General features: G+C 33.9%; 7 protein-coding genes, 1 long non-coding RNA gene and 1 pseudogene across 9 annotated transcripts; 3 read left to right on the plus strand and 6 right to left on the minus strand.

Moving 5' to 3' along the window:
- Positions 1-1,117: 1,117 nt before the first annotated feature.
- LOC147405544 (protein SIEVE ELEMENT OCCLUSION B-like) lies at positions 1,118-4,603 on the minus strand. The gene is made up of 7 exons (XM_086433973.1): positions 4,049-4,603; positions 3,839-3,946; positions 3,211-3,659; positions 3,015-3,124; positions 2,731-2,870; positions 1,984-2,475; positions 1,118-1,810 (listed from the first exon to the last, which is right to left on the minus strand). Exons 1-7 carry the CDS (start codon positions 4,601-4,603, stop codon positions 1,193-1,195), a joined length of 2,472 nt encoding a protein of 823 aa, XP_086290099.1. The 3' UTR covers positions 1,118-1,192.
- A 23,983-nt stretch (positions 4,604-28,586) lies between these two features.
- On the minus strand, positions 28,587-32,516 carry LOC147405545 (protein SIEVE ELEMENT OCCLUSION B-like). Its single transcript, XM_086433983.1, has 7 exons — positions 31,962-32,516; positions 31,742-31,858; positions 31,102-31,550; positions 30,906-31,015; positions 30,626-30,765; positions 29,879-30,370; positions 28,587-29,699 (listed from the first exon to the last, which is right to left on the minus strand). Exons 1-7 carry the CDS (start codon positions 32,514-32,516, stop codon positions 29,082-29,084), a joined length of 2,481 nt encoding a protein of 826 aa, XP_086290109.1. The 3' UTR covers positions 28,587-29,081.
- A 10,066-nt stretch (positions 32,517-42,582) lies between these two features.
- Positions 42,583-46,759, minus strand: LOC147405546 (protein SIEVE ELEMENT OCCLUSION B-like). Its single transcript, XM_086433315.1, has 7 exons — positions 46,123-46,759; positions 45,930-46,037; positions 45,000-45,448; positions 44,804-44,913; positions 44,559-44,698; positions 43,841-44,332; positions 42,583-43,479 (listed from the first exon to the last, which is right to left on the minus strand). The coding sequence occupies exons 1-7, from the start codon at positions 46,669-46,671 to the stop codon at positions 42,862-42,864; spliced, it is 2,466 nt and encodes an 821-aa protein (XP_086289441.1). The 5' UTR covers positions 46,672-46,759; the 3' UTR covers positions 42,583-42,861.
- An 8,174-nt stretch (positions 46,760-54,933) lies between these two features.
- LOC147405547 (protein-L-isoaspartate O-methyltransferase-like) lies at positions 54,934-61,154 on the plus strand. 2 transcript variants are annotated; one of them, XM_086433317.1, is made up of 4 exons: positions 54,934-55,194; positions 58,293-58,563; positions 59,906-60,064; positions 60,496-61,154. In XM_086433317.1, exons 1-4 carry the CDS (start codon positions 54,964-54,966, stop codon positions 60,744-60,746), a joined length of 912 nt encoding a protein of 303 aa, XP_086289443.1. In that variant the 5' UTR covers positions 54,934-54,963; the 3' UTR covers positions 60,747-61,154. The 2 variants fall into 2 exon arrangements, with proteins under 2 accessions (XP_086289443.1, XP_086289442.1); XM_086433316.1 differs by having other exon boundaries at positions 54,937-55,194; positions 59,900-60,064.
- Positions 61,155-61,625: 471 nt separating this feature from the next.
- Positions 61,626-71,807, minus strand: CP31B (chloroplast RNA-binding protein 31B). The gene is made up of 4 exons (XM_086433318.1): positions 70,943-71,807; positions 64,530-64,631; positions 62,782-63,063; positions 61,626-61,961 (listed from the first exon to the last, which is right to left on the minus strand). Exons 1-4 carry the CDS (start codon positions 71,372-71,374, stop codon positions 61,896-61,898), a joined length of 882 nt encoding a protein of 293 aa, XP_086289444.1. The 5' UTR covers positions 71,375-71,807; the 3' UTR covers positions 61,626-61,895.
- LOC147405549 (uncharacterized) lies at positions 64,643-69,981 on the minus strand (annotated as a pseudogene).
- Positions 71,808-71,962: 155 nt separating the features above from the next.
- On the minus strand, positions 71,963-75,294 carry LOC147405550 (S-adenosyl-L-methionine-dependent methyltransferases superfamily protein). The gene is made up of 2 exons (XM_086433319.1): positions 74,698-75,294; positions 71,963-74,270 (listed from the first exon to the last, which is right to left on the minus strand). The coding sequence occupies exons 1-2, from the start codon at positions 75,196-75,198 to the stop codon at positions 73,950-73,952; spliced, it is 822 nt and encodes a 273-aa protein (XP_086289445.1). The 5' UTR covers positions 75,199-75,294; the 3' UTR covers positions 71,963-73,949.
- A 14,082-nt stretch (positions 75,295-89,376) lies between these two features.
- Positions 89,377-94,932, plus strand: LOC147405551 (cytochrome P450 724B1-like). The gene is made up of 9 exons (XM_086432716.1): positions 89,377-89,708; positions 89,797-90,121; positions 90,230-90,382; positions 91,416-91,655; positions 91,779-91,862; positions 91,985-92,063; positions 92,510-92,616; positions 94,501-94,619; positions 94,718-94,932. The coding sequence occupies exons 1-9, from the start codon at positions 89,506-89,508 to the stop codon at positions 94,842-94,844; spliced, it is 1,437 nt and encodes a 478-aa protein (XP_086288842.1). The 5' UTR covers positions 89,377-89,505; the 3' UTR covers positions 94,845-94,932.
- A 2,161-nt stretch (positions 94,933-97,093) lies between these two features.
- On the plus strand, positions 97,094-120,384 carry LOC147405552 (uncharacterized). Its single transcript, XR_015175988.1, has 4 exons — positions 97,094-101,527; positions 117,947-118,035; positions 118,121-119,183; positions 119,215-120,384. It is a non-coding gene; the product is annotated as an uncharacterized LOC147405552 (long non-coding RNA).
- Positions 120,385-124,458: the final 4,074 nt, after the last annotated feature.

The following is a 124,458-nucleotide window of genomic DNA, read 5'->3' on the forward strand; positions in this document are numbered from 1 at the left end:
CTCTTTATCAGACCTACCACCTATAGCAAAACAAGTTTATATGGGGGTTAGGTTGATGCTTCCTCACATTCGCATTGTAAAAAAGTTTTCATCCTTTATTACAAATTTCATTTAGCAAAAAAAAAAAATAGATCGAGCTGATTAACCATGACCCAAGTAAAATGCTCAAATCCAACATTTAGAAATCAACAACGAAACTATTTTCAGTCTTACACGTTCTGCTGTAATTCCTAATTTAATTTTTTTGTATTTTGACTCATAGTTTATTAGGTGTTTCTTTTTTTGTGAAACGTGAAGTTAAAAGAATTCTTTCAATTATTGTGTTTGTAGAAAAAGCAAAAGAATCCTTTTGCTTTTCTTTCCCTTGAGAGTTGTATTGATAGCCCTCTAAGTCTTTAGTCCAACATCAAACAAAGATGAAAGTTGTGTATTCAACTTATAAAGGCATCCACTATCCCTCTTGTTTAGATGTGAGTAAGAAATAAAGTGGGCCTTTCATGCGCATGGGGCCCAAGGAAAGTTGGGACTGAAGCTCATTGAGATTCGGTGCAACCCGCTAGAAAATCTTAAGGCGTTCATGTCACGTACGCAATAACAAATGCACGCATCAGGTCGAGCTTGGGCTTGGGTTTAAATCTTATTTCAGGTTTTGTGTTTATTAAGTAGTGGATCCTTGGCCCTAGGAAAAAGAACTGCTACTTCTAAGGGCACGGTCAGCAATGTAATGACTGGAATTTTCAAAGCAACTGCTTGAGACCTTCTGCAATGTAATTACTATCGAAAAAGGGCACAAATTTAGTTTTGAAGGATAATGGCTTCTCTATGCCCTAGTCACAAACCGACAAATTCTCCCAAATTTCTATTTATTCAAATCTATTACCATTTAGTATTTATTTGTCTCAAGATCTCATATTATCCAACAATCATAAAATGAAATAGTTTTTTATTTTATTTTACATCATGAAACATGGACTTTAAACTTGAACATGCAAAGTAAACCTACTGAAACCTGAACCCTTTATCGAAGGTGGAGCAAGAAAATTCTTTCTCCCTTAAGGACCTAAATGTTATTTTTGTTCACAGGGTGAACCCATAACAGTACTAGAAACCATCAAACATACAGTCCAAGTAATTATCTTACGTATGGTCCCACCCAACAAAAGAGGGGCCTACTATACGGGTCACCATTATCTTAGTCAGTACAACACCTATACATGAGAAGCTTCTCCATAGGGCGGCCGCACTCAGCACAAACTATCAACTCTTGGATTCTCCCGACATTCCCTGGGAGTACGAGGCGATTGCAATGGTGTGGGGTGTGAAGATGTTGGAGGTGATCTTTGAGGGCCGGTATGAACCCTTTAGGTTCCACGAACGCTTTCCACAAATCAAACTGTATGAAGGTTGTCAACATTGTATCTCCTTTACCTTTGGCCATCTCAGTCGATCCTCTACTGATCACTGCCCATCCTTGATCGCTTCCATCAAAGGTAAGCATTGTCATGATCTCTTGCATTATTGGATCATTTTCGACGCTCCTGCCTAGTTGCATTTTGGAGTAGTACATGCTCTCCAACCGAACCCAGAAGAACCATAGGGACGTGGGGTCTTGCAAACAATGACCAAGATGCTCCACAGTAATGCTGGCAACATTCCTCCTTACTCGCTCCTTGGGATTTCTCTTCCCTACGTACACCATCTCTAATGGAATTCGAGCTGCCGCTGCGACAGCTTGTGTCGTAGCTATAAATTTCCTTATCCACTCAATATCTTCTCCTCCATACAAACAAATGTATTTGTCTGCAGTTATCTATATGGAAAAGCAATTCAACATCATATCAATATGTTTGTCTAACACACTAATTTTCCAAATTTAATTATTCTGTCCATTATATTATATTTGTATATGTTATTATGTACGTCTGTATTTATATATTGTTCTTTGCAAGTATTAAGTATTAAAAGTTGCATAGATGTACGTACCCAATTTAGTATTTCTTGATCAATTCCATCGACAAGTAATTCGAGCCTCCAAGATTCATTGTTCCACAGGGCTTCCTCCCTTGAGCTAGTGAAAGGAAAGGCTAGACTTCCCCATATCCACATCATGTGGAGTGCATTCAGGCACACAACCCTTCCTTGTTGGTCCAACACCACTAGGAGAGGCTTCTTTGTGAAGTGCCAAACTTCCTTGATGTACTTGATAACTGCTGGATCAATCAATGTAGGCTGATGCACTATCAACCACGGCATCTGCATTTGCATAGCCTCAAATTGTTTTTGCTTTTCTTCAGTCCATGGGGTCAATTTGTCCACGACTACGAGCCACACGACCTCGTACTGACTCTCTAACCTATTTGGGTGTTCTCGGGACTCCCTGTACATTTGTTCGAGGATCAAAAGCTCATCGTTGGATATGTCAAGGTCTGATATGAGCACTAACACATTCTTCCTCCTCAGTATCTCAAGGCTAACCTATTGCAATCACACAATACAATAAGAACATGTTATTTAGCATTTATATGTGGAGACAAGTAACCTTACTAGGGTGAAATTGTTTGCACTAATGGCTCACATGTAATTAGTAAAACTTACCATTTAATGTGTCACACATGGGACATTTATTACTAAGGTCTATATGTGTAATGATTTAAATGGTGGGTTTAGATTGATCTTAACTAAAATGAAGACTTAATATTAGTCAAAAGGAATTAGGATTCAGAGTTAGACCTTTCTTTTGTTCGAACCATCAAAGAGTGGCAGATCGTCTTTAGTGTAAAACAATGCCCTTAGAATCTTCATATTGTCAATGTGGATTGTGTCGAAGAGGCGCACCAGTGTCTGATAAGCTTCGAGGTGTCTCTTGTCATCTACATCACATTGTTAACTCTTGTCAGTCTCTAAAGTTTTCCCATTCTATCATGTGTGTATATATGTGTGTGTGTGTGGTGTGTGTGTGTGTGTGTGGTGTGTGTGTGTGTGTGTACTCATAAAGATGAATTGGCTGTACTTACTTATGTATTGATAACAAAGAGCTAGTTGCTTTTTAAGATGGTCATGTATGCTTCTGAGCTTGTAAGCCAAGCCTGAAAGCTCCCAAACCTCAGTTGTCGCTGTTATGTACCTGAAATACAATAGAAATGTGACCTTCAATTAGACTAGTAAAAACACATTTTAAGTGTCAAGCATGGCATGAAATGGACAACATACTCATGCCCCAAGCCTATAAGAGCAATGATCTGGGATGCACAAGCCACAACACTTCTGATGGTCCAATAGGAAGCAGTAGGGACATGGGCCGTGGCCATGATCATGATAGATGATTCAGGCGTAATGTATTGTCTAGGAAGCTCCTTCAACTCAACAATGCACTTGGTTACATCCACCATGGCATTTATAAGGTTGTTTAGTGCTTCGAACCGAGGCCTCAATGAGGCATTGTGCTCCATGATATCTGGTAGTTGCTTAAGGACTGCGATTGACTTGGCCAAGTGGTTTGTGGGATATATCTGTGCCAGGAGCCAGAACTCGCCATAGTTCACAGCAAAGGCAGCTAATGCCAGGACCATCTTCGCATCCCATGAATAGCCCGATAACATGTTAAATAGTGACAAAGTTGTCACATGCATATCTCCACCGCCCAAACACTTGCTAGATATCTGTCAACATATATATTCATTTTTAAGCCTATAAAGTAATTGTAAAGATCTTACATGGAATTGTACATAAATTTTTATTTTTGTATAGAAAGAGGCTTTTAGATTGTATGATCGACATGACATGTACCCCATATGATACAATTGTCACATGGATCATACAATCACCCTTTTATAGTTACCTCACAGGAAATCTTATGTATCGTATATGCTAATGCTTCGAGCATGCCAATGAAGCTCTCTTGCTGAGTCTTGTCGTCCAATGCATCCATATGTGCTTGTGTGGTGGTCTACATAAAACAAGTCGATCAACCATGGATTAGTAATAGTGATGATGATGACTAAATGTAAAATATTGCGAAAAAAATGCATAAATAAGTTGACAAATATACTTGTACGCCGAGGGTGCTTGGGGTGGCACGCAGAAGGATGTTTTCGACAATATGCAAAAGAGGTTTGACATCAACTTCTCGACCATCTGGTGCATGGGTGCCCTGGATTTGCCTCATCATCACATTGTCGTCAGATGACGTGAAGAGATGACGTTCGCTCCTCATCATTTGCTGTGCAGGCTCCACTTTCTGTACTGACATCAGTGGTGAGTGCTCATTCCTCATTAGTTGTGTCCCATGCTCCTCTTTCTGCATAGGCACCATTGGCACCAGTGGTGTGTGTGGGTGCTCACTCCTCATCATTTGTTGCGGCACAGGTTCCACTTTCTGCATTGGTACTAGTGGTGCAAGCTCATTGCTCATCACTTGCTGTGTTGAAGGCTCCATTTTCTGCAATGGCATTAGTGCTTGGCGATCGCGATCGGTCCTCAACGGTGCCTGTGCAGGATCAACTTTCTGCAATGACATTAGTGCCGGGAAATCACGATCGGTCCTCTGCACTGGCTGTGCAGACTCCACCTTCTGCGTTGGGGCCGCAGTTGTTTTTGCATCCATTTCTTCTTACACAAAAGAGAGACAAAAGAACTTGTATGGGAGAGTATTTCGGGGAGAAGAGAATGTATGGCTGGTGTGGTGTCTAGGATTGTTTCCAACCAAGCTTATATAACCTCATAAGGCAAAATTGAATCCACTTCTTTGCTTCCAATCAGGTCTAAAGAATTGCAAGATTGCTCTGTTGTGGGCCCACCCGACATATCTCTTTATAGGTGTCCTAAGCTTTTCAAATTACATCTACAATGTCATACCAAAAAAAGAGAGCAGCAATCGACAACCCAATTTTACTTATTATACCCGAAATAGAAACAAAGAAAATAAGTGAACAGTTGAGAATAAGTAAAAGTTGGGTTGCCAGTTGAAGCTCTTTTGTTTTTACCCACACTTTTTGCTTGATTTCATTTATTTGGGTTTAATATTTTATACGAGCCTAATCAAATAGTAACAACTGCTAAAATTGTTTGAACAAGTGTTATAACGTTGAGATTGCAATTTGGGCTAAACTTTTATAATGTTTGAAGTTTGTGTTTTAATCTCTAATTGGGGAGTGATAAATAATAAAAGAAATTGGGCGTGTAATGAGAAAAAGTTAGTGTGCCAGTAGAAGCTCTAAAAGATAATGCAAACTCCAAAACTGTGTAGTGTGTACGGAAGCAATCTTTCGAGTCCTGATAACCTAACTCGTAAAAAGATACTCAAAATTCACTCAACTGATGTGACATGTACGGAGCCATAGATTTTTTCCTCAAGATGTAGGAAATTATTTGTGGTTTTGTGCAGTGGAGTGGTTTTAGAGTGACATTTCCGAGTCCGTTTCTCCTGATTCCTTTCAGAATCATTGTTTTCTATCAATTCTTTATCAAATGTTGTGGGCTGCTTTACTTGATACCATAGTTTTACGTTCTTATCATTCATATATAAAGTTGGGGATTTGAAATGTATACTTTTATAATTAAGTTTTAATTCTTGTTCTATTTTCTTTTTTTTATATATATAATATTATATTTCTAAAGGTGGTCATAATAGAGTAGTTCAGAATTTAGAATTTGCTTTAGGACGGCCAAAATTATCAAATAGTTCTTAATTTTGCAAATAAGAATATTTTAATCCTCTTAAGAAAATCCAATCATTGAATACTATTTCTTGCGAATGATAATCCATGGCCTCTTTTGGTCAAATCTTTATTAATTTTCCTTGAAATAAATTTGAACTCAAAATCATCTACCCGACCAATCATAATTAATTAATTCGGTCGAATCCTAATACAAGTTTAGTGAAAGCAAATGCTTCAGGTATTGTTTTAGCTAGTAGGATTTGAGTCGGATTCGGATTAGGATCTAGATTCAGATTGAGATAAAAAGTTCGGATTAGATACGGATATACTCATATATACCGTCCCTAAACTTTCGTACACAAAACAACGCTTCTCTAATGAGAATTTAGTCAAAAATGTTTCTTAATTTCTATTTTTAGTGTTTCGCACTCTTAGATATCTAATCGCAGAAGTTGATGGTATATATTATCAAATAACCAATTCTCTTCTTCTCGTCAATACGAGCATTCTATCTACTTCAACCTTTAAACCTCTGGTATAAGATAGGATTTTTTTTTTTTTTTTGGGTAGTAGAATATGATAGATTTTTGATAGAAAAATCAAAAGGTTTTCTACAAAGAGGTTGAGAATGAATTATATGTTTAGGGGCGGAACCAATATTTTTTCTACATGGGGGCAAATTAAAGTCCTTACAAATTTTAAAAAATTCTTCTAGGATTCTTAATGAAAATTTTTTTTACCTCTTAAAAGATTCTCTTCGAACATTAGAAAGGTTTGATTCAAAATATAATCTTAACATTACAAAATATTATAGCACTCTATTAAAAAAAATTAGTAGGTGTTTACTATTATTATTATGCTCATATAAAATCCTAAACCGAAAAAATAGAAATCCATAAAAAAAAAAAAAAAAAAAAAAAGAACTTCTATTTGCACCCCAACTTTTACTTATTATCTACCATTTATTTATTTTCTTTATATTTAATTTTTGTGTAAAAAGTAAATGTTGGGGTGCCAATAACTGCTCTCCTTTCTAACAAGAGATTGAATCTGAGGGCATTTAAGTTATTTTCTTTCAAACTTTCAAAGTAGACTGTGGTCAATTGATATGTCATCAGTTTGAAAACAAAGGGTACCTGAAATATTCACCAGAACTTGGATGGGTATTTCTAAATTACTATTATTAAAAAAAAAAATGCATAAACGATATTGGGAGTAGGACCCATTAATTTAAGGCTTTTAGCCTTTTAGGGGCCAATTAAACTGTATCGAATGTTGGAGCATCATCTTTATGACACAGTTTTGCATCTTAGCTTTACTATAAAGAAGAAAAAGATATGAAGTGGACCCTTCTCTACAATTTCTACATTTGGAAATTCTATTAAATGCAAATCTTTGAAGGACCATGAGAACCTGCCTAAGAATCCGAAGAAAGGCTAAAGTACCTAAAACCTTACCCAGTTTCCCCTGCCGTGTTCACATGTGTCTAGCCAAAAATATTCTCTAATTTTTCCATGGAAAATGGTTTCCTCAGTTAGGGCTGCCAATGGATTGGTTGGACCGGGATTGGTATGGGTGTGAGCCAATAATTGGATCAAATCCCTCTTGAACTGAAGCTCCTATCGGATCTCAAAGCCATATCGAAAACCAAATTCTCTATCAAGATCCAAAGTTATTAGATCGAAAGGGATTTGATCTGATCCATTGACAATCCAATCATAGGCTAAAGAAATATAGTGTGGGGGGTGTAGTTCATTAAATAGGACATGTCATAATAACTATAGAGGTAAAATCTTGTTGATTCCTCAAGATTTGCCTCCCTAACACTACGTGAAAACTGGAAAATTTGACATAAAAATTTGATAGGCGAAGGCTCACGAATTTTAGAAACTGAATTTTGACGGTCTAAGACCGTCAAAATTCTTGATGTTCTCAGATTTGACGGTTCAGAGCTGTTGAATTTCTCTCAACCTTCATTAATTTGACAGTTTCGGTCCATCGAAAAAGAAAATTGATAATGAAAAATTCGACACCAATTTGACCTCTTGGTCTGTCGAATTTTATGAAATTTGACATCCCAAGGCCGTCAAATTTGGGCTTTTTCACATTGTTTAAACCAATATTTTTTTTATCTCGATTCATACATGTGATCGAAATCAAACATAAAATTCACAAAGAAAAAGAATAGAAAGTATATAATACACAAGTTTTGTTCACGGGGTTCGCCACAAATCCGGACTATGTTCCCGATGATTTACAAAAAATGAATGGTCCACAATTCTTCAACTCATAAGTATGAGGTTAAAAGTTTTAGAATTAGCTGATTTTTGGTGAGGATGATCTCTATGACCTCCTTGTCATAGAGATCATCCTCACCAAAAATCAGTTAGCCCACATTGGACAAAACACGTTGTAGATATATGTGTACACGGATCTTAACCATATATATATATATTATATATATATATATATATATATATATATATATATATATATATATATATGGGGACGGTTCGACGGACGTCTTAGAAACCGAATGAGAAACCCATGTTTCTCGTTCGTTGGATTTATAGAAAGCAACGGCTGAAAACGTGTAAGACGTCAATCCAAATTAAATACCAAGTTTTATAAGTTTTTATAAAAACTCCTTCGTTTTTTGCTTTTTTTTAAATTAAACCCAATAACTCTCTGTTTCTATTAAGCTTCTTTCTCGACAGAAAATCCAACGAACTTCTCTCTCGATTGACTGATCTTAAATCCAAAACAAGAAGTCAGGCGACGAATCCCCCACCATTTCAAAGTGGAGATGACCACAAAGAAGAAGGAAGAGTTTTTACACGATATTTGATCTCATTGGTCAACTTTAACTACCAATCACAACAACATCATACACATGCCAAACCAAGATAATTTATATAACACAAGGGTAATAACACATCCCCTTAATATGGAATCTCAAGTGCAATTTTGAGTGCTCTGAGACTGCCCAAAAAAAAAAAGAAAAAAAAAAAAAGAATATCAAGCACACTCTTCTACAAAGGTTTCTCTTTTTTTCTTTTTACATTTGTAGAGTAGTTAAAAAAAAACTGTGGCCACTACTGAGACCAACCATGAAGTTAGAGAGAGGGGAGTATTCTCCAGCAACAATTACAGTAGCAAAGGTAGAGTCCTTACCCCACTCAACAGACTCGTTATCAGAGACAAAGAAGAAAAGCAAGAACAAAAGGAGGTTCAGTGATGAACATGTCGAGATGAATGGGTTGGGTTTTCTGTCGAGTCAAGAGAGAGACAGAGAGAGAGTGAGAGAGAGAGAGAGAGGGAGTTTAGTCAAGGTTTTTAATGGAGACGAAGACGAATGGGGGTTTGGTTTTCTGTCGGGACGAATGGGGGTTTGGTTTTCTGTGGAGACTCGATCGAGAGAGAGAGAGAGAGAGTGGCTAATGTTCAGCCGAGGTATTTCGATGGAGACGAAAACAGAATTGCAGTCTCTCAGTCGTTTTGTCGAGACGAAAAGAGAGAAAGAGGGTTAGTTTAAAAAGTTATAAAAATCGAGGGAGTTACTTGAAATTTTCAGAAATTCCATTTTTAACAATTGAACTGACGTTCAAACGAATCTGCGCCGTTGATATCCGTCCATCCAACGTCCAAGAAACATCAGTTTCTTATCTGGTTTTGGAGACGTCCGTCGAACCTCCCCCTATATATATATATATATATATTTGTTGTGAGATGTCTAGTATTCTTATTGCGCTTGGACTTCAAGAGGCAAGGCAGTATTAAAAGGGACTTTTCCCTATGTGTAGTGGGCTCTGTTAGGATTCGAGTAGGGTTTCTTATATGTTTTTGCTCTATGACGTTCCTTGCGAACGTGGACAGAGGGTCTGTAATCTTTATTGTTGATAATGGATTTTTCTCCTTCTCCTTCGTGGATGTAGGTAATTTATTGAACCACATAAATCTTGTGTGTGCGTTTTGTTATTTTCTTTAATCTTGCTACCCTTCAACACACACACGCACGCACACACACACACACACACAACACACATATATATATAATATATATATATATATATATATAGGGTCATGTTCAAGGGACATATGAGAAAACATATGTAAAAACAATGTAACATTTATAAATTTTCAAAATATGGGTTAGAAATTTTGGATTGAGCTGATTTTTTGTGAGGATGATCTCTATGATGGGAAGATCATCCAAAAAAAAAATCAGTCAAATCTGAAACTTCTAACCCCATTAAAAGTGATTTAGAATGTGGACCGTCGATGTTTTGTCAATTTTTGTCAATGATTTATAAATCACTTTTGATGGATTTAGAAGTTTCTGATTGAGCTGATTTTTTGTGAGGATGATCTTCTCATCATAGTGACCATCCTCGCAAAAAATCAGCTCAATCCAAAACCTCTAACCCATATTTTGAAAAACCATTGTTTTTACATATGTCCCTTGAACCGCCTCCTATATATATGGGGTGGTTCAAGGGATATATGTAAAAACAATATATATATAGGGGGCGGTTCAAGGGACATATGTAAAAACAATGGTTTTTCAAAATATAGGTTAGAGGTTTTGGATTAAGCTGATTTTTGCGAGGATGGTCACTATGATGAGAAGATCATCCTCACAAAAAATCAGCTCAATCAGAAACTTCTAAATCCATCAAAAGTGATTTACAAATTATTGACAAAAATTAGTAAAAAATCGATGGTCCACATTCTAAATCACTTTTAATGGGGTTAGAAGTTTCAGATTTGACTGATTTTTTTTTTCAGATGATCTTCCCATCATAGAGATCATCCTCACAAAAAATCAGCTCAATCCAAAATTTCTAACCCATATTTTGAAAATTTATAAATGTTACATTGTTTTTACATATGTTTTCTCTTATGTCCCTTGAACCTGACCCTATATATATATATATAGGGGGCGGTTCAAGGGCCATATGAAAAAACATATGTAAAAACAATGATTTTTCAAAATATGAGTTAGAGGTTTTGGATTGAGCTGATTTTTTGTGAGGTTGGTCACTATGATGAGAAGATCATCCTCATAAAAAATCAGCTCAATCTGAAAATTTCAAATCCATCAAAAGTGATTTACAAATTATTGAAAAAAATTGTCAAAAAATCGACGGTCCACATTCTAAATCACTTTTAATGGGGTTAGAAGTTTTAGATTGGACTGATTTTTTTTTTTCCAGATGATCTTCCCATCATAGAGATCATCCTCACAAAAAATCAGCTCAATCCGAAACTTCTAACCTATATTTTAAAAATTTATTAATGGTACATTGTTTTTACATATGTTTTTTCACACGTCCCTTGATCTTGACCTATATATATATATATATATAATGATGCGTTCGTGGCAGCTTAGTTGAGTCCTAACCAAAACTTAACGATCCAATTGCAACCTAGATCCCCATTGGGCATGAATTGGCCAAGTCCTAGCTCAGCTAAAATGGGATTGGATGGAGCTTAGGTTTGAACAAATCGATTAATTTATATAATATTGATAGAGTATGTGGATGTATTTAAGCCATCCTTTAAACTACATTAAAGGAAGACAAATATACAACATAAAATTACATAGCACTCCAACAGTAGTGAGGTGAAAAATTCTTACTCTGCCATGTCGAACTCCTACCCTTCCCTTGATTTGAAATGAATTATATACTTTAATACAAACTATACTTAATTCTGTTGTGAGCTGGACTTGAACTTACTATTTATATCAAGGATCTGACCATTACATTCCTGGTCGGGCAAAACTGATTTAACAGGTCAGTTGGCCAGATTTCCATATTTTACAACAACTTGACATATTCACCTCATACGCCAAATGAAGCCGATAAATATTTGAACACCTCTTGAAAACAGTTAGATTTGTGATTTTCAATGGAGTGAGCAATTGTCGTATCAAGTAATGTTAGTTATTGAATCACCAATCAATTAGATTGATGATTTTAGGTTAATCAACCACTACCATACAAATTAAACTTCGATATTTGGGACAATATTCGAATAATTTTTTATGTAATAATTGAATGAGTAGGACTAGCTTTCATGTTAGTCCTACTCATTCAATTTCAGCACAGTTTGTTTTCCAGTATAGTGTCTAGTTCCAGCACTTTATTTTCCCAATAGCTTTTGCTACGAAAATAAGGATTCATTTCAGGGCAATATGTTTTCCAACAATTTATTTTTCCTAAAAGCATTTAAGTTATTTAATAAAAATAAGGGAATACCACCCATTTAGATTTAGTAAAAATTTTAAAAAAATAAAAGCTCGAAGAATCAAAATATAATTTCTGGTTTCAAGAACAAAACACAAAATTATGCATTTTTGCAGAATTTTCGACCCAAACTTTGTTATCTTCTCTTGAAAATCAAGTTTTAAACTTTGAATGATGTCAATGCTTTTACTTAGGACTTCCATTTTCAAAAATACATTTTCTGTGTTGGAGAACTTTGAAAAATGACCTTTTTGGGACTTGGCAAATTTTCACAGCTTTCTACAATTTTAATATTTATTTTTTTAACGTGTTTTTTGAGATTTTCTACTCAATCAAGACCATCATATGAAATTATAGTTGAGAACTTGAGATCACTATTATTTTCTAGAAAGACATACATTGATAGATATCTAGTGTGATAGATGACTGATAGATGGATAAAGAAAACTTATGTTCTCAACTGACTGATGAGACAATGACTTTAGCCTTATGCAATGGCTGCGACACGTTAGACTTGATAGATAGATGGAAATGACGTAACTCTCAATTAGAGAGCACTACCGTATCTTTATTGTATTTTCGATAGAAAGAAATTATATATATGGGGTTGAGTTCCATAGACAATGTGTCAGGTCTTATATGGGCAAAAAGTTTCAGAATGGGCTAATATTTTGTGAGGATGATCTCTATGGTTAGGGGATCATTCATGCAAAAAATCAGCCCATTATAAAATTGCTAGCCCCAATTTATAAGTTGAAGAATCGTGGACCGTTCATTTTAACCGTTAGTTTGTAACCACTTTTCATAGGGTTAGAAGTTTTAGAATCGACTAGTTTTTAATGAGGATGATCTCCTCACCATAGAGATCATCCTCACAAAAAATCATCCCATTCTGAAAAAAAAAATTCCATATAAGATAAAACGTTGTTTAGAATATTGTCTACAGAACTTTGTCCATATATATGTACGTGGTTGTGTGTGTGAGGGAGAGAGCAAAATAAAACTATTTTTGTTTAACAGAAAAAAGTCATAATAAACTTAGAAAAAGTGATTCGTTTTTATATTTTATAAAATGACAAATCAATCTAGGATAAAATTTGATATTCCATTCTCTTTAATAATTTGAGATACCTTAGAAAGTAGTACAATTCATGAGATTTGTAAATTTCCCCTCTTAGGGACATTTGTGTGTGTAAACGTGGTCTTTGTTTAGTATAGAAATAGTAAATGTTCGCATTGCATTGTTTGATAAGCTTAAATGTGAGGAGTTTTTCTTGGGCTCGTTAGTGTTCATTAAGAGTCTGTAGTTGTCTAGAGAATGACCGACATAATTAGTTCAAGTGTTTGAACCTTGGTCAATAGTTGTTCTGAGATGAATAAGTAATCACTCATTGTGATAGCAGTGACCAACCACAAAATCAGATAAAAATGGTGGAATTCCTCACTAGAGGTTAAGTAATGGAATATCGATTCATCATAATCGAAACGGTTATATCGGCATGTTCCTCAACATTCTTATCAATTACACCGTTATATATTTGTAATATGTATTTTTTCTTATTGTGTGATGACTAATAGATATATTTAGTTTGAAAGTATGATAGAACTTGTAACTTTTTTTTTTTACATAATATAATTGATAGACTAATGCTTATTGTAACTACTACTTTATTATTATTATTTAGTCATCATTTGAACACTACCTTATAACAAAACTTGCATGATTCAATTCCAGTATAATTATACATTGCATGTGTGACTAGATGTTAGAATGGTAGATTTTCTATAGAGTAACCCCCGTTACTCATTCTACCATTCACCATTTTAGATTATTTGACTATTTAGAAGCCAATGTACCAAGAGGTGCCTGAGGTTGAGTATGTCGATGAGTTGTTGCCTCCCTTTTCTTGATGAGTGGTTAGAGTTTAGGATTTTATATTTCAAATTTTTAGAAGAGTTATGTCATGGCACTTTGTGCCATTCTATTTACTATTACTTATTTAATTAGGTCCTTTAATTTAGTTTTGAGAAACTTATTTTTATGAGATTCGAGGATTATGGATCATGGTTATTTTTTATATTAATAATAGTTTTATTTTCCATTGCAATATAACTATTGAGAATTGAAATGTTGTCTTAGTATTATATGTAAAATGGGTTGGGTAGGATATCATGTCTTGAGATCTAGTAGAGAAATCCCTGGGATTTGTGTTAGATCAAGGGGGCATGACAATTTGGATTCCTGGTGACACTCCATTTAAATAGAGAAAGTGGGAACTTATTAGTTGCGTAGCTATTCTTACCGCATCAACAAGATTTGGTGTATTTCTATACACCTTAATACAATGCAAATAACTATTCTAGAGTCGATATAATCAGACCCGCACTTCTAGAGTCTTATGAGATGTATATCAAACAAATTAAAATAAAAGTTTATAACACAACGAGAACACTAACTATGTTTTATGAAGTTGAATATTGGACAATTAAGGAGTATCATATTAATAGATTGAACGTAGCAAAAATGAGGATGTTGTGATAGGTGAGTGGATAAACTAAAAAACTCGGATAATTTTTTTTTTTAATTTAGTAAAAAAAATGTAGGTAGCTCCAATAGACAATACTAAGAGAAATGTGACTGAAGTGATTTATGCACAGTTAACAAAGATTGATTTACAGCCCTAATTAGAAATATTATGCAAGTTGAAAGTCCTAAATGTCACACCCTCAATTTAGGATCTAGATTTTTCAAAATCTTGAGGGTAGAGGGAAAAATAAAAAAATGTAAAACCCCAAGTTTTCAATTTGTATCTCGAGGAAAAATAAATAATGGAATTTTGAGAAAATCTTGAAAGTAGGACTTAGGGGTAAAATTTTAGGAGGTTTCTGATCATTTTTAAGGAAATCTGACCTCACCATTGAATTTAAAATGATCAAAAAACATATTTTAGCCTGTAAACACGCTCAAATATGAGTCCAAACATAAAAGTTACAAAATCTTCGATTACCGAGTCGAACCAGGCTAAAATAGTGACTTTTTGGTAGAGCAAGAATTATTAAGATTTGATTACACCATTAGCTCATAACGAAAGATTATTGAACATTGACTATTTATTTTTTATTTTTGGATCACAGAAAGTCGAATTATCGTTAAAAACGAAAATTACATTAATTTTGAGGGGTTACCTCAAGCTAAAAATGTAAATTTTGTTACAGACAGAATCTGTAGAAATTGACCACACCATTAGATCTAGAATGCAAAATTAGACGACATAGAGTATTCATTCGTCACTTTTGGAGTTCGGATGGTCAAGTTATCGTTGATCAAAACAATAAGCAAAATATTGATTTCGTCCCAAAATTTATATGAATAAATTTTTTAATTTTTTTTAATCATCTTCTTCCCCAACCTGTCCAAAACAACCAATGGTTTCTATAAAAAAATATCCATTTTTCTTCGATTTTCTACCCTAGATCCGTCGCAAACGGCTCACCGTCGACTTCCAACGTAGAAGGGAGAAATGTCTATAGTCTCATTTTCTATAAAATCCACCCAACATCTTTTCGTTTCACTTTCCTTTTCACCCCGTATCGTCAAAAATCAGTCGTATTTATATACGGATTTCGAAACTTCGACTTCGGATTTCATCCGTTTCGTGATCAAACCGTCCTCCATCGCAAAAGGAGAAAGGACGACGACGTCGAGATCTTCGAAATCATCGGGTTAGATTCGAAAATCAGTCATCTCAAAATTCAAATCGCCTCAATTTTTGTGTCGATTGTCTCGATTTTCGTGTACGTACTTCGATCCTTTCGCACAGAGATTGTAAAGAACTTTCAATTCTATTAGTAATCGCAAATTGTGAAAATTGCATTTAGGATTTTATTAAAAATTTGTGGTGTGTTTCCAAAAATATAGAATTTTTTTTGTTATTTCAAATTCACGCAAGAACTTGCATGTTTGATATGTTTAACTGTATTTTATAATAAAATATACGTGGGTAGGATATCTCACTGGATTATTTCAATGTTATTAAAATAAATAAATTTCATCGTTGAAAAAAATGATTTAATAATCAGTGAACTCATATTGAGTTGATAAATATCAGAAAGTGGATACTTTGTTTGAAAAATTGAAAATTGTAAAAATCGAAAAAAGGGAAAAAGTGTATGAAACAGTAAAATGTTAGAGTCATACTCGAGGGGTGATGTCTGCATTTTACATTGTTGTATTGTGTGTAGGTTGTTGAACGGATATCAAGGGATAATGTTACTGGTTACATGTTTATTTATTTTTTGTTAGCGCGAGGCGCTGTTTACTTTTTCGTTCTGTTATTTATTTTAGGCCGGGTGGCCACAATTGCATGGTAGGAAACTGGATATCTATTATCATCCTTGTATTGTTAATTTCTCTTTTATTTTCAAATGAAAATAATATATATGTAACTATTTCGTAAGCTGTTAAAGAGTCTGTGAATGCTTGAAGGGATGGTGCACCATATCATCCGGAGTGGTGTACTACCATGGGATGTACGGTAAGGACCACCAAGCTTATACGTGATATGGAACCCATATGAGAGTGGAGTCAACTAAAATCCGGGTTATTCATTTCTATCTTTATCAATGAACTTGTAATGTAAATGAGGTTGTATACGAATGGTTTGTATATTTGGGAAGCACATGCACGCCTAATAGGCATAGACGAAGATAATTAGTTAGTAATCACTAACAATCTATAGTAGTCGAATGTTCTGACACATCGAAAAGAGACCCATTACTTACGGTCACGTCAAACGGCCAGCCTGAGCTGGATAAATGATCCCGCAAGTGTGGTAAACAGCGACCAACCACAAAATCAGGAACTAATACTTTATTATGAAACACCATGTCCCAATTGGGAATGATCCAGTCGTGAATCCCAACTCTCTAATTCCACTACTTCACCTTATGTACTATGTATCTATTGCCTTATTTTGATATATAAAATGAAATGCATGTTTAATATTTCCACTTGATCAATTAGTCTTGTATAAAAAGAAAATTTTATAATGAGTATTGCTGATCGATGTAATGTGAGTTTTAAAACATTTAGTTGCTCATCCCTGGCTATATGTACCAATTAATCGTAATTTCTTATGTAAAACTTTACTTATTTTAAAATGATTCAGTACGTTTATTCGTTCATGTTATGAGAGGTTATTGGCAGAAATTGTTTTCTTCATTACTGGGTAACTATTGTTACATACCATTTCCTTCTCTATTTTTAATTTCAGATCCGAAACTTGGTGAGACAAGTGTAGAAAACAAGTGAGAATCATCTGGTGGGTCAGATAGACAGTCAAAGTCCGTCATTTGGTGAGTATTGGGACTATACCCCTAATGGTGTCAAATTTGTTTAGGAGTATTATGGGTTTTTTTTATTGAGCGTTAAGACTTTTATTAGAAAGAGGAAATAGTTGTATAATTATGTAGTTTGTTATCTTTTCACACTCTGATCTATCATACCTTATTAGATGTATCTAGATTTTCGCTATTGTGATATTTGTATGTATATATGCAGGATTGTATATCGTTTATCAGTTGCAGGTTGAACACCTTGAAATGCTAACATAAACAGAAGAGACCATGTCGAAATTTCGAGGTGCCACCTAGTGCCTCGAGATTTGACATGGGACTTTGTGTTAGCGTTTGGCGGGGTGTCACAAAAAAAAATCAAAATCAAAATCTTTAAAGCTTAAATACAATATCGATTTCTTTCAAATAATTTCGACATAATTTTTCCTAAAAATTTGACTTACGAAAATTTTTTACTTGTATAATCAAAATAGATATATCCACTATATTCCAACCACTATATCATAACGAATAAACATCACTTTAAGAAAAAAAAATATTACTATAATTACAACTCAAAAATATACATAGATTAACTACACATCTCATATCGATCAATGGTTGTCCAAGTCATTAACATTTACTCTCACTCTCTCAACATATACATACAAACAAACACAATACACATGATTTTAATATATACAAGAAATCTAAAACTACACAAAAGAGTTTCACTAAACTCCAATCTCAGTTCACATATAACAGAAATAGTGTTAATCATCTTGATCTTACAATCCTTCTATATAATGTTCTCCATCAAGAATAAATATCTCGATAGCTATGACAACTATAATATTTTGTTGGTAGGGTGTGTAACAGGGAAGTTACTTAACATTAAATTCACATTTCAAATTAATAGTCTTAATATTAATGGATAAATAAATTTATCTATTATAAATAATACAAGTTTTTAAATAAATAAATAAAATGAATAACAGTCGAAATATGTTAATCTTTAATAAAACAATAACGAAATAGCTCCATCTCATAATAAAATAAACGAAACATAAACATGTCATAAGAATATTAATCTTAATGATGTATTTGATAAGAATGATGAGGTACATGACCGATACAAAAGTATCGATCTGTATATCGATGGTCCAGTACTTAACTAGCGTAAAACTCACTATTAGTTCTTTATAGTCGATTTCACAATTTACCATTTGACAAGTCAACTTTAACTTACCTCTGTGGTATTCATATGTTCTCAATTAATCTAGTCGTCTACAAACTATCTTTACAGTATAATTTATTATTTTTCAATAAAGATAATATAATAATTTTCTGAATAGTAGGTATAATGATATTCTCAAATGGTATCCCATACTATTGAAGAGAATATTAAACTCCTATTATTCTAAATTAATTAGTTAGTTCTACAATGAGTTATCGATTAATCTTATAGGTATTCATTATCCCTTTAATGGATAACAAAAATAATAATTATATTTTTTAAAATTCATTTGAAATAAATTAAAACAAATTTACAAATGTGATGACATTTTCAAATATTCTAAAATTATAAAATGCACCAGTTATTGAAAGTAGTAAATTATAAAGTAGTAAACATATATGTACACTGTCTCACAATTACCATTCTAATTGCATCCCATATTTAATTACACAGTGCTCAAAAGTACTCTAAACATGTACAACGCAAGCACATACAGCCAAAAATCTCATTCTCAATTTTAAATTTAAATTTAAATATTTTAATAGATTATCAACTAATGAAAATTCATTTTCAAAACAAAGCATCTTAACAATTTTTAAAATTAATACTTTACGAAAATTACTATGAAAATCAATTTGTTTAACAAATTGATTTTCTAGTTACACTCACCCAAATTCATTTATTTTTATTACACAATACTAAAATATTAGAGAAAATATATAAAATAAATTATTTTATAATTCGATGCATGAATTTTGAATTTAAACCATAATAAATTTGAAATTAACTATCAAAATTGAAATAAAATAGTTTTCATTTAAAACTATACTATGAATTTGAAATTATAAGTTTCTTACCTTCACAGCTAGGTTTTACACATCCTTATAACATTAAAATAATTATTTTATCTAATTCTCTCAGCGATTCAACAAAATAATTAAATGACTAAGTAGATCTCGATGTCATGGATATTTTGTTCTATAGTGTCGGATTTTAATTGACATCCGAAACACATTTAATTCTCAATCAAAGGTAATGTATACAAACATATTATCAAAATCCACTCGTCTCTATTTATGTTTCTCTTTCCCAGTTTAAATGAACATGAACTTATATTATAATATATAAAAGGAATACAACTAGGTATCTAATATCTAATTTGTTAACACATTTATAACTTATAATATATTATAATATTATATTATATAAAATAATATTAAATACTATATAGTATTATATCATAATATTTTTATTTATATTAATTACACTTCACCACTTTAACATTTCAATAATTTTAAATCAACCCCTCTTATATAAATAATTACATTTAATCCGATTTTATAAAATAATAATATTTTTTTCATATATCTTTATTTTTTCCATTATGTTCGTTACATTAGACCAATTTGAATTGTGTGTCCCAAATTTTTTAAGTTCTTCACCGATTTTTTCTATTAATCAAAATACCCCTTATGTCATAAATTTTCTTAATAAAATTAATATTTTCATAACTTGTCATATTAAACCCGGATTTAAGCATACTGACAATCTAAACTATGTTTTTCGATGCCTTTGAACTTAATAATAATGAGCATTTGACAAAAAGAACTTCATATAAAATTTAAAGTTTTATCTACTTCGACTAAATGTTCTAATTATTCTATCATAATTATGGTAAAGTCCTCTGAATTATATATTTCATTTAACAAATTCTCCTTCTAAAAATCATTATTTTAGATTAATAATATCACAATTTATTTTTAATAATTTATTTTTAAAAAAATTAATAGGAATATAGGTCAAAATAATTGACTTAATTTCTTGATATTCGTAATAAATTTCATAGCATTACACTAAAACTGTGAGAAAAGAAAAACATGGATTGAGATAGTGCAAGCAAAGAAGAACATATATACTTTCAACAACATTATATGTGGCTTTGGACATAATTGAATGAAGGAACAAGAGCCATTTAACCGATCTCAAATTAGCAATCTCTCTTATAAATAATTTAAGGTTGGTATATTACTACTCCAATATTCTATAGCTATTACCAATTTAAAAAAGCTCTTCAAATTTTTTTTTGAAGTTGTTTAGGTGGAGAAAAATAATAAAAAATGACTACTATAGCAAGGAGCGTATAGAACCATAACATTAAAAGGATAACTTTGAAATACTTTCTCCTATTTTGATAATACAACCTTAAAAATTACTTTTTTCCATTTATTTTAAAATTCTAGATTCGCATCTCACTTCAATAATTCTTTCCTTGTGTATGTGTGTTTGTTTGGTTTTTTTTTTTCCACAAATCTCAGAGAACAAAAACTATGAAGATTTATTTTCTAAAGAATAAAAATTGCAACCAAATAATGAAAAATTAGTGATTGGCTAGCATAATCAATTTGCTATTATTATATGTAATGATTCTCTAACACCCTGGCCATTGACACGCTCCCACTACACCCCATTACATAACCGTGGATTATTTGCATCAGGATACGCATAATCATAAATGTTTTTCCTTGTATATCCTGAGGCAAATGATCTATTATTCTATAATGGGGGCGTAGGGGGGCATCATATCATCATGACTCTATTATTATCTATGCAATTTGAACATTTTGTGACGATTATTCATCCATGATAATGTGACGACCAATAAAAGTTGGAGAATAATTAGAAAGAGAACCATATTATGGTTACATTTAACCTCACTACCGTTAAGCTCATTTTCATTAAAAGGAATAGAATTCCAATCCCATGACCTCTTATGAGGCTATAGTCACATTAGTCATTAGTTTTCTAAAATTACAAAAAAATATTCTTTTTATTATTTTATCTGAAAAATCACCTTAGTTAATATTTAAAATTACAAAAATAAAATACTTATTATATATTTATATTAAATGATAAAAATGTGATGTAAAATTAAATTATTGATTTCAACATAATATTTATATAATAAAAAAATCATGTACATTTTCCTAACTAACTTTGTAAAGATTTGAGCCTTACTAAGGGTCGTTTTGCTCAAATGGATTACCATCTCAACAATCCAACTCCATGGCCCAATAAGTCGTTTCGAGAAACATTTTTATTTTAACTTGAACCTAGGTTTTGAAAATTTTTGGCTATCGAACTTCCATATAACTCTCAAACTTGAAATTGAAATTTAACGGTGAAAAATATTTTTTTTTTCAGGGGGGGATTTTTTTTTTCAAAGTTCATAGATTAATTTTATCCTCTACGATCCTGAAGCATTGGATCATATTTTTGGATGCCACAAGTTGAGCCCAAGGACCCTTAGAGGGTGAAATCCTTACTAATTTAGTAAGGTTAGTCAAACTCTTTTAATAATACACTTGTTCGTTTGCACATGCCACCTAAGACTGCATCTTGAGTGGGCCAAAACCAAAACCCGTTGGGTTGAACCCGACCTTGGGTTAAGTCTTGTCACGCCCCGAAATCCCAACACGGATCCCGATGACTCCTCAGTCAGAATCTCGAGGTGTGAGATAAGCAAACGCACAACCTGATAAAACAACCACAAGCAATAATACTTATGGAAAAGGAAAAAAACACGCAATAGAACAAAAATTGGCTAACATTTATATAAGATTCTAGAGTAAACAGAAGCAATCGCCAAACACTGATATGTGTCAAAATTCTCAATCTCATAATACATTAGAGTATAAAAATTCCTAAACTAACATATTTCTTATTTGTAAGTAAAAATCGCTGGGATCCTCTACTAATTCTCAAAAAGACGGCGGTGGCAATACATCAACCTGATCCTCTTTAAAGGCCTCCTCAAAAGATTCCTCAAAGAACGGCTTCTCAGAAGTTGAAAAATCTATAAGAGGAAGGATAGGGTGAGTAATAAAGGAATGTTATTCAGTAAGATGAATATCGTTCTAACAGCGAGTCATACATATACGAGTAATCATCTGAACAATTAAATATTGCAAGTTTTTCATAATGTAACATACGATAAATGTCTAAGCATACTCAATAAACAGTTATAGTAATTTCAATCTATCATTTCTATCATTTAAAGTAACCTATAAATCTTTCAAATAAAAATATCTATCAAACATTATAAAATAAGGAAAAGATACATAATAAGAACAAGAACACGGTGGTATAATCGATAAGAGAGCAGAGGAACACACCTATATAACCGCCTCTGCTCTCTTATCGATTACACCGCCTTGGCTAAGGCAATTCATTATTCCAGACTTCTAATCCGACGTGAAATCTCATCATTATAATCTGATTTTATAACCAGTCTAGCATATCATAGTTGGATGACCATTTATCTAACTTAGACTAACCACTGACCAAGTACCTAATACCGAGTTCAACTAACGGTGAGGTCGACCGTTTAATGACTACAGACTAACAGTGATTACTAACTAGCCTATGAGACCCCTCGCGTCGAAGCCTATCAAGAAGTAATACATGTGAACCCCGCTTACCTCTATACTATACAGAGACCGCCTTTATATAATTTTCCAAGAAATAAGTAGGAGAAATCTTCAAATTTCATAAGCTATAATATGTTATAAGGTATCTTACACTATCGAAGAGCATATGACATCTAGTGCTATCCTAGATTGACTCGTTGCTTCCTGATACACAACAACACATCACTCTTTATAGATTTTCTACAAATATTTTCTAGTAAACAAAATAGTTTATTTTGTATATAGTATATTATTTCTTTTAATCGAAAATACAAATAAGATCTGATAGTGCCCTTCAATGACAATCATCTGTCATTTCCATCCATCAATCATCCCATCTCTCTATCTATCAATCACGTTTTACATGGCATGGCCACTACATAGAACTGGAAGCATTGTCCCATCAATCAGTTGAGAACATACGTTCTCTTTATCCATCCATCAATCAAATCGATCAATCTATCATCTAATTTCTTATATATCTATCAAAGTAATTTGAAACTCATAAGGCATCAACCAATTCCATCTGATAATTTTGATTGAGTTGAAAAATTCAAAAAATACGATAAAATCATAAGACATAAAAGTTGAAAATCTGTGAAAATTTGGCTAAGTGTTGAAAAAAATGATTTTTTCAAAGTTATCGAAATTGGAAATAGATTTTTATACAAAAAAGCCTTCGGCAACATGAGAAATACTATATAATTTAATTACTTAATTCAAAAAATGTTTAAGATATCGTATTTTGAAAATCGGGCGAAAACGTCGAATTTTACATTTTATTCTTGAAACCAAAAATCACATTTTGATACAATGAGATTTTGATCTTAAAATCATTCCCAACATTTCGAAATAGGGGGTAAAATCTTAATTTCATTAAAAACTTAAAGTAATTGAAAAATTACTTAAATGTTTTTAATGAAATAAAGGTAAGAAACGTGTATACATACTATATGGAAGCAACAAAAAAAAAATTGGAACTAAACTTAACATTTGAATTTATTTATTTATTTTTCGAATTGTTGATTTTTCATCGAAACTTGACCAAAATCGATCCAAACCTTATACTATTCATAAAATGTATAAAATACATCAAATGCAAAAAAAAAAAAAAATAACCATGCAAACATGATCTAATAAGTTCAAATATGTATAAATCTAATGAAACAATCGATCTATCAAAGATCGCATGAATTTTCTATGAAATTATTACATGACTAGAAGGTAGAAGGGAAGACAACCTACATTGGGTTATTCTCTATGGTTCAACAGAGTCTAAAGATCACCTCCGACTGATCTCAAAGATTTTTTTCTGACGAAAATCGACGTTTCTAAAGTTCACGCGTAACTCTCGACGAGAGAAACAACTTTCCTTCTTATGAAAAAGTTCGGATCATTCTTGTTTGGCGTATATCTGAGTTGTAAATCTCATATAAAAATGATTTAATTTTATTTGGAGAGGAGAATAAGAAAATTTAGATTTTTCTAATTAAGGACTGATATTTATAACTTAAGTTGGGACGTACGCCTCATTTCGAGAATTATTTTTTTTGAATGCCGATTTGAACTTTCTTATATTCTATTTCAAGTGATTTTTTTACACAAATCTAATGATATGATCGGCTTCCTCAAATTATATCTCTAAAGTGGCGTTTACCAATTTGATAATTACTTGATGTGAAACTCGAGGATTTAGTAACTTTTTCGATCGACTTCTGATTAAGTCATGCTTACAAGCTAAAGTTTGTTTCTCGACCCTTTTAAATCTACTGGTGAAATTAATTTTCATAAAATATTAGAAATTAAGGATCCATACTTTTGAATCAATGTAAAACTTAAAATTCTTTCCTCGAGATATATATTAAGATTTTCAGGTCATTACAAGTTTGGGCATAGTTAACTTCAGTTTGACCTTGGATTCGGGCATAAAAAAACATCCCGACTCAAATTGGGTTGGGTTCAAACATAGGTATCGACCAACCTGATTTGCCCCCGAACTTAATGTGATTATAATTTAAATGTATTTCAAAATGCATGTTTTTTTTTAAATTTATATATAAAAAATAATGTGTGATTATTTTCATTAAATAAATAATCACTTTTTTATATATAAAAAATAATGTTACTTCATTAAATAAATAATTTACATGTATTTCAAAATGCATACTTTATTTTTTTTTTTTATGATATGTACACTAAAAGATTCTTCCTCCTCAATATCTCAAGGCTACTATTGCAGTCACACAATGCAACAAGAAAATGTTATTTAGCATTTATATGTTTAGACAAGTAACTTGCTTGGGTGAAATTGTTTGCGCAAACAATTTAATGTATCTCTCATGGGACATGTCTTACTAAGGTCTATATGTGGAATAATTTAAATGATGGGTTTAGATTAACTAAAGTAAAGAGTTAATGCGAGTCAAAGGAATTAGGGTTCAGAGTTAGACCCTTCTTTTGTTTGAACCATCAAAGAGTGGCAGATCGTCTTTAGTGTAAAACAATGCCCTTAGAATTTTCATATTGTCAATGTGGATTGTGTCGAAGAGGCACACAAGTGTCTTACAGGCTTCGAGGTGTCTCTTGTCATCTGCATCAAGTATCTTACAGTAGGAGCATCATCTTTAGGAACATGTTTGCTTGATCATCGACATAGTCTGCTGAATTTCTCCTTACAAACTGACCATGGCTGGAGACTTTGTAATGCGATTCATAAAATGGAATCCTTTTTTCCGGAAACAGATTCATGCGGTCGAAGTAGAATATGGGGAAGATTAGATCGCGATCTATTTTCTCCTTCTTGGATATCAAGGCAATGTCCAAATCTTTGTGGGCTCTAAAAGGTTTTCTGATGGAGTATGGAAATGCTTCAGGTCAACGAGTTAATCTTGAGAAAAGCACATTTTTCATCTCAATCCTTCTTGAATTTCCTCAATTGTAGAGACTATGGGTTTTAAAAAGGGGTGCTTACCAGCAAACTACTTGGGAGTTCCGCTTATCACAGGGCGAGTAACGAGGGAGATGTGTAGCAGTTTATTGAATGAAATTACCCAAAAACTTGAGGGTTGGAAAGGAAAGTTTTTACATTGCTTAACCATGTTCTTTCTTCCATCCTAGTTGCTTCACGTTGTATTCTCTGTAAGCATTCCGAGGAAACAGTCCGGCACCTGTTCTTTGAGTGTCATTTTTCTCATTCCTTATGGAATTACTTTGCTCAAAATTTTCTTGGTGTTGCTCTTCATCATGTAAACTTCCAGAAGTCCCAACTGGGTTTCTTGGCTGAAATAACTCCTTGGATAATTCTATGGACAATATGGATTATTTGCAACAAAGCCTAGGTCATAATTAGGTCACGACAACAGTACCTTTGATTTCAATTTCCATGTGGCTTATGGAGTTGAATCAAGAGGCAGTAATAATAAGGCTTCCTTAACTCAGGTCGACTTGCAGCAATTATCAGAAATGGGATTCCCATTAAAATCTTGTAAACCGCAAAGAGTCCTAACAATTTCTTGGATGCATGGACCCTCCTTCAGGATGGTGGAAACTAAATGTGGATCGGGCAACCAAGAGTAACCCCGGTGGAGGTTTCGTTCCTAGAAATGATGCTGGAGCATTGATCCGAGTAAGTTGCCACCATCTAGGAAATTGTACAAATAACTTAGCGGAAATGACAACATTGTTGCAAGTCCTCCATGCTCTAAAAATTGGACATGAATCTGTGATCGTTGAGCTGGATTCTTTTAATTGTAGTCAATGGCTTGAAGGGAGAAGCCAACCCATGGCAATCAAGTCATGTGTTGTTTGGCATCAAGGAAGCTCTTTCAAGAATCAGGTGGAAAGTTTAGCATGTATGGAGAGAATTTAATGGTGCTGCTGACGCTCTAGCAAACCATGGAATTCATTGTAATAGCTCTCTTGTTTTTTCCTCTTTATCAGACCTACCACCTTTAGCAAAACAAGCTTATATGGGGGATAGGTTGATGCTTCCTCACAATCGCATTGTAAACTAGTTTTGATCCTTTAAGACAAATTTCATTTAGCACCAAAAACAAAAACAAAAAAACAAAAAAAAAAATTGGATCAAGCTGATTAACAATGACCCAAGTAAAATGCTCAACTCCAACATTTAGAAATCAACAACCAAACTATTTTCAGTCTTATAGGTTCTGCTGTAATTCCTTTTTTATTTTTTTGTATTTTGATTCATAGTTTTGTAGGTGTTTCGTTTTTTGTGAAACATGAAGTTAAAAGACTTCTTTCCATTATTATGTGTGTCGTAAAAGCAAATCAATCCTTTTACTTTTCTTTCTCTTGAGAGTTGTAGATAGGGGCTGTCAACGGATGCTTACCGGTTCAGATACAGTAATATCCAAATCTAAATCCAAAATTTTTATCTGATATCCGAATCCGATGGATGTTTTAAAACTCTATCCGAATTCGAATCCAATTAGCCTATCAGATATCGTATATTATCCAATTAGAATTCGAATAATTTGTATATTAAAAAAAAAAACAATTTTCCTTATCCAATTGATTTTTCATTATTAAAAAAAAAAAAAACTATTATATATTATACTATGTATATAATAAATAAATCAAGTAAAGTAATATATCTTACATTATTTATATAAAAAATAAATCAAATAAAATAATATACATTATATAATATTTCGAATCAGATTCGATATGTTAATATCTGAGTTCGTATCCGATAAGGATTCGAATATATAAAATTATCCAAATTCAAATTCAATATCCAAAATTTTTGGATAATATCCGATTTTTCAAATTTGAATTTGAATCGGATTCGAATTTTCGACTATCCATTGACACCCCTAATTGTAGAGATAGCCTTCTAAGTCTTTAGTCCAACATCGAATAAAGATGAAAGTTGCGTATTCAACTTATGAAGGCATCTACTCTCCCTCTTGTTTAGATGTGAGTGAGAAATACAGTGGACTTCGTGTGCACATGGGGACCCAAGGAACATTGGGACTGCAGCTCATTGAGTTCCGGTGCAACCTGATAGAAAATCTTCAGGTGTTCACCTCACGAACGCAACAACACATGCACACATCGGATCGAGCTTGGGCTTGGGTTTCAATCTTATTTAAGGTTTTGAGTTTATTAAGTAGTGGATCGTTGACCCTAGGGCTAAGAAAGAACAAAAACACAAAATACATATCATAGTTTTAGTTAGAAAGAACCCTCCAATCCGAAATATAAATCAACACGAACACAAATAATCTCACAAAACACAAGATATACGTGGTTCAGTCAAAGCATCGACCTATGTCTACGAGCGATAACAATGATTTCACTATGATAACCAAAGAAGAACAGGGTTACAATTTCCCTGCCTTTCATATATCTCTCTAACTCCCTTAGAGTTTCATCTCTTACCTTTTATATACTAAAGGTTACAAAGAGGATAAACGGGTCGGATCCAAATCCAAACCAAATGGACCCAATAACAGGAGCACCCCACACATTACCAATAAAATGGGTCATAATGGTCGTTAAGAGGTCATCAAAAGATCCGGGCTGAATCCACAACAATTCTCCATATACAATAACAGAAGACATAACCCAACAGTTTTCTTAACCTTCTCTTCTCTACAAAAAAGAACTGCTACTTCTGAGGGCACAATTAGCAGTGTAATAACTGGAATTTTCAAAGCAATTGCTTGAGACCTTCTGCATTGTAATTACCATCGAAAAACGGGTATAAATTTGGTTTTAAGGATAATGGCTTCTCTATGCCCTAGTCACAAATTGAAAAATTCTTCCAAATTTCTGTTTATTCCAATCTATTACCATTTAGGATTTATTTGTTCCAAGATCACATATTATCCAACAATCGTAAAACGAAATAGTTTTTTTTATTTTACATGTTGAAACATGGACTTTAAACTTGAACATGTGAAACCAAACCTACTGAGCCCTTTAATGGGAAATTTTATCGAAGGAGTAGCCAGAAGATTCTTTCTCCCTTAAAGCCCTCAATGTTATTTTTGTTCACAGGGTGAACCCATAGCAATACTAGAAACCATCACACATACAGTCCAAGCAATTATCTTATGTATGCCCCCACCTAACAAAAGAGGGGCCTACTATACGGGTCACCAATATCTTAGTCGGTGCAGCACCTATACATGAGAAGCTTCTCCATAGGGCGGCCGCACTCAGCACAGACTATCAACTCTGGGATTCTCCCGACATTCCCTGGGAGTATGAGGCGATTGCAGTGGTGTGGGGTGTGAAGGTGTTGGAGGTGATCTTTGAGGGCCGGTATGAACCCTTTAGGTTCCACATACCCTTTCCACAAATCAAACTGTGTGAAGGTTGTCAACATTGTATCTCCTTTACCTTTGGCCATCTCAGTCGATCCTCTACTGATCACTGCCCATCCTTGATCACTTCCATCAAAGGTAAGCATTGTCATGATCTCTTGCATTATTGAATCATTTTCGACGCTCCTGCCTAGTTGCATTTTAGAGTGGCACATGCTCTCCAACCGAACCCAGAAGAACCATATAGACGTGAGGTCTTGCAAACAATGACTAAGATGCTCCACAGTAATGCTGGCAACATTCCTCCTAACTCGCTCCTTGGGATTGCTCTTCCCTACATACACCATCTCTAATGGAATTCGAGTTGCTGCTGCAACAGCTTGTACCGTGGCTGTAAATTTCCTTATCCACTCCATATCTTCTCCTCCATACAAACAAATGTATTTGTCCGCGGTAATCTGTATGGAAAAGCAATTCAACACAATATCAATATGTGAATCTAACACACACCTAATTTTCCAAATTTAATAATTCCATCATCCATTATATTATATTTGAACATGTTATTATGTATGTCTCTCTTTATATGTCATACTTTGTGAGTATTAAGTATTAAAAGTTGCATAGATGTACGTACCCAATTCAGTATTTCTTGATCAATTCCATCAACAAGTAATTCGAGCCTCCAAGATTCATTGTTCCACAGGGCTTCCTCCCTTGAGCTAGTGAAAGGAAAGGCTAGACTTCCCCATATCCACATCATGTGGAGTGCATTCAGGCACACAACCCTTCCTTGTGGGTCCAAAACCACCAGGAGAGGCTTTTTTGTGAAGTGCCAAACTTCCTTGATGTACTTGATAACTACTGGATCAATCAATGTAGGCTGATGCACTATCAACCACGGCATCTGCATCTGCATAGCCTCAAATTGCTTTTGCTTTTCTTCAGTCCATGGGGTCAATTTGTCCACGACTGCGAGCCACACGACCTCGTACTGACTCTCTAACCGATTTGGGTGTTCTCGGGACTCCCTGTACATTTGTTCGAGGATCAAAAGCTCATCGTTGGATATGTCAAGGTCTGATATGAGCACTAACACATTCTTCCTCCTCAGTATCTCAAGGCTAACCTATTGCAGTCACACAATGCAACAAGAACATGTTATTTAGCATTTATATGTTGAGACAAGTAACCTTGCTTGGGTGAGATTGTTTACACTAATGGCTTATATGTAATTAGTAAAACTTATCTTTTAATGTGTCTCACATAGGACGTTTCTAACAAAGGTTTATATGTGGAATGATTTAAATGGTGGGCTTAGATTGCTCTTAACTAAAATGAAGACTTAATATGAGTCAAAAGGAATTAGGGTTCAAAGTTAGACCTTTCTTTTGTTTGAACCATCAAAGAGTGGCAGATCGTCTTTAGTGTAAAACAATGCCCTTAGAATCTTCATATTGTCAATGTGGATTGTGTCGAAGAGGCGCACAAGTGTTTGATAAGCTTCGAGGTGTCTCTTGTCATCTACATCACATTGTTATCCCTTGTCAATCTCCAATGTTTTCCCATTCTATCATGTATACATATGTGTGTGTGTGTGTGTGTGTGTGTGTGTGTGTGTGTGTGTGTGTGTGTAATCATATAGATGAATTGGCTGTACTCACCTATGTATTGATAGCAAAGAGCTAGTTGCTTTTTTAGATGGTCATGTATGCTTCTGATTTTGTAAGCCAACCCTGAAAGCTCCCAAACCTCAGTTGTCGCTGTTATGTACCTGAAACACAATAGAAATATAACCTTCAATTACATGGGTAAAAGCACATTTTAAGTGTGAAGCATGGCATGAAATGGAAAACATACTCAGGCCCCAAGCCTATAAGATCGATGATCTGGGATGCACAAGCCACGACACTTCTGATGGTCCAATAGGAAGCAGTAGGGACATGGGCCGTGGCCATGGCCATGATTGATGATTCAGGCGTAATGTATTGTCTAGGAAGTTCCTTCAACTCAACAATGCTTTTGGTTACATCCAACATGGCATTTATAAGGTTGTTTAGTGCTTCGAACCGAGGCCTCAACAAGGCACTGTGCTCGATGATATCTGGTAGTTGCTTAAGGACTGCGATTGATTTGGCCAAATGGTTTGTGGGATAAATCTGTGCCAGGAGCCAGAACTCGCCATAGTTCACAGAAAGGGCTGCTAAGGCCAGGACCATCTTCGCATCCCATGAATAGCCCGATAGCATGTTAAACAGTGACAAAGTTGTCGCGTGCATATCTCCACCACCCAAACGCTTGCTAGATATCTGTCAACATATATATTCATTTTTAAGCCAATAAAGTAATTGTAAAGATCTTACATGGAATTGTACATAAAAAATAAAAAAATTTGGTTTAGAAAGTGGCTTTTAGATTGTATGATCGACATGACATGTACCCCATATGATACAATTAATTGTCGCATGGATCATACAATCACCCTTTTATAGTTAATTACCTCACAGGAAATCTTATGTATCGTATATGCTAATGCTTCGAGCATGCCAATGAAGCTCTCTTGCTGAGTCTTGTCGTCCAATGCATCCATATGTGCTTGTGTGGTGGGTGTGGTGGTCTACATAAAACAAGTCAATCGACCATGGATTAGTAATAGTGATGATGATGATGAAATGTAGAATATTTAAAAAAAAAATGCATAAATAAGTTGACGACTATACTTGTACACCGAGGGTGGTTGGGGTGGCACGCAGAAAGATGTTTTCGACGATATGCAAAAGAGGTTTGACGTCAACTTCACGACCATCTGGTGCGTGGGTGCCCTGGATTTGCGTCATCATCACATTGTCGTCAGATGATGTGAAGAGATGACGTTCGCTCCTCATCATTTGCTGTGCAGGCTCCACTTTCTGTACTGACATCAGTGGCGAGTGCCCATTCCTCATTAGTTGTGTCCCATGCTCCACTTTCTGCATAGGCACCATTGGTACCAGTGGTGTGTGTGGGTGCTCACTCATCATCAGTTGCTGCGGCATAGGTTCCACTTTCTGTGTCGGTACTAGTGGTGCAAGCTCATTGCTCATCACTTGCTGTGTTGAAGGCTCCATTTTCTGCAATGGCATTAGTGCTTGGCGATCGCGATCGGTCCTCAACGGTGGCTGTGCAGGATCCACCTTCTGCAATGACATTAGTGCCGGCCGATCACGATCAGTCCTCCGTATTGGCTGTGCAGGATCCACCTTCTGCATTGGGGCTCCAGTTGTTTTTGCTTCCATTTCTTCTTACACAAAAGAGAGACACAAGAACTTGTATGGGAGAGTATTTCGGAGAGAAGAGAATGTATGGCTGGTGTGGTGTCTAGGATTGTTTCCAACCAAGCTTATATAACCTCATAAAGCAAAATTGAATCCACTTCTTTGCTTCAAATCAGGTCTAAAGAATTGCAAGATTGCTCTATTGTGGGCCCACCACACATATCTCTTTATAAGTGTCCTAAGCTTTTCAAATTACATCTACAATGTCATACCAAAAAAAGAGAGCTGCAATCGATAACCCAATTTTACTTATTACACCCCAATCAAAAATAAAGAAAATAAGTGAACAGTTGAAAATAAGTAAAAGTTGGGGTGCCAATAGAAGCTCTTTTGTTTTTACCCCCACTTTTTTTTTTTTTTTTCATTTATTTGGGTTTAATATTTTATACCAGCCTAAGTCAAATAGTAACAACTACTAAAGTATTTTGAACATGTGTTATGATGTTGAGATTGCAATTTGAGCTAAACCTTGGTAATGTTTGAAGTGTGTATTCTAATCTCTACTTGGGGAGTGATAACTAATATAAAAAATTAGGGGGTGTAATGAGGAAAATTTGGTGTGCCAGTAGAAGCTCTAAAAAATTCTACAAGCTCCTAAACCGTGCTGGGTGTCCGTAAGAAATCTTTTGAGTTGTGATACCTGACTCGAAAAAAGGATACTCAAAAATCACTCAACTGACGTGGCATGTACGGAGCCATAGATTGTTTCCTTGGGATATAGGAAATTATCTATGATTTTGTGCAGTTGAGTGATTTTCTTGTGACTTTTTCGAGGTTATCATGATTCCTTTCATAATCATTGTTCTTTATCAATTGTTGATAGGTACTTTAATAATGTTGTGGGCTGCTTTACTTGATACCATAGTTTTATGTTCTAATCATTCGTATATAAAGTTGGGGATTACAAATATATCCTTTTATAATTAAGTTTTAATTCTTATTCTATTTTCTTATTTTTATATAATATTAATTTTTAATATTATATTATTGATGAAGATCATAATAGAGTAGTTCAGAATTTAGTATTTGCATTAGGACGACCAAAACGATCTAATAGTGCTTAATTTTGCAAATAAGAATATTTTAATCACTTTAAGAAAATCCATCCATTGAATATTATTTCTACTGAATGATAATCCCAACTTCTTAAGGCTTAAAATGGGTTGAATTTTATTCAAAATTTTAGTGATTTGAATCTAAATTTAACGGGTTGGATTCCTTCAAGTATATCCGAATTAAAAAAATGGGTTAGAAATGGGTTGACATTCGTTGACCTGAGTTTGATTCGGATCGGATATGAATCCATCTATATATCCGCCTAAATCTGAATGATATAGTACATTATATTTTTTAAAGTTTTTATCTTCAACCAACAAGTGTTGGGCACAATTGCCAAGGTCTCTTTTGGCTAAATCTTTAACAATTTTCCTTGAAATGAACTTAAACAGTTCAAAATTATCTACCCAACCGATTTTAATTAATTAATTCAGTCGAATCCAGATACAGGTTTTGTGACAGCAAAATGGTTCAGCTCTAATTTTAACTAGTTGGATTTGGAATTTGATCTAGATTCGAATCTAGTTAAAAAGTTCGAATTAGATATGGATCTACTCATATCCGTCGCAAACTTGATCTGTTTAAACCCTACAACTTCCTTACACAAAACAACACTGTTCTAATGAGAATTTAGTCAAACATGTTTCTCAATTTCTATTTTTAGTGTTTCTCATTCTTAGATTCCTAATCGTAGAAGTTGATGGTATATATTATCAAATAGCCCATTCTTTTCTTCTCGTTAGTATGAACATTCTACCTACTTCAACCTTCAAACCTCTTGAATGAGATATGATTTAGTTTTTAGGGAAGTAGAATATGATAGATTTTTGGTAGGAAAATCAAAGGGTTTTCTTCAAATTAAGAGCTTGAGAACGAGTTATATGTTCAGGTTGGGAGCAAATTAAGGTCCTTACAAATTTTAAAAAATTCTTCTGAGCACGATTATTGAATTTTCTTTTTTCTGCCTCTTAAAAGATACTCTTCAAACATTACGAAGGTTTGATTCAAAGTATAATCTTAACATTACAAAACATTATAGGACTATTAAAAGAAAATTAGTAGTTGTTTACTATTATTATTATTATGCTCATATAAAATCCTAAACCCAAAAAATAGAAATCCATCAAAAAAAAAAAAATAAGAGAGCTTCTATTGGCAACCCAACTTTTACTTATTTTCTTTATTTTTAATTTAGGTGTAATAAGTAAAAGTTGGGGTGCTAATAACCTCTCTCCTTTTTAACAAGAGATTGAAGATGAAGTCATTTTCTTTCAAACTTCCAAAGTAGACTGTGGTCAATTAATGTGTCATCAGTTTAAAGACAAAGGGTACATGAAATATTCACCTGAGCTTGGAGGGGTATTTTTAAATTACTATTATTAAAAAAAATGTATAAATGATATTGGGAATGGGACCAATTAAACTGTATCGAATGTAGGAGCATCATCTTTATGACACTGTTTTGCATCTTAGCTTTACTATAAAGAAGAAAAAGATATGAAGGAAGTGGACCCTTCTCTACAATTTCTACATTCGGAAATTCTATTAAATGCAAATCTTTGAAGGACCATGAGAACCTGCCTAAGAATCCGAAAGAAGCAAATCCAAAGAAAGGCTAAAGTACCTAAAACCTTACCCAATTTCCCCTGTCGTGGTTCACATGTTGTTCCTTAGTTGTCTAGCCAAAAATATTCTCTAATTTTTCCATGGAAAATGGTTTCCTCAGTTAGGGCTGCCAATGGATTGGGTTGGACCGGGGTTGATATGGGTGTCAGCCATAACTGCTCTCATAATAATTGGATCAAATCCTTCTTGGACTGAAGCTCCTATCGAATCACAAAGCCATATTGGAAACCAAATTCTCTATTTAGATCCAAAGTTATTAGATTGGAATGGATTTGATCCAATCCATTGACAATCCAATTGTAGGCTAAATAAATATAGTGTGGGGATATAGTTCATTAAATAGGCCATGTAATAATAACTGTAGAGGTAAAATCTCATCGATTCCTCGAGATTTATCCCCTAAACCAATATGTTTTTATCTTGATTCATACAAGCGATCAAAATCAAACATAAAACTCACAAAGAAAAAGAATAGAGAGAAATAATAAACAAGATTTGTTCATAGGAGTCGCCACAAATTTGAACTACATCCCCGAGGGTTTTGAAGAGTCATTCTTGTGATGCCCAAAAGCTTGGTCCATGACCTAACCAATAACCCATGAGTCAAGACATAGATCCAAATACTGAGGGTCAGAAAATTATAAATCATGTGAAGTATGACATACACACACACACACACACACACACACATGTATATATATACACACACACACAGGCTAAAAGTTTTGTCCTATGTAGGCTAAAAGTTTCAGATTGAGCTGATTTTTGGTGAGTATAATTCTAAGATGAGGAGATATTCCTCACCAAAAATCAGCTCAATCTGAAACTTTTAACCTCGTCAAAAGTGGTTTACAAAAAATGGACGGTCCACAATTCTTCAACTCATAAATATGAGGTTAAAAGTTTTAAAATTAGTTGATTTTTTGTGAGGATGATGTCATCGTCTTAGAGATCATCCTCACCAAAAATCAGTTCAATCCGAAACTTTTAGCCCATATAGGACAAAACACGTTGTAGATATATGTGTACACGAATCCTAACCCTATATATATATATTGTTGTGTGATGTCTACTATTCTTATTGCGTTTGGACTTCAATGGGCAAGGCAGTATCAAAAGGGATCTTTCCCGATATGTAGTGGGCTCTGTGAGGATTCGAGTAAGGTTTCTTATGTGTTTTTGCTTTTTAAGGCTTCTTGTGGCTTTGGACAAAGAGTCTGTAATCTTTATTGTTGATAATGAATTTTTCTCCCTCTCCTCCGTGGACGTAGTTAATTTGCTGGACCACATAAATCTTGTGTGTGTGTTTTGTTATTTTCTTTAATCTTGTTACCCTTCAGCATTACATACAAACATATATATATATATATATATGGGAGCGGTTCGACAGCCCTAAAGTTTGCCAAGTTTTGTGCCAAACATTTTTTGTAAATCACTTTTGATGAGGTTAGAAGTTTTGGAATAGGCTGAGTTTTTGTGAGGATGATCTCTACGGTGAAGAGATCATCCTCACAAAAAATCAGCTCATTTTGAAACTTCTAAGCCTAGTTTACAAGTTGAAGAATCGTGGACCGTCCAATTTTTGTAAATCACTTTTGATGGGGTTAGAAGTTTTGGAATAGGCTGATTTTTGGTGAGGGTGATCTCCTCATCATAGAGATCATCCTCACAAAAAATCAACTCATTCCAAAGCTTCTAACCCATATTTTGAAAATTGTTTTATATATATATATATATATGGGGACAGTTCAGCAACCCTAAAGTTTGCCAAGTTTGGTGTCAAACATTTTTCAAAATATGGGTTAGAAGCTTTGGAATGAGCTGCTTTTTTGTGAGGATGATCTCTATGATGAGGAGATCATCCTCACCAAAAATCAGCCTATTCCAGAACTTATAACCCCATTAAAAGTGATTTACAAAAATTTGACGGTCCACGATTCTTCAATTTGTAAACTAGGGTTAGAAGTTTCAAAATGAGCTGATTTTTGGTGAGGATGATCTCTTCAAAATGAGCTGATTTTTGGTGAGGATGATCTCTTCACTGTAGAGATCATCCTCACAAAAAATCAGCCTATTTCAAAACTTCTAACCCCATCAAAAGTGATTTACAAAAAATGTTTGGCAAAAACTTGGCAAACTTTAGGGCTGCCGAACCGCTCCCTATATATATAGGGAAATGTTCACCACCCTAAGTTTTACCACACACTTTAACAAACGTTTTTTGTCCTACATGGGTTAGAAGTTTTGGAATGAGCTGATTTTTGGTGAGGATGATCTCTATGATTAGAAGATCATCCTCCCCAAAAATCAGCCCATTCCGAAATGTTTAGCCCCATGTTTACACGTTGAAAAATCGTGGACCGTCCATTTTTTGTAAATCAATTTTGATGGGGTTAGAAGTTTTGGAATGAGCTGATTTTTGGTGAGGATGATCTCCTCACCATAGAGATCATCCTCACCAAAAATCAGCTCATTCCGAAACTTCTAACCCATACAAGACAAAACGCGTTTGTTAAAGTGTGTGGTAAAACTAAGGGTGCCGAACGGGACCCATATATATATATATATGGGAAATGTTCAGCACCCAACCATTACCCAACAATTTGCCCAACATGTTTTGTCCTACATGGGTTAGAAGTTTTGGAATAGGCTGATTTTTGTGAGAATGATCTCTAACCATAGAGATCATCCTCACCAAAAATAAGCCTATTCCAAAACATGTTGGGCAAATTGTTGGGTAAATGGTTGGGTGCTAAACGGGACTCTATATATATATATATATATATATATATATATATATATATATATATATATATATATATATATATATGTATGTATGTATAGATATATATATGTATGTATGTATGTAGTGTATATCGACAGTCTAAAATGTTTGATTTTATTAGATTTTCGAGACACTTTAAAATGATATGTGCCCCACTCCATTAGATTTGGAACTCAATGTAGAAAAAAGTTGGTTGATGTGTACTATCCCACTGTGAGCAGAACAAACATGTTTTGTAGAGATAAAAACCGTGGATTGCACACTCAATATTTTTACAAACGGTCAATGGGATTGAGAACCTAATTGAAAAATCTAAAAATTTTGTATTTTGACTGTTTCAAAAGAAGACCTTGTCTTAGAGAAAAATAGGTCGAAACAGAACCCATTCACAAGGATTGCAGAAATTTAAATTCATATAGTTTATTTCAAAAGAACATATAAAATTTAATGCTCGCCTTTTTTCAATGATTTTTCCCATTTTAGAAATGTATTTTTGTCTTTTATCTAACAACTATGATAAAATAATCTAAAATAATAATTTATTAGGTGATAATACAAATAAGAATAGATCTATCATATGCTTGGATCTAAACAATTACATTAAACATAATTTTAATCTATTATTTGATGAATTTAATACAATCACTTTAACATTCCTCTTGAATAATCCATCACATAGATTTCAAAATAATAAATAAATAAACCAGCACATTATTTATTAAAATTCCTATGATTTATTTCGACATAAATTCACCACTAAAATAAGATAAAAAATATATATTTTTATAATCCAACTAAGGCACCTCCTCAAGATGAGCATCTGAAGAAGAAAAATATTAGTACAAAATATAAGATAATCTCACTGGATACTACCATGCTTTACTCATGATTTAACCGATATAATAATCATATCGAGTAAAAGAAGAATATTGTAAATCTTCTATTGAGTAATCAATAATAATATGCAATATAATGATAATGTATGCAAAAGTCTCACTCATATAACATGGGGTTTGCATGTATTAGGTCATACACACACATAATAAGAGATTTTCCACGAGGCTTTGGGCCTTTCACCTTAGGGTTTTCTGACTCCTTACTCAATCAGTAATTTTACCAATCCGTTATGATAATGAAATAATATCATTTTTCAAACATAATTATCATGATCCATTCATCAATAACAGTTTCTTCTCCCATTAATTATATATAAAAAAAATACATAATTTTTCTTACATCAAAAAAAGACGTACAAGAAACTTAAAAAATAAGATACCATTATTATAATGAAAAAAAATCAAAAGAAAGAATTGATATACATCTACCAAATATTTGGACTGAAAATGATGTTATAGATCTTGATTAGAAGAACTCTCATATTTCACCCAAGAGCAAATTGTGTGGGCATGGATGTACGTGTAAATAATTATAGAAATATAAGGGAGCATTTGGCTGATGATCTTAGGATGACACATTGGGGCTGTCAAAATTTGTTCTATATGGTTTAAAAATTTCGGATTGGGAGTATTTTTTGTGAGGGTGATCTCTACGGTAAGAAGATCATCCTCACCAAAAATAAGCCGAATCTTAAACTACCAGTCCATCAAAAGTGATTTACAAATTTTGGGTAAAAATTCAACGATTCACAATTTTAAAATAATTTTGATGGGGTTAGAAGTTTAATATTGAGCTGATTTATGACGAGGATGATCTTCTCATCATAGTGATCATCCTCACAAAAAATTAGCTTAATCCAAAATTTCTAACCCGACATAGGACAAACGTTTTGGCTCCTTTCTGTCATCCTAAGATTGTCAGTCAATCGCTCCCCAAAAATATATATGTAAGTAATTATAGGAATATATAAAAGTAGTAATTTTAAAAAATTTGTGTGGGCCATGAATCTACATATAGCTATAACCGTATATAGAAATACTTCAAAATATTATATTTCAAAATTTGTGTGGGCCCCCTAGTCCCCATGTAGTTCCGCCCCTAATAATTGTTATTATTAGGCAGAAGTAGCCCCCAAACTCAAGGTAACAATGAGAGAGAGAACTTTTTCATCGTTTTCATCATTTCCTACGAACGACGCCAATTTATAGAAATAAAATCTTGGATGTTGTCGATTCCCTAAAATTTATCCTCCAAAACCAATCTTTGTTTATCTCGATTCATACATATGATCGAAATTAAACATAAAACTCACAAAGAAAAAGAAGAAAGAGAGAGAAAATCAGGGGCGGATCCAAGGATGGACCAGTAGGGGCTATAGCCCACATTGAACTTTATGAATTTTTATTATTATTCAGTCCCGCTACATTTTGGACAATATTAAAGATATCCATATCTCTATGAAATTGATGACTTGTATCCCCAATTAAGTTTTCATTTTGTTTTTTTTTTCTTTAAAGAGATTTACAGAGCACTCGCTACATTTTGATTGATATTAGAGTTACCCCATGTGATTTTTAAACAGACGACATTTAGGTCCGATGAAGTTTTTAAAAAGAGACATATACTGTATAGACTTATCTATTGCAATTTTATTTTAAAAACTCCCTTACCTTTCTCAAGTTTGTTTTCGATAAAACCTTACTTTATGAATCAAGCTACCAAGACTAACTTGGTAAAATTTCAAATCTTATTAAAGGTCTTTGGGTCCACATGGATTATCAATTGGCAACCCAACACTACACCCTTTTCTATTTCATGGAAAAACTCATATTCAAAAGAGAAAAAAAATAAAAAAATTATTTTTTGAACTTAATCTAAGGTATTGAAATTGATGGCTATTGAACTCCCAACTTTAAAATTAAAATTCATTGGTGAAAATTAACTTTAAAAAAAAAAAAAAAAAAAAAACTTATTTCAAAGTAAATAGAATTTTGTCATCTATGACTTTGTGCATCAGACCATGTTTTTGAATGCCACAAATTGATGTGGTTAGGATCCACTCCAAGGTTTGTTGAGTAACAAATTAACCGTATCAATTTGAATTTTATGATGTGATCACCAGTTCAAATTTTGATGGCTAACAAATTAACGATCTCATCTTCAACCTTTACTCAAATATGCCTTTCATTATATCCCCAAAATTGGTCATTTTCAACATTAGGGTAATTTGGTTTTAGCCTTGAATGTCTTTCCTTAAAAATTAAGAACAAGTTTTGATTTTTACCAAAATACAACTTAGCAAGGATTTCTACAAGACATTGAAAATGGTGAGTTTAAAATGAAAATCAATCTTCAGACATGAAGATCAAAATTGGATTTTTGGGAAGGAAAAAAAATTATGTTTTGGGGTAAAAAGAAATCAAAATTACTGGTCAACCATCATTAATTCTTAGTCGTCACTGACCTAAAAGTCTGGCTCCACCCATGGAGAAGATGCTTCACACGGTTTGTTCATGGGGTTCATCACAAATCAAGACTATTTCCCCGATTCCGAAGAGCCATTCCATTATTCTTGAATCCATAAAAGTTTCTCTATAATTCCTCTATTCTGATTTGGCTCCTACTTTTTACATAGAAGCTCTCCCGTTAAATAGATACAAAGATTAAACCCTCAAAAGGAGGAGATGATAAAGAGAGAGGGTGCAGAGCCGCAGTGGAGAAGAAAAGAAGAAGATAGAGATATAAAGATATAGAGAGAGAGGGAGGATGAAAAGTGGAGGCGAAGAAATGGAAAAGAAAGGGGGTGTTGTTTAGGGAAATGGAGAGGGACACATTTTTTCTCTTTAATTGGGGTGCATTTTGGGGAAAAGTGGGTGCACTGTGTACCTAAGTCGTGGGTTCGCTCAGTTCAAATTCGAGTTTGCGGTTTGTGAGAATGAACCCGATTTGTAGGATTGAAGTGATGAGTGAGTAATAGGTTGAAGATTTCAGTACCTTTATAAATTGTATGTTCAACTTATTAAAACTCCCACTCTCCCTCTTGTTCAGATGTGAGTGAGAAATAAGGTGGGCCTTGAGCGCACATGAAGACCGAGGCACCATGGGACTGCAACCCATTGAGCTTCGGTGGAATCAATCAAAATATCTTAATATGTGCACGTCACGCACACATCGAGCTAAGCTTGAGCTTTGGCTTGGATTTGGATCTTATTTAGGGTTCCTTTTTTTATTAAGTAGTGGTCTATTGGCCTAGGGCTAACAGAGAAAAAACATAGAATATAGAACCTGTGTTGTCTTCCTCTTCTCAACAAATTTCTTTGATCTTTTGTTTCTTGTACTGATATTGGTTTGATCAAGTTCATAGTAGAATTGCTACTTTCAAGTGCGTGATTAGCAATGTAATTACTCCTTAATCTTGAAAACAACCGTTTGAGACCTTCTGCATTGTAGATACCATCCAACAAGAGGCGCGGATTTGGTTTTAAGGATAGTGGTTTCTCTGTGCCTAAGTTGGAAACCATAAGTTCTTCCAAATTTCTGTTTATTCAAATCTATTATTTGTTTCAAGATCCCATATTATCCAACAATCTCAAACTGAAATAATGTTTTACTTTACATCTTGAAACATGGACTTTAAACTTGAACATGTAAAACCAGACTTACTGAAACTTGAACCCTTTAATGGGAAATTTTATTGAAGGTGGAGCCAGAAGATGCTCCTCTGCCCTGAAGTCCTAAATGTTATTTTTTTTTCTCAAGGGAGAAAAATCTGCAGAAACCGATCCTAACCTAAACAACACGAACAAACCATATGGGATATGCAGGAATTATATTTATTCCCATAACAGTACTAGCAACCATCACACATACAATCCAAGGAAATATCCTACGCATGGACCCACCAAACAATAGAGGAGCCTATTATAATGGGTCGCCATTATCTTAGTCGGTACAACACCTATACATGAGAAGCTTCTCCATAGGGCGGCCGCACTCTGCACAGACTATCAACTCTGGGATTTTCCCAACAGCCCCCGGGAGTATGAGGCGATTGCAGTGGTGTGGAGTGTGAAGGTGCTGGAGGTGATCTTTGAGGGCCGGTATGAACCCTTTAGGTTCCACATGCTCTTTCCACATATCAAACTGTGTGAAGGTTGTCAACATTGTATCTCCTTTACCTTTAGCCATCTCAACTGATCCTCTACTGATCACGGCCCATCCTTGGTCGCTACCATCAAAGCTAAGCATTGTCATGATCTCTTGCATTATTGGATCATTTTCAACGCTCCTGCCTAGTTGCATTTTGGAGTACCACATACTCTCCAACCGGACCCAGAAGAACCATATGGATGTGAGGTCTTGAAAACAATGACTAAGATGCTCGACGGTAATGCTGGCAACATTCCTCCTCACTCGCTCCCTAGGATTACTCTTCCCTACATACACCATCTCTAATGGAATACGAGCCGCTGCTGCAACATTTTTTGCCATGGTTGTAAATTTCCTTATCCACTCCATATCTTCTCCTCCATACAAACAAATGTATTTGTCTGTAGCAATCTGTATGAAAAAGCAATTCCACACTTAATATAAATATGTGAGTCTAACACACCTAATTTTCCAAATTTGATTGCTCCATTATCCATTATATTATATTTGTACATATTATGTATGTATGTATTTACAAGGTTTAAAATATATTATCAATTGAATGTTCCTGTTAATGAAAAAAACAATATGGTATCGATCGATACATACTCGGTACATTCCCAAAACATTCAAAGTTTTGGGGTCAATGTTTCGTATTGGTCTCGGCTGACACCGATACATATCGACCGATACATTTTGATATTTTTCAACCATATGTATTTATATATGTCTTTGTGAGCAAAAGTATTAAAAGTTGCAGAGATGTACGCACCCAATTTAGTATTTCTTGATCAATTCCATCAACCAGTAATTCGAGCCTCCAAGATTCGTTGTTCCATAGGGCTTCCTCCCTCGAGCTAGTGAAAGGAAAGGCCAAACTTCCCCATATCCACATCATGTGGAGTGCATTCAGGCACACCACCTTTCCTTGTGGGTCCAACACCACCAGGAGGGGCTTCTTTGTGAAGTGCCACACTTCCTTGATGTACTTGATTACTGCTGGATCAATTAATGTAGGTTGATGCACTATGAACCATGGCATCTGCATCTGCATAGCCTCAAACTGCTTTTGTTTTTCTTCAGTCCATGGTGTCAATTTTTCCACAACTGGGAGCCACACGACCTCATACTGACTCTCTGTCCTATTCGGGTGTTGTCGGGACTCCCTGTACATCTGTTCGAGAATCGAAAGCTCGTCGTTGGATATGTCAAGATCTGATATGAGCACTAATACATTCTTCCTCCTCAGTATTTCAAGGCTAACCTATAGGTGTCACACAATGCAACAAGAACATGTTAGTAGGCATTTATGTGTTAGTTACCTTGCTAGGGAAAATTGTCTTGGTAAAACTGACCATTCAATGTGTCTCACATGGGAAATTTCCTGACTAACTTATATATTTGGAATGATTTAAATGTTGGTACAGATGGATCTCAACTAAAATGTAGAGTTAATGTGAGCCTAAAGGATTTAGGGTTCAGAATCAAACCCTTCTTTTGTTTGAACCATCAAAGAGTGGCAGATCGTCTTTTGTGTAAAACAACGCCCTTATAATCTTCATATTGTCAATGTGGATTGTATCGAAGAGGCGCACAAGTGTCTGATAGGCTTCAAGGTGTCTCTTTTCATCTGCATCACATTGTTATCTCTTGTCAATCTCCAAAGTTGTTCCATTTTATCATATGAGCATGTGTGTGTGTGTGTTCATATATATGAACTATGGCTTGTACTCACCTATGTATTGATAGCAAAGAGCTAGTTGCTTTTTAAGATGGTCATGTATGCTTCTGACCTTGTAAGCCAAGCCTGAAAGCTCCCAAACCTCGGTTGTCGCCGTCATGTACCTGAAATACAATAGAAATATAACCTTCAATTATAGGGTAAAAACAAATTTTTAAGTGTGAAGCATGGCATGAAATGGACAACATACTCATGCCCCATGCTTATGAGAGCGATGATCTGGGATGCACAAGCCACGACACTTCTGATGGTCCAATAGGAAGCAGTAGGGACATGTGCTGTTGCCATGGTCATGATAGATGATTCAGGAGTAATGTATTGTGTAGGAAGCTCCTTCAACTCAACAATGCACTTGGTTACATCCAACATGGCACTTATAAGGTTATTTAGTGCTTCAAACCGAGGCCTCAATGAGGCACTGTGCTCCATGATATCTGGTAGTTGCTTAAGGGTTGCGATCGACTTGGCCAAGTGGTTCGTGGGGTAAATCTGTGCCAGGAGCCAGAACTCACCATAGTTCACAGCAAAGGCAGCTAATGCCAGCACCACCTTCGCATCCCATGAATAGCCCGATAGCATGTTAAACAGTGACGAAGTCGTTGCATGCATATCTCCACCACCCGAACACTTGCAAGATATCTGTTAATATATATACATATTCATTTTAAGCCTATAAAGTAATTTTAAAGATAGCTGGAATTGTACATCCGTTATATATATATAGTAAGAGACTTTTAGATTGTATAATCAACAACCCAGCCTTGTGGCAAGCCAAACCTTGATAAACTCCTCAGGAAGGGTTGGTCAAGTGTTCGAAACCCCACAAAGCAATGGATTCCTTGGGGCCACCCTCCTGGGTCCGGTTGAGTGCCCTTGACTCAACCAGTTGCACATAGGACTTTCTAAGGGGCGATGAGTGTGACTGTCGGATTAGTCTCACCCGAAGAGTACTGGGGATACGATAAGCCAAAACAAAAAGTTGTATGATTGACATGACATGTAGCACGTATGATACAATTGTCAAATGGATCATACATTCACATAGTGATGATCGACATGATGGAACTTGGTGTCAAATTTAACCCTGTTTTCATGCATACATACACCCTTTTATAGTTACCTCACAGGAAATCTTATGAATGGTATATGCTAGCGCTTCAAGCATTCCAAGGAAGCTCTCTTGGTGAGTCTTGTCATCCAATGCATCCATATGTGCTTGTGTGGTGGTCTACATAAAACAAGTGGATCAATGAAATATATAATATTGCAGGAAAAAAAAATGAAAAAAACCATAAAGAAGTTGAGGACTATACTTCTAAACCAAGGGTGCTTGGCGTGGCATGCAGAAGGATGTTTTCGACGATATGCAAAAGAGGTTTGACGTCAACTACACGACCATCTGGTGCATGGGTAGCCTGGATTTGCCTCATCATCACATTGTCATCAGATGACGTGAAGAGATGGCGGTCACTCCTCATCAGTTGCTGTGCAGGCTCCATCTTCTGTGCTGACATGAGTGTTGGGTGCTCATTCCTCATCAGTTGCTGCCCGTGCTCCACTCTCTGCATTGGCACCATTGGCACCAGTGGTGTGTGTGAATGCTCACTCATCAGTTGCTGCGGTACAGGCTCCATTTTCTGCATCGGTGCGTACTCATTCCTCATCACTTGTGACGACAAAGGCTCCATTTTCTGCAATGGCATTAGTGCTTGGCGATCACGATCGGTCCACGACGATAACGGTGGCTGTGCAGGATCCACTCTCTGCAATGACGTTAGTGCCTGGCGATCACGATCAGTCCTCTGCAGTGGCTGTGCAGGCTCCACCTTCGACATTGGGACTGCAGTTGTTTTTGCTTCCATTTCTTTTTACACAAAAGAGAGACAAGAATTTGTATGGGAGAGTAGTTAGGAGAGAAGAGAATGTATGGCTGGTGTGGTGTCTAGGCTTGTTTCCTACCAAGCTTATATAACCTCATAAAGCCAAATTGAATCCACTTCTTTGCTTCCAATCAGGTCTAAAGAATTGCAAGATTGCTCTATTGTGGGCCCACCACAAATATCTTTACAGGTATCATAAGCTTTATTAAGTTCTTCTAGAAACTCTTAAACCGTGGTGTATAGGTGAGCAATCTTTCATCTTCATTATATTGTTCTTTATTATCAACTGTTGGAACAATGCCCGACAGTACTTTAGTAAAGCTGCTTTACTTGATACTACAGAGTTTCATGTTCTAATCATTCGTTTATACAGTGGGGGATTTTATTCGTTGCTTCATTCGCTTATCGTAGAAAGGTTACATCTTTTTTAACCATAAATGAGTTGGAACATATAATTAGAGTTATTAAATGTGATCCCAAAATATAAACAAAACGAAAATGCTGGAATGACACAAACTGAGACATAAGGGTGATAAAAATGATGTGGTGGTGTGCACATAACCGTAGATGCATTTTACTCATATCTCACGGAAAAGCATCTACGGTAATGTGCACGACTCCACTAGTTTTTGTTACTTTTTGTGTCACCTCAATACGACTCTTAACAAAAAGAAAAAGTTGTGTTGAGGTGACACAGACTGTGATTCTCACAATTCTGACTTGGAGATGCACATAACGATAGATGATTTTTGCTTGTATCAAATGGTCATGTGCATACCTCTACGTCAGAATTATGAGTATTGCAGTAAATTGTGTCACCTAGCATTAGTGAAAAAAAAATTATATTATTATTTAGGGTGAGATTTAGGGGTACCCATCTATATTTTCAGAAGAGTAAATGTTGGGATGACATTAGGATCTACTGCGATTCTCACATTTATTTCCAACGTGTGCGTGCTTGCATTTTTACTTATTTATCAAGAAAACACATCTATGGCTATTACGTCAATGCAGTATAAAACAAAGCTCCCCCAGGATTTTCCTTTGGGGAATATTTGAGGTACACCGATGTTAAGAAATAAATCCAAAGAAAAGCTAATGTACCTAAAACCAAATCTAAGAAAAGAATAGAGAAATAAATATTTGGACAATTTCCATTTTCGTGGTTCTCATGTTGTTCCTTACTTGTCCAGCCAAAAATATTCTCTTGTGTTTGCATGGGGGTTGATTTGGGACCAGTCTATATTAAAGAAACCGATCTGATAACCAAATTGGATTTTTTTTATCTGATCTCAAAAATAATATCTAAAATATAACAATTAGATTGGGATGAAATCAAAACTAATTTTATTTGCAAAAAATATTCTCTCAGTTATTGCATGGTAAATGTTGTCTTGAGTTAGGGGGCTGTCAATGAATTGTGTCCCAATTGGGGTCGATTTAAATCGATAAAGATCGAGGACCCATAATTGATCTGATAAAGAATTAATTGGATGGATCAACCTTAATATCCTATCAAATATGAATTGATTCCAGATCGGATCACATCCAAATTAGTAGATTTTGTTAAATTTTTTTTTTCTAGGCAAGCGAGATTAGTAGTCACTAATTACTAGGAGAAGGCGGATTTTGAACCCAAGTCGTGGTATTAACACTGATAGACTTTAACCAACTTAACATCACATTCAACGTGCATGATAGATTAAATAAAAATAAACTTCATATATTTAAACAAAATATATAACATAATTTACATATTTTTGAAGCTCTAATTGATTAGGATATGATTGATCCAGAATTTGATTTGATAGGTTATCAATCTTGATCATTATGGGAAATCTATTTCTCAATCCAGATCCAAAGTTTATAGATCAGAATGGATCGGAATTGGGGTTTGATCTTATCCGATGACAACCCTATCATACTAAATAAATGTGGCATGGAGATCTAGTTCATAAGGTAGGCCTCATATTAATAACTTTAATAAGGTACTTCCCAACAATAATTTCTTTTAACTCATGATAATTATGATTAATGCTGGTGTAACCTTAGTGGGAGACACATGGGGATATCTTGACGCTATGACCCACACATGCACATAGATGCATTTTCTCCGAGATACCAATAAAACGCATCTACAGACATGTGTGTGCCACCACGTCAAGGTATCCCACGCTGAGGTCACCCAACACGACTTTATATTTTAGCTTCACACATACAAAATTTAACATGGTTATTTCACTTTCCATTTTAAGTTCAATAGTCATTTTGTGATTTAAAACGCATCTTCTTAGGAAAAACCTTATGGTACAGCTTTTTGGACCCAGTTGTCCATGAGCACATCACCGACTTTTGCTGGGCTTGCACAACAAAAACCAACTTAATTGATCTTTCATTATTTTTACTCCAAAAGTAACCAATTCATGGAAAATTTTAATGGCTTGGACAATTAAGAAAAATAAACATTTATAACACAACGAGAATACCAACTATGTTTTATGAAGTTGAATGTTGGACAATTAAGAAGTATCATATTAACAAATTGAACGTAACAAAGATGAGGATGTTGTGATGGGTGAGTGGATAAAGTAAGAAAGCCAGATAATTTTTTTTTTTTTAAATCTACTAAAAGAATTGTAGGTAGCTCCAATAAAAATACTAAGAGAAATGTGATTGAAGTGATTTATGCACATTTAACAAAGATTGATTTATAGTCCAAATTAGAAACAATATACAAGTTGAAGATCCTAAATGTCACACCCCCGATTTAAGATCTAGATTTTTCCAAATCTCGAGGGTAGAGGAAAAAAAATTAAAATCGAGATTTTCAAAACTTAAATATGATATGGATTTCTTCCAAATAATTTCAATAGAATTTCCCCTAAAAATTTGACTTATGAAAAAATTTCACATGTAAAAATATACCTATATAATCAAAATCCATATAGCCACTGCATTCCAACCACTATATTATAATGAATATACATCATTTCAAAAAAATATATAACTATAATTACAACCCAAAAATTTACATAAATCAATTACACATCTCATATCAATCAATGGTTGTTTACGTTATAAACATTAACTCTCACTCTCTAAACATATACATACAAATAGACACAATACACATTATTCTAATATATACAAAAAGTCTAAAAATACGTAAAATAGTTCCACTAAACTTCAATCTCAATTCATATATAACAGAAATAGTGTTTATCATCCTAATCTTGCAATCCCTCTATATAATGTTCTCCATCAAGAATAATTATATCAGTAGTTGGGACATCCGTAATGTTTTGTTGGTAGGGTGAGTAATAGGGAAGTTATCAAATAATAAACTCACATTTCAAGTTAATAATCCTAATATGAATAGATAAACAAGTTAATTTATTATAAATAATACCGATTTTTAAATAATAAAAAAACAAAACGAATAACACTTGAAACATGTTAATCTTTAATAAAGATAATAACAAAATATCTTAATCTCATAATAAAACAAAAGAAACATAAACATGTCATAAAAATATCAATCCTAGTGGTATATTTGATAAGAATGACGAGATACACGACCAATACAAAAATACCAATCTATATATCAATGCTCCAATACTTAACTAATGTGGAACTCACTATTAGTTCTTTATAGTCGATCTGGCAATTATCATAATAAGTTAACCGTGTTTTCTTGTTCAAGTTGGTCGTTGATTTCTGATGGAGATCAATCGTTTTACTACTATAGATTGTAAATGATCATTTGACAAACCAGCTTCATCGAAAATCTATGATATGCATTTGTCCTTAATCAATCTAGTTATCTACAAAACATTTTTATAGTACAATTTATTATTTTTCAATAAAAATAAAATAGGAAATTTTCAAATAATAAGTACAATGTTATTCTCAAGTAGTATCCTATACTACCGAAGATAATATTAAACTCTTATTATTTTAAATTAATTAGTTGCTTCTGGAAAGAACTACGATTAATCTTATAGGAATTTATTATCCATTTGATAGATAACAAAAATAATAATTATATTTTTCAAAATTCATTTGAAATAAATTTAAAAAAATTACAAGTATGATAATATTCTCAACTATTTTAAAATTATAAACATGAAGTATTATATCGAAAGTAGTAAACATACAAGTACAATGTCCCACAATTACCATCCCAATTGCATCTCATGGTCTATTACACAGTGCTCAAAAATACTTTAAACCTGAAAATTCCTCAACACAAGCACATACAACTGTGAATCTCATTCTCGATTCTAACCACTCGAAAATGTCATTCTCAATTTTAAACTTAAACTTAAATATTTCATTTTTAATAGATTATCAACCAATGAAAATATACATTCAAAATAAGACGTCTTAACAACTTTTAAAATAATAAATTTATAAAAATTACATTTTATACATCCTTATAACATTAAAATGATTTTTCTAACTAATTCTATCAACGATTCGACAAAATAATTTAATGATTAAGTAGATTTCGACACCGTGAATATTTTGTTCTTTAGTATTAAATTTTAATTCACATCCGAAACATGTTTAATTTTCAATCGAAGGTAACGTACGCATACTCATTATCAAAACTCACTCATTTTTATTTCTATTTGTCTCTCTTAGTTTGAATGAACATCAACTTATATTATAATATATAAAAAGAATGCACATGGGTATCTAATCTATTAACACATTTATAATTTATAATATATTATAATATTATATTATATAATATATAATATAATATTTATATTTATATTAATTACACCTTATCTCTTTAACATTTTAATAATTTTAAATCAATCCCTCTTATATAAATAATTACATTAAAACACAATTTTATAAAAAAAAAAATTTATTTTAATATTTTAATAATTTAAAAATGATAATTAAATAATAATTTTTTTTCTATATATTTTTTTTTCTCCGTTATGTTCGTTACATTTAACCTATTTGAACTGTGTATCTCAGATTTTAGAAATTCTTCACCGATTTTCCTCTATTGATCAAAATATCTCTTATGTCGCAAGTTTTCTTGATAAAATTAATATTTTCATAGTTTATCATATTAAATTTAGATTTAAGCATATTAATAATCTAAACTATGTTCTTCGATGTTTTTGAACTCAATGATAATGATCGTTTGACCAAAAAACCTACTTATAAAATTTTAAGTTTTATCTACTTCGACTAAATATTGTAATTCTTCAATCATAATCATGATAAAATTTCTCGAATTGTACATTTCTTTTAGCAAATTCTCCTTCTAAAAAGTGTTATTTTATATCAATAATATTACGATTTATTTTAATAATTTTTTTAAAAACTTAACAGGAAAATAGGACAATATATTTAACTTAATTCCTCGATATACGTAATAAATTTCATGGCATTACACTAAAATTGTGAGAAAAGAAAAATATGGATTGAGATAGTGAAAACAAAGAAGAACATATATACTTTCAACAATATTATATGTGGCTTTGGACAGAATTGTATGAAGGAACAAGAGTCATTTAACCGATCTCAAATTATCTCTCTCTCTTATAAATAATTTAAGATTATTATATTAGTACTCCAATATTCTATAGCTATTACCAATTTAAAAAAGCTCTTCAATTTTATTTTATTTTCAAGATGTTTAGGTAGATAAAAAACAAAATTAAAAAAAAAGACCACCATGGCAAGGAGCCCATATAACGTTAAAAGGATAACTTTGAAATACTCTTTCAAATTTTGATAATACAAACTTAAAAATTATTATTTTTTCATTTATTTTAAAATCCAAGGATTGCATCTCACTTCAATAATTCTTTTCTTGTGTATGTATGTTTGTTTGTTTGTTTATTTTTTTCACATCTCAAAGAACGAAAACTAAGAAGATTTTAGACCCTTAAGAATAAAAATTGCAACCAAATACGGAAAAATAGTGATTGACTATCATTACCGATTTGCTATTATTATATGTAATGATTTTCTAACGGCCTAGCCTCTGACACACGACCCCCTACGCCCCATCACATAACCATGGATTATTTGCATCTGGATACGCATAACCATAAATCTTTTCCTCGTGTATCCAAGGCAAATGATATATTGTTCTATGATGAAGGTGTAGGGGGGCGTCATATCATCACGACTCTATTATTATTTATGCAATTTGAACATTTTGTGGAGATTATCCATCCATGATAATGTGACAACCAATAAAAGTTGGAAAGTAATTAGAAAGAGAACCCCATATTAGGGTTCATTAGCTAATTTTTGTTATAAATTCTTACCTCTTACCGAATAATCTTCGTTGTTATAATGAGAGAGGATGAATAAGAATGTGCTGCAAAATTTGGAAGACCAGAAATGTCTCCATATTTGTATTTAACTTTGACATTATCATGGTCATTTTCATCCAAATGGATAGAAATACAATTTGACGATTCCTAAATCACATTAGTTAGCTTCCAAAAGTTCAAAAAATATCCTTTTTATTATGTCCTCATCTCTTTAATATTTTAATTACAATGAGAAAGAGCAAATATATAATTATATATTTACACCAAAAATTTAATTTTGAAAAATCGAAAATTCCCCCACTTTTACATTTAACCTCCCTGCCGTGAAGCTCATTTTCATTAAAAGGAATAGAATTCCAATCCCATGACCTCCTGTAGGGCTATTTTCACATTAGCTATTCGTTTTCTAAAATTACAAAAAATATCATTTTTATTATTTTATCTGAAAAATCAACTTAGCTGATATTTAAAATTGCAAAAATAAAATACCAAAAGAATATTTTTAGTAAATTATTGATGTAAAATATTTTTAAATGATAAAAAAGTAATGTAAAATGAAATTATTGATTTCAACATAATATTTATATATATAAAAAAAATCATGTACATTTTCCTAACTAACTTAGTAAATATTTGAGCCTTAGTAAGGGTCGTTTTGCTCAAATAGATTACCATCTCAACAATCCAACTCCACAACCCAGTAAGTCGTCTCGAAAATCTCAGATTGAAACAATTTTGAAAAAACTTTTATATTTTAATTTGATCCAAGGTTTTGAAAATGTACGGCTATCGAACTTTCATATAACTCTCAAACTTGAAATTAAAATTTAACGATGAAAAATAATTTTTGTTTGGGGTGGAGGATTTTTTTTTTTTTTCAAAGTTCATAGAATTTTATCTTCTACAAGCTTGAAGTATTGGATCATATTTTTGGATGTCACAAGTTGAGCCCAAGGGCCCTTAGTGAGAGTGAAATCCTTTCTAATTTGGTAAGGTTAGTCAAACTCTTTTAATAATACACATGTGCGTTTGCACATGCTACCTAGGACTACAACTTGAGCGGGCTAAAACCCAATCCCGTTGGGTTGAACCCGACCTTAGGTCAAGTTTGAGCATAGTTAACTTTGGTTTGATCTCAGATTCGGGCATAAAAATACATCCCGACTCAATTTGGGTTGGGTTCAGACATGGGTATCGACCAACCCGATTTGTCCAAACTCAAACTTAATGTGATTATAATTTAAATGTATTTCAAAATGCATGTTTTTTTTTTATTTATATATATATATAAATAATGTGTGATTATTTTCATTAAATAAATAGTTACTTCATTGTTAACAAACAAACATATTAAATTAAAATTTTTTTTTTTTTTGAAAATTTCTATTAGCAATAAAATTAATTATTTTGGTTAATATTCTTATTTTTCTTCCCTTTTCTTTAATTTTTTATCTAATTTTATGTATATAAAATTTTAAACACATTTTTACAATAAATAATTTTAAATTTTAAATTCTTTCACATGTCATTTATCTTTAAATAAATTTATCAATACAAAATTACCTAGTATTAATAAGCAATGAATTAACCTGACTTGGGTTGGGGTTAAGCATTCCATGCCTTGGGTCTGATTGGGCATGGGCACGAGTTGATAGTTATTAAGGTGGGGTTGGGCACAGGTTGAGCCCCAACCCAACTAGGCCCAATCAAGATATGCAATATGAGATCACTCCAGCCCGACTCATAGATGTGTTTTCTCATGATACAAGCGAAAAACATCTATCGTTATGTGTGCACCTCCTCATCAGCGCAGTATGAAACGCAGTGCAAAACAAAGTCCATCAGCACGACATAATAAATAATTGATTTCCCTACCACGTGGCGCGCTAGTAGCCCCAATTTTCTCGTTAACATCGGGCTTACACGAGTGCCACCAAGTCAAGAGACAACTTTCGAGAAAATGCGCCACTCTGTAACTGTAAGAAAAGACATGGCGTCTTCAGTGTTACCGTTGGGTTGCCGCTATTGTGCGCCTATAAAGCACCTGTTAACCTTCACCACCTCACTCCATCGTTGTCCTCTACTCTTCGGTTCTCTCTCTTTTAAGTCTTCTTCGTCTTCGTCTTCGTCTTTGTCTTCTCCAAACCCTAACTTTCCCTGTAACAAGAACTCTTTGTTCTCGACAATGGAGGTATTTTCTATTTCGGTTTTTTCTTTTATTTTTATTTTTTCGCTCTTTTCTTATTCATTTAATTTTGTTTCTTCTTAATCCCCTTGAATGATTTTTTTTTTTTTTTTTCTAAATTCTAAATCTCCCTTATGGTTATGAATTATGATTCTTGGGCATTTAGAGTAGAAAGGCGGGAAAATTCCCAAAAAGGTACACAAAAATTGAAAATTTCCGAAAACAGTATACTATTCATTTTAATTCTGAAAACGGTAAATTACTGTTTTTGGAATTAAAATATTTCCGTTTTTGTTCTAGTAAAACTGTTAAAAATGTTCTGTTTTATAAAACAATGAATTTTGTCCCTACTAAAAGAAAGTATTTTGATTCCGAAAATGGAAAATTACCAATTTCAGCATTAAAATGAACAGTCTACCATTTTGGTAATTTGGAATTAAAATGAACAGTGTGCCGTTTTGGTAATTTTTCAATTAATCTGTCATTTGACACGAGATACTATAACTTTTGGACACTATATTTGGTATATTTTTCTCACAATCGGTTTTCACTTCTTTCCAGTTTCTACACGTTCTTGACCCCCTTTTAAGCTTAACTATGAGAATGAGAATTAATTTATTATAGTTTATTCTTAATTATTAAATATTTAATAATCTATAGGGTGGAAGATCGTACTTATGTCATACTCTTTACTCTATTGATATAAGTAGTGGAATTGAATCTCTGATTAGTGAGAAGATTTGCTAACCTTAAGAGATGACATGGACCTATCTATTCAATCAACGAAGCCTCAAGCGTGCTTTGTCAAATTTTCTTTCACGGCCACTTTGAGTCCTTTTCATCATTCTTCTAATCATCTAGAGTCTTCAACTTCCATTGGCACTTATCTTCTTAGAAGTGCCCTTAGCTTTCTTTGTTGCACATGGTTTAGTATCTTAGTTGATCTTTTTATAACATTTTCAAGTTTGCATTTCTTGGTATTGAGACTAAGGTTGTCCAATCTCATCACTTCATCTATGGCTATATTTTGTGTTATGAGATGTCTAGTAGATCATCTTATTAAAAAACCAGTTCAATCTGAAACATCTAACCCCATCAAAAGTGATTTAGAATGTGGACCGTCGATTTTTTATCAATAATTTGTAAACCACTTTTTATGGACTTAAAAGTTTCAGATTGGGCTGATTTTTTGTGATGATCTTCTCATTATAGAGATCATCCTAAAAAAATCTGTTCAATCCAAAACTTCTAACCACTTTGAAAAACCATTGTTTTCACGTATGTGCGTTCAAGGGACATAAGTTAAAACATATGTAAAAACAATGGTTTTTCAAAGTATGGGTTAGAAGTTTCGGATTAAGCTGATTTTTTGTAAGGATGATCTTTATGATAAGAAGATCATCCTCACAAAAAATCAGCTCAATCTGAACCTTCTAACCTCATCAAAAGTGATTTAGAATGTGGACCATCGATTTTTTACCAATAATTTGTAAACCACTTTTGATGTATTTAGAAGTTTCAGATTGAGCTGATTTTTTGTGAGGATGATCTTCTCATCATAGAGATCCTCACAAAAAATCGGCTTAATCTAAAACTTCTAACCCATACTTTGAAAAATGATTGTTTTACATGTGTTTTTACTTATGTCCCTTGAACAACCCCCATATGTATATATGGGGATGGTTCATGGGACAACAATTGTGACTAACATCTATGACAATGATTTTTTGTAAACCACTTTTGATGGAGTTAGAAGTTTCGTAATAGGCTGATTTTTTGTGAGGATAACCCATATAAGACAAAAACTGTTGTCATAGATGTTGTCACAATTGTTGTCCCATGAATATATATATATATATGGGAAATGTTCGGCACCAAACATTTTGGCAAAACATTTTTCAAAACATGGGTTAGAAGTTTTGGAATTGGCTGATTTTTGGTGAGGATGATCTCTACAGTGAGGAGATCATCATCACCAAAAATCAGCCCATTCCAAAACTTCTAACCCATGTAGGACAAAAATGGTTGGCTAAAATGTTGGCCAAAATGTTTGATATGCGGCAGAGGACAGAGAGTCTGTAATCTTTATTGTTGATAGTAGTTTTTTTCTCCCTCCCCTCCATGGACGTAGGCAATTTGCCGAATCACGTAAATCTTGTGTGTTCGTTTTTCTTCTTTATTTTACTTTTCTATATGGTTAACTTTGAGGATGCATGATATCTTACTCAAATATATTTTTCATACGCGTTAGATGCATTAACAAGTCCTAAGATCTTCAGTAGATATCTCACCACTTTTCTTAAGGTTATACCATTTTGGGCCCCAAACAGTGTTTGAAGATTGGTCATAGGAATAATGATGTTATTTAGGAGCAGTTTAGTACATAAAATAATTATATTTATTTGCTTAGATGGATCTGTAGGATTTATTACTAAGGCCATAAGTTAGCCATGGTTTATTTTCTTATAAAGAAGTTGTTAAGAGATCATTGTGGAGGAGACTTGTACTTGTTGAATGAAATTTGCTTTTGGGCCTTTAGCTCCTCCATGAACTCTTGGGATTAACACTTCATGGATTAATTGGATTAACACTTTATGGGAGCTTTTTAGGGGTTTCTGCTCCAGGAAAACATTATCAGTGTGTTGAGTCGAATTCCACTTATGTCCAGTGCATCAGAGCAAGTTTCTTTTCTTAGGAGCTTTCGACAGAGATTTAAAGACGTCATCTTGGTGTTCATGATGTTGAGATAGCTAAAAGATTGGAGAATCTAGGAGGCCAAGATGTTGACGTAATAGTGCGTTGTGTTAAACTCTGCTTGCCTCATAATGATCAAATCCTAATGAAAGTTTTGACAGATATATTATAGATGTCGGAATGAGCTTGCCATCACAGTTATCTTTATGCCAAACAATGCAAGAGATGGGGTATAGTACTATATGTTCCAGTCCATTATTAAGAAGACGTTTTGCTTTCTTTTTCTTTTCTTTTTTTTTTTTTTTTCTGTTTTTTCCTGAATGTGTAAGCTGGACTTGAACCCATATGTTTTGCTGAAATTTTTTTAGCTTATTATACTGTTGTGAAGTTGTTTTATGATAATTTTACAGCGAATTTGGACTAGAGGTGGAATTGACCAGAACAAAAAACTGGTGGCATACTTGCAGCAGTATGGGATAATTAGGTCAAAGAGAGTAGCTGAAGTGATGGAGACGATCGATAGGGGTTTGTTTGTACCCTATGGAAGCCCATGTTATAACGATAGTCCCATGGATATAGGTTATAATGCCACTATATCTGCACCTCACATGCATGCCATGTGCCTTGAACTGTTGGAGAAGAATTTGCAGCCAGGCATGCATGCATTAGATGTTGGTTCAGGTGTGTTCTGCTTTCTCCATTTATTGTTTTCTCATGTTATTCATTCCATAGCTATAAATTCCATTCTGATCTATGTTATCTGTCTGCATTGACGTTTAATGGGGCACGGTTCCTCTCTTCTTTTTATCTCTTATATTTACTAGAGTTCTATATTTCAATGCTACTCTTATGGATGCCAAGCATTAATAGAAATCAGTAAAAATAGTAGAGTACGTTTGTTATTGGTTTTGAAATACAACTGCATTGCCTAACTTGACCATTCATTATATTCATAATGCAAACCAAGCATTCTACGTAGTTACCTTGGTGTAATTTTACAGTTCCCCATGCATTAAGGCATCTAGGCATTCCATAAGTGTTGCCTCGGCAGCCATGGTATTATTGTTCTTTTGTTTCATTTTCTTTTTTACTAATAAAAGCAACTTAATTGATTGATGTGCCAACTTAGTTAAGTTGGTAAGATGTGTGGAGTATTGTTCAAACCCTCTTGAACCCAGCTTCACCTTGCTAACCACTAACCCGTTAACTAACCCCACCCCCAACTCCAACACAAGAACAAACAACTTCATTGAGAATAGAGGAAAATATACTTGATGATACAAAAGCACTAGTGATAGAGAGGATTATTAGAGCCTAAAAAAAAGGGTATGGCTATTAATTCCTGATCAAAGAATGTGTCCTGAGACTTTAGTTCATAATTTTGATACATTTGGCTTTTGGATTTTTTTTTTGGTGGGGGGAGATGGGTGAATGGGGAAAATCATAGTTTGTTTCTACTTATTGAATAATAAATACTGGAATAACCGTTGTTTTCTTATGTCACCCGATTGAATGGGGAAAATCATAGTTTGTTTCTTCTTCATTGAATAATAAATACTTGGAAAACCCATTGTTTTTTTATGCCAGACGTGTATTTATAAAACAACATTGTGAAGGACCTAAATGAGATACTCCTTTTATACAACATTGTGAAGGAGCTAAATGAGATACTCCTTTTATACATATGTTTATGAAAAAATTACCGAAGTTTCCATTATCGAAAGATGCAAGGATAAAAAAATTATGGATCTTTGGTCAGACCAAATTGAAAGTTTTTGGTCCACATCAATCATTATTCATTATGCATATCACTAACAACGAGAGGGATATACGCTGAATAGAAAGAAAAAGAAAAAAAAGGACCTTAGTTGGGAGGAGAGTTGTTGTATTACCTTGCAAGTACATTATTATCTTATGGGTTATCCCGTTCCCATCTAGCAATAATGCAATTTCGCTGCAGTTTTGTAGTTCATGTATTTTCTAAACTATTTTTGTGTGTGTGTGTCTGTGCGTGTAGGAACAGGTTATTTGACAGCATGCTTTGCGATGATGGTTGGGCCACGAGGTCATGCAGTGGGTGTAGAGCACATTCCTGAGTTGGTCACTATGTCCATCGAGAATATTAAAAAAAGTGCGGCCACACCACTGTTGAAAGAAGGTTCTTTATCTATTCACATTGGGGGTACGTTCCATAAACCACAATTTGATGACACAGAACTTAAATTTAGTCCAAATAGTTCCAGAAGTTTTTGTTTGTGAACCATGGTACATATCAGATGGGGCACTAGACATGCCATTTTACATGTCCCACCTAGGAGAGCTTAAACAAATATTGCAACTCGTTCCATTCCATTACATTACAATTTAGGAAAAATATGTCCAAGTATTGCAAGAGAGCCTATGGTTTGGATGATTAGGACGAGTTTCTTTGATTTTTAGGTGTAACCCCGTGAGATGTGGTGTCCACCTTACCTAACTCTTGCAACTCAAGTACATGACATGGCAGATCAACTTATTACTTGATTGGTTTGAGTGCCATTTTTACTAAGAAAATGTAGATCCGTTAATAGTTAATATAGTTTTGAGTTCATGAGAAATATTTCCATGCCACAGATGGAAGACTGGGTTGGCCAGAATTCGCCCCTTATGATGCTATTCATGTGGGAGCAGCATCACCCGAAATCCCACAAACGCTTCTCGACCAGTTGAAGCCAGGAGGCAGAATGGTGATTCCAGTAGGCAACTTTTTCCAAGATCTGAAGGTAGTAGACAAGAAACGTGATGGCTCAATCACTGTCCGGAATGAAACCTCAGTACGTTACGTCCCACTGACTACAAGAGATTCCCAGTTACGGGGTTATTGATGTAGAATTTTGTAATTTGGGGTCAAAAGAGAAGAATGGATGCATCTGCACATATCGGGAGTCTTGTATAATGTGCGTGCTCTTTTGCGTTCCAGTTTTGTGTAGATAAAACGTGTTCTTGTATATTCTCTCTGTATTCCTGTTTTGTATAGATGAAAAATGTCGTCTGCAACATGCACCAATCTGCTTGTTCGCTGTCACACCCTCCTAAAAGATGATTGCTTTGTGCCCATTACATTAAGAATGTTTTGAATATCAGAAGGCTTGTTTAGAAACCAATTTCTCTAAATTCTGGATTAACCCAGTCCATTGGCACCCCTATGAGCAACTTCAAATTTGTGTTCATCGATGGTGGTAAAAGTAATACATCGATCACAACTTTTCCCTTTTAAGATGATAGTTAGTACCCTTACTTTTGCTTAATATATAGTTTTTTGATTTTTTATACTTATGTGAAAAAATTATCTTTTATCGATGTTCCTTCTGACCATGCTTTGCCCATCATTGATTTGGGAAAATAAAGGGGGTTCTCAATCTCGGGTACAAGTTCATAGTTTTAGATCTCAAACAAGATCCGATTTACAAAGAAGACAATTAGAATACTTTAATCTGATGAATTGAATCACGCAAGAAAAAAAATTCAAGAATCTGACTAATAGAATCACCTGATCAAATTGAATGAATCCAATGGATGTTGATCATCAATTTTTGGTGCACAGGCGCCCCCAAGGGGATGAGACAGACGTTGACGTGGTCAGTGGACCAGTCTCAGTCCATTCTGCACAACATATGTATTCAAGCATTTTCATTTTCATGGGAGAATACAAACCACCAAGCAAGCCGATATGAGCAAACTTACATTGTAAGAAGACAAGGGTGTGATCCAAACTGAGAAAATATTTCATTAAATCTATTTTGCTCAAATGTATTCTCTGATTAAAAACTAGACGAAAAAGAACAAGTGAAAGAACTTGTTTTGAAAAGAATTCCAAACTCAACTAAAAACGTTTACATAGCTACCAAAGTTAACAAAAAACAAATTGATCGTCGGAAATATCCCTTAAACATGAACCCGCCAGAGAGATTTGGTAAAAAAACGAAAAAGAAAAAGGGTTCTCTCGGAGATTAACCAACTTAAATCTCTTTCAATTAGAAAGATCCGCGCCTGGGTCTCTGCTCAGCAACATTCACTCTTATTGCTCTCCCATCCAAACTCTGCATTACCATTAACACATAGTCAAGTTGCTTGCTTAGCTGAAGCAGCGCAAGAAAGAAAAGGATTTTGCCAAAATATAAGTGATGGGATTTAACATGCAAGATGTTTCTCCATGGAACAATGTTGTGTTTTTATGTTTTCTCATGAAGCGTAAGCGAGCTCGAATCCAACCCACAATCCTGACATTCTTCTTCCACAACATGAATTTTGTTCAATAAAGTTAGTAGAAGTCCGGGTCGAAATTCCATGTACATTAGAAGTTGAGAGAACTCCTTGCATACTTTATAAAATGGCATCATTATTGACACTTCTACCATCAAAATAAAAACAATATTGAAATTTCTAATGGCAATAGTTGAACCATTAAATGTCCAACAAATTTTAGACCCCAAGTTTTTACCCAGAACAAGCACAAGGTTACAACGTGGTGGCCGAAGCTGAGTTCAAGTTATATTTAAGTGCATTCACGAAACCCCACTTTTATTTTTTGTGGCCTGCAAGAGAGAAACTAGGTTGTACTTTAAGTGCATAGTTACATGGGTTCTCCCAAAACCCAGTTTAAAATTTTCAACCTGAAATAATAATGAGAATGACTTAGGTTGACCATAGAAGTGTCCTTTTTCTTTCTATGTTTGAAAATAATGAGATATAGATTAGATGGTTACAATCATCTCGACCAGATTGACTTTTAACCTCAGTTATCAATGTAGGTTCCAAATCCCCCCCGCACATGTGTCAAGGTTAAGGCAGATGAGTCCGTTCCCCTCAAATGTGTACTCAGAATATCTATAGTAAGGAAAGAGAAGACGTGAATTTTACCTGTCCATCGAGAGCAGTAATAGCATCATCTATATCAGTCTGGGAGGACATTGTGACAAACCCGAAACCTCGCGAGCGTCCAGTCTCTCGGTCGTAAACAACCCTGGCATCTACAACCTTACAATGTCCACTGAAAACCTCATGGAGGCGATCGTCGTCCACTTGCCACGGTAGGTTCCCAACATATACTTTTAAAGAAGATTCAGATGCTCGAGGGGGTTGATCTGGCCGAGACCCCTTTGGTGATGCTTTGTTGACTGTCAAAAGCCTTCCATTTACGTCCTGTTTCAAAAATAAAAAGGGAACTCTCAACCACATTTAAAAGAACTATAGAAGTTGATCAAGTTTATAAATATTTGTAAGGAAAAAAACTTTAGCAAATTAGTCCGATCATTGCTAGAATATCCTCAGATGAGGTAAATATGTGAATACACAAGAATATTGACGTTGCATTGTTCTACTAAAAAGATGCATTTGTAGGTGCAGTACCACTAAATTCATAAATAACCTCCTTTGGAGGGATTGAAATTTTACAACGAAATTATTCAATTTTAAAGTGGCTTATATTTAGATGAAAAATAGCATTAGAAGCTGTGCTAGGTAAGATGTGAATCAACATGTCATGGGACAAATGCCAACACTTGAGAGTATGATGAGTTGAATAATTTTATGGGCTTCTTGGTATTCCTTTATTGGTATATACCATTACTACCAACATGTCCGATTGGAAACTCCATTAAAACATCAGTCTCGGAAGATTCTCCAACTCAAGCTTATAACTAAATTCATTAAGTCAAAGACTAGGTCACCATCAGTAATTAGAAGTAAGGGAAAATAAGACGTTTTGGGTTTCGGTAGAGTTGGCTTCAGATTTGGATACCTAGAATAAAAAGTTAGGCTATAATCCTTCTCAATAACAGTGAAATTCTCCCATATCTCATTCATGGACATAGTATTGGCCGAACAATGTAAATCTTGTGTTTTCTTGACTAAGGATCTAAGCTTACAGAACATGTTTAAACTTGCATACTAATCCCTATTCGTATTTTTTGGATAAGTTAAACTCCAAGGCTAATCAGATTAAAGAAATAGAATGCAAAGAAGTCAAGTGCCTCAACAAAAAAGATTCAACAAAATTGATATTAACCCTGTACTGAAAGTATCTTTACTATTATAATGAGAGAAGGCGGAGTAGAAGTGGTTCAATACCAAAGTTAAGATCTCAATAATGCCCCCACCTTTACATTTAAATTTGATATAATGAAGGTCATTTTGGTCAAAAACCAAGAAAAATAGAATCCTACAATCACATTGGTTAGTTTTCAAAATTACAAAAATATCCTTTTATACTATTTAATCTTCAAAAACCCTTTAATTAAGATTTTTAATTTAACGACATATGACAAATATATTTGGTTGAAAATTTTATTTTTAGATGAGTGGGACCAAAATGCATGCCGGAATGACTGAATCAAAAATTTTGTATTGTTAGTCATATTGAAAAGAAGCAGCAGAAGAAAGAAAAAAGATCTTATCATAGCAGTTGTTGATGTTCCAACCAATCCCATTAACGAAGAAGAAAATAGCAAATATCTGTAATGCAGCTCAGTCCATGGAAATAAAAGTAAGTGGAACAATCTTATCAATTCTTACATATAATATCTTCTCCTACAAATCAACTATCAATGAGAAAGAACCCACTAGAAAAAGATAATAATAATAATAATAATAATAATAATAAAACTCACATAACGATTGAACATCTCAACAGCTTTCTCAGCTTCTTCAACAGTGCTCATAGTTACAAACCCAAACCCACGACTCTGATCAGTATCCCTGTTGTAAATTACCTACAAAGAAATCAAACAAACCAAAATAAACTCACATCTTAAAAACTCTCAATATTGAGATAATCAAATAAAAAACAGAGAAGAAGAGCATCATTAGTAGAGAAATAAACCCAAATCTTAAAATCTTCCAACGTAGAAATAATTAAATAAAACATAGAGAAAAAAGAGCAACTCCAAGGGGGATACCCATCTCCATACCATTTATGGGTCACCAAATGCTTAAGGATAGCGACGTTAGATACCCATGAGGTATGCACTCCAACTGCGCTTACCCATAATGACCACCATAAATATTTTAATATTTTTTAATTCAACTCAAATTTCAAATAAAATCCAAAAAAATAACCAAATTGAAAATCTTGCTCTCCGAAATTTGAAATTCAAAATCCCTCTCGCCAAAATTCAAAATTGAAATAAATTTTCAAATTCCACTCTCAATCGGCAAAATTCAAATTCCCTCGTGCAAAATTTCATAATTTTTAAATCCTACTCTCAATTAGCAAAATTCAAATTCCTTCTCACCAAAATTTAGAATCCATCTATAAATATGCTAATTTCCTCTCATTTTCACCCAACCCTACTAGATCTTCACTCTATAATCAACTCCATTGTTTCTCTAAATAGCACTCTAATGGATCATCATCCTAAAATGGAGTTGAGTGGAGAGAGGATCTAGTAAGGTTGGATGAAAATGAGATAGCCTCAAAGTTTGACGATGAATTTGATGACAACTTAGAGGTGTTAGTAAGGGTAGTAATAGAAGACAAGCAATTAGCTAGCCAAACAACGCACTGTCGTGATTTTGTTCCCGGCCACATTAAAATTCATTGAAATAGAATTCAAGACCATGAAAAATTCTATCGCGATTATTTCGTTGAAATCTGGTACATCCTAACCATCAATTTCAGAAAGGTTTCAAATAATTTATCTTTTTTTTTTTCCGAATTCAAACTGCGGTGGCAGCTTACAATCTATACTTCATCCACAGAAGTTATGCTTTGAGGGTTCTCAATATATCTTCCCTTCAAAAGATAGCAATCGCATTCAAAATGTTTACTTATAGAACATTGACAGATTCTATGGACGAGTACGTGTAGATCGAAATAAGCACAACAATATAAAGTTTGTAAAGGTTTGTAAAAGACATAGATGCAATGTTTGACAACGAGTACCTACAGTTACCAAACACCAATGACATCGCTCAATTGCTAGCGATTGGTGAACATGATTTTCCTAAGATGTGGAAGAGTATTGATTATATGCATTGAAAGTGAAAAAATTATCTGACAACTAGGCAAGGGATGTATACTAGCCATGAATTGACAATAATTCTAGAAGTCATGGCTTCAAGGGATCTTTAGATATAACATGCCTTCTTTGGACTACCATGATTGTTTAATGATATCAACGTGCTAAACCGGACTCATATATTTACTAAACTTGTTGAAAGACTTGTCCCTCCTATCAATTATATGATTAATGAGCACGACTACAAGATGAGATATTATTTAACTTATGGTATCTATTCGACAAGATCAACTTTTGTAAAAACAATGCATATCCACAAGACTTAAAGAAACAAAATTTTATTACAGAGCAAGAGTAGACAAAGAAAGATGTAAAGCATGCATTAAGAGTGCTCCAAGCACGTTTAACTATCATGCGTGGACTAGCACATTTTTTAGTTGAAAGAATACTTGCATGCATTATGAAGGCGTGCATAATTATGCACAATATGATCATTGAGAATAAAAGAGATACCGGAGACTATGAGTTTAATACAAGTCTCTCTGTATTAGTGTCTCATGCGCATACGCGTCAATTGGTAGACTTAATTAAAACCCATCATGACATTAAGATAAAAGAAAGCATTTTCAACAGAAGTCAGATCTTATCAAGCATTTGTGGCAACGACACAACAAAAAATAGCAAACTAGTATTTTTCTTGCTATTTTCCAAAGAATTGCAAAGTTATTATAATTCGAATTTTTCAAATATTATGAATTTGAAATTTGCATTCTCACTGAAAATTAAAACATATTTTATTAATAACACCAATATAACTAATCGAAATACAATAAACTATACATTTATTAGAAATAAATTTTTTTTTTGTTAAAATCTTCATCTTCAGACTAGCATAATATTGAGCGATGATCGAATCCATGATACAAGCGTCAATTTGCAGTATTCGTTCCTCATGCATACGAGCATCCATTTGAACCCTTTTAGCCTTCAGTTGAACTCTTTCAGCATCAATATCTAATATTTTATTATGTCGAGCTAATGTTATCTCCTGTCGTTCGGCTCTAATATATTCTAATTCCATTTTATTTTGCATATATTGCTTCAAAACGATTGTTGCAGTAACATCTTGAACAAAATGACCATCAACTTCAATATACTTCGTCCTCTTATAAAACACAGTATTAGAAATTGTGTATGGGTGCATGGTTATCACAAAAGAGACTCATATAATTTTACTGTAAAATCGATCTCCTAAAGAAAGTGCCTCAACCAGGTTAGCTCACAAGACGTATGTGGCATGGCTTTATACTCAACCTCAACACAAGATTTGACAACAATTGTTTGTTTCTTGTTTTTTTCATGTCGTAAGATTACTACCCAAGAATGTACAATACCCTGTGGTGAATCTCCAATCTAAAGGAGAACCCACCCAATCTATATTTGTATACCCTTATATGAGAGTATGACCATATGACTAATATAACAAACCAATTCCTAGGGTACCCTTAAAGTACCTGACACTAAATTGCAATACTACCCAATGAGGTACTTTAAGAACTTCCATAAACTGACTAACAATACTCATAACAAATGAAATGCCTGACCTAGTAATGGTAAGATAATTCAATTTTCCAACAAGTCTCTTATACTTACCTAAATCATCAAAAAGATCTCCATAATCGATAATCAACTTCTGCTTTAGATCCATGGGAGAATCCATAGATTTAGACCTAAAGTAAACCAATCTTATCTAATAAATCTAAACTATATTTTCTTTGTGATAGACTAATACCACCAGTTGAATGTGCAACCTCAATACCCAGAAAGTATCTCAACTTACCCAAATCCTTAGTATAAAATTTTTGTTGTAAAAATGACTTTAGATTCTCAATCCCAACACCACCATTGCCTATCAATACAATACCATCTACATATATAACTAGAAGAATATACCCACTAGTTGAGTGCAAATGAAAAACAAAGTGATCTGTTTGACACCTCGACATCCCAAACTCAAAAACTACATTGCTGAATTTTCCAAACCATGCTCACGAAGACTGTTTCAAACCATAAAGCGCCTTAAATACGAACTTTTTGTTGACCTTCAATTAGATCAAGAATAATCTGATTTTCTAACGAATCAATTGAGAAATAATAAAATAATAATGAAAATTTAAAAAAAAAAAAATGATTCGAACTTGTATGATGTGCTCTACACCATGTAGATTAAGTGTTGGATAAGAAAAATGGAAGAAGAGATTGGAGAAACACAGGAGTCGAAATTGACAACAACCATAGTTGTACAATCTATTATATATCATAACTAAATAACAAAAAGAAGAAAAAGACGATACTACCCCTATTAATAACGACGTATTTCTCCTAACACTCATGTTGATCCATCAAGATACAAAGACAAGATCCTCGAATCAGGAGAAGTTTTCAGCTCGTGCTTTTTTCGTTGCGGGTGTAACTTCATCAGGTGAATTGTTTGTGAGAAAATGAATTGATACCATCAACATCAAGAAGTAAAAAAATTCTAGCAACCTCATCCTGTTTCATCTTCTCCTGCAACTCTAGATTCAATTAATTTAAGGATTGAGAGTGGACCCTCTACCGATATGGATCGGCCATTAGGCAAAAAGGCCTCAAAGAAGGTGCTTAAAAATAAAAAAAGAAAATAAGGCATCCAAAACATTGTAAGAGCAATCATTTTGAGTAATATATATTTTTTTTTAAATTGATGAAATTAGAACATACTAGTGTCGAACGACGAGAAATAATATTAGCTCAAAATAATTGACAATTAAAATTGAGACTGAAAGAATTCAAATGGAGACTCGTATATACAAGAAGCGAATAATGCAAACTAACATTACTACTATGGACCCAATCACCGCTTAACATTATACCAGCCTTAAAATGAAGATTTTAACAAAAAGAAATTTTAATTTCTAGTAAATATGTAGTTTATTGTATTTCGAGAAATTATGTTAAGTGTTATTAATAAAAAAGATTTTAATTTCCAATAAAAATACAAATTTCAAATTCATAATACTTAAAAAATTCAAATTACAATTTTGTTATTCTTGAAGAATAATAAGAAAAATATTAATTTTCTATTATTTGTCGTGTTGTTACTACAAATGCTAAATAAGATTCGACTGTAATTGAGAATGTGTTCCTCTGTCTCTGATGTTACGATGGATTTCAATAAAATCTATAAATTGACTTATCGCGCATACGATACTGATACAGGAAGAATTGCATCAAACTCATAGTTACCAGTATCTCATTCACTCTCAATAATCATGTTATGTATTATTATACACCCTTTTATAATATCTCCAAACGTTTTTTCATCCCAAAAACTTGTTGGTCCATGTACGATAGTAAAATATATTTATAACACCCCTAATATACATTTTACATCTTTCCTTGCTAACTCTTTCTCTACAGCAAAATGTTGTTTATTCAATCCTTGTGAAAATGAAATTATTTTTTTATAAATATTAACTATGTCGGATAAATACCATAAATAAGATAATATCTGATCGTGTAGTCATGCCTATTAATTGTACAATTGACAGTAGGGACACGTCTTTCAGCAAGTTTAGCAAATATATGGGACCAATCAAACACTTAGATGTCATTAAACGATCCTACTAGTTCAAAGTAAGCATACCATATCCAAAGTTCTCCTGAAGCCACGATTTCCAAAATTATTATCGTTTCATAATACCAGTATACATCCATTGTCCAATTGTTAAACAATTCTTCCACTTCCAATGCATACAATCAATACTCCCCAACATCTCAAGAAAATCACGTTGTTCGTCAACCGTTTGCAATCGAGTGATGCCATTAATCTTTGGTGACCGTAGGTACCGTTACCAAATATTACATTAACAGTTTTTACAAATCTTTTCAAACTTGCTATGATTATGTTTTCTCTGATCCGCATGTACGCGTTAATAGAATATGTCGATGCTCTTTAAACAAGCATCATGAATGTGATTATTTTCTAAAGGGAAGACAGACCGAGTACTCCAAGGACATCACTCCTTTGGACAAAGTATTGATCGTAAATTTCCACCACAATTTGAATTCAACAGAAAAGATGACAACTCATTCAACACCTCTGAAATAGATGGTCAGGATATACCGGAATTACAGCAAAATAATCGTAATAGAATTTTTTATGGCCTTGAACTCTAACAGGATAATGGTAATGTGACCAAGAACGGAACCACGACGACGTGTCATTTGACTAGCCAATTACTTATTTTCTATGACTACTCATACTAAGATCCCCAACTAGTCATCAAATTCGTCCTCAAACTTGATGTTATCTCCTAAAATGTCAGGATAACGATCCATCATAATGCTACTTAGAGAAAAATAGAATTAAGTATAGAAAGAAGATGTGGTAGGGTTGGGTGAAAATGAAGAGAAAATTAGCATATTCTTAGATGGATTCTAAATTTTGGTAAGAGAGATTTGAATTTTGACTTTCAGAGAGCAAGATTTCCAATTTGGTTCTTTTTTTTTTTTTTTTTTTAATTTGAGTTGAAATAAAAAAATATTTATAGACAACCATTATGGGTAGCACGGTTGAATTGCATACCCCACGGATATCCAAAGTGGCTATCCATAAGCACTTGGTGACCCATAAATGGGTATGTAGATTGGTATCCCGCTTGGAATTGCTCTTAGAAGAGAAATAAACCCAAATCTTTAAAACTCCCAATATAGATATAATTATGTAAAAAACAGAGAAAAAGATAATTATTAGTAGAGAAATAAAACCAAATCTAAAAACTCACGCTCTAGAAATAATTAAATAAAAACAGAGAAAAAGAGCATTACTAGTAGAGAAATAAACCCAAATTTAAAAATAAAAAAAAATAAAAACCCAATGTTGAAATAATTAAATTAAAAACATAGAAACAGAGGGTCATTAGTAGAGAAGCACACTCAAATCTTAAAAACTCCCAATGTAGAAATAATTAAATTAAAGAAAAAACAGAGAAACAAAGCATTATAAGTAGAGAAATTTATACCTCAGCAATCTCAACTATTCCAGCTTGATCGAAGAGCTGAGCCAACTTCTCACTATCAATATCAAAAGATAAATTCCCAACAAAGAGCTTTGCCTCTTCAGGTGGTTCTGGATAAGATTCTGTGTCACCCTCCTCTACAAATCCTTCTCCACCACTCTCTTCTTCTTCTTCAACTTGGCTATGTTCTTCTTGTTGAGCCCATTCGGAGGTCTGGGAAACAAGAGAAACTACAGAGGAAGAAATGGTCTTCTTTTTTAGAGGAACACATGAAGGAAACGAAGAAGAAGAGGAGAGTAGAAGGAGTTTAATGGGTTTTGAAGGGAGAGAGAGAAATGGGTATGAAACTTTGGTGGTGAAGAGGGTTGGGTGAGTGGTTAGGGAGACATTCAACATTGATGTAGGCTTGAAGAGAGGCGTAGTCGCAGAAGACATTGTTGGGTTTTGGTTGAGACTTCAGAGTAAGAGAGAGAGAGAGAGAGAGAGGATAAGGGGTTTTTCTTAGACAGAACCGAGAGGTAAGACAAGATGGACGGCTAGATTTAGAATCTAGAAATATCTGGAAGGAAATATCTGATGCTTCTTGATGTATTTATAACTTCAATGCAGTTCTCAGTATTTCACTATGTCCTCGTATTCTTTGTCTAGTTAATTTTGAGGGCTGCTATTGGCACTCTAACTTTTACTTATTACACCCGAATTAAAAATTAAAAAAAGGGAATTTTACGAAACCGGCTCAACTTATGTTCAAGATCCGATTTTCGGTACACTGCTCATTTTTATTCCCAAAACATGCATTTCGAGTGAATTTGTCACTTTTATAATCAATGAAATCACTAGTATATCTACGAATTCTTAGATATTAAAAGTGACAAACTCATAAGTTCGTAGATTATAAAAATGACGAAGGCATGTTTTGGGAATTAAGTGTATCAAACTTGAAATTTCATTATATTTAATGCACAAAAAGGAGATTCACCCAACAAAAAATAAATGAATGATTGAGAGAAAGTCAAAGTAGGGGTGTCAATAATCTCTCTCTCTCTCTCTCTCTCTCTCTCTCTCTCTCTCTCTCTCTCTCTCCCTCCCCTTCTTCTTCTTCTTTTTGTTAGATTTTTATTTTTTAGGTTTAGTTGTTAGGATTTTATATGAGCCTAATCCCTATTGTAAACAACTACTGAAATTGATTAATTAGTTGAGCCATATCTTTGTAATGTTTTATCAATAGTTTGTTTAATTGGAGTGACAAATAATTTAAGAAATTGGGGTGTAATAAGTTAAAATTGGGGTAACAGTTCTCTTAATGGTGTCCTTCCATTTGTTCAATAACCCTTTCATCCAATCATACCACATTGATGGGAAGTTAATTAAAGAGAGCTTTTATCAGCATTTAGTTCTCAATGTTTTCCTTTTTCTTTTGAACTTAAGAATGTTAAAAAACTTCATGAAAATTTTCATTGAATCATATTGAATTGTACTTGATGTAATAATCTCTCTTGATAATCATATGTTTCAAGTGAATTTATCGTGGGTTGCGACATTTTTATACGAACTTGTTTTTGAGAACCATCTTAGGGTTAGTGAGATGGTCAAGACCACAACTCAAGAAGTAGAGGTCTTGAGTCAAATCCCCCTTATAGGTTACCCTTAAGGATTTATCCCATAAATCACTTGGTGTGTGTAGGGGGGAGGGGATTGCATGTGTCTCAGGATTAGTTGAGTTTTCTAAGAGGCCATGACACCTTGGTTCTTAGAAAATATCCTAGCCATGATTGATTTAAGATCATTTTTGTAATTTAAAAAGTGATTAATGTAGACCATTCTCTTATTATAATAATAAAGATGTCAAATTTAATCTAATGGCAATTAATAATGTTATAAGGCACAATGCCTAAGTTCAAAACCTCTGGAAGCCTATTTACAATGCTAAAATTAAGACTATGTATGGATTGAGAAAAATGGAGAAAAGAAGAGAAGAGAAAATAAATGAGTTTATCTCCATTTCTCTTGTTTGGATTGTTAAATGGACGAGAAGAGAGAAGAGAACAAAATTAGAGAGAAAAAAATGTGAGTTATCTTTCTTTCCAAAAGTTGAGAGAATTGGAGAGAAACCCTTTTAAAATATTTTATAATTCCAATTATGCCCCTAGATCTTTTTTACGATATTTTAAAATTTCAAAGTTGTCCCAAGTTCTCTCCTATCAATCCATACATGGTGGAGAGAAATTGAGTTTCTCTTCTCTTAATGAGTTTATCTTCTTTCCACTTATCTCAATTCAAAAATAACTTAAAGAGTCATGCCGAAGAGACTGTGAAATTCACTGTGTTGACATGGAAGCGTGCACAAAACTACGGATGCTTTTCACTCTATCTCATGAAAAGGTCTTGTTAATATGTGCCCTAAGAGCACACGTTAAAGTGCAATACACTTTGACAATTGTATTTTGTACCAAAAATGCCCTTAAAAAATGTTTTTTTTATTATTATCAAAATACCCTCAAATGTGTATTCCTAAGGTGTATGTATTGCACTTTAATGTATGCCCTTGGGCACATGTTAACAAAAACCCCCATGAAAAACATCTATGGTTCTTATTATCAATCCCAAAAAAAAAGAAGCATCTATGGTTCCGAACACACAGACACAGCGCAATGAACTTTAAAGTCACCTCAGCATTTTCCAAAATATACTATCCGGGTACCAAGGAAAAAACTAACCATACAATGCAGTCAGAATAAAGATTAATTTCATCATCATCGCATTGACTAATAATAACCTGATGCTCTTTGTACGCTCTATGATATGGCAGTGTATCAAAACATAGCTTTTTTATTTGGGATACACAAAAAAAAGATCTATGGTTCTGTTCACATGCCATGTCAAGAGCGTACAAAGAGCTTCAGTTTTGGAGCATTGGTTTATCATTAGTCTAAAAATAATAATTAAAGAAATTAAAATAGGCATTGAAATTTTTTTTTTTTTTTTTTTTTTCAATTATATTCAAAGAGATTCACTCGTAGATAGGTTTAAAATTTTTGTAGGATATGACTGCATAGAAAGGGTCTGACCCGGATAACAATCCAAACAACCCCATGATCCAATCGAAAGGCGATTTGTTCACTTGACCATCACCACTACTTCCTATCTTTCGTACAATTTCAGGCTGTGTGAACCCTTCCACGCATTGGAAGTATTGAACAACCAATTGAATCCGACTATAACCAGTGCCATCCCTCCATGCACTTATAGCTTTGTCGTAGAACAATCGATTACTAAAACTCACAATGAAGACCCCTCCTGGCTTTAACACTCGAAACACTTCTGAGAATACCTGTAAATAGATGAAGAGTTTTAAGGGTTTGTATGATTGTCAAGAAAAAAAAAAGTGAATAAAAATGAGAATTTAAACTATGGTTTGAGACTCTTATTGTGCCCTTATTTTTTCAATGTTTTCAAATTGCATATGGTGAAAGCTCTGCATATTATTTTTATGATTTGTGCACCATGTTATCATAGTTAGATAACCCTAAAGGGTTGGCCTTGTGGCAAGCCGAGCCTTATAAACTCTCCAAGAAGGGTAGGTCAAGTGTTAACTAGAGATTATATTGACACACCAACTTTTACTTACAACACACCATTCCTCTGAAATTAAAAGATGATCTTTATTATATAACATATAGTTTTGTGTGTTATAAGTAAAAAAAAAAAATTGATGTGTTAATAGTAAAAAACTTAAAGCACAATACTATATATCTTACCTTCTCAGGCTGTTGAAGATACTGCACACTAACTGTGCACAACACAGCATCAAAACTACAGCTCTCCATTTCAAACTCTTGGTTTTGGTTCAAATCCTTGACAAAGAAATAATCCAATCTTGAGTTCCTACTTAGCTCCATAGCATTGAGCCCATGTCCCACCACTTTCTTGTACTCAACTTCTTTAGGTAAATGGCTAACCCATGAACTCATGAGATCAAGTACCTCCCAACCAGGCCTTAGCCTCTCTCTATATAGATCCGTTAAGGTCGATATGAACCCATTGTCGACATGGGTCACAAACCGTGGGTACGCATAGAAATCTCGGTCCGGACCGATGTTAAGTTTGGTTCTACCTTCTTGGGTGAGTACAAGGCGTTTGATTTGGCCTGCTGAGGAAGATTTTGATGAGGTTATTATTGTAATTGGGTTTGATAAGGGAGAAGAGTAGGAGGTTTGGAGTTGTGTTGGAGGGGATGGGTACCATGGCTTGGTGAGCATTGGAGTTTAATTGATGCAATTATTGGGGATGAGGACAGAGGACCTTATAGGAACCACCAGAAGAAAGATAAGTAGCTGGTGGTTATTATAGCACTTGAGGGGTTTTGGCCTACATGATCCCACAGCGGGTCTTACTTATAAATTGAGAAATTCTATTGGCACCCAACAGTTACTTACTACACCCAATTACTTAAATTATTTCTCACTTGAGTCATGATAATTTGACTCCCCCACGTGGCATACCCAATTGACTCCCCTGACATGGGGTCTGCCAGAACCATAGACTACCTTTCATCGGGATATACAACTGCACAGATTTATGAGGATTTGCTGTTGTGTATCCCGAGGCATAAAATCTATGGTTCTGGCACACCCCATGTTAGGGGAGTCGATTGGGTATGCCACATGGGGGAGTCATGTTATCACCACTCTTATCACTTCCCAACTAAAAATTAACCCACACCATTTAAACTAAGAAGAGTTGTGATAATCTGACTCTCCCGCCCCTCCCCTCTGATATACTCCTCATACTCTCTTGACGTGGTATATGCATAGAACCAGAGATTTCCTCGAGATACACAATTGCACATCCTCATAAATGTGTGCAGTTGTGTATCTCAAGGAAAAATCTATGGTTCTGTGCCTATGCTAAATTAGGAGAGTAGAGGTGGAGTATATCAAAGGAGGAGTCAGAAAATCATTATTCAAAAAAATATGTGCAGTTGTGTATCCCGAGGAAATTTATGATTTTGTGCATATGCCAAATCAAGAGAGTAGAGGAGGAGTCAGAAAATCATTATTCAAATAAGAATTAACATTTTTCCAAATCAAAATTATCATCATAACACTTGCACAAGAATTTTTTTTTTTTTTTAACTACTAATTTCCACTATGGACAAATACTCATAAAAAAGAACAAGTTGGCATCAATGAAAGATTGTCTACTTCAATTCAACCTCTTGATGTTGGTCTGGCAATCAATCTCTCCATCAAATAGAAGAAAATGTTCAGATCTAATGTCCTTTCATAAAGCGTGAGAATGATATTCTCACCCTATTAATTTTTATTATTTTCTAAGTTTCACTGAGGTGTGATAAGTAAAAGTTGGGGTGTCAATAGAAGTTCTTTTATAAATATTTGCCTTGCGGCCAATTGTTTTAGTGGTAAAATTGATTTGATTTAAAACCTGAAATCAATGGTTGGGATAAAATCATATCTTGAGAATAATTTTTGTTTTTTTAATAATGGGAGTGTCCGGACTTACTTCCAATTAGGGGGGAGATGAGCCAAGGACAGAACCAAGGCATATGGGACCATCCCCCCCGCACACGTTCAATGCTTCACATCACATGCACTTGATAAGAGAGGCCGTTGCAGGTAGCCCCGAGGAAATATTGCTCATATTGAGTATCTAACGCACAACCTACAAATTAAGCGGGTTTATGTTTTGTGATACTTAAATTATCATTAAGATGACAATGTCTTGAAAGTAAATGAAGGGCTTTTTCCTAAAGGTTAAAGATGAGGGTATTTAGATCATTTCTACCAATATCTCTTAGAAAACCAAGGTCAAGGGGTCTAAGTTTGAAAACACAGGATTGCACAAATATTTACTGGGTCCTGGACGGGTACGCAAGTCTAAATCACCCATACATTTATTTGGAGTTCTTGATTGATGGATAGAAAATCTAGTGAATACTTCGAGAGGTTTCCATAAAAGGATCCTTATCATCTATTCTAAACCGAGAGATTGACTTAATGGCAAATTCAGATCGATAAGCGGTTAATCCTCGTAGATCGTGAGTTCAATACTTAGTATGAGCATTAATTCTTTGGGGGCCACCTGTGAAGGCACATCCACACTTACCTGCTGTGTGTGATGTGCGAGCCTGCCCTCGGACTAGTCCTTGGACAAGAATGTGGTCTATGCCCCGGTTGTAATAATAAATATAAAAATATCATCTTATTTAATTTTCCTTCTCTACTCTAAATTTCACAAATTTATCATCTAGGTTGGCTCTATGTTGGTCGGCCCGAATTGAGCTTATTGGATTATGTCTTAATCCATTTCTTGAAACCTTACCGGATCTAGATCCATTAGACCTACTATTGGGTTGGTCTTGGGCTGGATACCCGACAATTGGGTCTTTAATGAAGACCATCTGACAGACTCCTTGAGAGTACCCATGGATGTTTTGGCTCATCTTTAGTGAGCCTAGGCACCATTTGTAGATGGTGTTAGATGTGACTATATCTTGCCATGTGTGAATAGGTGTCATGTCTGGATACAAGTAATAGTGGAGTGAGAGTGAGAATAAATGTGCTAAAGTTCGTAGTAGAGAGGTATCAATTGTCGATTAAAGGTATGAAGGTCATGGAGAGAAATAAAATCTAATTTGGTGCCATCATTCACGATGTGTCTCTAGGATATGAGTAGTCCGCTGAAAAATCACGATGAGTTGTAGTTTACTATACCTAATGAAGACTAGACTGTCATTCATAGCCTCTTTCGTGCCAAGGATGTGCCCTCAATTTGAATTTGATGTTTTAGTGTATCCTTACAATCTATAATGATTCTAATAAAATGTGGGTGTATCGTCATTGTTGACTAAGCACTATAATATGTTCCTACTAGTGGGAGATAGGAGGGTAGAAATCAAAATTTTAAAAAAGGCCCCTACATCTTGCATAAATTATGAGAAAGTCTTTAAAAGTCATAGATGGGCTCACACATCCAAATTTGATATATTGTATAAGAATAGGTTTTCTAGGATTGGGTTTGTTTTTTGTAGATAAAGTTCATGATCCAAACAAATCCAAGTGATTCACATTAAATATTGGGTCTTTCAACTAAATAAATAAGTTTGGCGTATCAAAAGTCCATAAAACCACCAAAATTAGAATGGCATTTAGACTAATTGAAGCTTGGAAACACTCTCCCACCTTGAGTCTCTAAATATCAAAGGCTAAGTCATTTGTATAATCCCAAATTATTTTTACCTAGAAAACAAAAGTCCTCCCTCGAGAGAGAAAAAAAAAACCCCAAGTCTTCCTAAAAAATAAAAAGATAAGGTCTTTAATAAAAGCTTGGACTCTAGTACTAGAGAATATCAATAGTAAAAAACCTTCTCTATACGCCAATAAATATTTTTCAGCCGATTTAACACGAAGCTTAGAAAGAAATTTTTTTTTTTACAGAAAGTCTCTAGTAAAGATCAAGTCTAAAACTAAAACCCGATAGAGAAAAAAAATCTACAACAAACATTTACAAAGCCTATAGTGAAAATCAAACCTAAAAATCTTTTTTTTTTTTTTAAATTCAAGAAATCCTTACCCACATATCAACTATGAAGTTCAAAGATAAGAATTCTACATAAAGACACTACAAAAGATGAAGCATCACATGCAGTTACCAAGAAAACCTTCTTAACCGATCAAGTGTGAAGCCAGAAAATAAGAAAGCTATTATTTATTGTTTTCTTGTATTTGATGGTCAATGAGAGAAAAACACTCTCTTGACCAATTATACTAAGATCTTTATCACCATCATCGAAGTAAATAATTATTTTTTCTTCTTATTTTATGCATCTTGAGATAGATCACAAAAATTATTATCGACATGGAATACTGTAGTCAAATGCATTCAGTGTATGGGATTAATTCTTATGAGTTATTATTTAATTGTTGGAACATGAGAGTGATACGCTGGTTAAGTTAATAGGTGATTTTGGGGTTGGGTAGTCTTTCAATATTTTAGGAGAAGCTAGGGGTAAGTTGTATATATTGGAACTGTCAAATTTCTTCCATCCTCCATTAATTTGATGGTTTTAGTCTGTTGAAATTTTTTTTAACGCCTTGGTCAATCAAATATGAGCTTTTTTCATGTTGTGAGGAGGTAAGAATGACCATTGACTTAATTTAGATGGACGGTCATAACCACCTCACCCTAATTCTCTTCCAACTCAGTAAAGCACTTGTTCGCTTAATGTCCAACATCGAATTAAGACTTTATCTGCACTTGTTGCACCTATATCTTGTGTCTCCAAGGTTTTATGGTTTGTGGAGCTTGATGGTACTAGTCAACAAGGAATTATGTTGTTGGTGCTTAGAGAATAGTGAAATTAGTGTTATTTGTGAACGTACTATGATCTTGAGGGAACCACGTCAATCTATATGTTGCGTGCTTGCATCATCAATCTTTTATTTTTATTTTTCATCATCTGGGGCTAGATTATTGTTTTACAACTATTACGTTACATGAGAAACCAAGGGCGGAGCCAGGATTTTCTTGTAGTGGGGGCAAACTATGGTTAGTTTTATAGTTGAAGAACTTGAATGGTGGGAAAATTATTTTTGCTGGAAAATACGATTGGAGGGAGGTGAGGGTGTGGGGGCAAAAATTAGAGGGAGATGAGGTGAGGGAGTGAGGACAAATAGGATATGTAATTAGTTGAAAATACATGTTTCGCTTACTACTCCGCACCTGTGAGAAACCCACACCATGTTTCGCTTGATTGGTAAGTTATAGCCAGCTACTAAATTCAAATATTTTTCACAACGGGCTTTAAACTGATGGGCCTGTCCTTCAAGCATAATGTCTTCCCAGGACTTGGGCCTAATTTGATCCATTTTCCCACTAGCTAGGTTATGCTTTAGAAAATAAGATGATTATCTCAAAGAGTTTTTGTCATTTAATTCATCAATTTAAAACATATATATATAAAAAAAATCAGTTTTCTAGATGATAGTTACTATTTCCACACCAAATTTTGCTAACGCCACCCCATATTTATGCAATTCTTTGGTACCTAGTAGGGGTGCAACTTGGTCCGGTTCAAAGCCGATAGCTTTGGGATGGTTTGGTTCGGTTTGGAATAAGTTGCGGTTCGGTACCAAGTTACGAAAATGGAGAACCAATCAGTTTGGTTCGGTTCTCAAATCAAGCTTGTATAGAATCGAATCAAATCGAGAATCAAACGCCTATGTAATAAATAAATATATAGTATATAATGATTATTATGAATTATTTTTGGAGTTAGGATATAGATTAGTGATCTTTTATGAATGAACTAATGAATTTTTTTTTGATAGATTTGTGATTTATTGTATGAAATTTTATGTTTGTATTTTCATTAAAAAGTATAACTTACAATTTATAGAATATTGGCAATCCGTTGAACAAAACCGACTTTAATTCGGTTTGGGTTGGTTTGATTCCAATGGAATTTGGTTCTTATTTAGTGGAACCGACCTATGTTGGTTAAGTTCCAATTTGACCTCAAACCGAACCAAGTTGCACCCCTAGTACCTAGGAATTGGTGTGGCATTAGAAAATTTTTGGTGTGGCAATCGGATATCTCTGTCAAGATTTCATAAACCCTATTCTAGAAATCTTTCTATGTAGCATGGATTCACATGATGAAGTGCTGTAACTATCCAGTTCAACCCACTAGATAGGACAATCAATGGATCAGATCATATCCAAAATCAGATCCATTAATTTTGGATATGGCTCAAGATTCGGCTCTGATAAGGATCTAATTTGAAATGATCCTATTTGATAATTTATCAGATTAGTTCTGGATCAACTACAATCGTATCCGATAAAATGTGAGACATTATGTAACTATATTATATATTTTATTTAAATATATCAAAATTTATTTATCTTATTGGATCAGTTCTTATTATATATTCCTCATCGTGTACATCAATCGAACCGCTGCCATTAATGCTTTCCCAGGCAGCATGTTCTATTATTTATTTTTTTATTTTTTTATTTTTTTAATCTTAAAAGGAAATTTCTATGATTTTAAAAAACCCAAAATAATAGAATTATTTTTTCAAGAGCCTGATATACATATAGGGTGAGTTACCAAAGCATCTGATGAAATCATCTTATTTACCAGGACAGGACTATTCCAAACCATGTATTAAAAAGCTGTTTTGGTAAATAAGTTATTTTTTAAATAGTAAAATGGTTGTAAATGCAACTGATATTAATTTGATGAAATACCAATTTGACCTCTATTATCTTAAAATAAAAAAAATGGAAATAATTACCATAATAGGGATAATCTAGATAATTTTGAGATCTCTCATTCATGAGTTAGTTTTCTTAAAATTCTAAATTGAGATGACCTGATCACTTAGTTTCGAGTTGAATCGACAAATATTAAAACTATAGTTACAACTATATGTAGTCACAAAATTCTCTTAATTTATTCAAATACATAAAATTCTCTGAATAAGGGACTAGCCAACTAAATTTACGAATCAACAAATCAATTAAATAATTCAAAATCTTATTGTCTTTAACATTCAAATGCTAAGAACAAGATAGGGTTTCTAAGGAGGTTGAAGATGATGGGTTTCGATAAGAAATCCAAAAATAACATTTGTACAATTTTTTTAAAAAATTAATCTAATTTTACCCCCACCAAATAATATTACTGAATCCAATTTATTAAGGTTTGGAATTCATTGACTCCTAAAAATGACTCATGAAAGAAATACATGATCCCAACCCTTCAAACACAAAATCTAGTGGTTGAGATTTATTAGTATTTTACTAACACAAATCTTGAAAATATTTATCCCGAAGATAAATCTCAACCATCGGATTTTGTGTTTAAAAGGTTAGGATCATGTGTTTTTTTTTTTTTTTCGTGAGTCATTTTTAGGAGTCAAGGGATCCTGACCCATTTATTAATATGGTAAAACAAGTGTGGCATGTTGAATTTATTTCACACCCCTACAATTCCGGCAAAATTTGAAATGCCACCTTTGGAAATGCCACATGTAATTTAATGGAGAGGTTCCTTCAAAGGTTTTTTTGGTATGAAAATATGTGAAAAGCAGACATTAAATCCATCTGTGTGGCACTCCGCACCGCACTCGTGCGTGTTGTTTCGAAAGAGGAGAAAGTGTAGTGAGTGATGAGTACATGTCATAAAGTTCCAAACCCATGCATGCATGGGCACCACCACAACTATTGAATAATCTAACAACTCTTCCCAACTTACACGCGCTTCATGAGTACTATTGCCTTTGATTGAACACCATTTCTAAGCCATGCGTGCCTCTCTACACTCCCCACCTTTTTGGGCTTTTTTCTCATATTTTTATCTCTCTTTCTTTCTTGTCGGTAATAAAAGTGAAAAAAAGAATAATGATGAATGCACACGATAAATCATACACGGTCGGTACGTAGTTGACGTGGCAAGGACACAAAATCATAAATCTTTTTCCTTGTGTATCCCGAAGAAAAAAATATATGGTTATGTGCTCTTGCCACATCAACCACATACAGGCCGTGTATGATTTACTATGTGCATTCATCACGACTTAAAAAGAAACAAAAAAAGTCTTAGAATGATGATTCTATATATATTTTTTTGTCTACAAAGTATTGCGTTCCAGCCGAACCAAAATCAAATCAATGTTCCCCCACCATAACATCTGCACGATCTATAAATAATAACAACCAAAAAGAAGAAAGACATTCCCCTCGTGTGCACTTCAATTTAAAAGCAAAGACCCCATTTGTAATTATAACAAAAAATTGATTAATAATGATTTTCCATGACATCATATCATAGATTGGGTCCTATGAGTACAAGTGGCACATCTGTATAAAACTTGGATATTGGTCCCCCCCATTATTGCACAATATTAAAGCTTACTTTTGTTGGAAGAGATTTATTATAGTTTTTTAAGATCCTCCTTTTGATGATAGAGAGACTTCACAAGATCAAAAAGAGAAGAAGAAATAGTTTATTTGACAATACGTAAGAGATCAAAGGCTTTTAAATACATGGGATATGACCATTTTTGTATTATATTGACTCCAAAATATGATGATAGGGCTGCATACTCCAAAAGTGATACTCGTGCTCACTTACCAACCATTAATTTGTTTTAAAAAAAAATAGATAATATACCTCTTAAGTGAGGAGAAATGGGAGCAAATCTATAGTACCAGCATTGCCCTTCTTGAAGTCAAAGTAAACTTAGTTTGAAGCAATTTTTTTTTGTTGCCTTTTACATGTATATTTTAATGAAAATATATGTATATGATTTGGGCCCATCAAATTATACAAAAATATATTAAAATAATTGCATAATTCAATTGTTAGAAAAATATAACAACTTTTTGACTTTATGCGAATTATTCATTTTTCAAAGAAAATAATTCTAAGATCTTCATGAGTATAGAAATTAAGTTTTAAAACATTCATGAACCCTATTGACTATTGTTTAATAGCTACTTTCATCCTCCTAGAATCTCACGTGGTAACTTGTTCTTCGTGGTCCCTTCACCATTTTCGACTTGATCATCAAGAGCGGAGTTAGTAAGGAGTTGGTGGAGGGCAATTGCCCCCACAGAACTTTGAGACACCTCTATATTTTCAATTAATTACATGTCCTATTTGTCCCCACTCCCTCCCCCCCCCGCCCCCCACCCCCCAATTTTTTGTTGATGACATTGCCACTTGATTGGGCCTTCTCATATACTAATTGGAAATTACTTAATTATCTTTTTCTTTAACTTTTAATAAAAAACCTCTGAATTTCTCTTTAAAATCATTCATCTTCAAGTTCTTCCATTATACAACTAACCATAGTTTGCCCCTACTACAAGAAAATCATGGCTCCGCCCCTGTTGACCATTACAATATGTTTGGATTGAGAGAAGGGGAGAGAGGAGAAACTCATTAAGAGAAGAGACAAGAAGATAAGAGAAGTTCAATTTCTCTCCACCATGTTTGGATTGGCAGGAGAGAAATATCAAGGAGCAGAGTCGAACAAAATAAAATATTGGCTAATGTTGAAGTAACATTAAAATGTACATCGGGTGGGGAGAGGGGGCATTTTTGATGTGGATGTGTATTAGAATCATAAATACTTTTCATCAAGATACAAGTGAGATCTTGATGAAAATCATCTATGGTTCTAGCACACATCCACGTCAAAAATGTCACCCTATGATATACATTTCATTGTTACTCTAGCATAACTCTAAAATATTTTAAAAGAGTTTCTCTCCACTTTTGGAGATAAAAGAAATTAAACTCACCTTTTTTTTCTTTTCTCTTCTCTTCCCAACTTAACATTCCAAACAAGAGAAAATAGAAAGAAATTCAATTATTTTCTCTTCTCTCCATTTCTCTCAATCCAAACACAGCGTTAGACAATTGGTAATTGTCACAATTCATTGTCTCTATCAAAGATTATAACCCAACAAAGTCTCTCTCTCTCTCTCTCCCTTTGCATTTCATAGAGGGAAGTTTTCGTGGAAATCTTACTATATTGATGAGTAAGATATCTATTAAGTGTTTATGAAATTTTACGTCGATAATCGGACACAAACCCTACAAATGGTCCAAAAATACTTAGGTGAGAGAGGTGCTCAAAGTTAATTAGCTCATGTCTCTTTGTCGTTGTAACATAACATCATGCTTTAGAGTGGACACTGATCCTCAACAAATCACTTTGTGGCGGCTTTCCTCTTGTACCCTTCTTTTGGGGTCCGTGTAGTTCTTTCCCCAAGACTATGGAAGTTTTCACTTTGACACTCTTGTTTGGTCGTCTAAGTATTCTTTTTTACTTTCCTTAGCTAGGTTTGTACCCGAGAAATAGTGTAGGCTTTGATACCTCATGATACAAATTTTACCATACAACAAAAGAACCCAGGTGCAAGTAGTGCACAAAAATTAAATTCATAGCACTTTACGGGCCGATATAGTGTAATTGGTTTCTAATGAAATTATTTATTTATTTATTTTTAGTTTTAAATGTGGAATGTGTCATTTTAATCAGAAACTAGTAATCGAAAAGATATTGCAGGCGAACATATTTGCAAGATCAACACAAACATGTTTAGAAGTATGCCCAAATGTTCTTTCTTTTTTCCTTAATATCCACAACTTGTTCTCTTGATTCATTAAAAGCCGAAAAAATGTATTTGATGATGTATACACTACGATGGGCTTATCAAGATTATGATGATGATGGTGCAACAGTAAACACAATTATGTTTAAAACCCATTCATGATCATCAAACCCATATAAAGGAACATTAATAATCCATATGTAAAAAAATATTATTATTTGTGATCAAAAGTAGTAGAAATTCTATTTCCCTTGTTCCTTGCTTGTTCTCCTTTAGGAAACCAATTTAAATATATTAGCAAAGTTTTGAGCCTTAATTAAATGTGTTTCGAGGAGGACACGTACATGAGGTCCCAGTTAAAAAGGATGTGTAGTGTAGGAAGCAAGTACTATGGGGTAATAACCCTCCTTTAAGTGTGCACATCACAATCAATTTCACTGCCCATTCATGGATTAAGTTATTTCTTCTTTTTGGTTTGCTTAATTTGGATACTTTGGCTCCATAATTAGAGATGTAATCAATGGATTAAAGCAACAAATGTTGCTAATGGGTGATGTGTCGGACCCGATTGTGGGATTTTTAATCATTAGTGACTTGGATAATGTCGCTACTAAGCGATTTATAGAACACGATAGTAGGATTTATTAATTTAATGGGGTTTAGATAAAGTTTGATTACTTAATTTCTCCTGAAGCATCCATTGATTGATTTGTAGCACACCATGGTAAAACATTTTAATGAAGGCAAGAGAAATTAAAGGTTCAACCCCTTGGGGACGATGTTCAATCATGGGGCACGTTAGCACACACCCGACTAGCATTGCTCTTTTACAGCGGAAACGTGGCTCTAGACAGAATTGAATGGAGAAAAAAGTTCTTTTTGTAGTTCTCAAATCTTTGAGATAAGTCTTCGTCTCTTCGATGATGATGACGCTATCATTGCTTACTAGACATAAATCGGGGGAAATGAGAAGAAGGAAAATAGGGCACACTTGAAAAAATCTAAAGGGCATTAAGAGTTTACATAATGGATTAAATGTCAAATGGTCCTTTTGAATTGTTGTAATCAAACAATTTTCTTGTAGAATAACTTCTACATTCAATTAATTGACATTTTTTTTGGGCATGTATTTATGTTGGTGCAGGTAATTATATCTCAACTCCATCCAAGCAGATTGTATTATATAGTGGTGATTTTGAATTATATAAAAGAAAAATTATAATTTAATTTGGTAGAAGCCTAATATTTCAAAGGGAAAAGCTCTCATCTACGTTCAGATCCTACTTTTCATTATCATATAATTAAATAGATACCTAAAGAATGGGATAACCACCTTTTTCATCATCCATCCATATCTTCTTCAAATAAAATAAGTGTATATGTATATGTACGTGGGAATGGGTGGGCATGGGGGAGCAGGAAAAAACTTTGAAGCAGGCATCCCACTTCAAAATTTTGAAGAACCCACCTCCATTAGATTACACGTGGCATATCCAAGGAGGCATTTCAATTTTTTTTTGGAAATGTACAGATGTGAAATAAATTCAAAACACCATGTGTCATGTAACGAGCATGATTCTTTCACATTTTGAAGTGGGCTGCCCGCTTCAAAGTCGGACTCGGGGGAGCAAGACAAAGAATAAAAGTTTTTCTTTGAAAAAGAAACCTAAAAGAAAAAAAAACAGTTTTAAGAGAAGAAAAAAGAGAAAAAATGTAGAGAGAATGAGAAAGGATTTTCTATGAAGAACAATAAATTGTAGAAGAAGATAAGAAGATGTTCTTAGGCTTCTAAGTAAGAGAGAGAGAGAGTATTTTGTAAAAAAATATCTAATGAGGAAAAAAGGGGTTCCAAGAAGAAAAATAGTGAAGGGTGGATGGAGCAAATTGTTAATCCGATGTTTGAGCAATGTTCTCTTATTAGACTGAGGTGGATTGATTTTAAGAGATTAATCCAAAAGTGATCATTTTCTCACTTGGGATTTTGAACTCTCTCTCTTTCTCTTTTTTACAAATGAAGGTTCTGAGAAGAAGAGAGAGTGAAGAATGAATGAAACAAATGATTACTTCGATCTGTGAGCAATGTTTCCGATTAAATTGATCAAGTGGATTCATTTTAAGAGATAAATGTAGAAGTGACAATTTTTGCACTTAGAATTTTGAATTCTCTCTCCTCTTGGTATCTATTACAAATGTCAGATAATTCATTCTTAAATTCAAATGATTTTCAAGGTACTAACATCAATAAATGTTTGAGGCATAGTAAGACCATAGAGGTCGTTCAAGATTTGTCTTGTCTAGAGGGCTTTTAAAACCTCAACCCGTTTGCTTTCCATTAGGATATGAGAAAATAACACAAATTTTCTTGAGATTAATTCCAATCTTCTCAGGATTAATACACTTTTTCCGAATGCATTTTTCTTGAGAATTCCTATCATGCTAACAATCATGTTAATGGAGATCCTCACCCATCATCGGTGAGGCTAAGAAAAATATATACCTAGAAAAACGTCTATTAATCTCTAGAAGATTTGAACTAATCTCAAAGAAATCTATATTTTTCCTCAAAACAGTCATGTTGATGGAGAACCTCAATCGTATCTAGGACAGTCGTATCTGATGCATTTTTATTACAAAGAGAGCCTCTACTTATAAAGTTTGTCACTAAACAAACCTTGAATTAGGACTCCCATGACCACATCTTTGTTAAAATATTAGATTTAAATTGTATTTTTTTTTATACAAATGAAACTTTTTTTATTTATAAAGTTTTTTACTCAACTAACCTTAGAATAGAACTCACGTGATTGCATCTGTGTAAATATTAGATTTAGCAGGATTGCGCATTTTTATTACAAATGGAACCTTCATCTATAAAGTTTTATGCTCAACAAACTTATTAGTGGGACCCACATGGCCACTTCTTTATTAAAAATAAATAAATACCTCTCTCTCTCTCAACACTTATTTCCCAAAAACATAGATAAAATCCCCCCAAAAAAAACTGTTATTGTAATTATTTTTTAAACCAATCTTTACAATGTAATCTAGATGATTATGGTGTTAGATTACCAAACTGACCATGTGGGGCAAATAATTGTTTAGTGAGAGAGTACAAATGTTGAAAGGAGAGAGATTATATAATAGGCATTTAATTTAAAAGAATGAGGATATTATAAGAATTTTATTCTTTAAAAATAATGTTGGCTCACTTCAAAGTTTGTTGAATAACAAATTTGTAAAATAAGGCTTGCTTGATAATGAATCAACGGGAGTTAGGCATAGTGGCCAAGGCATCCCTCCAAAAATGTAGAGATCTTGAGTTCAAGCCTTCTCATTGACCACGCACAGGGATTTATCCCTACTAACTTGGTGTGTGTGGTTTGTGGGGTATTACATGTACCCGGAAGAGTTGGGTGAGACATGGTGCTCTAAGAGTCTAGTTGTCTCGCCCCTACTAGTTAGGCTCAGATCTCCTTCATAAATAAAAAAGTTTGTTTAATAATAAATTTGGTAAATATTGTAAAAACTTTAATGAAATTTTTGTAATAAAAATGCAATAGATTATGTGGTAAATCTTTTTATTTGATTGTAGAGTGCCCTTAGGACAATAAGAGAAAGGTAAATGCAAAAGTGACTTCAAACGACATTATATTCAACATTGTGATGATGTGGAGGTGTGCACATAGATGCTTTTCCTCGAGATATGAGGGAAATCATCGATGGTTATGTGTATGCCTTCCTGTCCGGTCAGTGTGGAATGCAGTGTTGTAGTAAGTAACACCAGCATTACTCTAATAGGGGACTACAAATCTCAAATTTAGTTACAGAAACAAAACTCTCCTTTTAATGTGGGAAATAATACTGTCCTCTCTTCCGGACAGTCGTCCCAAGGGTCATGATTACCTTAAACATATTCAAAGCAAATCTCGAAAACCATCTGACCATAATTGCTATTGGGATGACGATCAGCCACGGCTGACAACAGTCCAACGCAATTTCAGATGTACCAACCATAATAGTCTCAAACCAGATATGTTGCAAACCCACAGCTTAAACAGGAAAAACTTTCCTAGTGATACCCTTTGTAATTAAATCTCTAGGAAACTACTCTTTTTTCCTTTCATCTCAACCGTTGATTGAACCCACAGTTTCAAAAGTGGTTGGAGTAAAAAAAATCCACAAAATCACTCATATAATCTTTGTTGCCAGGTTGCTTTCTTTTCCTTTTATATAAGATACAATTGATAGAGAAAATATCTTATTTGCATGTGGTTTAGATTTTCTACTTCAACTAAACCAAAACTAAGGTCATCCACTCTCTTCTCTCCTTTGGTGGCCATTGCAGAGCTTTTATGGTTTAGGGTTTAATATATAGTTGTTGAAAGAAGGTAAAAAATTCAAAAAAAGTAAAAATGGTTGGGTTCCTCTTCCCTTCTCTCATATTTACCCTCTTAGCTTTAACCTTTGTGTTCCTAAAACCCTTCCTTGTAAAAAAAGAACCCAAAAATTTACCTCATGGAAGCATGGGTTGGCCTTTACTTGGGGAAACCCTTGGTTTCCTTAAGCCACACCAATCAAATACTATTGGGAGCTTCTTACAAGATCACATCTCTAGGTAAATACTCTTTAAAAAAATTCCTTTAACATTTTTTTTATTTATTTATAATTTTTGTTAATTTAGACCAAATGGGTTTTGTTATCAGGTATGGAAGAGTTTTCAAATCACACCTATTCGGTTCTCCGACTATCGTCTCCTGCGACTATGAGCTGAACATGTTCATACTTCAGAATGAAGAGAAGCTATTCCAGTGCAGCTACCCAAAACCCATTCACGGAATTCTCGGAAAGTTTTCGTTGCTTGTCGTTGTCGGAGACGTTCATAAAAGACTAAGAAGTTGGGCACTTAGCTTAACAAGCCTTTGTAAGTCGAAGCCCGAGTATCTCTACAACATAGACAGGCTTGCCATTTCCATCATGGAGTCATGGAAGAATAGAAAAGAAGTTATCTTCTTTGAGGAGGCTAAAAAGGCAAGTTTGAAAAATGCTTCAATTATTCAAAATTACTTGAAAGTAAACTACCTTTTTGATTATCTGTTATTCTAATTCTGATTTTTTTTTTCTTGTGATCTACAACAGTTCACATTCAATCTTGTAGTGAAACAAATACTAAGTTTGGAACCAGAAGAGCCACAAACCTCAGTGATATTAAAAGAATTTCTTACCTTCATGAAAGGGTTGGTGTCTCTCCCATTAAATATTCCAGGAACCCCATATGCTATGGCTGTAAAGGTAATATTACAAGAAGAAATTCACCAACTCCAGTACTAAAATACATATTGTTATAATTTTTTGCCATTTAGGGTTGTGTTAGAAATACTATTTTAATCTTGAAAACCACTTTTTGAATTATCGTTTGACAAACAGGTCACCTTCTTTCTTCCAACGTTTGTGAGAATCTAACGGAATTTTATAGTTACATTATTTTTGGACCATAATACCCTTATTTATTTATTTAATGATTAAATTATCTTGTATTTGAAATCGGAATGAATCTTCTGTAATACTTTTTCTCTGTAGTTCCCTGTAATGAATTTGAATGGTTGAGAGAGTGCCATGTCATAAAGACACACAACCCCAGTCCTTAAAACACTGGAGCTCAGGAATCATCCATTTTCAAAAACTTGGATAGACTTATATATATATATATATATATATATATATATATATATATATATATATTTTTTTTTTTTTAAAAAAAAAAATCAGATCTCCACATGATCCTCACATGCCTGAGTTGGTTTTTCTTTCCAACATTTAATTATGTAGTATTAAAACATTACTACAGGGAGCAACAAGAAAGAGTACTACGGGGGATCCTTTGAAACGCGCTTCTATTCATGAAAGAAAAAAATCTTTTGATTTCAATTATTGTTTGGCAAACACTGGAGAATTACGGCCGAAATTAGAAGTTGTACAGATCTACTTCTTGTTTTCAGCGTTTGTATGAATCTAACGGAATTTTATAATTACGTATTTTTCAGATGATAATACCCTTACTTATTTATTTATTGACTAAATTACCCTTGCTCCTACAATATTTAGTTAATGATCAAAAAAGACCAAAACTTCTAATATAATTACCAATATGCCCAAAGAAGCTATTTTCCAAAAATATTTCTCACCCAACAATAATTTTGCATCCATGCTTTCACTGCTCTTGCTTACAGTGCTCTGCGATACTTGGAAGCAGAACCCCACAACAAACCCAAGCAGGATTTTAACATATTGAAGCTCTTTTTAACTCTTTCAATGACCTATGCAGGCTAGAGCAAGGATTGCTTCCACTGTAAAGGCTATAATGAAAGAAAGGAAAGAAGGGTATGTGGGGCTTCCAAAAGGAGACTTTCTAGATGTGATACTGTCCACTACAAGTTTAAATGATGAAGAAAAAGTGAGCATTGTATTGGATCTTCTGCTTGGAGGCTACGAAACAACTTCGATCCTAATGGCCATGGCTGTCTACTTTCTTGGTCAATCACCACATGTTCTTGAGAAGTTAAAGGTAACCAACCCATCTCTCTCTCACTCTTTCTTACTTATCTCCTTTAAAGAAAAACAAAGAAGATAAGAAGATAGTAAGGAAATTGTAAAATGGTTTGGTTAATTTCCTAACAAATATGTACAGGAAGAACATCAAGTGATAAGGAAAAGAAAGGAAGCAGAGTCCTTAAACTGGGAAGATTATAACAAAATGGAGTTCACTCAAAATGTATTAAAACAAGACCAGTAATGCTTCAATATCTTTCTCTTTATAGTTTTTTGGAATCTATAGATGGGACTAACTCAAGCTTTGTTTTGTCTTTTATACATAATCTTATTATTACCATTTAGGTCATAAATGAAGTTCTAAGATGCGGAAATGTAGTCAAGTTTTTGCACAGGAAGGCTCTTCAAGATGTCAGCTTCAAAGGTTTTCTCACTTTCAAACCATGGAATTTTTTGTCAGTTACTATTATTACAGAGCTTCTATTAACACACCAATCCATATGTATTTAATAGCAAAAGGATTGGTGTCTTGTTAGTAAAAGTTAGTGTGTCAATAGAATCTTTCTATTATTATTATTGTTGTTATATTATTTTTTTTTCCACCTTCCTTGTTTATGTGCCTCCCGGCTTCAAAATAACTAGAGTTTCCTCATTTGAGCATTGACTTTGACAAGCCTAACCTGAATGCCCTTTCAAAGGGTAATTTCATCATTTCTATGATGAAAAACTTTCAAGTCAAAGTGACAAAGAAGTAACTCTAAATATTATAAAAAAATGCAGAGAGGTATGTCTAAAATAGGTACATAATAAGCGAGGTAATTATACTTGTTTGAGCTTTACTTAAAAATTGTGATATTGTTGTTTTTGCAGGGTATCTAATTCCCTCTGGATGGAAGGTCCTTCCTGTCTTTACTGCTGTACACTTGGACCCATCCCTTCATGAAAATGCTTCTGAGTTTAATCCTTGGAGATGGAGTGTATGATAATACTTCTCCACACTTCTAACTTTATAAATATATAAACATGCATGCATTTATCAACATTTATAAATTTATATATATATATAGAAGGTGGCATTCTTTTGAAAAAATCCTAAGCAACATTCTAGACAAAGCATTTTGTCTTATATGGACTAAAAATTTTAGAATGAAGAATCGTGAACTATCAATTTTTATCGTTAGTTTGTAACCACTTTTCATGGGGTTAGAAGTTTCAGAATTGGCTGATTTTTTGTGAGGATGATCAATTGACTATGGAGATCTTCTCACAAAAAATCAGCTCATTTCAAAACTTTTTAGCCATATAAGACAAAACTTTATCTAGAATGTTGTTTAGGATTTTGTCAAAACAACGTTACCCATATATATATATATAGCGTTTAGAGGCCCTAAAAAGAGTCAAATATTGTGCCAAACATTTTTGAAAATTGGGGTTAGAAGTTTCATGAGGGGCTGATTTTTTGTGACGAGGAGATCATCCTCACCAAAAATCAGCTCGTTCCAAAACTTCTAACCCTACTTTACAAGTTGAAGATTCGTGGACTGTCCGATTTTTATAAATCACTTTTGATGATGTTAGAAGTTTCAGAATGAGCTGATTTTCGATGAGAATGATCTCCTTATCATAGAGATCATCATCCTCACAAAAAAATCAGTCCATTCTAAAACCTCTAATCCATACATTAAAAAATGTTTGGCTCTCTTTAGGGTCTCTGAATGCCACCCATATATATATATGGGGTCATATGGAGTGAGGACCATCTATCTCTCAACGTGGTGCCCAACAGCGCGGAGTTAGTAAGGAGTTGGTGGGGGCGATTGCCCCACAGAACTTTAAGACACCCCTACATTTTCAATTAATTACATGCCTCATTTGTCCCCACTCCCTCACTTCTCTCCCCCTCCCCCCCTCTCCCTTAAATTTGTTGTTGATAACATTGCCTCTTGATCAAGCTTTCTCATATACTAATTGGAAATGAGCTAAATATCATTTTCTTCAACTTCTAACAAAAAATCTCTGAATTTCTCCCTAAAACCATTCATTTTCAAGTTCTACAACTAACCATAGTTTGCCCCCACGACAAGAAAATCCTTGCCCCGCCCCTAGTGCCCATATACACCATTGGGAGGGATTTTTTCATCGTTGGATTTCAATTTTAAACCTAAGAGTTAAATGATCATCCATTTTAAATTCAAGATATGACAAAAATATTTTTTTGGGAGGATTTTTTTGTTTCAAACCCAATCCAAACCACAAACAAGAGGCTGAATTGTCATTTCGATCATCGGAACAATCCACGTGGCCCAAATGTGGACCTCGGTCCATGCAACCTTTTCCCAAATATATATAGGCACATATGGTGAAGGTGATTATGACCAGATAAATGACCTTTTGTGTGCAAGAGTTTCGTCGCCACGCCAACTTTTACTGACAACAAACTAAATACTAAGTAAATAGATGCTTAAGGTAAAGAATATTTTTTTTCTAATTGCCTCTAAGTTCATTTGTCACCCAACTGAATATTTTATATATTTTTAAAACAAAAATTAAGGGTGGTGATCCCTAGACTCACACAACTATCGAGATTTATGTTATATACATGATGCATCCTCGGAATACAGGATAAATCCTCACTTGGGGTTTTGTAATCTTATATGCTCGAGTCATTGTTCACAAGTCCACAGACAACAAGTCTAAAATGAATTAATATTTTTATCTTTTAAAATTCACTTGATAAATAAACTAATATAAAAACAAATATAACACAATTTTGTGGAATCTTGACCATCACATCATATGCATAGTTGGTGTCTCTTTCCTAATGGACATGGCATTATTAATGTTGTGTTTTATTATGACAGGGCCAAGTAAAAGGGAAATATTTTGCACCCTTTGGTGGAGGACCAAGACTTTGTCCTGGGGCAGAACTTGGTAAAGTAGAGACTGCATTCTTTCTTCATCATCTTGTGCTTAATTATAGGTAAAACACCCACTAACCCTGAATAAATAATTAAATAATATGCATACATGATGAAGGTTATAATGCCCATGCATCTAACTATGGGTGTTTGGCCACAGGTGGAAGACAAAGGGAGTAGACCATCCATTGGCTTACCCTTATGTGGAATTCCTAAGGGGTTTGGAAATTGAGATAGAACCCATTGGAAATGAAATTGAGAAAACCCTAGATGGTTTTCTGGGGTAGAATTTTGGATTTTTATTTCAAATAAAATTTCATTAAGGAGGATAGATTATGTAGAAAATGTAGCTCTAATTATATAATAAAAAATAAAGTCCTCTCTCTCTCTCTCTCTCTCCTTTGTGTGTGTGAAGGATATATAAAGTTAAACAAAGAATTAGTGTACAAATAATGAAATATATAATATTTAATCTTCGTCAAAGCTACCAAATAATTTCAAAAAATATATAGGAGTATATTTTTGTTTGACATATTTTATTATTTTTCAAGAGAATTTTAAAAGATAAAAATATAATTTTATTATATATAACTAGAAGGTGACACGTGCTAATGCACATATATCAAACATGCTTATTTATAATTTAAAATATAAAGGGTGTTTGAAGATTACATCATATTTTGAAAACTAAGCAACATTAGTCATAGATTGCAAGTTTCTTGGATTTATTTTTAATATAAAAATGTCTCAAACTATATTAAAGTTAAATATAAGGGTGGGGGGTGGCCATTCACATTTTGGTGTTGAACCAGTTCTACTCAGCCCACTCTCGTTATAATAGTAAATAAGTATTTCAAATATATTGCTGAATTTATCATTTTTTTGTGATTTAAAATTTTTGTTTCGTGTGGATTTTAGTAAATAATACTTTTGCTTTTAAATTAAAAATATTTTTTCAGCTAGTCACCAAAAATTGTTGGCCAATATCTAGGGGTGTAAATTGGCTGGGTGGGCCTCCGTAAACAGTCTAACAAAAAAATGACTTCAAAATCCAAATCCATGCTCATCCTGTCTAGTGGTATGACCTAGAAAAATAAAAATTCACCTGTGTCCAACTTGCTCTTCCCTGAATATTAAATTTCCTATATTTATTATCAATATACCTATAATATAGTATAACTAAAAGGAATGTAATTGAAGGTGCTTACAAAGGCCCGAAACTACTTTTCTAATGACTTTATATATAGTTTGGAATGTGTGTTATTGACAATAACTAAGATAATTTCATGGCATGATTCGGTGACTTATCATTATTTTTAATCGGTTCCTCATCTTCAACCCCTTATATGTTGAAAAGCTTCGATTTTTCTACCCACAAATCCATCTTCGACTATTTTCCCAATTGAGGAAACTTAGACCCGGTTAAGTTGGTATCACAAGTAAGACTAAGGTCAAGGGGCCATGTCATAAATTTGAAAATATATGGAAAACTCAAATATTTACCTTAATGTGGAAGGGTGCACCTAAATATCATGACCAAATTTGGCCAGGCTTTGAGTCAATTTGGGTCTCCAAAAAGCCTAGTATGACTTAAATCATATTTTGATGTTTACTTTTAGAGTCGTGATAACCTGACTCCCCCAAGTGGCATACTCAAAATACTCTCTTAATGTGGCATGTGCATGAACCATAAATCTTTTTTGCTTCGGGATACATATCTGCACATATTATGGGGATGTGCAGATGTGTATCCTGAGGCAAAAAGATTTATGATCCTAGCACATGTCAGTAGAGTATTTTGATAATGCCACTCCTTAAGGAGGGGCACTTGCCCCCCATCCCCTCGTCACATAGGCCATCTCAAGGGCATATCCTAGTTCAACCCAGGATCCGTTTAGGATAATTCTGTATAAGGTTGTCTTTAGATCTCGTGTGCACAAAGGAACACTTCAAGATAGTGTTGATATGGGAGAGGTGACACTGGGCACCTGTAGGGCCCTGAGGTTTGCTATATGTCATATGTGGGTCAAATGCATGTGTGCCTTACGATTCTTGGGCCAAAATTCAAGAGGATTGTGTTGTGGGTGTAGAGAGCCCTCAGCTTATGTCGCATTTGTGCTGGAAGCACCAAGGCACCGTGCCACGTTTGGCACACTAAGACTTGCATTAGTTGGACCGCGGACTAGCGCACCACTCTTTTTTAGCCACCATCACGTGTGATTAGCGCACCTCATGTTAAAGTGCAATAGTACACTTTAGAAATTGGAACCTGAGGGTATATTTGTTAAAAAAAATAATTTTTTGAAAGTCATTTTCGATGCAAAATCCAATCTTTAAAGTGTATTTATTAGACTAGCAACACCCTTTACATATGGAAAACGCTGGAATGACACAAACGGAGACACAAAGAAAACAAAAATGATGTGGTAACGCGCATATAATCGTAGATGCTTTTTACTACGGCTAATGTGCCAGACACCACATCATTTTGTCATCTTTGTGTCTCCGTTTGTATCACCCCAGCACCGATAAAGAAGTTTTGAAAGCTTCAGCTTTCAGGGAAGTCATATGAAACTCGCGTTTAAAGCAATCAGTTTTTGGCCGTTGGATTCAACGAGGTTAGACGGTCCAGAAATATGACCGTTGGAGAATGCGAGTAACGGGAGAACAGCGCGAATCGAAGAATAGAAACCATGTTAAACTGTTGGATTTTCAAAACTAGATCGAACGGTCGATAAATATGACCGTTTAGACAGCCTGGAGTCTCTTATTAGAAACCTTTTGAAAAAAACCTCTATATATACGCTCCCTTCGACAGATTGGCTCTCGGTCCCATTCTAGAGAGAGAGAGAGAGAGAGGCGAAGATGGAGCTATGGAGAATCTTCGATTTCAACAGTGGCGATGGAGAAAGTGTGACATCCACACACAAAAAAATTGATTCCAGGGCTAAGATTTGATTTGCATGAAAGGTTACGAACCCTAAACCTTAGGGTTTCATAAAACTCTTGAAGATTTGAGATAAGTTTTCATCTTTAGAAAGTTTCTGAAGTATATCGCTTATAATTTCGAGTTTTCCAACTTAATGTTTTAGTTTGGATGGAAATCAAATGCAATTTTTGCCATAAAGAAGGCCAATTCTACATATCAACAATTTTAGGGTTCTCGGTGATCAATCTATGTTTCTCCCCTCAATTTTTTCTGGTTCTGATTGTCTGACATGAAAATTTTAGATAATTTATTTTCATTTCTGTCGCAATTTGTAGGCTATTTTATTTAGGGTTTCTAAATTTATGTATTTTGAATCCATTACTTGATTCTTTTTTCTCTCTGTAGTTTGCAGCTACTGTGATTTAAAATAGAATGGTTCTTGCTTCTTTTGAAACATCCATCAACATAGACAATAAAAATTAGAAATTATTACATTTGAGAAAATATAGAAGAGCTATAATAGATGATAAACTAAGATAAAGTCGATTGAGATGAATGATCTATTACACAGCCCATTTATATGGAATATGCAAGTTGAAGGTTGTAAAAAAATAAAAGAATATGTTGTTGAAATAGTTGAAGTACATAAGAACTCATTTTGAATAACAAAAGGGTATGGCTCTTGACAGATTTTAGTGGAGAAACAATATTTGTTTGGTGACCCCAAATCTTTGGGATAGGTCCTTGATGATGATGAACCTCATCATGCATCATTCTTCATCATTGTCATAGTTATTGTCGTTGTCGTCATCATCATAATTGTCGTAGATGTCATTATCTTAATGTCCGTAGTCGTCATCATCATCATCAAATCCTTCCCCAAAACATTGGGATTGACTAAATGAATCTTGTTCCTCAATTCATTTCTGTCTCAAGCCATGCCTATTGTTCTTAAATAAACTTGGAAGCAAGAGTTGCATGGAGTTGGAGTTGCAACTCCCACATCTGAACTCCATACGAGTGTTTGGATTTAAGGTTGCTGTAATTCCCATCTCAATAGGTCGGAGTTGCAACTCCACGCGAAAATAAATTAAGTCCGATAATTATTTTTCTCCAGTACACACACACACACACACACACTCTCTCTCTCTCTCTCCTTCTGTAAACCCCAAACCAGCTAGTTTTCTCTCCCTTCTATGAACCCCAAACCAGGTAGTAATCTCTCTTTCTTGGATCTGCACATCAAACCAATGTTTTGAACCCTAAAGTAGGGTTTCAAATTTGTACACATTGAATTGCACAAATTCTTCAATGTTACCATGTGGAGCTTTCCTTGGAGAAAATGATCTTTCACACATCAACGATGTGAGTGAATTGGAGAATGATGTGCTTGTTTGGTAACCATGAGGAATTTTTCTTTAAGAAATACTTTCCTTACTAACTTAATAAGATTGCAAATCTTACTATGGGTCATTGAGCTCAAATGGATTACCAAATTAACAATCCAATGCCACAGTCCTCTAGATTTCGTGGAAAAAAATCTGATCCAAAGAATAAAAAAAATTGGTTTGATCCAAGTTTTTGAAAATGGGGACAGCTACTGAACTACCAAAATTAATAGTAAAATTTAACTGTGAAAATTTACCTTTTCAAGTTAAGTTAACAGAAATTTTTTGTCTTACATGTCCCTATGGCATCAGATCATGTTTATGGATGCGACAAGATGAGCTCAACAACCCTTAGTAAGATTTGAGATTTAAGGCTAGACTTACTCTTTTCTTTTGATTTTCTTTTAAACCTGCTTTCAACTTTTAATTCATGGTAATCTTTTTTTTTTGCCTCTTCAATTTGCAAAGAGATTGCATATAGAGGTGATGAAATGAGAACATCACATGTGGTGATATCTATTATCATGTTTGAATTTAAAATTTTTTTCTTCTATGCTTGTTAAGAAAAAAATTGGGTTTTAATCATGAAATTTTTTTCACTTCTGGTTTTGTGTTTTAAGATTCTATTTTTGTGAAATGAAAATTGTTTTTATTTTGATAAACATATATGGTTTTGTTGTCTTTTATGATGTGGATTTTTAATAATCATAGTTTTAGTTTTTGCTGGAATCAATGATTTTCTCTAGTTAAAGAGATTTTTTTGGAGTTGGGTTCAAGTCCAAGATTGAATTCTAATGCCCAACTAAATATTGGAGTTTATTTTATGAGTTGGAGCTAACTCCAACAACTGCAACTCCAACTCTGACTCCATCCAACTCCAAACCGGCTTCAAGTAATTACCGCTTCCAAGCACACCCTAAATGTACTATCAAAATTCATGTTTAGTGGCGTTATTTTTATAAAAATGCTAAACTGACTTCCTAAAAACACTGCATTCAACCCTGTGCTGATTTGGCATTGTGAACCATACTCGAGATATGGCATCTATGGTTCTGTGCATACTGCTACATATGCGCAGTGTTTGTAGGAAGTCAGTGTAAAACAGCTCTTATTTTTATTGTGATTGGCAATCTGACCTAATCTGTTTTACTCTTGTTTTTATTATGATTGGCAATCTGATCTAATCTGTTTTATTTATTTGGGATTGGGACAATGGATTGGGGTCAAATTTGTAGTGTTAAAAAATACTACATAGACTGAGTTATTTTTTTATCCCAATCAACTATAAATAATTAAAGACTTTCTAGAACTTCTAAACTAATCTTCTTAAATCAACTACAATGATCTTATTTAAAAAATAAACTTGATATTGAAGCGTTGCATATGTATGTATGTATGTATCCATTACTTGACTTTTTCTTGGTGTAGTATGCAGCTATTGTCATTGCAAATAGAATGACCGTAGCTGGTTTTGAATCTCACGAGGTATGGTTTGAACATGTAGGCAGTTGAATGCTACTTTTCTCTGAGTTTCATACCTAACAACTTGTATAATCGTTGTTCCTTATGAGGAACAACGTATTTAATCTCAATCAACCTCATCATCCATATATGGTTATTAGAATGCTTCTCAAGTAGTTTCTTTTGAATTCATATGATTATTGGAAGACAACAATAGTTTAATTCCCTAGTGTGTTATTACTTAATAGTTCTACATAAAGAAAGTAAGTAGCTCTATTGTGTTGATGCGGGGCACGGGTGTCAAATTTGGTCAACCATGAAAAATATGATTCTTGGGATTCAACTGTATATTTTAAATTACATCAATCAAATTATTGTTGACCAGTAATAATGGATTATATATTGTGATATATGATGAATTGGACATATATCACAGACAATTAGATATTCATATGTAGAACTCAAAATCACGAGGCCTATTGTGCTTAATTACTTGCAACAAGGATAACTTAAAACAAAAATAAATACATAACTGTTGGAATCCAACATGCCCTTGATTTGGGTACTTGAATGGTTTAAAAGAATCAATGTGACCTCCAACTTATCCTTTATTTTGCTGGAGGCTTGGGTGTTATTCTAAATCAAGAACTTTATTTATTTATTGAAAATGAATGAATATCCTAGCTTAGTAAACTGACTGTTCTGTGCTGTTGGATTCATGAACCTTTCCTTAGAAACGGACCATTTTCTTTTGTAATTCTATTTCTTTCCAGCTTTACTTTAGATTAATCATGTTTCCCCTGCTAACTATTAGATTATATGAACATTGACTTCCCTTAGAAATGATCTATTTTTCATTTTTGATGCTTCATTTTCTTTCCAGTTTTTCTTTAGATTGATCATGTTTTTCCTTTAAAACTATTAGATATTCTGAATTTTCCATAGCTTGGATCCTGATCATTACTTTATTTGAAACAACATTTGATAAGATTCATCAAAATATAATCATTTAGTTGTAAAACCTTGATAGAAATTTTTTTCTGCAAAGGACGAGGATTGCAAGAAGTGCTATTATCTGAAGTTTCAGGCTGCTGCCTACAATTTTGAATGTTCTCTATAAGAAGCAGGAGCTCTATAAGCCAAGAAGGCTAACCAGGGTCTGGGTACATAAGAGAGTCAAATGCAAGCCTCTGTAAGTTGATTTCTTGTTTATTAATATATAGGGATATTAATAATGATACTAATCTTCTTTTAAGAAATTTTGAATTTTCGAACTGCATTTCGGTGACACTATTCAAATATGCCTTGAAATTCATATGTATGGATTCAATAATGTCCGTTTTCCCTGATTTGCCACTGAGAAAAAAATTCCGTAGGAGCTTTTCCCTGATAAAATGTACAAGCCCAATGTCCCAAAAGTATAATGGGGTTTTGTATGTGCCTTAAAATGTACTTACCAAGGTTCTGGGTGCACAAAGATTTGAATACAGGCTACTATTTGTTGTAGATTGTTCATTTTAACATTTACAATGATATTAGTTTGTGCATGTCCTCTTCCTCTCTCTCTCTCTCTTTTGAAGTTTGAACCAGTGGTACTACAATTCAAATATGCCTTAAAATGTATATTCTGTAAGGATTCAGTTATGTTCTTCATTTTAGCCTTTTCAAAGATTAAAATTATATCATTTTGCATGTCCTCCTTTATTTTATTTTGAAGTTTGAACTGTTTTTCGGTGATACTACAACTGAAAAAATATGCCTTAAAATGTATTTGTCTATAAGGATTCAGTTATTATGTTCATTCACCCCAAATAAATTATTGGATTTGATAAATTGCCTACTTTTTGCTATCAGATTATGCGACTAAAAAAAGTTGTCAAAAACAGCTATAAAAAACTGAAACACTGAAAAGCGCTTGTAAAAGTGTTGTGTTGTTTACCAGAATTTGGTAATTAATGTAAAATGACTAGAATACCCTAATATATATAAATTTTTTAATTCTATCAAAATTTCAACATCTCTTAAAAATATGTACATATGAAAGTTTTTTGATAAAGAAAATACCTGCATAATACACATTCTAACATCAAGATATATTTTTCATTCTTCTTATTTGCCTCTATTATAACCATAGCGAATATAACTAATGTCATCACTCAACCACATGAACAAAATGGTGGATATGTATAATATACTTAAACATAGTATAATTTTTATCCTAACATCGAAGAATAGTATCAACACTTACAATACAAAGTAATAAACATAATATGAAAATGTGTTAATGATTGTCAGTATAAATGGCATCAGCTATTGAATCTCTTTTTATTTTCATTCTTTGTTTTCTCTGACGACTTACTGATGGAGGAACTGGATACTCCCGATCAGTGATGCCCTCTTCTTCCTCTTTGCAGTGAATCCCTCTTCCTCGAATTGAGAAAATTCTTCATTGAGGAAAAATGATCCATTAAAGAGGAAGAAAATGATATCATTGATCAGAGGTATGCAGTTCCCCCATCAGTAGGTCGTCAGAGCCGACAAAGAATGAAAATACAGAGAGATTCAATAGCCGATGCCATATACTGGCAATCATTGATATATTTTCATATTATGTTTATTACTTTGTATTGTAAGTATTTTATACTATTATTCGATATTGGGATAAAAATTATACTATGTTTAATTAAGTATATTACCAAGACTCCATGGTTATTTATGATCTTTTTATGTACAATGAATAGCATTGATGCCAAATTATACGTATCCACCATTTTGTTCATGTGGTCAAGTGATGACATTAGTTATATTCGCTATAGTTATAACGGAGGCAAATAAGAAGAATGAAAAATATATCTTGTACGCATTTGTTGGATTCGTATTTTTCATGTTTTTATTTATTTCAGTTCAACTTATTATATTAGGTATGATTTAAATGATGTAAGAATATAAATGAGATGTTATGTGGATGTTGGATTATGTATTATGCAGGTATTTTCTTTACCAAGAAAATTTCATATGCCCATTTTAAAATGAAATGTTGTCGAAATTTTGATAGAATTATAAAATTTATTTAAATTAAAATAATTATTTTTATAAATAATTATATATATAATTATATATATATAGGGTAGCGTTCAAGGGCAAACTTTTTAGCAAACTTTTTGGCAAAACATTTTTCAAAACATGGGTTAGAGGTTTTGGAATGGGCTGATTTTTGGTGAGGATGATCTCTACGGTGAGTAGATTATCCTCACCAAAAATCAGCCAATTCCAAAACTTCTAACCCATGTTTACCAGCTGAAAAATCGTGGACCGTCCATTTTTTGTAAACTGTTTTTGATGGGGTTAGAAGTTTTGGAATGGGCTGATTTTTGGTGATGATGATCTCCTCACCGTAGAGATCATCCTTGCCAAAAATCAGCCCATTCCAAAACCTCTAACTCATGTTTTGAAAAATGTTTTGCTAAAAAGTTTGCTAAAAAGTTGGCCATTGAACGCCCCCCATATATATAATATATATATATATATATATATATATATAATATATATATATATATATATAATATATATATATATATATATATATGCAGGTATTTTCTTTAGTGTATATTTATTAGGGTAATCTCGTCATTTTTGGTGCATTATCAACATTAAGGGTATTCTGGTCATTTTACTAGAATACAGTAGAATCTAGCAACTGTATCAAACAATACTATATATTTTGGAAGAGTGTTCTAGTCATTTTTTGTGCATTCTAAGTGTATTACCAAAATAAAAAATACCATAATACAATAGAATCTAGTAGTTGTATTAAACAATTGCACAACACTTTTACAAGACTATCAAACAAGCTTATTAGTGTTCCAACTTTTTACAGTTGTTTCTGACAACTGTTTTTAGTCGCATAATCTGACAGCAAAAGTTAGTAGCGTTATCAAACGAGGCCTTAGTCATTTCGCTAGAACCGTTTTTACGGTAATTGCTTCTCCCACAAACGCGTATGTTAAGCTCATCCAAATCGAGTTAAAATAAGGGATATATAAATGCATTTTTTTATTATCAAACTATCACATTGAAAAGTTGCGGTTTTTACCCCCAAAAGTGCATAAAATAGGGGATTTATAAATGCAGTTTTTTTTATCAAACTATAATCACATTGAAAAGTTGCGTTTCTACCCCCTAAAAGTGCATAAACGGTGTTGTTAAGCGAAATCAAATACCATCTGAGTGTTTGCAAATTTTGCACCATACACCAGCCACAATCTAGCAATGATCATTTTGAATTCTATCAGCCATCATTGGGTTGCTTTATTCAGCTTGTTGTCTAGGTTTCACTGATCCAGTTCCAAGTGTGAAATTCAGCATGACGTATATACTTTTGAATTGTTTCTTAGTTGATTGTTTTATTCAGCTTTTCTACTATAAGTAATCTCTTTCAGTCGATGGCTTATGAATATTGGTGAGACTCGTTTGTAGTTCTTCTTTTATGTTATTTTGAACTTCGACTTGTGTTTTGGTGACATTATGATTCAAAAATGCATAGTATAGGATTCACACCTAGACTCAGTTATGTTCGTATTCTTCACTTTGTCTACTATAAGTGTTTGCTGAAAAATCTCCAAGGCTTATTTTAGGAAAATAGGACATTCTTGATTATTTTTTGTTTTTCTTAACTTTCTAGAATATTCTTGTAATCTTCTACAATAGGATAGTTTTCTAGAATGTTCTTGTATATTCTTATAATCTTCTACAATAAGATAGTTTTCTAGAATATTCTTGTAATAGGATAATTGGTCTATAAATACCCTATTAGGGCATTTGTAATAGAATATACAAGAATTCTCAATAAATTTAGTTTCCTACATGGTATTAGAGCCTTAGGTTCATATCCTGGGAATCGATTTTTTTTCTTTTTTGCCATCTTGTTCGTTATTCATCTGTTTTTACCCTCCCTTTATTTTTTTCCTTGTGATCTTTTGCTAAATTCACGATGTCAAGAGCCACCAATCAGTCTGTGATGGTGACACTTCATGGGAGACCACAAAACTTTTCTAGTAGAAATAGGGGAGGATCAAGAAATTGGCAACAGAATTGGCAACAAAAGTTACATGCTAATCTGGCACGAACCGGCAGTGATGGCTCGGATGCTCAAGAAAATTCTAATAGCAAGGAGATCAACAAAGAAGACATTGAATGGCTAAGATCACTTCTCAACTCCCTGGAAAAACCATCGGGTATGTGTTCATTTGCACATTCAGGTATGGTTTCTTCTTCTCATGCCTTTAGTGTCTCGGACAGTAACTATTTCGACTCTTGGATCATTGATTCAGGAGCAACCAACCATATGACTCATTGCTCCTTTTTCTGTTCTAGTAACAGAAAAATTACATTTGCCGATGGGTCACTTGCTACTGTAGCAGGTCAAGGAGATATTCACATAAGTCCTTCATTAATTCTGAAAAATGTTTTGCACGTTCCAAAACTTACAATAAATCTAGTCTCTGTCCAAAATCTTACAAAGGATTTGAATTGTACTTGACCTTTTCATCCACCTCTTGTATTTTTCAAGACCAAGCTACGGGGATGACGATTGGGCATGCTAAGGAAAGCAGTGGCCTCTATTACCTTGATGTGCAGAATAAAAATAAGAGTTGTAGGATTGACAACCCATCTTCCTTATTGTCAGATACAAGATCTCCAATAAAAGACCAGATTTGGCTTTATCACCTTCAGTTTGGACATCCTTCCTTTAGGACTTTGAGTGTCATGTTTCCTTCCTTATTTAAGAATATTGATATTCGTGAATTTCATTGTGACATTTGTGAGTTTGCCAAACACAAACGAGTTTCTTTTCCTTTGAGTAATAAAAAATCCTCATTTCCTTTTCAATTAATCCATAGTGACATTTGGGGACCGTCAAGAATTTCAAATATTTCAGGGGCTAAATGGTTTGTCACGTTTATTGACGACTGTACTCGTATCACATGGGTTTTTTTGCTAAAACAAAAATCTGATGTTTGTACGGTTCTCCCTATCTTTCATGACATGGTCAAAAATCAGTTTGGGGTTAAAATAAAAAAAATAAGATCTGACAACGCAAGAGAATATTTTAATCAAGTATTATCTCCATATTTTCAAAAAGAGGGGATAATACATGAATCCTCTTGCATAGATACACCCCAACAGAATGGCCATCTCTTATCAACAACTCGTGCACTGTTATTCCAACGGAATGTCCCCAAATACTTATGGGGTGAAGCAGTTCTCACATTAGCCCACTTAATAAACCGTACTCCATCTCGAGTTCTTGATTTTAAAAGTCCCTGGGAGGTCTTTTCCAAATTTTTTCCTGATTTTGCATCTCACAATCGATTGTCACCTCGAGTTTTTGGATGTGTCTCGTTTGTTCATATTCATTCTCATGGTCGTAGTAAACTTGATCCTCGAGCCCTTAGGTGTGTCTTTGTGGGGTATTCCTCAACTCAAAAGGGTTATAAATGTTATCATCCACCATCTCGCAAAATCTTTGTGTCCGCCGATGTAACTTTTGTTGAAGGTGAAAGTTTTTTCCAACCTTCTCTTCAGGGGGAGACACTTACTAGTATGAAGATAAGGATCAAGGGGATCATGGCTTTCTAATGGACTTTCCTGCTCAAGCTAGCCCAACCAACTCAAAACACTCCACCATTTCCCTTGCCTGAAATTGAACCACCAAAACAACTTGAACAAGAACAAGTTGAGCCTTCAAAACAACCCGAAGTTGGACAGCTTGAACCTATAACCCCAGGACATACTTGTATTGAATCAGTTATCACGAAACCATTGCAAGTTTACTCAAGGAAGAGAGGTCCAACTAAGCCGAAGCTAACTCAAGCGTCTGAACCAACTCTCGGAAATGAGATAAATATTGATATCCCTGTCATCAACTTGTCTTCTGAAGTTGTTGAAAAAAATGATCTTGACTTACCCATTGCAGTTAGAAAAGGTACCCGACGAAATTGTACAAAATATCCATTGTCTCATTTTGTGTCATTCGAAAAAGTGTCACCATCACACAAAAGTTTTCTCACCAAACTCCACAACCATACCACAAACACTATCCGAGGCCCTAAGCAAAGAAGAATGGAGACATGCTATGAAAGTAGAAATGGATGCACTCGCGAAGAACAAAACCTGGGAGTTGGTAGAGCTACCCAAAGGAAAGAAACCTGTTGGATGCAAATGGGTGTTTTCTCTAAAGTATAAAGCTGATGGATCACTTGAACGATACAAGGCTAGGTTAGTTGCAAAGGGTTATACACAGACCTATGGAGTGGACTATGAAGAAACATTTGCACCGGTGGCTAAGATGAACACAGTAAGGATTTTGTTGTCATTAGCAGCCAACTTAGATTGGAGTTTACACCAATTCGACGTGAAAAACGCCTTTCTTCACGGAGACCTAGAGGAAGAAATTTATATGGTGAGGCCTCCAAATTTGATGACAATTCAGGAGATAAGAAGGTATGCAGGTTGAAGAAAGCATTGTATGGGTTAAAACAATCTCCACGAGCATGGTTCGGAAGGTTTACAAAGACAATGTTAGGAATGGGCTACAAAAAAAGTCAAGGTGATCACACTTTATTCATAAAACACTCAGCCTTTGGGGGAGTAACTGCACTATGGTATATGTGGACGATATTATTGTCACTGGTAATGATGCGAAGGAAAAAGGAGCACTCAAGAAACGTCTTGCAGAAGAGTTTGAAATAAAGGACCTAGGCAAGTTGAAGTATTTCCTAGGTATAGAGGTTGCTCGTTCAAAGGAAGGAATATTTGTCTCACAACAGAAGAAGTATGTGCTAGATCTTTCAAGGAAGGAAACTGGAAAAATATGCGGCAGGCCCATGGAGACACCAATAAAAGCAAATCATAGGCTAAGTGAAGCTCCAGAAGATGAGATTGTAGACAAAGGGATGTATCAACGTTTGGTTGGAAGACTGATTTACCTCTCTCATACTAGGCCTGACATAGCATATTCTGTTAGTGTGGTTAGCCAATTCATGCACAATCCTAAGAGTATACACTTGCAAGCCGTATACCGCATCCTCCAATACTTAAAAGGTAGTCCAGGTAAGGGAATTTTATTTAAAAAGGGAGCAAACTTGCGTTTGGAAGCATATACAGACTCAGATTATGCAGGGTCCATGGTGGATAAAAGATCGACATCCGGTTATTGTACATTTCTAGGAGGAAATCTAGTTACATGGAGAAGTAAAAAACAACCGGTTATAGCAAGATCAAGTGCAGAGGCAGAGTTTCGGGCAATGGCACAAGGAATTTGTGAACTTTTGTGGATCAAAATAATTCTGGAAGATCTTAAAATCACCTGGGATAGTCCAATGAGATTGTATTGTGATAACAAGTCAGCCATCAATATTGCTCATAATCCAGTGCAACATGATCGTACAAAACATGTGGAAGTGGATCGACATTTCATAAAGGAAAAACTAGACAGTGGTTTAATTTGCACCCCATACGTTTCAACAGAAGGGCAACTGGCAGACGTTCTAACGAAAGGATTACCTGGAACCACATTTCAAAAGGTCATTGGCAAGCTGGGAATGGAAAACATATATTCACCAGCTTGAGGGGGAGTGCTGAAAAATCTCCAAGGCTTATTTTAGGAAAATAGGACATTCTTGATTATTTTTTGTTTTTCTTAACTTTCTAGAATATTCTTGTAATCTTCTACAATAGGATAGTTTTCTAGAATGTTCTTGTATATTCTTATAATCTTCTACAATAGGATAGTTTCTAGAATATTCTTGTAATCTTCTACAATAAGATAGTTTTCTAGAATATTCTTGTAATAGGATAGTTGGTCTATAAATACCCTATTAGGGCATTTGTAATAGATATACAAGAATTCTCAATAAATTTAGTTTCCTACAGTGTTCAAAATTTTTGCACCATGCAACTACAATCTAACAATGCTTATTTTGAATTTTGTATATCATTAATCATAGATTGCTTTATTCTGCTTTTATATGTTTTACTGATACTGTTAAGGTCCAAGATGAGTAGGGATTGGAAGTTTTGACAAACCTTAAAACATAGGATTCCAACTGGGCAGTACTTTAGTTATTATCATAAATCTGAATGGATCCTATTCCCCTACTATATTGAAGTAGTTTGCTATGAATTTTCTCATGATTTTTTTAAAGAAATTTTGAAAGGAGATATATATTTCCATGCCACACCCTATCTTGAATCAATAGATATCCTATGAATCAATAGATTAGTTATTATCATAAATCTGAATGGATCCTATTCCCCTACTATATTGAAGTAGTTTGCTATGAATTTTCTCATGATTTTTTTAAAGAAATTTTGAAAGGAGATATATATTTCCATGCCACACCCTATCTTGAGACTAGTCATACAGATTGAAGATCAACTTTAATATCTATTTTCATCTTTTTAGATATCCTATGAATCAATAGATTCAATAGGTTGTGTTCAAGGGAATACTTAAAATCAATTTGAATAAATAGATTCAATTGATAAACAAAATTCAATCGCTTGGAAGAAAAGCATAAAGCTAAAATGTAATTAAGAGAAAAAATAATTGACTTGATTGATTATTTCAATTGAATTTCGTTTTTGAAGCTCCTTATATGAATAACTGCATCATAACAACTTAGAAACATTCTCAAATATCAAAAATCCTAACCTATCCATAATATGAAAAAAACTTTTGTGGACATGGGATTTTCATTGAAAACTCAATTTCTACTTGGATTTGGAGTTGCCACCATTCTTTTTTAGAATAGGGTGAATGGGTACCCGAATTGATTTTATTTCGAAAATTTGATTTTAGTGATTCTCGTATGGATTTAGAGAGACAAGGCAATTTGTGTCCGATGTGGACTAAACTCATTAAGAGGGGCCAATTCGACGGGAGTCCAACTCAAAACCAATTAGCAATGAGTAGAGAGGCCCCAGGAGCTTATAAGGAGAGAGACAAGGCATTTTGTGTTCGATGTGGAACCAAACTCACATGGAGAGATATGAACTCGATGACGTGGAGAAGAAAAAGGCCCTCTTTGATACCATAATAAATTTGTGGAAACTTGATATGAGTCCACATGGCTATAAAATCCCTAAATTATAGGGAGCAAGTTACAAGAAAATAATTATTGTAAGATATTCTCTCAGAAGCTGGGATACTAACAACAAATCCCATATTAAATGGTAAGGATCTTAATAGAAGGTCGGATACATGTGGACTTAACTGGGACAAAGCACATGGAGATGTGAACTAGGTGATGTGGAGGAGAGAAAGGCCCCCTTTGATACCAACAAATTTGTGGTTCCAACTCAAAATCAATTGGCAATAAATGGAGAGGCCCAAGAGCTTATAAAGGTGAGCGACAAGGCAATTTGTGTTCGATGTGGAAATAAACTGGGGCACATGTGGACCTTATTATGCATCTGGAGATATGAACTGGGTGACGTGGATGAGAGAAAGAATTGTTTTGATACCATGAATTTGGGGGTCCAAATCAAAGTCCCATTGTGTTTAGACCTCCAAGACTCATATCTTTAATGGAGATGCACTAAGATAAAGAAAAGTGAAAAGGGAAGATAGGAGAAGGGAGAAAAGAGGAAATAAAATTAAAATTTCTATTCTATACCTTGAAGCTTGGATTTGTTTTTCTTGATCTTTAATGAATGAGCATTTATTTCTTGAGATTTGTTTGTAGAAATGGGAGTTGAGTAATGGACGATGTAAGGATGAGAGAGAGTGTATTGAGTAGTTAATGATTTTTTTTTAATTCTTTGGGACCCCTGGTAGAGGGTTCTTTATTAAATATTTATGTGGGCCCCACTTAAGTAAATGGGCCACCACTTAAAATTTGTCCCATGGGTTTAATGTAAGGATTTTAAATTTAGACAGATAAAAAGATATGAGAAAGAATTAAGGTGGATAGAGATTTTAGGTTGAGAAGGGGTTTGATAGCATGGGTTGGGGATGATTATATAGAGTTGGGAGATGATTTTGTAAGGGTAAAATGATCCAACCCTAAAAACAAATGGAAATAACATCTTTTTTATTTTATTTTATTTTCCATTCTGATTTTTCAATTGTATTAGCGTAGGAATGAAATTTGTCTTAGGATTTTGGGAGGTTAATTGTAACAATGACATGTGGTAGGTAAGTTAGATGTAGAGTAAGGGGTAAAGTAGGATATGTGATTTAAGGGATATGATGGGGTAGGGAATAAGGTAGGATAGGGTGGTGGAGTAATTTAGGGAGTGATTTAAGGAATGTGTTGGGAGAATTGGGCTTGAACTTTATGGATTTGGGTATTGGGTTTGAATAGGGATTTAAATTTAGATATTGGGTGATTTAGATATCAAGCATGGTTAGGAGTTAGATTTGGGTTTTAGAATAAGATTTGTTTTAAAACAGGGCTTAGGGTGATTAAATATCAATGGGCCCTAGGTGGGCTTAAAAATGGACTTGAGATTTGATAGTAAGTTCGGGATTAGAATGGTGAGGGTTTGGCAAAGTGGTTGGCTTAGAAGCCTTATGTGGATCCATGAGACCTTTGGAGGTCTAAGGATCTTTGATTCGAATAAAAATATCAACTTTTGAATATTTTAGGCCCTTAGGCTCGTTGATGGGTTTTTGACAGAAAAACGATTTTTTGAGTCCTTTTCGAGTGTATTCCATTCAAATTGGGGTTATAGCTGCCCCTCTTTGCAGGAGTTGCGTGCAAAGAACTGCACAAAATATACATAACCCCCCTCCTCAAAGGAGGGGGAGATTGTGATAATCCTTTAATAGGTTTATAGTGAAGAGCCTTTAAAACTTACCGTAACATGATTGTAGTGGTTGGAAAAATTGATCTCCTAGGCCAGGAGTCTGACAAGGATTAAATCGATTGTGAAAAGTGGAGATGAGATTTGCAATCTAGTTGTGTTTCGACAAAAATGATTTGATGTCTTTTGCTTTAAATGATGAAAAGGATATCAAAAACCTATTGCCTCTTTTTTTAATTTTATTTTTAAAAAGTTGAGAATATCGTGCAGTTTTATACTCATGCGATTAAGAGCAACATGCAGGGCTCTTAATGAGGAGTAAAATGTAGTTTAAACTCTTACTGAAGAGCAAGATGCAATTTAGGCTTTTCGAATGAGCAACGAGCAGTTTAGGCTCTTACTGAAGAGCAAGATGCAGTTTATGTTTTGCAGTTCTTTGCATGCAACTCTTGCAAAGAAGGTTAGCTATAGACACCCCAATTTAAAAGGGCCTTACTCGAAAAGGACCCCACTCAAAAAGTACCCTAAAAATCGTTTTTCTATCAAAAATCCGTCAACGAGCCTAAAGGCCTAAATATTTAAAAAGTTAATATTTTTGTTCGAATCAAAGATCCTAAGACCTCTAAAGGTGTCATGGATCCACAATAAGGTTAGAGCCCACCAATTTGCCAAACCTTCACCATTCTAATCCCGAACTTATCATCAAATCTCAAGTCTATTTCTATCACACCAAGTCCAACATTTAAATCTAACTCCAATATTTAAATATAAGTCCAAATTCAAGCTCCTTACTCAATATCCAAATTTAAATCTCTACTCAAGCCCAATGCCAAATCCATAAAGCTCAACATTCTGCCAACACATTCCTTAAATCACTTCCTAATTTACTCCACCACCTTATCCTACCCCCATCATATCCTTTAAATCACTCCACTGTCATATCCATCTAACCTGTCTTCCACATGTTACTGTCACAATCAACCTACCAAATCGTAAGACAAATTCCATTCATATCCTAATAAACAATTCAAAAATCAAATAGGAAAATAAAATAAAAAGGATTTAGGGTTGACCTTTTACCCCCCCCCCCCAAAATATATATATATATATATATATCATCCCCCCCAACTCTATATAAACCCCCTCTTCTCACAAAGCCAACTCATGCTATGAAGTGCTCTTCTCAACCTAAAATCTCGACTCACCTTAATTCTCTTTCTCTCTCTAAATTTAAAATCCCTACACCATTAACTACTCAACACACTTTCTTATCCTTGCACCATTCATTACTCAACTCCCATTTCTACAAACAAATCCAAAGAAATCAAGGCTCCTTCATTAAAGAACAAGAAAGACAAATCCAAGCTTCAAGGGAATTTTAATTTTGTTTCCCTCTATCTCCCCCTTTTCATTTTTCTTTATTTTTGTCCATCTCCATTAAAGATATGAGTCTTGGAGGTTTAGACACAATGGGGCCCTCTCTTAATGAGGTGCCCCCATGATCTAGATCAAAGATAAAATCCCCCAAAGATTGAGGGTCATTTTGTACAAAAAAAAATGAAAAATGACCAAGCCATAACCTAAGGTGGAGGAAATAGGGTACCTAACACCTTCCCTATTTCCTAAATGACCCCTTACCTAAATCTTAAATAGGCTAGTGCCAAATCCATATGAGAATTAGTAAAATCAAATTTTCGAAATAAAATCAATTTAGGTGCTCATTCACAACACCCTATTCTAAAAACGAATGGTGGCGACTCCAAATCCAAGTAGAAATTGGGTTTTCAATGAAAATCTCATGTCTACACTTTCTAAACCTATTATTCACAACACCCTATTCTAAAAAAGAATGGTGGCGACTCCAAATCCAAGTAGAAATTGGGTTTTCAATTTCTATTATAAACTTATTATAACTCAATTTGGACACTTCTAAGCACTTCTAATAATTGCCTAAAAAATAAAAACGAAATTAGAAAAAAAAAATAGAAACCTAAAAACAAATTAGAACCTAGATAAAATAGAAACTTCCTAACATTGAAATAGAAACTAACCTAACAACTTCTAAAACTAAAATAAACTAAACACATAGGACTAAAATCAGAATTGGGTTGAGTATGGACTCAACCGGGTCAACACGAATCAGGTTGGTCAAACTCAAGTTGACCAAGTTTGATTGAGTTCACTCGGTCTGGAATTTATGGTCTTCCTCATGTAGATGTCCTACATCAGAAAGAGTGAGTGAGACAATGGTTAGAAATTAGAAGTTGAAGGTGGAGTTTTAACCCAGGTCATGTTATAAACACCACACTCATAGATGTTAAGCATGGAAACTATTGTCTTTTGGGAATGGATTACCTATGGTATTAATGATAGATCTAATCATATGTATGACCAAAGCTTTTGTGGTTATGTATGACCAATGCTCATTTTAAAGAAAACCGCTAAAAGATCATTATCTAAACATGTAGACGAGTTTTTTTTAGCTAGAAAAAAACGGGAGCTTCGTAGGTCAAGAATTGTTAAATGAGGGACCATATGGTCGGTCTTCCCCCATACAAGTGGAGGCTTCTCATGCAGAACATTGTACCTATATGACTCTACTGAATCAGGGCTTTTGTAGATTTCTGTAATTACCAAGGTTATGGTGCACAGAGATTCAAATGCAGAGATATCTGTTGGTCAATTGCTTGTTCACTTTCACCTTTTCCAAGGTATGTAGATTTGGACACTATTGATGATATTAGTTGGCATTATTTATTTTATTTTATTTCGAATTTTAAACTGTATTTCAGTGACACTGCAATACAAATATGCCTGCTTTAGATTTGATTCCCATTCAACTTGTCTATACTTCACTGATAGAGTTGCAAGTGTCAGAATCTGACATGAGTAGTAGGGGTTGTAGGACACCCAACCCCAGTCATCATCATCAGCAATTCTTTCTCCAATTAATTTTGGGCTGGTTAATTGAGTCCCATTCCTCCATTCAGTTCTGTTCAAGCCGTATCTTGACAGTATATTTTGGTTGTATTTAAACAATAAATCTGTTCATACAACAATAATCATCATAGTGAATTATATATATATACATGTATATGAAAGGAGATTTATTGCCACCCTTATGCTTTCGAGTCTTAACGAAGTTGGTGGAAAAAATATGTGAGGAGATTTTTAAGAAGTTTGGAATTTTTTTTTACTAGTGACACACGATTGAGGTCTAGTTGTTCTATATCATGGAGTAATAGATGGGTAGAAGCAGGATCCGCCTCTTAACATAAACATAATCAATAGAAATTCCATCCTCTGGAAGTTTTCCATGGCATATGCTTCTATATTATCACACATATTTTAAAAAAAGAGAACATCTAGTGGCTTTTCAAAGTGGTGTGAGTAGAAGCAAGATCCGCCTCTAAACATAAATTTATCAATAGAAATTTCATTCTCTTGGAAGTTTTCCATGGCATGTGCTACTATATTATCACACATATTTTAAAAAGAGAGAACATCTAGTGACTTTTGAAAGTGATGTGAGTAGAAGTTTAGATAGAACATTTAGTGGAGGTCGAGCTGGTGCCCACCATATAAATCTCTCCCAGCGTCCACGTAAGCTTTTTTTTTATAAATAAAATAACAAAGGAAGTTACTTTTTTGTCGTTCTCCATGCACTCACCATCTCCTCCATCTATCAATCGAAAAACCATAACCATCTTCTCTCTCTCTCAATCTTCTTGTTTTTTTTTCTTCATATTCATCTCTTTTTGAGTTTTGTGAGAGGTTGAATCAATGGAAGGTCTAGGTTTTTTTTTCTTCAAGTTGTCTTTTTTTTTTTTCTTTGACTTTTTTGCATCTAATCATCAAAGAAGATGAAAAACCACTACCTCCAAAACGACGATTTCGAATCGAAGAACTCTGAGTTTTTTGATAAATTTTTTTCAATGGGTTTAGATCGAACTTGTTTTAGTGGATTCCGTAGGTGTCCCACCAAACGTAACTTTCTACCAAACATTACATAATCGATTTGGTTGGTGCCTATCGAACAAAACTTTTTTCATGTAACCCTAACACCTCCTATCGTATCTACTGAATCTATTTTGTAATGTTCGATAAAAAGTTGCGTTCGGTAGGATACTTACCGAATCTACTGAAACAAGTTCGATAAAAAGTGTCGTTCGGTAGGATACTTACCGAATTTATTGAAACAAGTTCGGTATGAACCTATCGAACAAAATTTGTCAAAGAATCTATATGAGTGCTTTGGTAAGTGCCACCGAACTGATTTTTTGTAATGTTCAATAGGATACTTACCGAATTTATTGAAACAAGTTCGGTATGAACCTATCGAACAAAATTTGTCAAAGAATCTATATGAGTGCTTTGGTAGGTGCCACCGAACTGATTTTTTGTAATGTTCAGTAGGATACTTATTGAATTAGCTTAAACAATTTCGCTCTAATCCTACCAAACAAAAATCTTTTAAAAAACTCTAGGTTTTTCAATTTGAAATCGTCATTTTTTAATAGTGGTTTTTCTTTCCATCTTCTTTGATGATTAAATGCAAAAAAGTAAAAGAAAAATCAAAGAAATAAGATAACTTGAAGAAAAAGAAAAACCCTAAAACCTAATCTCCATTGATTTAACCTCTCACAAAACTCAAAACAAGATGAATATGAAGAAGAAGATTGAGAGGGGTAGATGGTGGAGAAGGAGAGAATGGATAGAGAAGATGGTTGGGATTTTCATTCGGAAGATAGATGGTGGGTGTGTAGAGTAATACGATTATTAGTTTAATTTCCCTTTATGTTTTATTTTAAAAATTAAAATTAAGTGGGCACGAGTAGCACGACTCTTTAGTGGGTACAAGTGTTTGCATTATTTAGTGGAAAAGGACTAAAAACACAGGGAGCCCAATGAGGTGGTGAATCCTTAAAAGGATAAAATTTGTGTATTTTTTATAGTAATAGATGGATAGAAGCAGGACATCTCTTACCTTAAATTTTATCAATCGAGATTACATTCTCTAGAAGGAAAATGGAAGTTGGATGTAGAAATTGCAATGAGTTGTGGTGAAATTCAGAAATTTATTAGTAGAGTGGCGAAAGAAGGTTTTGGAGAATCTAATAGAAAATTACTTAATGAAGGAAAATTTGGTGGGTAGGGTGATGAGATCCACTAAGAGATTATGCTTCAAGACTTGGTGATGTAGAAAAAAGGTATAAATGAAAATATATAATTTAGCAGTAAAGGTTTTTGTGGGGAGACAACTCAAAATCTACAGTTGGATGCCAACAGGTCAATATTATAGGATATAGGTGTAAGTGGTAAATGACATAAACTAATGCACACATGACTCTGACTCACTTAAGAAAATTACCTAAATAACTCTACAGATAAATATTTTAATCTTTAGTTGAAATTTCAGATTTGTATTTTAATTCGTCTTCCTAGTGTTGTGCATGGGAATTCAAAAGCATGCACTAAATCATTCTTCCCATGTTGAAGAAACCCATCCCTTAGTTTAATGTCAGTCCAATCAATCGAACCATTCTATGGTGCAAATCTGCATCGGTGAAGGTATTTTAAGGTTCCCGTGCTCTGACCAACACACAAAAGCATCACAGATGTGCGCGGTTTTATGTCTTCTCCAATTTTTTCATTTATAACGGTTAATGATGGTAATTGGTTTATGTTTGAACTTTCAAAGTCTGTTTTACACATTTGAACTGTTGAATATCGAAGCCATTGCATATAGTTTTTTTGTTAATATGTGCTTTGCTTTACTTAGACCAGTATTTTGTGGCAGTTGTGTGATCGTCTTTGACAGGGAAGCCAAAAGAGGCAATGTTCCTATCTATTTATTACGCAACTAAATATGCTTCCAACATGACTGAAGTGGGTTGTTTTGCTAGCCCTTTATATGAATCGTTAGGTATCTTGTTTTTCTTATCTTACTTGTCGCTTAATGCTTTATGTACAGAAGCTGCTTGAAGAGTTGATTGCGTAAGCGATGTAAGTAATCCGCTACTCAAATCTTCTGATGATTAGTAAAATCAACCATTCTGTTTTGTTATGTGGTTATTAGAATGTTTCTCAAGTAATAATATCTTTTGAATCCATGAATCATACTTAATAGTTCTAGATAAAGATATTAAGGTGCATTGTTGCATTGATGAACCATGAAAAATATGATTCATGGATTCAGAAGTATGTTTTAAATAACATATTCGAAGTACTGTTCAAGATATTGAGCAATATAATTTTCGTTTCTTTTAAGGATTAAGGTTTCAATCCAATTCTCTTATCGAATTGGGGTCCCAGATGGACCTAATTTGGTACGGACCCTATTGATCGAAACTCGCCTTAAATTCCCTTGAGTGTTGAAAATAATACATGGTTTTAAAACTTGGTCGAAACTCGCCTTAAATTCCCTTGAGTGTTGAAAATAATACATGGTTTTAAAACTTGGTCATCTCATCCCCCAATCGATATCTAGTTGACTCATCCTAGTCTTCTTGTCTCAGATGAGATAAACACTTAAACTCAATTAAAAATTATTCTTTAATATATATTTATAGGTGAAAATTATTTTTTATTTATAAAATAAGGTGGATTAAAAGATTATTAATCATGAAATCATATTTTTTTTTTATTTAGATAATAAATGTTTACATTATAAAAAATACAATCAAAGAATAAACTTGATTGACTTGGCTTAAGATTTATAAAATATCACCTAACTCATCTCGTCAAACAATACATTGTGTGGGAGGATTCACATTGAATATTTCAGTCGTTCTTGAAATAAATCGAAAATGATATGAAGTACAATGGGTTGTCTTGAGCTAGGGACATGATCAACCAATTTAATTACTCTATTAATGTTGATTTTTAATAAACATGTTAGGTTTCGGATTTGTATATTTTAGAATACCCACGCGACACAATCTGATCCATTGCCACCTGTATTTGAAACCATGACCACAAGACTAGAGATATACACACAAGACTAGAGATACACACACAATTTCTACATTTTCAAGGTCATTTTCATCAATGAATAAAATTTTCAAGGTCATTTTCATCCTCCATAAATAAAATTTGTGTTTTTTCCTCTTATCTAATTGTCTAATTTGTTTGAGGCTTTTTATCAAGGGGGCGGTTCAAAGGCCATATGAAAAAACAATGGTTTTTCAAAATATGGGTTAGAGATTTTGGATTGAGCTGATTTTTTGCGAGGATGGTCACTATGATGAGAAGATCATCCTTACAAAAAATTAGCTCAATCAGAAACTTCTAAATCCATCAAAAGTGATTTACAAATTATTAACAAAAATTGGAAAAAAAATCGACGGTCCACATTCTAAATCACTTTTAATGGGGTTAGAAGTTTCAGATTTGACTGATGTTTTTTTTTTTTTTCGGATGATCTTCCCATCATAGAGATCATCCTCACAAAAAATCAGCTCAATCCGAAACTTCTAACCCATATTTTGAAAATTTATTAATGTTACGTTCTTTTTACATATGTTTTCTCATATGTCCCTTGAACCTGACCCTTTTATCAAATGGTTGAGATATCAGGAATAACACAGATTTTATTACACAACTGAAGGTATGTTTGGTAACACTTTTGAAGTTTGAAGTCTAAAGTCTAATTTCTGTTTTTTGAAATCTTATTCTGAAAAGTTGTTTGTTTATCATTTTTAAAAAATTCTGGTTACAAATAGAGTTTTAAAATATAACGATCATTTTGGTAATATTATCCTTTTGTAATTCTAATAAATTATTATCCAAAAAAAGATTGAGAATTATCTAAAAATAATGAACGATGTTTCTTGGATTTCTATATAACATAATTTAAATCAATAAAATGCACTCTACATTATCTTTTAATTGTTAATTTTATAATAGAATTGAAACAGAAACACTACAAAAGAATTTTATTAGAACATAGAGAAATACAAATAGACATCATAAATGATAAAATCTAAAACACCAGCAACATAAACAGATTCTAGTTTTAAAAAAAGTACAAATTTAACAAATGATATCAAAAGGAAAAGTGGATTGAAATGTGAACTATCTAATCAAAAGGAAAAGTGGAGAGATCTTGACATCACAGTTGTAGAAGAAAAAGAGGTAGAAAAGTTAAAAATAAGAATTTTAGGATTTGTATAAAAAAATGATAAGTGAAAGAAATTAGTGTTTTGAGAAGGGTATTTTAGAAAAAAAAATAAAAAATTCAGAATTTAGAAGTTTCATTCAGCATCCCCCCATCACTTAACCAAAATTCTAAACTTCGATTTTTAAAGTCTGAATTTTAAAGGTGGACCACTTCCATTTAGACTTTACAAGTGTTACCAAATATACACTAAGTAGTTAAGGACTTAAATTTGACACGTTTCGACGCATAGGCTTTAAATCCCTTCAATTTGCTAGATAGACAAACTAAAAGTCAATAAAGTAGGTACACTCGCTCCTTGCGCTAGACTGGCATTTAAAGCAGCCCCACCACACACATACACCTGAGCTACTGATCTCTCAACCCTCTACAAATAACAGCGGTGGAACGGATGAAAAAGATCCGCTACTAATTGCCCCCACAAAAAATAAAAATTCACTCTTGGTTGCCCCCCATGCAGACAAAATCCTGGCTCCTCTCCTGTGCCCTAGTGGTTGAAGGGTTTAAATTTGACACATTCCAATATGGATAACCCTTTTGTATTGGCCTCTATAAATAACAGTGGCGTTTTTAAATTGTCGCTATATTCCAAAAAAGCGTCGGTATTATATATAAATGACGGTTAACGATTGCCTGGCAATTATGGAGTCAAGGAAAATTATAGTGGCAGTTTAAATTGCGGTTATTGAACCACCGCGAATAATAGATTTTTGAAGGTAGTTTCTTAACTCATTACCAGCGGTTATGAAATACCGATAAAAATCTCTTTTTTGTAATATATTCCTATTTAAATAATTATAATTTTTTAATATAATAAGGTGATTAGAATAAGGTCTAAAATGGATTAGATTTTATCTAAATTTAGTGGGTTTGGACCTTGGAGGACTTCCAAATAAAAATATGGGTCGGACATGGGTTGATATACTATATAACCCAAATTAGATCCAGGTCAAATACGAATCCTTCCTTAGATCCAAATGAAATATTGTTTTGAAAATTTTTTTTTTCTTTTCAAAATATTATTTTATCTACTACTTTAATGTAACATGAGTTCTTAGAAAATAAATAAATTATAATAGTAAAATAGAATAATATAATGAATGGATATATATATGCAATCCCAAATTATCGAAACCAAATAAAGTAATTCGATTAGGTTGGATCCAAATCCAGATTTAGTGTAATCAATATCGTTCAGATATAAGTTTGGCTAATAAGATCAAAGTTGGATTTGGATATGGATATGGATATTCTCATATCCGACCCAAATTCGACCCATTTAAGCCCTAGATTAGAATATGTTTCGTCATAAATATTTAAATTATCAAAATATATAAAATTCAACTAACTCGATTGAATTTTGTTGATTATGATAATATTTTCTGAGTAATAGAGGAGTCATATTGGATTTCAGTCAAATGTTAACAATTCATTAACTGAATTCCTACAAGAAACCAAACACTGGAGTTCATTTAAGGAGTTAGAATGAACTCCAACCAACTCCCAATCCAAACTCAAACTCCAACTAACTACCGCTTCCAAACACACCCTAAGTGTACTAACAGATTGGATTCAGATTGTACTAGAAATATTCGATAAGGCATTAAATTAGACCCAGATCTGAGTGTACCAATGGATTGGGTTCGAATCGTACTAGAAATATCCAACAAGGCATTAAATTAGACCCAGACCTGACTCAGACCCAATTGAATCTGTTGTTTTTAAGACCTTATCTGATATTCATTTTTGGGAACAGATCAGATTCAATCCCGAAAAACAATATTTTTGGGTTGATCCTAATCTAACCTTATTGGATTTAATAATATATATAAGGTGGCGTTCAAAGGCTCTAAAGTGAGTCAAACATTTTTCAATGTATGGGTTAAAAGAGGAGGAGATCATCTTTACCAAAAATCAGCCCATTCCGAAACTTCTAATCCCATCAAAAGTGATTTACAAAAATTAGACGATCCATATATATATATAAGAGAGTGTTTGGAGGTCCTAAAGAGAGCCAAACATTGTGCCAAAAAATTTCAAAACATGGCTTAGAAACTTTAGAATGGGTTGATTTTTTTATGAGGATGATCTCTTCACAAGTTGAAGAATTGTGGACAATCCAATTTTTGTAGATCACTTTTGATGGGGTTAGAAGTTTTAGAATGGGCTGATTTTTGATGAGGATGATCTCCTCATCATAGAGATCATCCTCAATAAAAATCAGCCCATTTCAAAACTCTAAGCCACGTTTTGAAAATGTTTGGCACAATGTTTAGCGCACTTTAGGACCTATATATATATGGGCCCATTTAGCACCAAACATTTTGATGGGGTTAGAAGTTTTGGAATTGGCTGATTTTTGTTGATGATGATCTCCTTACCGTAGAGATCATCCTCACCAAAAATCAATCCATTTCAAAACTTTTAACCCATGTTTTGAAAAATATTTTGCCAAAATGTTTGGTGCTGAACATTTCCCATATATATATATATATATATATATATATGGGTCCCGTTCAGCAACAAACATTTTGGCAAAACATTTTTCAAAACATGGGTTAGAGGTTTTGGAATGGGCTGATTTTTGGTGAGGATGATCTCTACGGTGAGGAGATCATCCTCATCAAAAATCAGCCCATTCTAAAACTTCTAACCCCACTTTACAAGTTGAAAAATCGTGGACCGTCCATTTTTTGTAAATCATTTTTGATGGGGTTAGAAGTTTTGGAATGGGTGATTTTTGGTGAAGATGATCTCCTCACCGTAGAGATCATCCTCACCAAAAATCAACCCATTCCAAAACCTCTAACCCATGTTTTGAAAATGTTTGTCGTTGAACATTTCCCCATTCCAAAACCTCTAACCCATGTTTTGAAAATGTTTGTTGCTGAACATTTCCCAATATATATATATATATATAGGGTTAGGTTCAAGGGCCATGTAAGAAAACTTTCGGCGGTAAATAAAATTTTAAAATATGGGTTAGAAATTTTAGATTGAGCTGATTTTTTGTGAGGATGATCTCTATGATGGGAAGATCATCCAAAAACAAAATCAGCCCAATCTGAAACTTCTAACCCCATTAAAAGTGATTTAGAATGTGGACCGTCGATTTTTTTTCAATTTTTATCACTAATTTGTAAATCACTTTTGATGGATTTAGAGGTTTCTGATTGAGCTGATTTTTTGTGAGGATGATCTTCTCATCATAGTGACTATCCTTGCAAAAAATCAGCTCAATCCAAAACCTCTAACCCTTATTTTGAAAAATGAAAGTTTTCTTACATGTTTTCTCACATGGCCCTTATATATATATATATATATGGGTCCCGTTCAGCACCCTAAGTTTTACCACACTTTAACAAACGTGTTTTGTCTTACATGGGTTAGAAGTTTTGGAATGGGCTGATTTTTGATGAGGATGATCTCTATGGTGAGGAGATCATCCTCACCAAAAATCAGCTCATTCCAAAACTTCTAACCCCATCAAAAATGGTTTACAAAAAATGGACGGTCCACGATTTTTCAACGTGTAAACATGGGGCTAAACATTTCGGAATGGGCTGATTTTTGGGGAAGATGATCTTCTAATCATAGAGATCATCCTCACCAAAAATCAGCCCATTCCAAAACTTCTAACCCATGTAGGACAAAAAACGTTTGTTAAAGTGTGTGGTAAAACTTAGGGTGCTGAACATTTCCCTATATATATATATAGGGTCAGGTTCAAACGACAACCATTTCAACACACATATAGACAACGTGTTTTGTCTTATATGGGCAAAAATGTTTTCAACACACATATAGACAACGTGTTTTGTCTTATATGGGCAAAAATGTTTAAAATGGGCTGATTTTTTGTGAGGATGATCTCTGTGGTGAGGAGATCATCCTTGCCAAAAATCAGCTCATTATGAAACTTCTAGACCGTCCAATTTTTGTTGAAAAATTATAGACCGTCCAATTTTTGTAAATCAATTTTGATGGGGTTACAAGTTTTGGAATGTGATGATTTTTTGCCAGGATGATCCCCTCATCACAGAGATCATCCTCACAAAAAATCAGTCCATTCCAAACATTTTTGCCCATATAAGACAAACACGTTGTTTATATGTGTGTCGCAATGTGTGTTG

The sequence above is a fragment of the Akebia trifoliata genome, chromosome 3, assembly GCF_017979445.1.
Source record: "Akebia trifoliata isolate Shusen 1 chromosome 3, ASM1797944v1, whole genome shotgun sequence".
Classification (NCBI taxonomy): domain Eukaryota; kingdom Viridiplantae; phylum Streptophyta; class Magnoliopsida; order Ranunculales; family Lardizabalaceae; genus Akebia; species Akebia trifoliata.

What these genes read in the sequence shown, in the direction of transcription:
- LOC147405551 (XM_086432716.1), top strand. Translation starts at nt 89,506, where the DNA reads ATGGTTGGGTTCCTCTTCCCTTCTCTCATATTTACCCTCTTAGCTTTA. An exon ending in TCTTTGAGGAGGCTAAAAAG is followed by an intron (nt 90,122 to 90,229) that starts GCAAGTTTGAAA and finishes GATCTACAACAG; the next exon opens with TTCACATTCAATCTTGTAGT. An exon ending in TCAAGATGTCAGCTTCAAAG is followed by an intron (nt 92,064 to 92,509) that starts GTTTTCTCACTT and finishes TTGTTTTTGCAG; the next exon opens with GGTATCTAATTCCCTCTGGA.
- LOC147405544 (XM_086433973.1), bottom strand. Translation starts at nt 4,603, where the DNA reads ATGGATGCAAAAACAACTGCGGCCCCAACGCAGAAGGTGGAGTCTGCA. An exon ending in CAAGCACCCTCGGCGTACAA is followed by an intron (nt 3,947 to 4,048) that starts GTATATTTGTCA and finishes TGTTTTATGTAG; the next exon opens with ACCACCACACAAGCACATAT. An exon ending in ATGGTTCGAACAAAAGAAAG is followed by an intron (nt 2,476 to 2,730) that starts GTCTAACTCTGA and finishes TGATTGCAATAG; the next exon opens with GTTAGCCTTGAGATACTGAG.
- LOC147405547 (XM_086433316.1), top strand. Translation starts at nt 54,964, where the DNA reads ATGCGCCACTCTGTAACTGTAAGAAAAGACATGGCGTCTTCAGTGTTA. An exon ending in TGCATTAGATGTTGGTTCAG is followed by an intron (nt 58,564 to 59,899) that starts GTGTGTTCTGCT and finishes CTGTGCGTGTAG; the next exon opens with GAACAGGTTATTTGACAGCA. An exon ending in TTTATCTATTCACATTGGGG is followed by an intron (nt 60,065 to 60,495) that starts GTACGTTCCATA and finishes TCCATGCCACAG; the next exon opens with ATGGAAGACTGGGTTGGCCA.
- LOC147405550 (XM_086433319.1), bottom strand. Translation starts at nt 75,198, where the DNA reads ATGCTCACCAAGCCATGGTACCCATCCCCTCCAACACAACTCCAAACC. An exon ending in ATCTTCAACAGCCTGAGAAG is followed by an intron (nt 74,271 to 74,697) that starts GTAAGATATATA and finishes ATCTATTTACAG; the next exon opens with GTATTCTCAGAAGTGTTTCG.
- LOC147405545 (XM_086433983.1), bottom strand. Translation starts at nt 32,516, where the DNA reads ATGGAAGCAAAAACAACTGGAGCCCCAATGCAGAAGGTGGATCCTGCA. An exon ending in CAACCACCCTCGGTGTACAA is followed by an intron (nt 31,859 to 31,961) that starts GTATAGTCGTCA and finishes TGTTTTATGTAG; the next exon opens with ACCACCACACCCACCACACA. An exon ending in CTTATAGGCTTGGGGCCTGA is followed by an intron (nt 31,016 to 31,101) that starts GTATGTTTTCCA and finishes ATTGTGTTTCAG; the next exon opens with GTACATAACAGCGACAACTG.
- CP31B (XM_086433318.1), bottom strand. Translation starts at nt 71,374, where the DNA reads ATGTCTTCTGCGACTACGCCTCTCTTCAAGCCTACATCAATGTTGAAT. An exon ending in GAATAGTTGAGATTGCTGAG is followed by an intron (nt 64,632 to 70,942) that starts GTATAAATTTCT and finishes ATTTCTTTGTAG; the next exon opens with GTAATTTACAACAGGGATAC. An exon ending in TTGAGATGTTCAATCGTTAT is followed by an intron (nt 63,064 to 64,529) that starts GTGAGTTTTATT and finishes TTTTTGAAACAG; the next exon opens with GACGTAAATGGAAGGCTTTT.
- LOC147405546 (XM_086433315.1), bottom strand. Translation starts at nt 46,671, where the DNA reads ATGGAAGCAAAAACAACTGCAGTCCCAATGTCGAAGGTGGAGCCTGCA. An exon ending in CTCATAAGCATGGGGCATGA is followed by an intron (nt 44,914 to 44,999) that starts GTATGTTGTCCA and finishes ATTGTATTTCAG; the next exon opens with GTACATGACGGCGACAACCG. An exon ending in TCTTTGCTATCAATACATAG is followed by an intron (nt 44,699 to 44,803) that starts GTGAGTACAAGC and finishes AATGTGATGCAG; the next exon opens with ATGAAAAGAGACACCTTGAA.